General features: G+C 33.6%; 1 protein-coding gene across 1 annotated transcript; it reads right to left on the bottom strand.

The window, feature by feature from the left end:
* Nucleotides 1-8,360: 8,360 nt before the first annotated feature.
* Nucleotides 8,361-86,996, bottom strand: LOC145248221 (iron-sulfur cluster assembly factor IBA57, mitochondrial-like). Its single transcript, XM_080110087.1, has 7 exons — nt 86,874-86,996; nt 78,109-78,705; nt 75,455-75,592; nt 71,471-71,645; nt 34,043-34,168; nt 22,875-22,974; nt 8,361-8,658 (listed from the first exon to the last, which is right to left on the bottom strand). Exons 2-7 carry the CDS (start codon nt 78,637-78,639, stop codon nt 8,454-8,456), a joined length of 1,275 nt encoding a protein of 424 aa, XP_079966213.1. The 5' UTR covers nt 78,640-78,705; nt 86,874-86,996; the 3' UTR covers nt 8,361-8,453.
* Between the last annotated feature and the right edge of the window lie 43,046 nt (nt 86,997-130,042).

The raw sequence follows: 130,042 nt of genomic DNA, 5'->3' as shown, positions 1-130,042 counted from the left end.
ATGCTAGCTGCACTGAGTCTGTTTCCGTTTGCTACCAAGTTCTACTGACATGTACTTAATGTAAGCCTCACCAAAACTTATACTAGTTAACCTAATCTCTACTTATAAATTTTGAAACACAGCTTCTGGGCCTAAATAAAGTGGGCTATATTTAATTTAATTTAGTTTTATGCAAAGAGAATTAAAAAAAGAATATCAGAAGCCCTTCGTGAAAATTCAGATATTTATTAAATTTTAACAATGGCCATTAGATATCATTTGATAAACATTTCCCATTTTCAGTGTCTTTAGTATATTTTAGAGGGAATTATATGGTCAGAACCTCTCATGTGAAAATCAAAGGATAGTGATTATAAAGAGACCAACATTAAATATAGTAAATCTTAAATATTAGATTAGTGCAAAAATAATGTCGTTTTTTGACATAAAGTTGAACATCAAAAAACGACATTATTTTTGCACCAACCTAATAGTTATAATAACAGGGCTAGAAAAAAAAAGGAAAATGATTTAATCTACATCCCCATTCAACCAAATAAAAAAAAACTGAACTAAGCCATTATAATCTGAAAACAAATTGAATTAAAAATTATTCATGTTAAACTCTGACTTGAGGAAAGTAGGCATAGAAAATTATTGATATTTCATTATCTCATGGCTAAAATTATCTCTGATTTTTGCCTGCTAGATACGTGTGATTATCTGAAGTGGAATATGATCATAAGAAATTAGTTTATGACTTGCTTGAGGGTTGTCTTCTGTGCTGCCTCCGTTTCATTTGGATATTACAGCCCACTTTCCCACAATAGCATAAGAAAGGGATTCATTGGCAAGTATCTCTACAATGTTCTCTTACGAAAATTAATTCATACTGTTGTGATAAAACCACATGTATATAAGCTTAACAGCAAAAACCACCGACTCCAACATTGTGTGCAATGGATGGGAGACTGGGTAGAGTACTCGTCAAGGATCCATTCTTGACACTCAGCCCGACAGGTGTGGGGCCAGGAACCGACCCAGTACCTGTCGGACTGAAGTACACCGCTGGGTATTACTCAGGAGATCCACCCTCCTAGGCCTTGCCACCTGGCTTTCGGATGGGGCAAGTTTATTGCTTGTTGCCGGGGGCAGCCCGACCAGGGAATGCCGACGGAGATACTCAGGCAATGTTTGTAATTGCAAGATTGCTCCTGCTTTAGAGGAGCTTGCTTGGATCCCCACTTTCTGACCTTGTGTCAAGTATTGGTGAGGTGGGCACCAATTAAATATCTACCTCATTATGAATCAAAAATATTGTAACAATCTCTCATATTGGTTGTATATTTTTCTACACTTATATGGAATTGCATACACATAGTTCTTAGGTATGATTGTTTTTCATACGTGGCTTGATTCACCCAAGAGGCTCTTGGAGATTTGAGCCACTCCTGAATATTTTCCAACAAACCATACATACATGGCATACAAACTATGGTGAGTTTTAGGGTGATGTCTTTTAGTGTTTAGTCCAGATTTCTTGGAGTTGATACCATGCTCTCTAGATTGTTGTTTCGGTGAAGGGTTTCTCTTAAACTATGCATCTCTTCTTAATATGAATTGCTGTTATTACATATTAATTTTGCTCGATGTTGTAGTTAATGTATGATTCTTTTCTTGACATTAGGATGGGAATTGAATTGAAAAGTAGATGTTATCAGTATATCTTTCGTTTGTAACATATGGACTATCACTAAACATATTCAGTGCAAATCGTCAATTCTATTCAGTCTCCTTTTGCCTTCACATTTTGACTATCAATTTTATTCAGCTTTTTTTTCTTTTCAAAGGAAGATAAAAAGAACAACGTTCTATCTTTTGTTCATAACATCTTGCTATCAGTGGACATATTCGGTGCAAGTGTTATGTTCTTTTTCCATTGTGAACTGTACAGATGGATGAATAAAGTTTACATGGACGAGTAATGTTTGAACATCTCCTTGATGAGGCCAGAGTATGAATGTGTCATCCCTATATCGTAGCCATATTGTTGGCATTAGTTGTTTTTGGTTGTTTTTGTATTACGGCATATCAACCCTTTTCGGGTTATTTAATGCTGAATCCAAAGCTTTTGAAGAACAATTTTTTTAATAGAATATATTTGTTGTTTTCACGTCGGTTTCTATTTAACCCATAGTTGGGACCCTAACAGGTACTACCACTCCGGGTCAGAGTGGACCTGGGAGCAATGGTAATTAAAGGGTGGCTCCACACTCCCCAAAGCCCACAAGCTGGGGCCCTCACCACTGGATATAGTTTAAGGTCATATCCAGGACCCCCATTGAGGGACTTTTACCCTCTGCAGAGAGGCAGTCGGCGTATTCTAATGCCCCACCGACAGGGCCGTTGGCTTTAGTGATGTTGATCATAATGCGATTTCTTTAAGGTATTCCATGTATACATTGCCCAGCTTTATAAGGAATTATTTTACAACTTACGGTAGGGTTGTCTTCCGACTCCAACGTTATATACGATGGATTTGTTCTCTTTCTTCTTCTCCTTGGTCGTGTCATCATTTCTTACATTGGTGACTGCTGATAGGTTGAACTGGCTCACAAATTAAAAAAAAAATAAAACAAAACTTAAAAAAAAGAAACGTTACATTAACTGTCGAGGCTGTGTTTACCAACTAGTTGATCATTTGATTTCCATATCTCCTTTGAGCCACAACCTACTTTTGGCTATATCCAACTAATCACTCTTGTCAATTGTAACTGTTGTTAACCATCACAAACTGTTCCTGACCTTAGTAAACTGTCACAAAACTGCAGGCTACACCTAACACTGTCTGTAAATTAACTGTAAATATATGAACCTTTTATGTCTGGGCTTTTGTTCGTTACATCTTTACTATCAATTCTATTCAGCTTCCTTTTGTCTTCCTTTGTGAACAACTTTTTATGTTCTGTTCATCACATCTTGACTATCATTTCTATTCAGCTTCCTTTTGTCTTCCTTTGTGAACAACTTATGTTCTGTTCGTTACATGTGGACTATCATTTCCCTTTTATCCTTAATTGTGAACAACTTGTTATCTTCTTTTCATCACGTTGACTATCAATTCTATTTAGGTCTTTTTTGTCTTCTTTTGTGAACAACTTCTTATCCTTGTAACAGAACGCGTATGGGCACATGTGAGAAAATCAGAAACAGCCAAAAGATAACTGGCTAGCGAAACTTTTAGCAGCAGCAGCAGCAGCAGCCCTTTAAGCACATATGCAAATTACATTACGTGGTTAAGGAGAGAAGCAAAGTATGCGCTGGGGAAAATGGACATGTAAATATAAGGGCTAGCACCAGTGTGAGGTGACGAGGACAGAAACTTTTAAAAAGCACATGTGTGTGCTAAACGACTTTTACAAGATAATGAAATGAGTTGTTTTGGAAGAACCACAAATGAATTAATTTCATTTGCATTTGAAAAGGATGCGGAGTCGGATTTTTCCTTGTTTCTTTTTTTTATTTGTTTGTTCCTTTGTATCGGTGCCAGATAGTATGTAGGTCCAAGAGGTTGGAAATATAATGACAGTTAAAATGTAATAGACACATTACATTATATTTGTGGGGGGGGGCCGTGACCAGGTCTTTTGCCAAAATGAAAAAAAAGAAAGAAAAATAAATGTTACGACATAAAAATGCAGTCACAAAAGAGGGACATAAAAACAAACCAGGCTGAGGGGGAGAACTTAACAAAAGAAAAAAAGTTGGTGAGTACATTTGTTCACTTCTTTTCTTCTTACTTTTGAATTTTCTTCAATCCTGTCAATCATATTTTCTCCTTGGTGAAGGATATTTCGTAGGGACCGTTGTTTACCATCAATGTTGTTTTAGTGTTAGACGAAGGTTCTTTTCTTACGGGTTGGTTATGCATTATTATAAAGGGATATTGTTTCATAATAATTTTAACTTAGCAAATAGCTTGTTTTATTTTAGAGAGGAATTTAGAATAAACCATTTTGATTTGAATATATTTTTATAAGTTTATGTTTGGATTGTTTAAGTGATATTTTCAGTTTTATTTTTATGGATTACTAAAGTTTTAGAATTTGAAAAACTTGGCTGGAGGTTTTGCAAGATTGGAATAAATGTTTAAACAATTATAACACATGAAAAGATAAATATAAGTACTCAAGTAAGTACGCAAAAAATAAATCTGGTTTCATTTCTATAAAGAGTAGCAATTTTGTTCTAAGCTTACTGGTCGTTTATAATTGACTATCAATTCTGTTATTGTGAAAAAGCATTATTAAATATGAAAATATTATATTTTCTTTATTTTTACTTTTGTTTTAATAAGAAACTGAAAAAGAAAAGACACTCTCATTCTTAGCATGAGCTTTGCTGAGTGACTTGTAAATAATTTTATTTGCAAGTTTTTTACCGTGTCTGGAGCTTTGTTTGTTAGTATTTTGTTATTTGGATTCAGATAAATACTGAACACTGAAATATTAAAATTTGAAGTTGTTTTAATTTTGAAATAAATGGTACGCAAGAGTGCGTGCTGGTCAAGTAGGACATTTTTTAAAACTGAAACTCTTTATGGCGATAAAGCACTGCAGCTTGCATTGTCACTATGGTAGAAAGATAAGTGCCCACTAAACATTTGAGGTGCTCAGAGTCCTCGGTTATAGAAATGGAGAATGCAAAAATCTTTTTTGCAGACAGTGTGAAAGTTGCTGGCAGAATTCGAATAACGAATCAAATTTCCCAGATATGAAATATAACCTAGGCATGAAAGTTAGCGATTAGACTTTTGATGGGTCTGTTTATGAACAAAAGAGCTTAGATGATAGCGGAAATTAGAGAGCAGTGGGTGAATAAACAATGCTCACATTAGATGTCAGAACTGCCGATGCTTAATGATAAGGCCAAACTGTATTGTTACACAAAAAAAGGAAAATGCAATAATTGTTGTATAATGTAGATATGCAAATATGTTTCTGGCTCATTGAATCAGGTGTCAACTGTAATTGACTCGAATAATCTTGTCAAAAGTGACCAAGTTCTTAAGAGAAAAAATTGGCCAAATTTGTCTTGAATAATTTACCCAAACCGGGTTGGAGCATTAAGAGACAAAAATGGGTCATGGACTAAAGACAGGTTAGATTAACTAGTGTTTTCTCAAATAATTTTGTTAAAAGTAACTGATCAATAAAGAGACAAATGAGTCATAGGGTTAGCAAAAAATTTATCGAAACTAGTTTAGTCAAAGATTTCAAAGAGGAAGTTTTAACCAAAAGAAAACTATTTGGTCAGTTGGCATAAAAATCTATCAAACGAGCAAAGAGAGATAAATGTTATAACTGATGAGACGGAATCGATGGTTGATGGCAAAGAATAATAAAAAAGCTGCAAAAAAAAAACACTTATACGAAAAAATTTTTATAAATGTACTTGGAAAACAATTAACAGTATAACATGTGTTATGAAGACTATCAAGAAATAGTAAACTGACTTTACTACTAAAATAAAAATATCCCCTTTAGATTTGGTGAATTTACAGACTCAGGACCAATAAATATCAAAGACTATTCAAACTCTGATTTGATTTTGCAATGATTTAACTGGTTTTGTAAAATATTTTTAACATTTTAAAACACAACCAAGCTGAAAAACTTCAACACTGCTTCAGTGTAATTTCTGAAATCACAAAAAAAAAACATACATTCTTGCTATTTAAACAGGGGGTTTTCCCTTTCAATGTATTAAAACGCTGCCTTTAAATATTTTGAAAAATACGTTGGAATTCCTTTATTTTTATAAATGAAACAAAAGAAAGAGTAAATAAGGAAAGGAATTTATTTTTCTTTTTTTCTGAAAAAAAGTATAAAATGGAAATATCGAACAGACTACGTGCTAAGACATCTTTAATATTCATCTTTTATCGTGTGAACTTGCAAGTTTTCTTTTCTGGCTTTCTTTTATTACTCCATGCAGGTTTAAAAGAAGATAACAGAGTGTGCATGGGCACATGTGAGAAAATCAGCAGCAGTCGAAAGATAGCTTGTAAAATAGCAGGGGCTAACATTTGGCGACATAACGTGACATGTATAACAGGGTGCATATAATACACGAATAACAATGACAATTCTTGGAGGTTTCATATTATTAATACGGGGATGCAAGTTCTTAACATATATGAAAGAAAAAATATTTCTGGAATACATTCCTTATATTCTTCAACTGCAGAATCGACTAAGGAAGCAAACAGCTTAGAAGACAGATTTAGCAATTCCTCCACGATTATAGGAATACAAAAATGACATACTTTCATTCCTGTCTCTCAAAGAGAAGTGGAAGTAAAAACATGCAAGTTCTTAACATATATAGAGAGGAGAAGATACTTTACTTATGGTGGAGGGGAGGACACATAATACTTGGAAGGGTTTACACAAAGTTCATTATAGATGATGATAAAACATATTTACCTTTTTGTTGTAAGGAATGACGAGACGAACACTTACAAAACATGGTGATTTCTTTATTCATCTAATCGGCCGGTCGATGACGTCAGGAAGTCAAACTTGGATCTACATGCTCTAATGTTCTACCCTTCGCTTCTAAGGGGCTCTCCTCTCCAACTGACTACCTCTCATCAATTGTCGACTTTCAACTCTGTCTGATCAACTCTCAGCTAACTCTGAACCCTCAGATTCCTATATTGAGAAATCTCCTTTGTTTATGCCGTCAAAAGTGTGGTTTTCAAATGCGACTAATTTTCACGTGGCTTTACATATTAATTTATTTTTATTTCGGACTATTAGTCTCATCTTTATTAGTTGCTGTTTTTTTATCTTTTATTGGTTTTTGTTTATTCACAACGTTTCGGCCAACTATTCCTCTGGCCTTCGTCAGCTGGTAACCGTGACGGATAGGAACTTCGAATCTCCTAACTGCATTCTCAGCAATCACTGCCATCCGTAGCTGTTGTCGTCTCACCACATTTTGACCAATTAACCTCTGGCACGCTTTGGGTGGGATTGAAACCGCTATCTTCAGACAATGTTCATCTGGAACTGTAGAGATTCAACGTCTCTATCAACTGCGCCACGGGCCCCGAAGGGCGATCACGGTTGGATTCTTTGATCTTATAAATCCACGTTTATTTATTATCTGATCTTCCATAGTCGGGTTTGTACCGATTGGTATATATATATATATATATATTATTCCTTAATTGGAATTCATTTTTGAGATGAGCATTATATATTAATCTATTTTTATTTCGGACTATTATTCCTATCCGTCGCGGTTACCACCTGACGAAGGCCAGAGGAATAGTTGGCCGAAACGTTGTGAATAAACAAAAACCAATAAAAGATAAAAAAACAGCAACTAATAAAGATGAGACTAATAGTCCGAAATAAAAATAAATTAATATATAATGCTCATCTCAAAAATGAATTCCAATTAAGGAATAATATATATATATATGGCTTTACATGTTTGTCCAAACACACTTTTGGCAAACAAAAGAATCCTCAATTCTAATTCTAACCTATTTTTAAACAATATATTTTTAACTTGCATTGTCTATTCTTTAATTGACATATTTAATGTCTAGATTTCTAAAAGAATGGACAATGTACTTTTTTCCGATATAAACAATATTTAACTATTTTTGATAGAATTAACAATATTTAACTATTTTTAGTAGAATTATTTTCTAACATTCCATTCTCTATTATCTTTAACACTGGCTTACAGGGTTCGATTCTAGCCTTTTCCTAATATCATTTTCACTTATCTAGTATGTCTTCTTACTTACATGATGAGAGACAGCGCTTCATGTAACAAGCTGGCTAGCGAAAATATTAGCAGCAATAGCTGTTAAAACATATTAGCAAGTGTGCAGAAGAAAAGGAGAAAAAAATAAACTATTATTTATATATTTTTTTTCCTTATTTATAAAAATGGCGAAAAATGATCAAGTAGAAAATTGATTACAAGTAAAAATATGATTTATCGTATGTTTTTAATGTGAAACAATTGTGCGACCAATTCTGTATGACCAAGTGAATTATCTTCTTTAATTATAATTGACTTAAATTGATTTAAATTAAATGATACCATTTTTAAAAAGAACATAACTGTAAATGATATTTTTTGTTAAAAATACATTTTCTACTCATTTTTTTTGTAATTTTTGGAATGTATCCTAATTTCAACATAACACGTAAGTACGTAATAATATTTTCATTTAAGACGCATTGCTTTAAATGATTATTAATCTACAGAAGCACGCATATATTTTATAAAACCGTTTCATTTTCTTCATCAACAAACAGGCATAACACATAAAAAAAATAGACACGTAAAGATTTTAACCAATTTAATTATTTTTATTTTAAAAACAGATCTTTTAGTCCCCCCCCCAAAAAAAAATATCACAGATACTACATTCAAAACTGACATCAAATTTCCTGCTTTGGCCACCACATGGGAATCTGCGTCTTCACATTGTAATCTTTAACGTGCATCCCACTTTCATTGGCCTTCAGGGCTTGACCGACCCTTAAAAGTGCCAAGCCATAAATGTCCTCAGAACTTCGAAATTTGCCAACATTTTTACCGTTGATATCAGTTATTTTGTCACCATTGATCAGTCCTTCAGGGATGCTGAAAAAAAACAAAAAACATCTCTATATAAATAAAATGAACTCATTTTTTCCCGTCTGATTTTGACATTAATAGGATTAAAAATCAAGATATTTCATGCAAATATAACATGCACAAACGGCAGAACAATATCTGAGGTGTGTTATAGGCTTATTATTTCTCAAATTCCTTGATAATCTTAGATTTCTATACTTTTTCTGCTGAGAAGTCACGGCCAAAATCGGTTAAGATCAATGGAAGTGGTAAAATATTTTCTCTCTAATAAATTCCTCCTCCCCCTGCCACCACTTAACACCGTTTGGGGATCGTTCACAAGGAACAGTTGAGAAGAGAACACCGGTTTGGCTTCGTAGTTCTTTCATGTGAAGTTATTTAAAATCACTAAACTAAGCTGCAGTGCTCTGTGGCGTAGTGGTTAGCGTGCTGGACAATTCACATTATATTTTCACGTTCGCGCCGACCTACCGTAGTCGTTTTTTTTTTTTTTTTTCCTAAACAACTGGAATGGACTTTTCTTGGTGGCCGAACTGTTAACGTTGCAGATGTTTTTTTTTTTTGTTTTTTTTCACACTTTATTTTCCTACTTTTACTGATGACTCCGGGTTTGATCCTTCCTACTTACCTACCATAACATTTTTAACCCCCCCCCCCCGTCCCGGAAACAAACACTCGGGCAACGCCGGGTACCCCCGCTAGTTGATAATAATGATAATCAAAATTATCATTAAAGAGAGCTTACTACTAATTATTTATCTATATAAATAAAACAGTAGATGTATGTATGTATGTATGTATGTGTTATATATTGTTCTTCATCTGAGTTCTCACTAGGGTTATCACTGTGGGGCGCCATTTACGCGTTTGTTGCATAGGGTTCTTCATCGAGGGGCACTATTTACGTTTGGGTGTATAACATCAAAAGATTCCGTGTGCGTATGATTGTCTCTAATATACATGGTTGTGTGTTTGATTATCATAAAGGGAATCGTGTGTGTGACATGTAATTTCAGAACCTACCTCTGCTTCTTCAAAACGGACCATCTGGAAATTTCTCATCCTGGAGGGAGACTTGATACCTGTTTGACGAAGATTTATCACTCCAAGACGATGAATGGGTTTTATAGTTTTTATTTCACTTTCCCCAGAGGTCCTGCAGCAGGTGGAAGTGAAATCAGCTTGTGTGGGTTATTCTTCTACACACGTCAGCGTTCGTCTCCCCCCTCCCAAGTTAAGAGGGGGAGACAACGGAAAAACCGTCCGTCTTCTTCAAAGCCCAAATCAAATCTCCCCGATCGAGCCAACCACGTCACTCATACGTAATCTGGTCAGCTGACCTTCGGTTCTTGTAAACGTGTCTACACTCCACGTTCACTCACCTCTCTCTCTCTCTCTCTCTCTGTCTGTCTGTCTCTCTCTCTGTAACATCCCTTTTTTTTTTTTTTCATTTTTCTTAAACTTTTTCTTCTAGGGGATGGGACATCCAACCAGATGTCTGACATTTACCCTTATTTTAGTGAGTCCAACCGAGAGATCTTTTCAGGATTCTAGCCGTCCCTTTCAGTGCAATCGTTTGTATTTCACTTGCACTTGGTTCACCGGGTATGCTTGCTATGTACTTTTTAAAGTTCTTTTTCATAAGCCCAGTTGCTCCTATGATGACTGGTATAATTGAAACGTCTTTTAATTTCCAATTTCGTTTCATATCATACATAAGTCCTTGATACTTTGTTATCTTTTCCCTCTCAACTCTGTTAAGCCCTGTATCATTGGGTACACTGACCTCTATTACGGTCGCTTTTTTGTTTGCTCTGTCCCAAATCACTATATCTGGTTTAACAGCTGCGTTTTCAAGATATGTAGCAGTAGGGATTATGGAGTCATAATGAATAGTGTAGTTATCATATGTATGTATGTGTGTGTGTGTATAAAAGTATTTAACCAATAAACTTTTAAACTATTGGTCACATAACGCTGAAATTACCAGAAAATAGTAATCATACACAAGTAAAATCTTTGGTTGAATGGTTGAATAAAACATACAGAAATATGTCCAAGTTGAAATGAAAAATTTTTATCAACTTGCCGACATATTTCCATTATTTTTACGCATGTGCAAATTCATTCATAGCTTGAAGTGGTTTCATTTTAAATCTTTCTTATCTATCTGTCGATAGCTCAAACGGTAGTGAATGCATCTAGAATGCTAAACGTTTTGGTTTTAATTCTAGCTAATAGCACTCAAGTCATATTTTTAATCTTTTGAAATTAGTACTTTATATTAGGTACAATGTAATATTCAACAGACAATGAGCTCTGTAATAATAAAGATGAAATCTGCATGAATTAATAGATATTTAGTAATGGTGTGATGATTAATCGGAATCAGAATTGGGAATCAAAAAAAAAAAATGACAAATTTGGGAGTATCAGAATTCGAAAAATTTTCCGATGCCAAAATTATTCTTTTGTCTTTTTTATTTGATGCTGTTAAAAGCAAAATCTTCCAGTGATAAAATAATAAACATTTATTGATTTTAAAATACCAGTAAAGCTAAAAGCTATAGATCATCCTCCAAAAGTGTATTTTTATGTTTAGGAAAATACCTGCACATTTAACATGTGCGTTTCTACGGTAATCAGAGAAAAATACAGCTATATAGTTAAATATTTAGAGATTTATAAGGAATCGGAATTGGTAATTGTATTGGAATCGGGAATTTAGTACGAAATCAGTAATTGTATTGGAATCAGGAAAAATATTTAATGCTGTATCCTGGGGGTCTACTGTACATAATTTTTAATCTTTGTTGACAAACTCTTCATATATGGTATACAAACTATGATGTATTTTAGGGTGATGTCCTTTAGGGTTTCAACCAGATAGCTGATGTCATGCTCTCTGGATAGTTGTTTGGGTAAAGACTTTCTTTTAAACTATTCATCTCCTCTTAATATGCGTTGCTGTTATTACATATTACTTTTGCTTGATGCTGTAGTTAATGGATGATTCTTTTCTTGACATTATGGTGGGAATTAAAGTGACAAATGGATTTTATCAGTATATCTTCAATTTCTTCAAGAGTCTTCAATTTAATAGATCCCACTTTGTCAACTAAGCTTCAACTCCTGTCCCATCGCCACAATGTTGCATCTCTGTGCCTGTTTTACAAATATTTTAATGGAATGTGCTCTGATGAACTCGTTACACTTGTACCCCCTCAACATACATATCCCCGATAAACCTGCTTAGCAACAAAATCATATAGCGTAAACCAACATCTTGTTAATCTTTCCTAAGCCAGGCCACAAATACATCCAAGTGGCGATATGCCTTGTTAGGGACGAACGCGATTAGAGAAAAAAAAAAAATCTAGAAAAGATTATTTGTTATGTTCTTTATCCATTGCGAACTGTATATATGGATGAATACAGTTCACATAGTCGAGTAAAGTTTGGTGTGTTGGGGCATGTGTAATTCGCTAGGGAAAATGTACCCTCAAATAAACTCGCCTGGCGGTAGACAACAAGACGGTACTCCACATAATGGTGTACTGGCAATCTGCTGCAAGATGACTTTCTGGACTTATATGTCAAGCACATGTTTGCCGCAAATAGTAACATTTGAAGTGTGCAAGACAAAGTTGCACTTTGTTGATCACCTAAAAAACATTTTGGACCTATTTATGCCTCCCCACGGGACAGCGTTAGACACCACAGGGTCGTTTTTTAAAGTGGAGAAAAGGTACAAAAATAAAAATTGTCTCAGTCGTGAAGGATTTTTGCTCCACTGAAAGAGAACGAGAAATGGAAGTGCCGCATCTGAAGAACAGATACTACACTTTGATCTTGGCCAAAAGGGCAAAAAAAAAAAATTTTGTAGCTGTACACTTATATCCGAGTTCTGCTAACGATAACTAATTGAATATTCGCTCTTTGTTACATAGTCATAAACTTTTCATTTCATCCCTTCTCATTAGGTTAAATAAGTTTTTGGAATTGGTTTTTAAAAAGTTTTATTACTTTACGTAATCGCATTCCAATAAATCGATCAATAGTAAATAAAAAATAAATGACCAAAAAATGTGTAAATCACAGGATTATAAGTAACACAGAACACACACACATAATGTTGTTAATATAGAAAGTTTCCATAACTAAAAGGTTTGATTTCCATGAATAAAAAATGATTGCAAGTGCTTGTCTGAGCTCCAATCTATGGTCTCCCCTTGCCAAACTTTTACAAGAAACACTGGTCTAAACCTAAAAATGTAGATTCCATGGACACAGCTTCTTTCTAAGAACTGCATGTCTGTGGAATTCTCTTCCGTTTACCTGCTTTCCAGCTGACTACAATATGGCCGCCTTCAAGTCCAATGTAAACAAGTTCTTGATGAGCCGTTCCCCTTAAGTAATCCAATTTACCAAATTTCCACTTCTAATGATTACTATGATATAGTCCTTTTGACCACTGTACACTTTCTAACTCTTATTCTCGAGTGGGCTCTGTGCCTTGATAAGTGGTGATTCCTTTGTTAAAAAAAAAAAAAGAAAGGAATTTCATGACATAAAATAAGTTTACAATACTGAAATTTTTAGATGCGGGCTAATTGTTTGTATTATTTGTTTTGATTGGACTAGTATTCTCATCTTGGGTATTATTTGTGCAATGTTTCGGTCAGTATATCCTCCGATCTTCGCCAGGCATCTTGAAAAAGAAAAAAAGTTACTGTTTCTGTAGATGGTTTTGTATTCTTGGAGTTGCTTTTGGTTTTACACCGTGGTTGTTTAACCAGAGCAAAAAATAAAAAATAAACAACTCCAAGAATATGAAACCGTTTATGGAAAAAGATGCCTGATGAAGGCCGGCGGCTACACCAACCAAAACACTGTTTAACCAAATTTTTTTTACACATACAAAACCACAGCGTAAAAAAAAAACAAAAACAACTCCAAGAATATGAAACCATTTATGGAACCAGTAACTTTTTCTCCTTTCTTTTTCAAGATGCCTGACGAAGATTAGAGGCTACACCAACCAAAATGTTGCAGAAATAACACTCAAGATGAGAACAATAGTCCAATCAAAACAAGTTATGCATAAAATAAGTTTTTTTTTATGTTTATTTCGCTCCAGACTAGTGTCTATAAATCTATAATCGAGTGAAATACTGATTTTAACAATGTTATCGCGACGGATAATGTCAAGTTGGTTATTGGCGACCTTTCCTTGCGAAAATATCTGAGTTGCAGAACAAGCAGTTTTGTATACAGAGAGATTGAATTATTTGTCCTTTCATTAGAGACGATGAGCATTACTTGTCTCGGGAGGCAGGGATCATATCATTAAGAAAAACTGCAAGGAGGCCTCATAGCAAACTGTTTCAAATGGATAAGATTGACACCTGTGCACAAAATAGAGTTTGAAAATGGGTTTGTAAAATTTGGAAGGTTGTAAAATAAGTCAGAGCATTTGTTAAAATTTTATGGTGATTTAAATAGTTTTTTGTATAAAACCTTTGCTCAGCATGCATTATGGATTTTTTAAAATTATAGAAATTTATTCCAAACAAATGTTTAGGGTTAAAATCTCATTAAAATGATTAAATTTTATTGAAGTGGTTGAATTTCACTAAAATAGTCATATCTCATTAAAATAGTTAAATTTTATTGAATTGGAAAAATTTTACTAAAATAGTTGAATATCATTAAACTGGTTAAATTTTATTAAAATACTTAAATCTCATTAAAATGATTAAATTTTATTGAAGTGGTTAAATTTCGTTAAAATAGTTAAATACCATTAAAATTGTAAAATTTCATTAAAATACTTAAATCTCATTAAGATGATTAAGTTTTATTTGAATTGGTTAAACTTTATTAAAATAATATAATATCATTAAAAAGGTTAAATCTGATCGAAATGATTCAATTTCATCGAATTGATCATGGTCATGGTTGCGGCATTTACCCTGGATCTTTCCAACAAATTTACTATATCCAGAGTTCTTTGCTGACTAGGCATGTCGATCCGACTATTTCTGTTATGAAGGTAAGCTATCGGCAGTTCCAGCGATGAACATCATAAAGATGAGGGCTCAGAATCAGTTCAGCATCCTGCATTATTGTTTTAAGCTAGGTTTTAAGTTAGCCACTACATATTTTTTTTCAACCTGGTGATGGTGCTGGGTTGATGACTTCAGGGATGAAAATCACCTGGGTGTCATCAAAAAGCAAAGTTGAATAAACAAAAACATTTGGCAAGAAGAGATTTTTGGAGAGAGTGGATCTTGCAACAAGTGTGAATTGTATGGTTGGGGATAAACTATTGCCAGTTGACACAGATGATTCAGCATATGCAATGATAGTTGAATACTTCCAGTTTGCATAGGCCGCTTTTCCGCATGTCTTACAGCCATAACGAGAATAGTGCAGACGAATGCCTATTAGATTCTGACTTTGTGTTAGATATGGAGACGTGGCGATGCACACATACACTTTCCAGACGGATTTTGATCTACATTCTTGCGTTCCATAAAAATGACCGGAATTGTAATTAAAACAAAAATAAAGAACTGTTTACATTCCAAAGTCAGGAGTTATGAATTGCACAATGCAAAATAAAAACGAAGAATGAAATATCTTAATATTTACATTTCCAGGAATGTAATTGATTTCAATATAAGAGAAAAAAAAAACAAAAAAACAACAGAAGAAAGCAGATGCAACATTGAGTGTGATTGATATCTTGACATCTCTCTGTTGTTGAGCCACATATCAACCAACCCCTACATTAAACATTTCTCTCTCATTGTATATGAACAAGAAGCTTTATCTATATATATAAAAGGCAAAATGTGTGTGACCATTTTGTGTATGTCTTGCAAAGGCTTCTTTCGCACACGCTTCCGGGGGGGGGGGTTACGATCGCTTAGAACTATTTATATAGCCCCTAGATAATAATATCTAGGATTTGGGAATGCGTGTAGCGTCTAGATTTATTTACGTCGATTTTTACAAAATTATTGCTATTTCAGACCGTCCTGTGTTCGTTCAGCTTTTTCATATAAAAAGTGAAACTAATTCAAAGCTAAGGCAGTGTTCCCGGCAATCACACCGGGAAACATCCAGAAGCAATCAGCTTTGATCAATGTGAGGACAAACTCCTCTTATTTCAGACAATTGCCATTGAGTCTGGACAATGGGGAGCTGGTTTCCCTTTCCCCAACATCTGTTGGGGAAAAAAACAGTCAAAGTTGGGTAAACAAACCCAAACGCTGCCTCGCAGCAAAAGTTAACTGCGTGACTTCTATTTGACCTCCTTAATTAGGTCAAATGGAAGTAGCAGAGCAAACTTTTATTGCGGACACCTGTTTTTAATATTTCAATAAATAAATTCAAACGTGTCATTGTTGTATGTCGCAGTGGCCCAATGGTTAATGTTGCACGTTTTTTTTTTCACACTTTAATTTCCAACTTTGCCTCAAGGGTTCGGGTTCGATCCTCATACTCACCTACCAAAACTTTTTTTTTTATTTTAACCCCAACCCACCCCCGGAGTTTTGATTTACCCAAAACCACACACACCTCAAAACACCCGGGCATCGCCGGGTACTCCCCCCCCCAGCCACTAGTATATATATATAAAAGCGAAAATGTGTGTGTGTTTGTACGTCTCGCAAAAGGCCACAAATTTTTACAAGTTCGGTATCATTTTGAAGCTCCACATCTTGGACGACAAATATCGAAAAATTGGGCAAAAACATTCATTCCTTCATCCTTTTAACAGCTCTCTTTTTTACAGGGAGGGTTGAAAAAAAAAATGGTATCTTCATGAAGAAAAGGGCTTTACGCATGTGTCAATACGCGCAAAAGACGTTGTACATTGAATTCGTTTAAAATATTATAAAAACCGACCCACTTTCATCTACGCGTCTATAGCACGATGGGTTAAGTGACAGCATCGTTATCTAAAGATTTCAGTTTCAATCCCAATTATCAGAAGTACTTTTTTTCCGATTTTTAAACATTTAATATTGAAACGAGCTTATTTATTTTTTCGCTGTTTTTTTTTTGTTTTTGTTTTTTTCCTTTTTTTGGGTTTTTGCTTATCCGATAGTTTTAAAAAAAGTTTTACATCCATTCGCTGTTTTATTTGTTTTGTTTATTCCGATTTTTTAAGAAAGTTTAAACAGGGTTATTAATTTGATTATTCTTTGCCCCTCCCCCTTACATACACACATCCAAACACCCAGGCAACGCCGTCCTTTTTTGGGGGGAGGGGGTTTGTTTTTCCGATTTTTAAAAAAAAGTTTTACCTTCGTTGGCTGTTTTTTCCAGTTTTTTAAGAAGTTCTTTGCCCCCCCCCTACACACACACGCCTCCAAACACCCTGGCAACGCCGGGTACCCTCCGCTAGTCTATAATATAAATGTCTGTTTAAATGTATGTATGTATGTATGTATGCTGTATGTCTCGCGAAAACTTTCGAAAGAAGCGACGGATTTTCACGAGATCAGTATCATTTTGAAGCTCGGATGACAAATATCGAAAAATTGGCCAAAAACATTAATTCCTTTACCCTCAAATGGGTAGTTTTATACAGGGGGGGGCGGTTTTTTGCTGACATTTTTTGCAAGTCATTCAACCCTTGTGCCCACGACGTCGCATAAGTAGCATTGTCACGACCATGGTAGGCACATCGGTAAGACAGTTTGTTTTTGTTCACCTCTTTTTCTTCTGGCGCGTTACAGGTTTGAGCCTGCTTACTACTCCTATTTACACACACCTCTTCTGGCACGTTACAGATTTCAGCTTGCTTATTACTCCTATTTTTCTTTTGCACTCAACCAACACCCTTACACACACCTCCACTTTCTTTTCCGCCTTTACGCCATGGGTTCGAGCCTGCCTGCCTACTACAACTTTTTTTTTTTTTTGCTAAACACACATTTCCAAACACCTGGGCAACGCTGGGCACCCAAGCTAGTCATAAATAAATTTGTCTCTGTGTTGATTTTGAGAATAACGACAAAAGAATTGTCAGTGTGTACATATGATTTTAGCAATCATTTGAAAATGTAAGCTAGAAAATTATATATCTCTACATTCAACAATGCAACATTTGGTGTTCAGCCTTATTTCGTTTGGGGATCAGAGCTACGATTAAAGTCAACAGACAGAAAGTGATGCGAGCATTGCTGAGTCAGTTAAGAATTTCTTCCTCCCTTGTTGCCTGCTGCAGTGATGATGAAGCCAAGATATTTGAAACAATTGATCTCTCCAAAGATTTCCCTGCCATCAGTAACTTTGTCTTATTAGCGTTTATCTTCATATTGATCTTTGAAGGATAACATTGTATCTTTTCAACGGCCAATTGAATTTCAGGGAAGGTTTCACCCAATATGGTGAAAACCGACTATTTGTTGGCTTTATAGTGCTGCTAGATTGCCTTTGATTGTTGCTGCCCGGATCTTCAGCCACCCATCAGTATATTTGCATCAATCAGGTAGAGTTGGGCCTCATGGATGAGCTCACCCTCTGGGTGTCAAGGTGCATGTATGAGCAGATGGTTTTCAGACTGATATGCTATTAGTTATGTCGCGCACACAAATGTATCTCAATTACTCATTATTTGCCCTTATCTCAACTTTATATTCATCTGACAGGTAGCGTTTTTCCTTTGTGTTCATCATCATATCTTGTCGCTCCATCTCTTCAACTAGCGGTGTGCGGTTTCATTATCAACACTGAGGTCTTCGTCCGTGCAGTTGGGCCCCAGTGGGCAAGATGTTAAAATGTGCTTGATGCTATGAACTCGGGCACCACAGGGACATTCAGCAGTTCTAGAGTAACCCCACATGCGGAGGTTGTCGCCAGTTTTTGCAACTTTTGCCCTTGCCCTATTCAGAGTGACCCACTCCGAACGGGACAGGTGTGTGCCAGGTGGTAAGGTTTCACTGGGCTGTGGCAGTGCTATATTTGTAGACTGAGGGTCTACCTCTCTCCACATCTGCAGCCGGTAAGAGGATGTAGGAGTGTCCGGTAATTCCTCCACTGTGGCAAAGCTTCGCCGGGACACAAGTCGTCTAGCCACCTCCGTTCATTCCCTAGCTACTTCTGTTATCTGCCTATCTCTTTAACGTCTGACCGTCAATGTGAACACACACACATTTCTGTTCACTGACAAAGTGATTTTCTCCATAAAACTATCAGTTATGTTGATTTTGATGTACCATTGTGTAAGATCATCTTTGAATCATTCCAAGTCTTTTTTGGCCGACCATTTCCTTGCTTAACCTCTGGATGTGTACGTCTGCTTATCCAATCAAAGCTTCGTTCAACATGTCCATATAACAAAGACAGAGTTGCAATGCAGAGATGACTCAAATCTGGGTATCCCCCCCCCCCTCCAGAAAAAACGGGAAGCTTTACTTTTTGAATGGCCTTTGTATTATCATTACTTTATTCACTTGTTCTCACATAAGCTATTATCATTGATTGCTCACTAGCAAGATGATTTCCAGTACTCTCCATCTCTTTTCAATACTTGTTGCAAACCACTTGGCATTCTGGCAACACCTAACTACCAATGAGAACGAGCATTCGTTTTCTCTGAAATTTGACTGGCAAATAAGCATCCTTAAGATTCCAATACTCTGCGTGAAATTATATCTTTTCATCCTCCGTGACCATTTTGTGCTTGTGCCGCCATCTTTTGGCAATCTATAAAGGTCGCGGTCATGGAAGAAGGCAAGAAAATTTCTGTATAGGTATTAAAATGGTAATATGTTGTTTTCGTTAAATATTAATTATTATTATTACTATTATTATTACGTTTGTTAACTTAGCAGTGCTGTGATGTTTTACACCATTTTATTTTTTTCACTCAAAGCTAGCGAGCATAGTCAAAGAGTAAATTAGATGGAAAGCACTTGGCATAGGATGTTTGATGTTTATTATTATTATTAATATTAATTAATTAATTATCTGACCAGAGCTTCATTCAACATGTCTGTACAAACATAGAGTTACAATACAAAGATAACTCAAATTTAGGTATCTTCATTTAGTTAAAGGGTGGGGAAGGGGTCTCCCTCGACCCCTAAACCCACCAGAGTTTGAGTCACTGTTGAGGTGGCTTCTTCTCTATTAGTGGGAGTATATGGTCCTGTGTCTCATGCAGTCCTAGCAGGTCAATCCTCCCAGCTTTTGCTTTCTCTCCTTTTGAGAAGAGAATAGTTTATTGCTAATTGCCTGAGGCGCTCTTACCAAGGAATGTCAATGCAACTGTCCAAACATGTTTTGCAGTCAAGAGTACTCTTCCTTTGGGCCTCAAGCTTTTTAAATCCCACTTTTCCGACCTTGTGTCACATCTTCCAACCATGGGAGGGCGATAAACATATTTTTAGTCTAAATAGCAAGGAGTCAGAACTGACTGTTGTCAAAGTGCACATCTGAAATCCACCGAACCGTAACCATGGCATTCGTCTGCATCCTCTCAAAGTATATTTTACCAAGTAAAAATTTGATTGCCGATTGTAGATTCCTCATGTACACACATTAATGTTACACTCATATCTGCATCCCTATATTTTCTAACCTTGGAGACACGCATCATCTATGTACAGCATCAATGAAAAGAAAAAAATTTTAAAGATTCACTTAAAGAAAAATAAAAGACAGACATGTCAAACATTCATAGTTATGGATTATTTGAATTCTTTGGACTATTGTTCATATCTTGAGCGTTATTTGCATAATGTTTCGGTCGATGTCACCTCCGACCTTTTCAAAGTGTATTGAGTCAAATTCAGGAATCTTCTTGTTGAAATTGGGAATCGACATGGAATTTTGAATAGAACCGTTTATTTAATCCATAGGAGTAGCCTGCTCTCATTCTGTCAGCCATGACCAATTAGAAATCTTAAGCAATTCACAATTGTTTTTTTCGTATTGCCCACACTAAGGATTGAACTTTCAAACTTCAGGAGAGTATCACTTACAACTGAATCATACCTAGTACTATATTCCATTATACTTCTTACTAGGTAAAATTCGGTTGGAAGTGACATTCTTCTGGAGGCTGAAGGTTCAATCCTCAGTGTTGATGGTTGAAGAATACAATTGCAACTTACTTAAGACTTTTACTTGTTCATGGCTGATAGAATAGAGAGCAAGTTATCCCCATGGAAGTAAAAAATTTTGTGTAGATTCCTGAATTCAACAAATAGAGCTTGACAAGATATGCCTGAAGCAGGTCAGAGCAGGGCCGGGCAGATAATTGGAGGTCCTAGGGGAAGTGAATTTGGTGGCCCCAAATGAAACACAAAACTAAATACCGAAAAAATAAAATTACTCAATTTATTAAAAATTACCTGCATTTATATCTAAATCAACAAATTACTGAAATTTATATAAACATAATGGTGCAGATTTGATAAACCTTCAACAAAAATCAACTTTTTTGTGCTTTGATGGCAGCAAAATTTCTAATAGATTGTGAATAACCCAAAGACTGGATGATATCTTGTTCGATAAATGTCATTGCCAGACTGTTCAAGCATTCTTGTATCATTGTTGTTCTCAAATATTTTTTTAATTAATTTCAACTTGGAAAAACTTCTTTCCCCCCAATGCAACAGTAATCGGAATTGTTGATGATATATTAAGGGCTATAGCGACATTCGGAACAGCTGCATTCAAACCATGATAATAAAAAAAATGTATTAAGAAAAGACGAAATATCTGGAACAATATTGGAAAATATTTTGTTTCATGCATGACTAGCATTATGTGTATAATTCATTTTTCTTATGATTCCTGGGTGAGGCCTCCACAAATCAGAGGCCCTAGGAGGCTGCCTAGTTTGCCTATGCTTACGGCTAGCTCTGGTCAGAGGTTACATCAGCAGAAATGTTGTCCAAATAACCTCACAATGGAAACAACAGATCAAATAATCCAAATTATCGATCCGAATCTAAAAAATTTTGAAACATAATATCTGTATTTTTAATGCAACGGATATTTTCTGAAAAATTTCTGTAATGTTTTTATTACCCGTAGCTAGCAGGGAGGATGTAGGAGCTTTTAGCGCTTAAGTGGATGCAACAGATCTGTCCAAGGTTAGAGCTGGGCTTGCTGATTCTACATTTCATCAGTTAAATCACATTCAAAGCTGAAGACTCACATCGTTGGTTGTACAAAGATGATGAAGAGATTAACTTAGGGAAGAGATAATCCGCAATGAGAAAAGAACAAACAAAAAAAAAAACAAATAAAATGAAACCAAATAAAAGGTAAGATTGCTCCGCGTTTGAGGGTTGCCATGAAACTCGGACAGGTGAATGCCTGCTGCTGAATGTGACTAACCATTGATCAGTTTGAAAAAAGAGATGGTCAGTAGAAACAACTTTAAAGTGAGATTTATGTGCAGACACACCCAACGCTATGTCTCCCATCGCATTCAGCCTCGATAGCTAATTATCAAGCCAAAACACAAAATATAACAAAGACATTCAATTCCTATCAACTCGACTTTAAAAGACAAAAAAAAAAAAAGACAAAAAAAAGAAAACCAAGAACTGGTCTATTCTTCAGTTGTGTCCATTCAATTTGCATCACGAACTACAAAAATCATTAATTTATTTATTTGCGGACTGTTATTCTCATCTTCATAGGTGTTGTTGTTTCACCATATTTCAGCCAACTCATCCTCTGGCCTTCTTCAGGTGATTAACTGCAACAAGATAGGAATGCTAAGTTTTGTAACTGTATCCCCGGTAATTATTGTCTTCCATACTTGTTACAAGACTCAGCATTTCTATTCCGTCACGGTTAATCACCTGAAGAAGGTCAGAGGATGAGTTGGCGGAAATGTGGCAAAACAACAACAATTATGAAGATGAGGAAAACAGTTCACAAATAAATAAAATAAATACACAAAGTACTCACCTCAAAGGATTCTAATAAAAAAAAAATGATATATAAGAAAAATCATATTACAGACTTAAGTGTGACAGACCAACTAATGGACAGTGCCTCATAAAAAGACGTTTGAATGTATTGGTCTTACTAGGGGAAGGTGGCACAACGTTTCGGCCGATGTAATCACTGCACACACATGCTAATTGCAGCCTTTTTTTGTTTTTGCCAAAATTTACAGAAGTGAATTCATGAACAATTTAATAAAAACACAGAGGAAATTTGATCAAACAAACCTTTCGAAGACAATCGGCATTAACCTTTTGCGTATAACACCTGTGTGATGAGTGCGGGCAGTCAATTCTTGTCCGAGATAACAACCTTTGTTAAAACTAACTGAAAAAAGAAAGAAATTTTTTTAAAACAATAATAGAATTAATTTAAACAATTCATGACTAAATCAAAGATAATAGAACTGATAAAAGGATAATGTAATTTAATCGAAGTGCTGTGTATTATATATATATATATATAAACTAGCAAAAGTATCCGTCGTTGACTGGGTTCAAAAACAGCCTACAGAAAATGGACTCTGATTTATGAAAGTATGATAGGTTATGAAAAGGAAGGGTTGTAAAGAGATAGCTTCGAATTTGGGGGTATCAAAACCAAAGCAAAATATCATGAAAGTAAAAATAAAATAAATAAACCCCATAATTTATTATACCATACCTGTTCACACTGAAACACTTATCACAATATTCTGCGGATCTATATTAAAAAACCTTGTTAAACTTTGTGACATATTTCCATTCTATGGAGGTCAGGTGCGAACGAACAGCCCATAATTTTATTATACCATATTTCTTCAAACTAAAACATAATTATCAAAGTATACTTACGCAAATAGATATGAAAAGTCTTTATTAAAGTTTGTGCCTATTTCCATTCTATGGAGGCCAGGCGCGAATGCATACCCCACAATTTTATTATACCATCCCTATTTAAGTTAAAACATACTTATCAAAATATTATTATGTACATCTATATCAAAAACACTTGTAAACGGTTTTTTTTTTTTAATTTTTAAATTTTTTATTTCCATACTTTGTGGAACAGGCGCGTATGCAGACCTCACAATTTTAATGAACAACCACTCTGCCAGATCAAACATACCCATTCCCGTGTCTCGATACATCTACTATCATTATATGTAATCAGTTTTTTAAAATAGTACACCATATAGGAGTCTATTCGTGACCACACACACACAGACATTCAGCTTTATACATATATATATATATATATATATATACTAGCAGATCGCCCAGCGTTGCCCAGTCATAACATACATATAAATATTATATTTTAATTCATACAGAAACTGAGACTTAAACATGCAAGTATTATGTTTTTTCTAAACAGTTTACTTCTTGTAAGTAAAAAAAAAAAATACTCAAGCTGAAACCAAAATCAAAACTTAAAGACAGTGAGTCAAGTATGATAACCATTATGCCAGCTTGACATGATCTTTAAAAAGTGTTTTCAAACCTACTTAATATTAACATAAAGAATTTTCTATATGAACGATTCACGCATGAGCATTCGTGAAACAGTTGATAAACGGATAAAAATGACCCTCACCCCATCTACCAATTTTAACTCCTTACCAGCTCCCCCTACCTTTTTTTTTCGGATAAAAACAAATTAAAAAGTTTTCCACATGTCTGAATACCCTATATACCAAATTTCAAGTCTGTAGATCAAAAATTTGTTGAGTATATAGGTTGAGAAGTATTGAGAAGTATCCTCACACACACCTGTTTTAACTTTCATACATATAATTTATATATTTAAATAATAAATTAATTATAAATAATAAGTCGTGGGGGCGACTAGAATATAAACAAAGGGCAGATAACCTCTCTTTAAAGCACTCAGGGAGTGAAAAAAAAAACAAACAAAAAAACACTACATTATAGCTTATAAATAATCTTACATTTAAAAGCGATAAAAATCGTGCATAGAATTTTTGAGATCTTGTGGTCCGGTGTTAAGACATTAGGCTACGTCGAGTGGTGGTGAGTTCGAGTCTCAATAAGTTTAACTATACTGACAAGTAGTGGAATTTCGAAACATGTTATGTCCATAGATAACTTAATTTTATGCACGTTGAAAATATTTAAATAAATATTTAAATAATAAATTAATTACAAATAATATGTCCCAAAAATGTGGGGGGGGGCGACAAAATATAAACAAAGGGCAGATAACCTCTTCCTTTAAAGCACTCAGGAAGTGGAAAAAAAGAAACACCATAGTATCGCTTATAAAAAAATAAATAAACAATCATATATATATATATATATATATATATATATATATATATAGTAATTTATAAAATATATATGGCGATTAAGCTACACTGAATATTCTGCGTTTCATCCACTATAGGATTCGTCAGGCTTATGCGCAAATTCTGTGGTTGTTTGTCGTTTTTATATGTTGAGGATTTCTAGTTAGCCAAAAAAAAAAAAAAAAAAGGAAGGAAAAGATCTACCTTAAACCACTAACCTAGTTCTAAAACAGATCCTTTGTTCGATAAAATGCATGCCCATTGGCTGATAGGAAGGGGCGCGGTGGATACTAGAAAGCTGATTGGCTAACTAGAAATCCTCAACATATATAAAAACAAGAAGCAACCACAGAATTCGCGCATAAGCCTGACAAATCCTATAGTGGATGAAACGCAGAATATTCAGTGTAGCTTAATCGCCATATATATTTTATAAATTACTAACTAGCTCTACCTACGTATTGAGCACTTTTGAAGTAAATACTTAAAGTTTACGCATAAATCTATACTTTCGTATATTAATTTTATGTGTTATATATGTACATATATATATATATATATATATATATATATATTTTAGCTTTCTTTTTTGTTCCTTGTTTTGTCAAACTTATTTCCTCTTTTTGTTATATTTTTTGGTTTCCTTTTTAATTTTACTCCCTCATACTTGGGGGTAGGTCGATAGTATCATACATTACGTGCACACACACACAGAAGTATAAAAAATAGAATGACTCAAAAGAAAACATAGTAAACGCATTCTGCGGATCTCATTTAGGTTCTGGGTGCATATGTAACACCGTCGTGAGAAACAACTCTCCAAGTGCTAACATCCACATCCACGTCTTCTGTAGAGGACATGTTTGTCAATTGACATCAGCTCATTTCAATCTGCTCCAAGCCACAACTTACGTCCAACTATACCAGACTCAAAACTCTCCTCAACTGTCACAAACCCAAGACTCCATAAACTGTCTCTAATCGCTGTAAACTACCAGTAAACTAATTGCCACTCTTAAAATTAACTCTAAAATATATTGACGGATTTTTTATTCTCGTTACTGCCACATCTTGATTAACAATCCTATTTTAGCTTTCTTTTGTGTTCCTTTGTGAACATCTTTCTATACCTTTGTTTTGCTGATAAAATTATAATTTTTTGTTATATTTTTTTCTTAATTTCTAACACTTTTATGGAGGGTTCAAAAGAAAACATAGAAAGCACATTCTGTGGATGTTAGTTGGGTTCTGTGTGCATGTGTGACACCATCATAGAAAACAAACTTCTGAACACTAAGGCCCATATGTACATAGTCTGCCGAGGCCTCTTTGTCATCAGTTGACATCACTTCATTTTGATCTGCTCTATGACCTGTATTTGGCTATATCAAATTCGAAACTCCTTAAATGCTGCAAACACAAGACTATCTGTAAACTGTCACAAAACTCCTAAAACTGCCAATAAACTAACTATAAACATATTGATCTCCATTGTTTGGTCCTTTGTTCCTGTTTACTGTCACATGTTTATTAACATTTTAACTATTAATTATTTTAGTTCCTTTTGTGTGCCTTGGTGAACAACTTCATATGAATTTGTTCTGCTGATAAACTTATGTTTTTCTTTTAAATCCTAACACTTTAGAGGGCGGGAGACATCGATATAATCACAACGTGGTTGATGAAAAAGCATTCAAAGAACACAAAATTGCCAGTTTCACTGTAAAGTGTTACATGAGAAAAATACATAGAAACACAATGTCTCAACTAGTATTGCAACCTCACCCATCTTCTGTTATCTGAAAAGCTCCCAGGTGTATCTCACGTCGACGTCCTTGAATTAAACTGTGTGGTAGGCCATTTGAGCAGCACAAGCGAAATGGCAACAAACAAAAATTGGAAATCATACATGTAACATCCAAACTCAATATGAGATACAAAAATGAAAAACATCAGAATAATAAAATATCTCATGTTCTTATATTCATTAAAACGCTATTTTCCCCCTTGCTTTTGGACCAGACATTTTAGGATATTTTGCAAGATAACTCTCCAGTCTCATGGTTCAACGAATCAACTGGCTCAAAATTCCACTGCATTGTCTTAATTAATCACTACAGCTAGGACAACAGCATATTCTTTCCATTGTTTCGACTCTCAAATGTGTATCCATTAATATCTTATATGTCTTTAGAGTGGTTGGTTGGTTGGTTGTTTTTGTTTTATGGCATATCAACCCTTTTCAGGTTATTTAATGCCGAATCCAGTGATTTTGAAGAACAATTTTTTAATAAAATATTTTTTTTTTTTTCAAGTCATTTTCTATTTAACTCATAATTGGGACTCTAACAAATACTACCACTCTGAGTCAGAGTGGACCTGGGAGTAATGGCAATTAAAGGGTGGCTCCACACTCCCCAAAGTCCGCAAGCTGGGGTCTCACCATCGAATATAGTTTAAGGCCATATCCAGGACCAGTTTTTAGAGCGAAGTGGTTCTCGGTTGATTAACTGTGTCTAACTATGTCAGATATATACTCTAGAGTCAAAACAATGAAAAGAATATGCTGTTGTCATAACGCTACTAATCACTTTTTTTTTTACAAAGGAGTCACCACTTATCAAGGCCCAAAGGCCACTCAAGGATAAGGGTAAATTGGTGTAAGGTGTTTAACATAGTGGATCAGTAGTAACAGAAATTAGGTAGAATTTGATATATTTAAATTATCAATACTCATCTTCCAAAAATACAAACATAAGTTCTTGGCAAGAAAAGTAAAGTGTCCCTCCCCGCCCCCACACACAAAAAAATGGTTGAATGAACGATCAGCACAAACAAAAATATAAAAAGAAAAAAAAATCTTTGTATTTCTTTTTTTTTAATCACCTGAAGAAGGCCAAGTGATGAGTTGGTTAAGATGAGAACAATAGTCCGAAGAATCCAAATAATATGAATAATCAATCCTCATCTCAAAAGTTCAGAAATGTAAGATATGATATGCACAGCGTATGATGATGTTTCATCTGATACAACTGTATGGAAGTGGCTTGCAAGATTTCAGTCTTGATAATGAAGAATGTTCAAGAAGTTCATCCTTTACAGATAATATGCAAATCAAGACATTGAGAATAGCCCATAGGTTTTAAATCTGGATTGACGGAAAATCCGTTATTGTGCTTGCTATGGTGTCCAAAGAAACTGATTTTGGTGTTTCCAGAAATTGTTTCTATTAATTGTTTCTATTAATTGTTTCCAGAAATTGTTTCCAGAAATTGTGCCGTCAAAATTTCAATGAAACTGTTTTGAGCCTTTAAAAGTTCTGCTTTTGGTTTCACACTATTTTATCCAATCAATTTGGATTCATGATGTAAATAATTCCGGTTTTTATTTCCGTTTGTTCACACAAAAAAAATTATTGTGGAAAAAGTGGATTTTTTTTTTGTGCGTTCACAAAAAAATTATTGTGGGAAAATAACAGGTGATAACTCTTACTTCATTCAGAGTTATTCCCCTTTTTATTGCTATAACACCATATTACTCAACAAGAGAACCAGCAAAAAGGCTGAACATATAATATATGATCTATGAGGATTTGATTAAATATTTGGTACTTATGTAGAATGCGGAACATGCTGAAATAATAACATTATTATTTAGAAATCTATTCTTAATACGAGGAAGTGGGGAGCTTTTTAGCTATTCTGTACTTTCACATAACAATTTAATAAAAGAATAAAAGATACCTTAAAAATTGAATTTAACTTGAAAATCCTATCAAAAAAACAAAAAACGGTATGGTTTGTATTCTGTATAAGTACCAGGCATTTAATTGCATATATATATATATTTAAAAAAAAAATTTGTTCATTTCCTTTCAAATTTGGCACAAACTCTTGAGACAACCTGATAGTCATAAAAATGACTTCCAGAAACAAATGTGTGTTTTGATAACGTTATGAATGAGAATCTCTTTGATTCAATGCGTCTGGCTGATGAAAACCATAGAAAACTTAATCCAATCGCAGAAAAGTTTTACTTTCAATTCAAAGCAGTTCGTATCAAATGTTGTAATGCCTTACAAATGTAAAGCAGCTTTAAAATGATTTTTGCTCCAATTTATTTCAAACTAGCAGGGGTACCCGGCGTTGCCCGAGTGTGGTGAGGTGTGTGTGTGAGGGGGAGGGGGTAAATTAAAACAAAATGGAAAATAAAGAATACGCGAACGTAATTATCCTGTTTAAATATTATATATATAAAAAAAAAACAATCAAACCAGTGAAATAAAAAATAAGCGAACGATGTTATAAATTCCTAAAAAAAATAAAAAAAAAACAAAAACAAAAAACAGCGAACGTGATAGAATAAAAAACAAAAAAACGAACGTGATGCAAAATAAAGAATAAGCGAACGATGTTAAAACTTCTTAAAAAAACAAAAAAAAAAACAAAAAGAAAACAGCGAAGGTGATGGAAAAAAAAACCCTGGAAGAAATGGCATAAACAATCCTGTTTCAATATTAAAACTTTAAAAATCGAAAAACAAAACAAAAAAAACTTTCATCTCGAACGTACAATCTTAAGATAACAACGCTTCTATTTAACCGAGTGGGCTATGATCGCATGAGTAGGTGTTTTTTTTTTAATATTTGAACTAATTCAAGAAAGAATGTTTTTTGCGCATGTGTGTATGACTAAATTGTCATGAAGGAACGATTTGTTGCTACCTCTCCTTGTAGAAAAATGCCCAGTTCAGGGTGAAGGAATTAATATTTTTAGCCAATTTTTCGATATTTGTCGTCCGAAGGGTCGATCTTCAAAATGATACCGATTTCATGAAAATCTGTCGCCTCTGTCAAAAGTTTTTGCAACACATACAAACATTTAAACAGATTTTTGCCCTTTATATTATAAACTAGCGGGTGTTTGTGTTGGGGGGGGGGAATAGCAAAAAAAGTTTTGGTAGGTAGGTAGGATCGAACCAGGACCCTTGAGGCGAAAGTTGAAAATAAAGTGTGAAAAAAACCTGACATGTTTACTCGTTGCGGCAGCAAGGGAGAGTAACAGAAAAACGCTTGAATTAGTTTAAGCATTAAAAAATGAGGTCAAATATCATACAATAGAAATCACGCAGTTAACTTTTACAGTGGGCTTTGTTTACACAAATTGACAGGTGCGTGAATTAAATAAGGTCAAATAGAAATACTGCAGTGAATTTTTACTGCGAAGCAGTTTTTCTTTCCCCAACTTTGGCTGTTTGTTTTCCCAAGATGTTGTGGGGGGAGGGGGCAGCTCCCTATAAAAAGGGAGTGTCCTATTGAATAGCAATTATCTGATATAAGGGGTTTCCTCCACATTGATAAAAAGCTGATTGCTTTCTGGACGTTCCCGGCACGAGGGCCGGGGATTTAGTTTTGCATTTATACGAAAAAGCCAACACGAGAGGGGTCGAAATAGGAAGAATTGTGTAAAAGTCGATGCAAATAAATCTAGATGCGATACGCGTTCACAAATCCTAGATATTATTATCTAGGGGGTATATAAACAGTTCTAAGACATAGTACCCCCCTTCTTAAGAATCATGGCGAAAAAAGCCTTTTCCGGACATACACAAAATGTGCCCACACATTTTGTCTTTTATATATAGAGATAGAAGATGTTCCTGACAAATTTATAAGAAAACATACAAATCAACTCACCATAACAAGACGTTACTGTTTTTTATTATCATATTTTACCTGAGCGACTTATGATTCCACACATTTAATATGTTATACTTAATTAGAAAAATACTGCTTATAGTCAAGATTGTCCACTCTTTTTGACTTCCGGTTTCTGTTGTTCTTTTGACTGGATATTTGGGTATGGTCAAGCTAACAAGAAAACCATTCTTAACATGGGGAAAGGAAAATGCTTTCACATTATCTCAGAGGAAGGTAATCATTAATCAAGAGGAACTATATTGTTCATGTGACCGTTGTCCTGTCTGCAGAGAAGAAAACCTTGACTTAAGCTAGAATACGAGTCTCAGCTGGGCTAAATAATTTTTTTTATGGAGATTAAAATCAAGATATAATTAAACTAAACCTTATGTCTTGAATCCGTATTTGAACTTTAATGCAATTTTGATTCTAAAAATTGTCACAAAATTAAAGGTAAAAGTTTGAAAGGCTTTTAAAAAATTGAAATTCAGGTAATCATACTTAATTGGCGTCTAATGACTATAGATTAAGTTTAGTGCAAATCGGATCTATTTAAATTTTCAATTTAGAGGTTGTTCCTATATTATGCCGCCTTAAAACCCTTCAACTTACTCTACAGAATATGAAATTTTGCTTTCACTATTATGAGATTATATCGAGATTACAGTGAAAAAAATCGGGATGACAGTGAGCAATAAAGCAAGAAGACAGATGAGAGAGAGAGAGAGAGAGAGATAGAGAGAGAGAGAGAGATAGAAAGAGAGAGACTAAGATGAAAATAATAGATCATCTTCAAACGTGTTTAAAAATACAGGAATCCAAGTATTGCTAATATACAGGAATTTTATTAATAACGAGCAGTACCTGCTAACAGGAATTGCCCGGTGTAAGCTTGCTCCCCCCCTCCTCCACTGAAAAAATTAAAGTATGGTTGTTGTTGTTGTTGCTACCCAATCCCCAACCTCATAATGTTACAAACAGCTTTCTAAATAGACATCCCTTAATCCTCATGGTAACGAAAACATGAAATCCTATCCTAAGGAAATGAAACAAAACTTCTTGTTTTTTTGGGGTTTTTTTTTTTTAATTACTGCAATACTTGGCTAATAAATCAGCAATTTAGGATGTTTAAATTAAGCACAACTCAAAAACAGAATCTTCAGTTTTGACAAATAAGAACAACATTTCTTTATTAAAAAAACTAGCAGAGAGACCCGACGTTACCTGGGATTAAATGATGATCAATGAATGGCGAGGACCCTTCGAAGAGGAAGCTTCACATGCTTCCTTGCAGTGACTTAGTTCACAATACATTCTAGTAAACATTGCACTGTAGAGAACTTACTGTTGACTTTATAAAATTATTTTTTTATATTTAATGGCTTGCATTAAAGTTTAAAATTCAAAAGTCAAGTATCATGCTTCAATTATGTTCTACACAGAAACATTCATTTCTAACACACCCCTGTCATATCAAAGAAACTACTGTTGATTATATATGCCTGACATTACTACTTGTGTGGTGATAAAAGCTTGAATTTAAGTTTAAAATGAAAACATCTAATATCATGGGTCAATTATGCTTTAGACAAAAACATTAATTTCAAATGTGCCCCTGTCATATCAAAGAGTCTACTGTTGAGTTTATATGTTTGCTTGTGCTTTCGGTTTGCGTGGTAATAAAACTCCTCAAATACACTTGTGATGTTAGGCTGTGTAAGGTGTTAACTTTGATCAAAATCAGCTGTTCCTTTTTTTCATCCGTTTATAATTGGAGACTGACTTGGCCATAAAAGTTTATTAATCCCATTTTGACTCAACCAATGTTGTGCTGCCCTAGCAGAGTGACAAAAAGCTCTTGTCTTCCATAGATAGGGAATTAACTTGATTCATTTTACCACTTGAGAATATTGGTAGGAGTCCTTCATGTCATATTGAAACATATTTAGCAGAATTGATGTTTCCTTTGCACTCCACCAGGTCTGAGTGACCATCACTCACAATTGCACCCCATACCATAACTGAGAAACCACCATGTTTCAGCGTTAGCTGCAGTTTTTTTTAAATCAAAGTCTTTCTAAGGGGACCTCCATACCAATATTCTTCCGCTGTTGGGAAATAATATAAATCATGACTCATCAGAGAAAATGACATTGGTCCGAAAAGTCATAGGTCTTTCCACAATCTCATGAGCCCAATCTTTTCTGTGCTTGATACTGGCAAGATGAAGAAGGGGTTTCCTTCTTGCAGCTTTAGTATAGTAGCCCAGCTTGTGAAGATACCTGACAGCTCTTCATTTTTTTTTTTTTTTTACACAGTGATCACCACTTATCAAGGCCCGGAAGCCACTAAGGGATAAGGGTTATTGCAAGTACATTACGTTAGTGTGGAGATTTGATGAAGTGTTTACTTAAGGGGGCGGTTCATTAGGAATTTGTTAACATTGGACTTGAAGACATCCAAGTTGTAGTCCGGTGGGAAGCAGACAGACGGAACAGAGTTCCACAGGCGTGCAGTTCTAAGAAAGAAACTTTGTTCATGGAATCCGCGTTTTGATTTAGGCACAGATATAGAGTGGGGGAAATTTTTTGCAGTGGATTCAGCTAGACGGGTGTTTTCTGTGAAAGATTGGCGAGGGAGGACCAGAGATTGGAGTTCAGACGAGCACCTGCCATGGAAATAACGATAAAACAAGGATAGGCTCGCAACGTCTCTTCTGTGGGAGAGAGGTTGCAGGGTAGAGAAAAGGGCACCCCCACTAAGCCACGAAGTCTATTTTGTACTCTGTCAAGGCAGGATAGGCTGTTTTTAGCAGCTCCTGCCCAGATATGGCAACAGTATTCCATCCTTGGAACTGACACCAGCTTGTGTTTCAATGCCAAAGGCTTTGCACTGAGGATCCTCTTCAACATTTCTTTTCACAAGACACAAGGTTCTTTCAGAGGGCCTGGGGTAATCTGGATAAGGTTTTGTGTACTCTTTGTCCTTTCTTGTGAATCGCTCACTCTATTAGCAGTAGAAAGGAGTATTGAAATTATTTTGCGTTGACTAATAACGCCTTCATGTTGACCCACGATTCGTCCTCGCATAAATTCTGATAAGTTTGATGCTCCTTTGGCTTATGACATGCTTCAATGTTGTTAGATGCAATTTTAACGAGATACTCTTAAGCTATTTCAGCACTATTCTTAATGGCAAATATAAATAAGCATATATTAATCTTAGTGTCTATTCTTTTCTGTCATGTCTGTGTATGTATTATAATAGCGCTTTTAATTAGATTAAAAATAGACAAAAACTCTGTTCTAATCATGGAAGCCAGTAAAGAAGACAAACTGCTAAAGAGGCTCTCAGTCATAGGACGCCATTGTATGGATGCCAATAAACACTGACAAGATAATTTTGCTTACCTCCATTATTGAAATGCAGATTACATTCTAGTGGGTAACAGTTGCCGGGTGGGTGGTCTTCGATTCCTTCACCAATTCCTAACTGGTAACGTCTCACGTGATAATCATGTTCACTGCCAGAACGAACTGAATTGAAACGGAAAAACATTTTCAAGAATAGATAAAAAAAAAAAAAATAAAAATAAAAAAAAAAAATAAATAAAAAAAGAGATTGCGATCAAGAATCTACTTCATCTGCGATGCACATGAAAATGATATCAGAATACTGTGATTTTTTTTCAGAATTGCAAACAAATCAAAAAAGGGGTGAAAAAAAAAAACCATAAATCAAATAAGTGTTACCAAAGACAAGATAAGTTACTCTTCTACCTACCTGAACAAGTTTTTATGTGTTTTAATATATTTTAAAGTGTTTTTTTTAACATAAAAAATAATAATAATATAAAACCCGTTGAGTTATAAGAAAAAACAAAATAGTGATTTCACTAGCACCATCGTCAAACCTTGATAATTGCTGAAAAATCAAAAATAAAACAAAATACTAATTGAACATTACACTTTTGCACGATTGGTGACATTTATTTGATGTTTTTCTATCAGTCTTTAGTTTCATTTTCGATTTTGGAGCGATTATCAAGGCTGGACTTTGGCTCTAAAGAGACCATTTTGTTTTTCATTCTAACTCGACAGGCTTTACACTAGCTCTATTTTTTAACTAAAAAGCACTTTTAATTAAGTTAAAACATAAAAAAAAATAATAAAAATAAGTAGAAGGGTTTAAGAAAGATAAATTTTGCATTTTTTTTTTTTTTTTTTTTGAGAGGAGGGAAATTATCCCTTAACCCTCCCATTAACTTTAAGTATCCTCTCCAAAGAAAACTCTAGGTCACTCAATAATTCTGAGTTTGGGTGACAACAGACCCCCCCCCCATTCCCTAAGACAAAAGAAAAAAAAAAAAAGAACGAACATCCTTACATCTAAAATTTAACACAACAAAAAGAAACTCTAGTGTTTTGGGTTCAATATTTGGTGCAGAGGGGCAACACAACAAAAAGAAACTCTAATGTTTTGGGTTCAATATTTGGTGCAGAGGGGCAAGCTTATCTCTTAAATTTATTTAAAACTATAGAGGAGGACACTTAGCCCCCACCGCCCCATCCCCATAACTTAAATAAATCAATATTATTTGGCTGGAAACAATAAAAGATATATTTGAAATATTTATTTTAAAATATAAGAACGAGATGGGTAGGAGCTACACACTCCTATTTACAATTATGGGGTGGGTAGTAATACAGAAGACAGAGTCTAGATATATGCCCCACCCCCATCTCCGAAACATAGAGGAATCGATTTTAATAGCTTGAGAACAACAGACTAAAGAGTTGTATTAATGGATTATTCAAACTACTTTTCATATCTCGAGTGTTAATCTTGCATTCCCATTAATGGAACCTCTGACTATTTTAAAGCTTGTCTTGTTCAATGTCTAATGTCTTTCCTATTTATTGTTAGGAAATTAAACTTTCCTTCGAAATGAGCTGGGAATTATCTTTTGAAAGATCGTTTTTTGTTTTTTGTTTTCGAAGATTTTTCGAAGCAATTTCTTCATTTTCAAAAACGTCGGTAATAGAGACGCCTTTTTAAAGTCCTTTGGAAAGAGTTTTGTTGACCTTTCTTTTTGAAAGAATTTTTTTAGATTCACTAAAAAAAAAAAACCAAACAAACAAAAAAAAAAACGTCTGCTTAATTAATACAAGCGCAAACGACAGCTTTTAATTTTAATTTTAACCAATAAAAAACGTCCTTTTAATTATTCATAAAAATTAACATGAATGACAAATTGTTATGGTATTTTATTTTATTTATTTATATTTTATATTTTTATTTTACTTTACTTACTCTAATAGTTTCTTCCCCACAATTGCTAGACTATGGAACTCCCTTCCGGGTTCATGTTTTTCCAACTGTACTGACATGCAGAAGTTCAAGCGTAATGTGAATAGACACCTTGGTGCTCCTCTCCCTACATAGTACCCTTTTCTTTTTCTTTTTTACATAGGCATCACCACTTATCAAGGCCAAGAAACCACTCGAGGATAAGGGTTCCCTGCAATTACTGTCCTAGATCAAAGTGGCAGTGCCTTGTTTGGGGTGAAAATGGAAGGAAAAAAAAATGAATAAAATAAAAAATATATTGAAAGAATATATTTATTTCTAACATTATTCACCGGTAACATTTTACCGTGCCATTTTTACCTGCGTTATTTATACAAGTGTCATCCTTACCAGTCATTGTTATTGTGATAAAATCAAAGTATAATCTAAATTTGCATAAATTCGCGAGATAATCATTAAAAGAATGCAGTTCTATTTACATGGTTCCAAAAAATGTTTAAAAAATTAAAAAAACATTTTGGTCAAAAACAAAATACTGACAAACATCATTGATTATTAAATTATAAGAAAGTTTAATATGAAAAACTGTGTTTATTTCATGTTCTTGGGCTTTTGTCCGTTTTTTTTTTTTTTTTTTTTAATTATATATTAAGTTTTTGTCCGTCACCCATCATTGTAAAACCCTAGAAAGGGTGGACGAAAGGTGTGACCCCCCCCCCCGCCAAAAAAAAAAAAAAACTTGAAACATTTGGAAAAGCTTGGTGTGGAGTTCAGCCAGGTATAAATTGGTGAATTTAAAGATGTTCATGTCTATATGTGTGTGAAGTTCACACCTTGGCATTAGTTCTTTGATTTTGAGTTTCCATTTCTGTAAACTGGTTGGAGAAAGAAACTTCAAAAAATATAAAACATATTTGAGCTTTTTTATTACAAACAAAAAAAACACTCGTCTAGCCCAAATCAATATCAATAATTTCCCCACTCTTTCTAAGTGTCTAAACCTAAACGTTGATTCCATGAACAAAGCTTCTTTCCTAGGACTTCCCGCTTGTGGAACTTTGTACCGCTGGTATGCTTTCCAGCTGATCACAATATCGTTGTCTTCAAGTCCAACATAAACAAGTTCTTATTAAACCGTCTTTGTAAATAATCTAATTATAATAAATTTCCACCACAAACGATTATTACGCAACTTTCCCAATGACTACAATACACACATTAACCCTTATCCTCAAGTGGCCTCTGGACCTTGATATGGGGTAACCCCTTTGTAAAAAAAAAAAAAGAAAAGAAAGAAAGAATAAATAACTTTTTAGTATAAAAAAATAAACTTTGAACATTCTTTTTATACAAAGTGAAACAAGTTTCAATATAATGTTTAGTTCAAATTTACTTGCTTCCCCACAAGGGCAGAGTTAGCCACAGAAATTTCAGCTCCACAAAAATGGGCATGCTGGATAAGGTCAAATATATAATCTGTTTCAATGTAGAAGAATTTCTTTTTCACTAACGGAGGACAGAAAAGATAAAGAGTAGTATCAAAACAGGTATTAATGGGTGCGCATAAAAAATTTGTATGAGACAATTTGGGAGATGAAAGGGACTGTGACGAGGGTCATTGACACGCTCATACAAAAGGACTTGCATGGATTTTTCTAGAAGTTGTTGGAACGGTAGAACAAGTGCATTGCAGCCGGAGGGGATTACTTCAAAGAGGACTAGAGTTTCCTGTGTGTACTATTAATAAAAGTGCCTGCACGAAAAAAGTCTGGAAACTTATTGAAGGCACCTCATAGTTTGAATGTTTCAAGTGAAATCTACAAATTTATGGTTAGTGAATTTTTAATTATTTTACTTTGTCAAAATTATCAAATTTTCCAGACATCGCAAATGTGAAGATTATTACAAAAAAAAAAAAAAAAGTGGAAACAAAAACAAAAAAACTGTTTAATATTTAGAAAATGAGAAGAGGTCAATTTGCTAGTCAGCTAACATAGTTCCTAATTTTCTGCAGAGTCTTACCGGAAGCAGTGACAAGGCAAATCAGTTCCCTCACTTTTATTACATATTTGATATGTTTTGGTTTTTTTTTTTTTTTTTTTTTTTTACTTTGATTTCAATAATTTCATTTTTATACTTTCATAAAAATATACTTATTTAAATTAAAAGCAAAAAAAAAACTTTCATTTTTACAATTCCATAAAAATATATTATTTAAATTTAAAAAAACATTTTCATTTTTACAATTTCATAAAAATATATTTATTATTTAAATTTAAAAAAAAGCTTTCATTTTTACAATTTCATAAAAATATATTATTTAAATTAAAACAAAAAAAAAGCTTTCATTTTTACAATTTCATAAAAATATATTTATTATTTAAATTAAAACAAAATAAAAACTTTCATTTTTACAATTTCCTAAATATATTTATTATTTAAATTAAAACAAAAAACTTTCATTTTTACAATTTCATAAAATATATTTATTATTTAAATTAAAACAAAAAACTTTCATTTTTACAATTTCATAAAAATATATTATTTAAATTAAAAAAAAAACTTATTGTTAAGAACGGCTTTCGAAATAAACACCCCAACTTCCCCATGTAATCAACAGCTTTGGAATACCCCCCCTAACCTCCCCATGTTAAGAACGGCTTTGGAATAAACACTCCCCAACCTCCCCATATTAAGAATGACTTCCGGAATAAACACCTCCCAACCTCCAACGAAACTCTCTATTTACTTCACAGGGGTAGTATGTTCTTATTCTATGAGTCATGACTGAATAGAGCTCCTAAGTAATTCACAATTGTATTTTTCGGTTAGCCATACTGATGGTTGCCCCTTCAACCTTCACGAGAATACCACTTTTCCAACTGATTTGTTCCAATACTCCTCTAATCATTGTGCCACAGATCCTTGTGGACAATACTAGGACGAATTTTAGGATCCTAAAACCTACTTTATTTCTAGATGTAAATAGCACTATTTATTGCTACATATAATATATATTACTGGATATAAGTTTTGGAAAGTTGAATTTTTCCCACAATAAAAAACCGAGCTTGAAACAAATCTATAAGAAAATGTGAAGAAATTTTAAAAGAATCAGAATCAGTAATTGTATCGAAATCAGAGGGAAAATATTGGCATCACACACCACACACACGCCAATCTCAGGATCACTCATGCACCCACACACACATACAAAGCTCAGAATCACTGATGCACATACACCTCAGGATAACAAACACACACACAAAGTTTAGTATCATGCACATACAAAGCTCAGGATCACACACATAAACCTCAGAATAACACACATACACACATAAACCTTAGAATAATACACATACACACACAAAGCTCAGGATCACTCGCACACACACAAAGCTCAGGATCACACGAGTGCACATACACACACAAACCTCAGGATCACACACACACAAACCTCAGGATAACACACACACACACACACACACACAAAGCTCAGGATCACATGAGTGCACACACACACACAAACCTCAGGATCACACACACACAAACCTCAGGATAACACACACACAAACCTCAGGATCACACACACACAAACCTCAGGATAACACACACACACACACACACACACACACACACACACACACACACAAACCTCAGGATCACACGCGTGCGCGCACACACACACACACACACACACACACAAACCTCACAATAATACACACACACACAAACCACAGGATCAAACACACACAAACCTCAGGATCACACGCACACACACACAGCTCCCAGGATCACACATACCATGCAGCATATATCAACAAAGTGTCTATAGATAGAAAGGAGGAGGGTCGAGTGTCTTTTAGAAATGTCATGAGGGAAACAAAACATAGATAACATAATAATCAAGCAGGTCACAGAATAATTTCATTTGACAAATAGAACGAAAAGGGCAAAAAAAAAAATTTATGCACCTCCACTTTCTTCCACCTGATGAAGAAATATGATGTAACCCCCCTCCCCCCCCCCGCAACCTTTCGAAGGGGAGGGGAAGTGCGATCAAATGAAACTTTGTATTACCAGATAAACAAGTTTTCAATGCAGAAGTCTACCTTCCTCCTTGTCATATAGATCTCTTTCTCTCAATACATATTCAAAGTGAACGCATTGGACTCATTTAATTGCCTTCACACGAGGGCGGTGTTAGACACAAAGTCGGGTTTGATGCTGATAAAATTTCAGCTTCCCAAAATGGGACATTCTGGACAGAAAAAAAACCCCATAAAAATTGCCTTACAAACGAACAGTGTAGGTACTTCACCAAGCATGCGAGAGTCACCCTGGAATTAGATCCCCCCCCCCCCCGGGACCGTCATGGGTAAAGTTTATATGGACGATGGATTAGTCCATTTGGAGGGTGGTTCCCCACAAGATAAACTTACCTTGATTATTATTCATAGTGCTTGAAAAAAAGTGTGTTTATGACAACAAACAAAATCCACTCTCTGAGACAGATGGTGGCATACTGAATGTGAGCAACAGTTGCAGTTTGGAGGCATCTGGCATCTACCCAGATACTGAACTAATATGTACAAGGTGTGTTTGACCAGTTAAACCAGGTCATAAAGGGTTAAAAACCAAGCAAGTCTGCATTGTGTTGCCATGCATGAGTAGATATCTAAATTAAACTAAAGATCAACAACCATAATAGGATTAACATAAAAAAAGCAAGGATCGAAACTAGCACCTTTTTTTTTTGCTTGGGAGTCACCATTAATCAAGGCCCAATGGCCACTCGAGAATAAGGGTTAATGAATGTAAGGTGGTAAGTGTAGAAATCATTAATTGTGTCAATTGGGTAGAATTTGATTATTTATGGGGACGGCTCAACAAGAACTTGTTCACATTAGATTTGAAGGCTATTATGTTGTATTTAACCAGGAAGCAGAACAGTGGAACAGTGTTCCACGGGCGGCCAGTTTTGGGAAAGAAGCTTTGTTCATGGAGTCTGCGTTTATATTTAGACACAGGGAAATCGTTTATGGTACAAAAATACATGCTTGCATAAAAGATCATGTGCAAACAGTTTTTTTTTTTTTACATAGAATAGTAAAAAAATTTTTTTTCTTTTAAACTAATTGTGCAATCAAAACTTGAGAGTACAGTCTACCATACTTTAACCCATAGCTGAAGGGAGGATATATGGATTCATACAAGATATGTATATATATATATATATATATATATATACATATATACCAGACAGAATATGAAATTGGCATGCGAGGCAAACAATCTACACCTATAACTTCTACACCACACCTATGTGTGTTCGTGTGTTTTGTTATAAACAAGCACATTAGTAACAATTGATGACACCACCCTCTATTGTGATATCGGGATATCGGGATATTGTGATATTGTGATATTGTGATATTATGATATCGTGATATCGTGATATTGTGATATTGTGATATCGTGATATTGTGATATCGTGATATTGTGATATCATGATATTGTGATATTGTTTTGCAACCCTCTTTCTCGGATCAGCTGAAATATGCAATTGATCTAGAAGTTGATCTGAGTTCAGTTCAGGATTGGGGTAAAAAATGGTTTGTTTCGTTTAATCCTGTCAAGACTCAGCTATTGTATTTTAATCGCAAGCATGCACCTTTTCTTCCTAAGATTCTTATGGATGGCTCTGCTCTTGAGAAGAAATCGACTTTGAAACTTCTGGATCTTTCTACTTTATCGAACCTTTCTTCAGGTCCATATATTAACTCCATTGCTCTTTCTGCTTCTCATAAAATTAGTTCTCTTTATCGTTCTAAACACTTTCTTCAATTTGATTGGCCCCCCCACACTTTCTTCTTAACTGCAACCTCTCTTTCACAGATGTGATGTTGCTAGTCTCAGTCTTTTCTACAAATACTATTATGGCATATATTCTTCAGAATCGTGTGATCTATTCCCTGCTTCTTTTGTTCCAGCTCGTTTGACTTGTTGGTCAAGTAGTCTCCGTCAATTTACTGTTTTAATACCTCATTGTAATACAGCTTCTTATTCCAGTAGCTTCTTTTCAAGGATTGCAATGTTATGGATGGAACTCTCTTCCTGCTCAATGTTTTCCTTTTACCTAAAGTCTTGGTCTTTTCAAGACTTGGGTTAACATGCAGCTCCTTATCTTGTTAGCTCCTTATATCAAGCGGCTCCATGCTTTGTCTCAAGCGATTTCCATGAAAAAAAAGTCCTGGTAACATATACCAGAAAGAACAGTCAGAAATAAGTCATGCACCATCCACTATGATTATGTAAATGCTACAGCTATGCATCTAAAAAACAGAGCTGTTAAACTTGACATAGTGATATGGGACAAGAATAAAAAAGAAGCAACCTTAGTAGAAGTCAATGTCTGCAATGATCATGGGTTAAACAGAGCTGAGAGGGGAAAAAAAAGACAACAAAATACCAAGGTTTTATGTACAGCATGAAAAGAAATTGGAATCTTAGGAAGATCTCTATCATTCTAATAATTAGAGGAGCAATTGGACTCATGAAAAAAAATTTCAAAAACTACCGGCATATGTACCCAATGTATCAAGTGCAAGAAACAAACATTTGTACTTAAAGGGATGGTTAGAATTTAAAAAGATCTTTCGTTTAGAAATGTATGAAATAGCAGATGAATTTCTGGAATCCGGTAGGATACCCCATCCCCAGCTTGCACAAAATAAGAAAATTAAAAAAAAAAGCAGATATGAACAATAATTTTCCAGACTCATGTTAAATATATAAGTAGCTATCTATTACTGACCTCTAAATTGGGTATCAGAGAAAATATTAATAAACACAACATGCTGAAAGATACAACAATGACACAGAAAATCATACAAAATTTATCATTTATTAACATGGATATTAATTCAACTATAAAGACACAAAGAGAATAAACTAAATATTGATGTACCAAAAAATATTCTAATTGGAAAAAAATAACAAAGTCTTTGGAAACTCAGTTAAATGTCTGAATTTTTTGTGTTGATCGGACTTCTAGGTACAACTGAAATGGCTTCATTTGAGAAATGATTCTCATTTAAATACCACCTCCCCTGCTCCTCTTTGAAATAAAAAAGTATGGTGACATTTTGCATAATTGGCAAAATAGAAAGGTGTAGTATGAAGTTAAATACAGGGTGGAACAATAAAATTGTCGCCTTAGAAAAGACAACATGATTCCATTTCCGTTTCATGAAAACCTATATTCTTTTGTTGTTGCAGACCATCAACTAGTTGGTGAGTTGTGTACAAATCTGAAGAGCAATAGAAGCCTTCTATCATGTCTGAAAGTGACACAATGTTCAATGAGCAGGATCGAGGATGTGCCGCTGTACAACTCCTGCTCTCTACCGATCCAAGTTATGGTAACAGGACCATTGCCAACACCCTTAAAATGCATTGTTGCATTGCCACAAAAAACAGGGATGTTCCCAGAGTGATGAAAACAAACTTTTTCGGCCACGGTTATGGTCTTTGGTGTGTTTTCAAGTGACGGTCAGGTCACATCATGCCACCTCACATCTTCAAAGTCGGCTTGAATGTCAACGCCAAAATGTACCTGGATGTACTAAAGAGTGTGGTGATCCCCTGGTGTAACCAGGTAGCCGCTGGCAGACCCAGTGTGCGGTAGCTGGACTGAGAACCAGCCCACAAGTACAAAGAGACCCAAGCTTGGCTTCAGAAGGAGTGCTATGACTTTACACCCTTCTCTCACTGGTCCCCCCCCCTCTTCCCTTGAACTGAACCTGCTGGACTACTTTGTTTGGTCATATGTCGAGTACATCACCAACATGACCTCCCACAACACCAAAGCCAGCCTGATCGTCACCATTCACCAAAATCGTGCCGGCGCTTGTGGAAAAGGCATGCTCCCAGATCTGAACCCGTATCGAGGCGGTGATTGAGGCTGAAGGCAGCTACATTGAATAAATGTCAGCTCTACTACATACTCAAGTTATCTGAATTGATTTTTTCAATAAAAGTTTTAACATAAAGTTGTGGTGTTGTTTTCTTTAGGGCGACACTTTTATTGTTCCACCCTGTTGTTTAAAAGTCTGTCGTCTCATAGTTGTGAAGAGGATTTCAGAGTTCCACATTTCCAAGATAGAACACAAAAGGGTGGGGAAAATATTTTAAGCTTCTAAGCCAGAATAATTAATGCTTTAGTTATCTGAATTTAGTTTGGGAAGAAAAAAAAAAGGGGAGGATTTCAGAGAAGGGAAAAACTAGTTTTTGATTTTAATAAGAATAAAAGGAGATATTTTAGGATGGGCAAACGGTTAACTGAAACTAACAAAAAAAAAAAAACCATGAAGCATGTGACAATATATATATATATATATATATATATATATATATATATATATATATACACACACACACACGTGTGAGTTTATATTCCACAAATAATGGTTTACCGGTTTTTCTAGCCACACATTGCTAAATATAAATGCATGTATACTAAAACTTGGGATTTCCTGTTAAATACAATATATCTACTTTCTATCTAACTTCTTTGAGTTCGTTCCTTATGGACTCGAAAACTGTTGGGTCGGTTTTTATGAAATTTCACATGAAGGTACTTTATGTGCCTGGCAGTGTTCTTAGATAGGTTTTGTATCGGAATGTCTTTGATAAGTTTTGATAATCGAAACAATCTGATGAAAGCAGGAACAGGCGATTTTGACAAAAGATTTAACATTTACATAGCCTAATATCAGAAGTTTTATTACCACACAAGTCAAAAGGCTCGATACATAAAATCAACAGTAGGTTCTTTGATATGACAGGAGCACATTTGAAATCAATGTTTCTCTTTAAAGCACAATTGCACCATGATACTTCTTTTTCATTTTAAACTTAAATTCAAGACATTATCACCGCACAAGCAGTAAGGCCAGGCATATAAAATCAACAGAAGGTTCTTTGATATGACAACGATGCGTTCGAAATGAATGTTTCTGTTTAGAGCACAGTTGAATTATGACACTTGACTTTTGGATTTTGAACTTTAATTCAGGTCATTATATATAAAAAGATACTTTTATAAAATAAACAGTAAGTTCTCTACAGTGCAATGTAGACTACAATGTAGTGTGGACTAAGTCACTGTGAGCTTCCTTCTGGCGCACCACAATTTGATTGAAAAATGGGCGATTTCACAGATTTTGGTGACAATAAAAATATGGGAGTGTGAAACATTCATTAATCATCATTCAATCCCGGGCAATGTCGGGTCACCCTGGTAGTATATATATATATATATATATATATACATATATATATATATATATAAAACTCTGTGAACCTTGCACCTTGCTTGAATCTTGTCTTCAACGATCGAGTGATTCCATCTTTTAAAAAAGAGATGACAGGTGAATGTATATGTACACACACAGACACACATATATAATGCCTACTGGAAAGAATTTGAATGCCTACTGGAAAGAACTTGAATGACTACTAGACAGGAGAGAACTTGAATGCCTACTAGACACTGTCCTCGAGTGTCTAAGGTCTCTCTGTACAGGGTTTGTCAGAACAATCTGGCATGAGGATACTTTTTTGATAGAAGTAAACCCTGACCAAATATCCAAAATCACATAGTATTCGCTGCCCAAAGATCTCCTCACTATGGCTAACCCACATTAGCTTTTACGAGGAATTGTGCACCTTCTCCAAGTGATGTTACCTCAAGTAATAGCACGAAGCTGGATACTCCACCAGACTAGATAAATTCTTGTCCTGGAATCCAGTAAGACCAAGAGACCAAAATAAAAGACATACTACAACGTATGAAAATGGTTAATTGGGGAGAGGAAAATTATGTTCTCAATTTCTTTACTAACTCAGTGTTTGAGAGACAAAGAATTTAAATGGAACATTCAAATATCTATGTATCTCATATAGACTTCAAGTGTTAGCCCCATGTTGTGGGCCCCTTGATTTCTGAGAACTTCGACTGAAGTAAAATAAAACAAAATAAGTGAAACTGTCTTTATGTGTTTGTGTATGTGTGTATCTGTACATTTCCCTACCAAACTACTCTGTCAATTTTCAGTCTACAGACTCGAGATTTGACATAAGGGGTATTGAGATTTGGGAAAATCTTTTTAATTGTTTTTTTGCCAGAAATTTGGCTGTCAAGGGGTCAACGATTTGACCTTTGAAAATTCTCCCAAACCTTTCCGCCAATTTTGGGTCTAAACACTTTGAAATTTTAGATGGAGGTTACATGGATCAAACTTTTTAATTTGATTTGAGCCTAAAACAATAAATGTTAAGAAGTCAAAATTGGAGTCAAACTTTTAAAAAAATTTGACCGCTGTGGTCTCTATCAAATTACTCAGCCAATTTTTGGTCTAAACATTTGAAATTGTACATAAAGTGTATTTAGACATAGGGCAATCTTTTTAATCGGTTTTTGGCCTAAAATTTCGTTGCCAAGGGGTCAAAGTTCAGAAGATTTGAGAACAAACTCCTCTTCCAATTTTGGGTCTAAACATTTGAAATTTTACATAAACGGTATTCAGACATTCAGCAAGCTTTTTAATCAATTTTTGTGCAAAAATTTGGCTGCCAAGAGGTCAAAGTTGAAAGAGCTGACCTTTGAAGACTCTACCAAACTCCTCTTCCAATTTTGGGTCTAAACATTTGAAATTTTACATAAAAGGTATTCAGACATGCAGCAAACTTTTTAATCAATTTTTGTGCAAAAATTTGGCTGCCAAGAGGTCAAAGTTGAAAGAGCTGACCTTTGAAGACTCTACCAAACTCCTCTTCCAATTTTGGGTCTAAACACTTGAAATTTTAGATGTAAGTTACCTGGACATGAGTTAAACGTTTTAATATATATATATATATATATATATATATATATATATATATATATATATATATATATATATATATGCACATAAAGTTATGAACAGTTCATAGGGCCTGAGCAAAGCCGGGCTGAACTGCTAGTATATATATATATATATATATATATATATATATATGTGCATATGAATTCACTTGTCATCCCATGGTCCACATATGTTTATTCAATTATACTTCACCCTTTATACAAATCCGTTTATTTATGAAGCTCGATGTATATTAAATATGATTATAAAACAAACAAATAAATGACAAAAAGGTTATAATCACAATTTTAAGATGCTGTTCATCTTACTGCTTATTTCTTTCATTATGTTAAAATGTATTGAACATCTTGGAATTTAGAATATGGCCTTTGTGTCATATATATATATATATATATATATATATAGTTTTAAATATAATGGGCTCTCAAGAGCTCTTTCAGCTATCATCTCATCAGGAGAAAATTGATAGCGTAAAATAATATGTCGAAAGTAAAGAGTTCTGATGGGGGAACTATTGAATGTGCCCAAATATGGGGACACTAAAATACAGTTTATTAACGTTAAAAAAACGATTAAAATATTGGCACAACGAGGGAGAAAAAAAAAAAAAAAAAAAAAAAAAACGGGAGAAAAGATTCAAAGTTCCCCAAAGAGAAACAATGCGTTAGATGTTTCTTTCTGCCGGCACAAAGAAGGTTTCCGCACCGCAATAGAGACAGACTCCAAAATCTTTAAATGGTTTCTGGAGTCCGCTCTATGTAGCACCTTGAACCATTCTATATCTATCAGCACAGCACAGGTATATATATATATGTAATATTTTTATTTATACAGACAAATGCTAATGTTTCAGACAATTGATAGATAAGGACCAAAAATTCTCATCAGGTGATGTAATAAATTTTGTATACCACTGAAAGCGTCTGGTTTTCAAATGGGAGAATTGAGGAGATATATTTTAATAAAAAATAAAACGTTAAATTTAAATGGGAGGGGTGGGGATTAAGCTACATTTTTACACTCCAGAGATAGAAAACGAAATAGGGGGAGGGTACGTTAAAACTTAACAGAATGTTTTTTATATATATATATATAAACTTTGTGGACCGTTCAAGCTTGCTTGCTTGAATTTTGTCTTTAACGATCAGGCGATTCCATCTTTTAAAAAGGGATGACAGGTGATACCTGTGTGTGTATGGGTGTGGTTAAGAGCATAGAGAGTGGAGAGTTGTATGTTTTGGTTCCAATTCTAGCTGATGGCACCCAAGTCATATATATATATATATATATATATATATATATATATATATATATATATATATATATATATATATATATACTAGCAAAAGTACCCGTTGTTGACTGGGTTCAAAAGCAGCCTACAGAAAATGGACTCTGATTTATGAAAGTATGATAGGTTATGAAAAGGAAGGGTTGTAAAGAGGTAGCTTCGAATTTCGGGGTATCAAAACCAAAGGAAAATATCATGAAAGTAAAAATAAAATAGATAAACCCCATAATTTATTATACCATACCTCTTCACACTGAAACACTTATCACAATATTCTGTGGATCTATATTAAAAAACCTTGTTAAACTTTGTGACATATTTCCACTCTATGGAGGTCAGGCGCGAACGAACATCCCATAATTTTATTATACCATATTTCTTCAAACTGAAATATAACTTCTAAAGTATACTTACGCAGATAGATATGAAAAGTCTTTATTAAAGTTTGTGCCTATTTCCATTCTATGGAGGCCAGGCGCGAACGAAAACCCTACAATTTTATTATATCATCCCTATTTAAGTTAAAATATGCTTATTAAAGTATTATTATGTACATCTATATCAAAAACACTTGTAAACGTCTTTTTTTTTTTAATTTTTAAATTTTTTATTTCCATACTTTGTGAACCAGGCGCGTACGCAGACCCCACAATTTTTATGAATCCTCATTATACCAGATCAAACATACCCATTCCTGTGTCTCGATACATATTCTATCATTATATGTGATCAGTTTTCTATAATAGTCAACCATATAGGAGCCTATTCGTAACCAGACACACACACACAGACGTTCAGCTTTATATTATAGATATAGTTTGGATCCTACTACTATATATTAGGTTCAATATAATAATCAATAAAGAAATTGTCTTGATAACAATAAATACGTAACCTGCATGAATTAAAATATAAAATTGATTAATGGTGACTCCCAAGTAAAAAAAAAATATATATATATTTAAGCGTATCTTACGATTGGGCAACACCGAGCGGCCTGCTGGTTTATATATATATATATATGAGAGAGAGAGAGAGAGAGAGAGAGAGAGAGAGAGAGAGAGAGAGAGAGGGGGGGGGGTAGAACAATAGAATGCATATTACAGAGAAGAAGATAGGCTCCTTTATTGAAAACTTGTTTATCTGGTAATAAAAATTTCATTTGCGCCGTCCCCACTCGAATATATGAATAAATGTGAACATTCCCAAATATTTACACATCAGTGCTTAAATAAACTAAATGGTATTATTCCCACATCGCAATGACACTAAATCCAAATGAAACATCCGTTAAAAGTGTTTACAAATTGATTGTACACAGAATTTATATAAAATAGTTTGAAGATGTTTTTTTTTTTTAATTTTTTTTAAATAACTCTGCTTTCTTAAACCTTTTGCCATTTTACTGCAGCATTTCACTCAGTATAATAAATAGGCGGTGCTTGTGTAGAATGGTGGTCTTTTAAACCGACGCATTTCAGGTGTAAACATTATTACATACTTACATGCCATATCAAAATTAGTATAAATTTTTAAAATTACGAAAAATGACTCAGTAGAATATGTACAAGATGAATTTTTTGGTAAATCTTTACGACGTGCTCCGCGTATTATAAACACCTCAACCTCTCCATGTTAAATATGGAATAAACACCACCAACATCGAAAGCCGTTCTTAACGTGGAGAGGTTGGGGATTTTATACTACACTGAGGCAGGTCGTAAAAAAATACCAATTTTTTTTTAGCAAAAAACATCAACCACAATTACGTTCTGAGATATTTTGTTTAAAAATGGCGGACCCTTTATTTAAGTCAAGGCTTATTTCCCTTGTTCGTCATACTGAATTGGTCGCACAACTCTTCCACATTATAAGTATCTTATTGCTATACGTCTTTTGAGATGACTGACTAATTTTTATAATTTCAGGTTTAGATAAACAGCTACAGCAGGAATTGGAATACACTCTACTAAAGCCTGATAGTCACAGCTGGTGTAATTCTATTTTTACTTGTAATTAGTTTTCTACTAAATCATTTTTCGTAATTTTTGGAATTTATATTAATTTTTACATGGCATGCAAGTGCGTAATCATGTTTTCACCTGAGATGCGTTGGTAAGCACCAAATTGTTCTATGCATATAACAAAACACGGTCAAGTATAAAACGTGTTTATGATAAATACTAATTTATTTTGTTGGATTCAAATAAAAGAATATAAGTTAAAAATTAGAGGATAAACGATTCTTGTTACTTCTTCAGAATATTATCAATTAAGCCTTATCCTCGAGTGGCCTTTGGGCCTTAACAAGAAGTGACTCTCTAGTAAAAATGTTTTAAAAATGTTTAAATTTCAGTTTACAATGTTCATGTTAAGGGATCTGTTCGTCAGATTAGTTTAATGTAAATATGAGGTGCCTTCAATAAGTTTCCAAACAGTTTTCGTACACGCATTTAAAATTGTCGTAGACGCTTAAAAACTAAGTATCTTATTGCTATACGTCTTTTGAGATGACTGACTAATTTTTATAATTTCAGGTTTAGATAAACAGCTACAGCAGGAATTGGAATACACTCTACTAAAGCCTGATAGTCACAGCTGGTGAATTTCAAAAATGCAATCTGGACGTGAGGACACTTTAGAAGAACGATATGCAATAAAATTCTGTTGAAAAAAATAAAATGCTACAGAAACGTATGGAATGCTTCAGACTGCTTTTGGACCATCTTGCATGAATTGAGCATCAGTTTTTGAGTGGCATAAGAGATTCAAGGAAGGCAGGGAGTTTGTGAGGGATAATGAGAGGTGTGGGACAAGTAAGGAAGTCAGAACATTAGCGTTGATTGGCCAAATAAAGAATTTCATAGATAAGGATCATCGTATGCGTATAGAGACAATAAGTGCACAGTTTGATGTCAGTGTGGGAACTATAAACACAATTATTCACAAGGAACTGAAGATGTGGAAGATTTGCATGAATGCACCAGTTCAAAACTCCATTCTTGCCACAGACTATTTGACTACGATTGGCATCAACACAATGCCTCATCCTCCCTGTTGTCCAGACCTTGCTCCCTGTGACTTTTGATTATTCCCTAATCTCAAGAAAAACGTTAGAGGCACTTGTCATGGGACAACTGAAGAAATGAAAAGGGCTGTAACAAGGGTCAGTGACGCACTCACACAAGAGAACTTCCATGGAGACTTCCAGAAGTTGTTGGAACAGTACAAGTGCATTGCAGCCGGAGGAGATTACTTTGAAGGAGACTAGAGTTTCATGGGTGTACTATCAATAAAAGTGCCCATACAAAAAAGTCTGGAAACTTATTTAAAGGCACCTTGAAAGCCATCGTGTTGAGCATATTTTTTTATTTACAATATAACGTTTTCACCATAATTTTGTTGTTGTTTGTTTCCTGGGGACCGGGATTTTTTCGTAATTGTTGCCGCAACCACAAGAATCTACCTCGGTATCAGTTAGGATTTTTTTTTTCTTTCGTGGAACGTTGAAGTAGTTTGTTCTTTGAGTTGAACGTGATGATTATTTGGTTGTGTCCTTGGATTTTTCCGCAGGGTTGATCGTTGGTCTAAGGCATCAGTTATGACGTTTTCACCATAGGGTCGGTCCTAAGTCACGGGACCGGTTATGATGTTTTATTATGACGTCACAAGACGAGAGAGAAAGACAAAGAAAAAAAACAGACGACTAGTTATAAATAATAAGTCTAAGTGTATTGCAAAAGAAAAGCTACAATAAAACACTAATTCCTTGTTACATCAAATTGATTGAGTGTGAACACTGTGAAAGCCGTGTTTGTGATCATGGTGATGGTGGTGGTAGATGCGGCGTGTAGAAGTGGGGCGGTAGGTGCAGTCAGTGCATCTATATCTCTCTCCGGCTTTTCTCTCTGACTGCCTGCTCGCAAAAAAAAACCCCTGTGTTTTATATATTTTTGGCTAGCCCGTCACACATCGCCTTTGACCTGAGGCTGCTGATACGCAAGATATTAATCTTCCATTCATACGTATCAAGTGTTTCAACCGGTCAATTATTTGGGTCGCTCGACCGACATTCAATACCATATTTATACCTATCAAATGTTGACCCGTCCAACTTTTCTATTGTTTTCTCCGATATATTTTTAGTGATGATTTTCTGTTTACAAAACTTTGGCTTTCCTCTTGTTTCTGTTCAACTCTGTTATTTATCTACCAACTAGTATCAGTAATTCTAAAACCCACAATCCAGGTTCGATTTCTCATCCCGAACTTTCCAATTCTTTTAACTTAGACGCTTTACAGTGTGACAACAATTTGTAAAACAATTAAATACAAGAACTTAAAACAGGAGATTTGACCAGTTTTGTTTAGATAAACAAACGTCATCAGAAAAAGTGATTAAAAAAAAATGGTTAAATCTGTTTTAATTTTTTTTTATTCAAATTTTTTCCTGTGTTTAATTGTTTTTCTTTTCTAATTTTCATAAATTCGTCTCCACAACATTTAAAAAATTTTATTTTATGGTATAGTGTGTATTTTATCCTTATATAATTTTATGTATGCAGTATCCAATCCAGCTATTAGGATTGAGAAAGAAATGCTATCGGAAGTTATAACTTGAGGAAGGATAAGACTGAACAAAAAAAATTTAACATGTTATTGCAAAAATGTTGAAGGTTGTGATTAAAACAAGCATTGAGACGATCATAGAAAGAAGTTATACTGAAAGACTGTAAACTAAGTACAACTGTAAATTGTTACAATTATAAAGGGTAAGCTCTGGATAGAAGTAATTTCAAAGGATATTAATGTTGAAGGATCAAGTCTGGAAAAATGATTGAGAGAATAATTGAGCAGCAAATAAGAAATTAGATAAGTATACATGAAATACAGTTTGATTTTATGCAAAGTACAAGTTGTGCTATATTTATCCTGAGGTAAATGGTGTTATATTTATTCTGAGATAAATGTAGTATTTTCATAACAATGTCAACATTGAACAAACATTAAACGAACGTTTCATGAACGTTAAACAAACATTAAACAAATATTAAACGAATGTTGTTACATGCACGTTAAACGAACGTTAAACGAACGCAACACAAACGTTAAATGAACCGTTTACACAGTCTTTTCACACAAACTCATGCATGGAAACAATGGAAAATTATTGAAATTTCAAAAGTTTTATTGGGAAAAGATGTTCATTCATGAGGGGAGAAACTAAAAGAGACACTAAAATTAATTTATTCCGAAGCTAAAATTAATTCCTTCTTACTTAATTTTCTTACTTAGCTGTAAAATGGTGGACATACAAAACAGAATTTTTAGGAAATATTCACTTTAGATTTCTACATTGTTGGGCGCATCTTATCTGTTGGCTTCCCCAACTCAAACTGTTTAGAAACTCTGTTCTGCCCCCCCCAAACATGTGATGTAACTTCTCTGTAATATCATTTGACATCTGACTTCTTTAATGCGTTTTGTCTAGAGAGCTGACCTTTAAACTCTTGCATCAATCACACCAGCTGCACTGGGTCTATTTCCGTTTTCCACCAAATTGTTTAAATATGTGCTTATTAAATACTTTCTAAAATTCATGCTAATTAATATAATCTCTATTTACTGACGCAGGGTCCTAATATATATAACACATAGTTCAGAAAATTTTAAGTATATTTAATCCATCTATATTGCATGTTATCATAATTGGAAAAAAAGAACAGGAAGCTGTGGGTAGGATGAAGAAGGTTACGGATAAAGGACTCTCAGATGTTGCAGAAATGTTGTGGAGACACATTAGTCTGTAGTTTCACGCATAGCAAACATACGGACACAATGAACAAAACTTCCAGTTTGAGACATATACGGTTATCGCCCTTATTTCCAGCAGTTGCATGTTTCCGCCGATAGGTGGTGATATCAACTTCCTCTTCCATCTCTTTCTCTTTTTTTCTCTTTCTCATTCCCCTCCCCCGTGGCACAGACAAGAACAGACGGCACTCATACATTTCGAGTTGGTTACACCTGCAAACCGACTCGATAATTGGAATGATCTCTGCACATTGAACAGCCTTACAGAGGTAAGCTAAACTCCAAAAATCATGAATAATGAACTGTACAATCACTGAATTCACTCTGTAACCACATTAAACACAATATGTAATTTTCAGTTCACACACGATCGCAGAGATCAACAATGCACATGTATGCACATATACACACGCACACACACACACACACACACACACACACACACACAGTCTTATGCATTTTTCATCAAAATAAATGTATAAAAAATATATAAACATTCTTTACTTGTTTTAAATAAAGTCTTTGGTTGTAAATAAATTACCTCGGTATCAATTTTCATTATTTTATGTTGTTGAACGCGCAATGTTGAACGCTGCGGATGAAGCAAGCACGGAGATGATTACAGATTTAAATCATCAGATAGAAGAGGTTATCCTGCTACCCTTTTCTCTTCCCTGCTACCTCTTTCTCACAGAAGAGACGTTGCGAACCTGTCTCTGCTTTATCGTTATTTTCATGGCCAGTGCTCGTCTGAGCTGCAATCTATGGTCCCCTCCCTCACCAAACATTCACGAGAAACACTCGTCTAGCTGAAAACACTATCAAAAATTTCCCCCACTCTTTATCTGTGCCTAAACCTAAATGTAGATTCCATGAATGAAGATTCTTAGAACTGCACACCTGTGGAACTCCCTTCCGTTTTCCTGCTTTCCAGCTGACTACAATATGGTCGTTTTCAAGTCGAATGTAAACAAGTTCTTGATGAGTCGTTTCTCTTAAGTAATCCAATTTACCAAATTTACACTAACGATTACTGTATTGTCCTATTGACTACTGTACGCGCTTTAACCCTTATCCACGAGTGGCCTCTGGGCCTTGATAAGCGGCGACTTCTTTGTAAAAAAAAAACATTGTAAATTGTTACAATGGCATTGGTTAAGTTCTAGATAGACGTAATTACAAAAGATATTAACGTTGAAGGACCAGGTCCTGAGAGAGATTACACAGCAAAAAATAAATTAGATAAGTATATATGAAGATATCTCACTACTGATGCAATTCTCTATCTATATAAAAGCCAAGTACGTCCAAGGATGGAATACTGCTGCCATATCTGGGCAGGAGCTGCTAAGGACAGCCTATCCTGCCTTGACAGAGTACAGGATGGACTTCGTGGCTTGGTGGGGGATGCCCTTTTCTCTACCCTGCGGCCTCTCTCCCACAGAAGAGATGTTGCGAGCCTATTCTTGTTTTATCGTTATTTCCATGGCAGGTGCTCGTCTGAGCTCCAGTCTCTGGTCCCCCCTCGCCAATCTTTCGCAAAAAACACCCGTCTAGCTGAATCCACTGTGAAAAATTTTCCCCACTTTTTATCTGTGCCTAAATCAAAACGTGGATTCCATGAACAAAGCTTCTTTCTTAGAACTGCACGCCTGTGGAACTCTGTTCCGTCTGCCTGCTTCCCACCTGACTACAACTTGAATGTCTTCAAATCCAACGTTAACAAATTCCTAATGAACCGTCCCCTTAAGTAAACACTTCATCAAATCTCCACACTAACGTACTGTACTTTCAATAACCCTTATCCCTGAGTGGCTTCCGGGCCTTGATAGGTGGTGACCACCGTGTAAAAAAAAAAAAGACAAAAAGAAGAAAAGTATCTTGGATTTTGCTTTTGTAAATCTAAAGAAATCTTTTTATTTTATTTTCTGTGTTTAATTATTTTTCCTTTCTATCTTTCATAAATTCCATCTCCACAACTTTAAAATAAAAAAATATATTTTATGCTATATTGTGTACTTATATAATTTATAATTTTATGCATGCAGTATTCAGTCCAGCTATAAGGATCGAAAAAGAAATGCTATGGGAAGTTATAACTTGAAGATCTGAAATGAAACGCGTACATCAAATCTGCTGCCAAAGTTGCTGGAAAAATGTTTGGATCCTTCTATCGCTCCAGTAGATATCTCACTCCTGATGCAATTCTGTACCTATATAAAAGCCAGGTACGACTAAGGATGGAGTACTGTTGCCACATCTGGGCAGGAGCTGCTAGAAGCAGCTTATTCTGCCTTGACAGAGTTCAAAATAGACTTTGTAGCTTAGTGGGGAATGCCCTTTTCTCTTCCCTGCAACCTCTTTCCCACAGAAGAGATGTTGCGAGCCTGCCTCTGCTTTATCGTTATTTTCATGGCAAGTGCTCGTCTGAGCTCCAATCTATGGTTCCCACGAAAATCATTCGTCTAGCCAAAACCACGATCAATAATTTCCCACACTCTTTATTTGTGCCTAAACCTAAACATAGATTCCATGAACAAAGCTTCTTTCTTAGAACTGCACGCTTGTGGAACTGTCTTCCGTTTGCCTGCTTTCCAGCTGATAACAATTTGTCTTCAAGTCCGATGTTAACAAGTTCTTGATGAACCGTCCCCTTAAGTAATCCAATTTACAAAATTTCCACTACTACTGATTACTATGCTATAATCCCATTGACTAATGTATATCCATTAACCCTTATCCTCGAGTGGCCTCCAGGCCTTGATAAGTGGTGTCTCCTATGTAAAAAAACAAAAAGAAGCATAAGATTGAAAAAAAAAAAACTACATGTGTTGTTGCAAAAATGTTGAAGGTTGTGATGAAAACAGACATTGAGATGATCACAGAAAAAAGTTATCCTGAAAGACTGTAAACTTAGTATAATTGTAAATTGTTACAATTGTAAAGGGTAAGCTCTGGACAAAAGTAATTTCAAAGGATATTAATGTTGAAGGATCAAGTCAGGAAAAATGATTGAGAGAATAATTGAGCAGCAAATAAGGAATTGGATAAGTATAGATGAAACGCAGTTTGGTTTTTACAGTTTGGCAAAGCACAACTCATGCTATATGTATTCTTAGATAAATAGACGAAAAGTATCTTGGTAAGAAAAAAAAAAACTTGGTTGGTTGTTTTTGTTTTACGGCATATCAACCCTTTTCGGGCTATTTAATGCCGAATCTAAAGATTTTGAAGAAAAATTTTTTAATAGAATATATTTGTTGTTTTCAAGTCGGTTTCTATTTAACCCATAGTTGGAACCCTAACAGGTACTACCAGTCCGGGTCAGAGTGGACCTGCGAGCAATGGTAATTAAAGGGTGGCTCCACACTCCCCAAAGCCCACAAGCTGGGGCCTCACCACTGGATATAGTTTAAGGTCATATCCAGGACCGAAAAAAAACAAAAAAACTTGGATTTTGCTTTTGTAAATCTGAAGAAATATTTTGACAGTCTGGCAAAGAAATTCTCTCTTGTGGGTTTTGCAGAAATTAAGGGCAAACAAGTGATTGGTGGAGGTTGTTCAAGCAATATATAGAAACACTTAATCATGTTAAATTTAAGAGAACATTTAATGGCGGCTTTTACGTTTAAGCAGGAGTAAACCAAGGTTCTCTACTGAGTTTGTTAGCTAAACAAAGTAGTGATCAGGGGTTGTAGTGTGGGAAAGTCCCCCCCCCCCAAAAAAAAAGGGGATTCCTCAGCTCAGTTTATGGAAGGGGAGTTGGGTGCAACTAATTTTTCGTGGTACTTGTACACATTAGGTAAACAAAAAAGTGCAGCCGAATTGCTGGTAGGTTGAGAGATGATGTTACATGATAAGGGCGGTCCCCTTTTCATGTAAGTAATAATAACACCCAGTATATAACAATGATAGCTAGTTTGTAAGCAAGAAATGTAGGGTTTGTATTACTGTACACATAGATTCGAAAAAGTTGTCAAAAAACAAATATATAACAAATAAATGTTATCAAAGGCAAGATAAGTTACTTTTCTACCAAACTGGATATATTTTTTTGTGTTTTTATTCAATGTAACATACTTATTCAGCTTGAAAAACATACAGTGTTTACCGATGTATTTGAAAATTCAAGATGGCGTCTCACACCCTCTTTAACACCGTAAGTATGGAAAAAGGTGTTATAAATAAAAAAACTATACAAAATACTATTAAAAACCCGCCGAATATATGTCAACCTATGTCACGGCAAGATATATTGAGCGAGTTTTTAACAGTATTTGATCCGGTTTTTTATTTATAACATCTTTTCCCACACTTACCGTGTTAAAGAGAGAATAAGACGCCATCTTGAATGTTCCAATACATCGGTAAACACTGTATGGTTTTCGAGCTGAATAAACATGTTACACTGAATAAAAACACAAAACATATATCCAGTTTGGTAGAAAAGTAACTTATCTTGCCTTTGATAACATTTATTTGTTATATATTTGTTTTTTGACAACTTTTTTGAATCTATGTGTACAGTAATACAAACCCGAAATGTAATACAATGGAAACGGATGAGAACTCAGTTGTGGAGAAAGTAGATTTGGATGGCAAACGTAAATTTAATTGAAATAAACTATTTCAAATAGTTAATGTTAAATATCAGAGTGGGTAGGTTGCACAACAAATATATTAGCTAGTATGCATTAGCATTTATGTAGTAATTTGAAGAGGAAACCAATTTTTTGTTGTTTAGAATTGAACTAAATTGTTTGTGACACTAGTCCCATTTCTTTTCAGACATACATAATTCAGTTTGTCTAAAAAAAAAAAAAAAAAGAAAGAAAGAAAGAAAGAAAAAAAAAAACAGAGCCACAAGACCTTATCCAACTGACCTGTTTTCATCTCGGCAGCAACAAGATACAATATTGAAACAAGTTATTCACCTCTCCAAACAAATGGCAACTGAGTTTCGGTGACATTCATATATCGCAAATAAACATGACCAGTAATTTGGATTAATATCGTGTATAAGTCAACCACCGTTTCAGAAAGGCCATTTCAATAAGTTGAACATATTTATCAGTATGAAGCAATTTTATCTTAATGGCCGCATTTTTTCAAAAATAAGAAACCTTTCTTGTTTATGACAAATACACATAACGGTTCCCCCCCGGTGAATATGACACTTTGTTATCATCTATAAATGACAACCGATTCCATGGAACGTGTTCTAAATAAACATTTGGTTGGTGAACGTTTTTGGATTATTTTAGATAATGATAATTCGGATTATTTGGACTACTGCTCTCATCTGCAATGTTACGCTCACAACGTTTCGGCTGATGTAACCTTCGACTTTCGACTTTTTTTCCCTTGTGTAATCAAATAAAAGCAACAGAGAAGAACGGTGAGGAGCAAGTGGTCTTAAATAAGCAGCAAATATGTTAGGTGAAAATGGACTCCTAAGTTTTGGATTTTTCTTTAGATGATATGTGATAATTCGAATTATTTGGACTACTGTTCTCATCTGGAATTAAACTTCCAACTTTCAGGTGTTCTACTCTTGTATAATAAAATATAAGTAAATTAGAGCAACCAAGTATTTTAATCCTAAACGTAGATACATTAAGTACAAAGTAATTTAAAGATATAAGACAGTAAAACCGTTTATAGAACAAAAACATCAGATTCCAGAAACGTAATAAAATAATAACATTAATATCATAATCATACACACATCAATAACCATAATTTATTAATGATAGATAACTCCATCTTCTATAATATAAATCTCACCTGTCTGTTTAAATGTATGTATGTATGTATGTATGTTTGTTTGTCTGCCTAAAACTTTCGACAGAGGTGACGGATTTTCACAAAATCATTATCGTTTTGAAGCTTGATTCTTCTGACGACAATTATCGAAAAATTGGCTAAAAACATTACTTCCTTCACCCTCAACTGGGCACTTTTCTACAGGGAGAGGTCACATTTTTCGCCGATATTTTCGAAAGTCATCTCCTCTTTTTGATTGACTAGCCTTAATTTAAACCTTCGCCACTTCCAGTTTGGCGATGGCCGCAACGGTAAAGACGTCACATTTTTTTTTCATGTTCTTTTCTCCTTTGCGGTACGAGTTCGAACTTGTCTGCCTACTACCTTTTTTTTTTTTTTGCTCAACACACACCTCCAAACACCTGGCAACGCGGGCACCCAGGCTAGTCTAAAGATATAAGACAATAAAACCGTTTATAGAACAAAGGCATAAAATTCAAGAAACATAATAGAACTAATAACATAAGTGAGTATCAGAAACAAACATACCCTAATGACCATAATTTATTAATGATAGATGACTCCATGAATTGATGAATGCCGATATATTATAGGCAAGATTAAAAAAAAAAAATGGTTCAATTCATTTAATATCACCTTACGGCAAGCTGCACATCTCAACCAGAAAACCTTAAATATAAGGATTAGTGAATCTCTTGACAAAGGCTTCCTTTCCAGGGCAATTGCTCTTGACATATCAAAGACCTTCGATAAGATATGGCATAAGGGCCTACTTCACAAGATTTCCAGCTACGGTATCATTGGAAATGCTTTCTCAATCATTAAATCATTTCTCTCTGATAGGTTCATAAGAGTAGTGGTTGATGGACAGAAATCAAAGGCCCACAGTATTAATGCTGGAGTCCCTCAGGGGTCCATCCTGGGCCCAACTCTCTTCCTGATCTACATCAATGATCTCCCAAAACACATACTTAATCATTCGTTGACATCTATGCGGATGACATGACCATCTATGGCAACACATCAAAGGCCGTAAATGACAAGGTTCTCTCTAATTCTCTCTCTTCTGATCTTGAGCATGTGGTACAGTGGGAGAAGACGTGGCTGGTTACTTTTAATGCATCCAAAACTAAGCTTCTATCCTTACATCATCAACGCTCTGATCCCCATCTGGCATCAATTGAAATGGATGGCTCTCATCTTGGGGAGGCCCCATGCTTTGACAAGCTTTTGGGTTTGACCTTTACTCCTGATCTGAAATGCAACCTCTCTCCCACAGAAGAGACATTGCGAGCCTATCCTTGTTTTATCGTTATTTCCATGGCAGGTGCTCATCTGAGCTCCAGTCTCTGGTCCCCCCTCGCCAATCTTTCACAAAAAACACCCGTCTAGCTGAATCCACTGTGAAAAATTTCCTCCACTCTTTATCTGTGTCTAAATCAAAACGTGGATTCCATGAACAAAGCTTCTTTCTTAGAACTGCACGCCTGTGGAACTCTGTTCCGTCTGCCTGCTTCCCACCTGACTACAACTTGGATGTCTTCAAGTTCAACGTTAACAAATTCCTAATGAACCGCCCCCTTAAGTAAACACTTCATCAAATCTCCACACAAACGTACTGTACTTGCAATAACCCTTATCCCTAAGTGGCTTCCGGGCCTTGATAAGTGGTGACCACCGTTAAAAAAAAAAAGTTTCTTCCCCAGACCAGCTAGACTTTGGAATTCCCTTCCGGGTCCCTGCTTCCCCGACTGCACTGACATGCAGAAGTTCAAGTGCAACGTGAACCGACATCTTGCTGCCCAACTTCCTACACAGTACCCCTGATGCTTATGTCTCCGATAGTAGCCCCCTATAACAAAGTTGCAATGTGCCTGGTTTGGGGTGAAAATGTAATTAAAAAAAATTTTGTTCTAAATGAGCAGAGCTTCTTTCTCAAAAGTGCATGACTGTGGAACTCTCTTCCGTTTGCCTCTTTCCCACCTGACTACAACTTGGATGTCTTCAAGTCCAACATAAACAAATTCCTGACAAACCGCCCTCTTAAGTAAGAAACCCTATCAAATCTCCACTACTAATGATTACTACAATACTATCTCATTGATTACTCCGGGCCTTGATAAGTGGTGACCTCCAAAAACAAAAGTACATATGGTATTTTAGGTAAAAAATAATATAAGGAAAATGTGATTTAAGATGTACATTATAAGTTGTGAAATAATAATTGATAGTTGGTAGGGTCAATTAATATAAATTAAAAATAACTGAAAGAAAGCCAAACACTCATAGTCTTTAATCGTAAACTGAATTACCATAAGAATATAAAAATAACTACATATCTAGGGAGAAAACAATTAACTTGAAAAATGTCATTTTGTAAAATAGATATTAAGTATTTAGAATAAACATATTTGACGAATGTTTGATCGATACAAGTTTGAATATAATTTCTACCAGAATTTACAACTGTAGAATTAATTAAAACTAGAATAAATACTCTTCAACCAATGACAAAACATTACAAGTAACAATATTAATAGTTAGGTAATTATGAATCAGTATAAATTAAAGTAAAAAAAAACACAGACACACAAGAAATCTTATTGATGGGAAAATAGACTTATTCTGCCTTGACAGAGTTCAAAATAGACTTTGTAATCTAGTAGGGGATGCCCTTTTATCTTCCCTGCAACCTCTTTCCTACAGAAGTGAGCCTGTCTCTGCTTTATCGTTATTTTCATGGCAAGTGCTCGTCTGAGCTCCAATCTATTGTCTCCTCTTGCCAAACTTTCATGAGAAACACTCGTCTAGCTGAACCACTATCACTAATTTCCCCAACTCTTTATCTGTGCCTAAACCTAAACATAGCTTCCATGAACAAAGTTTCTTTCTTAGAACTGCACGCCTGTGGAACTGTCTTCTGTTGCTTGCTTTCTAGCTGACTACAATGGTTGTCTTCAAGTCCAACGTAAACAAGTTCTTGATGAGCCGTTCCACTTAAGTTAACAAATTTACTGAATTTCCATTACTAACGATTACTATATTGTCCAATTGACTAGTGCACACTCTTTAACCCTCATCCTCGAGTGGCCTCTGGGCCTTGATTAGAGGTGATGCCTATGTAAAAAGAAAAAAAAAGAAAAGAACTTATAGAAAATCACAACATTGTATCTCAGCAGTTGCATTTTGAAATGTGGACGTTATTCTTGTGTTGCCTACGCACAGTCCCAACATTCAAAATTCAACCGCTGAGATACAACGCGCGGCTCTTTACAAACAGACTTTTCTTTCTTCAGCTTAACAACATGGCAAGAAAGAAGAAAAAAAAAAAGAAAACTACATACTGAGGATGGAGTTTAGCTATGAAATATATTTATGTTATAAATTTCAAACAAGTAAAATATTTGTTAATTTTCCTTATACTACTTTGTGATTTGGCTTTCAAGTGCACTTGATTTCATATTTTATTTTATTCAAATTAAATCATCGTTTTTATATGGAACTCACACCCTTGACCTCTTAACTTGTTTTTCTACTTAGTCTTAAGATGGCCGATATAAGGGCAAAGTCTCTAGGCAACATTCATTTAAAGTCCACGGCCTTTGGATGAAGAGTAGTGTAGTATCTGTTCTGATGCTACGTTTCAACTTTTCTGTTCTCGGTTAGTGGAGAAGAAGTCTTTCATGACCGAGACAATTTTTATTTTTGTTCCTCAAAGAAAATCCAGCTCCTCAAAGAGTGTCCCTCTTGGATTTTCCCCACACTTTAAAAACCGACCTTGTGTCTAACTCTGCCCTCGTGGGGAGGCAAGTAAATAGGAACATTCATTTAGATTCTCTCAACATTGGCAGACACATATCGCGTATTTCGTTTCCTGACTCCAACTGACTAGAAACTCTGTTCCCTCATCTCTATGTCATCTGACACCTGAATTTCTAGCACGTTTTATCGAGTCAGGTAACCCTTGACCACCCACACCCCTCACTTCAATCATGCCACCTGCAGCTGGGTCTATTTCTATTTGCTGCCAGACTATCCTGACATGCACTTAATGTAACCCTCACCAAAAATTCATACTAGTTAACATAATCTCTATGTTCTGGCATAGGTTCCCAATATATAAAAACACTTCCTTCTGCTGACATAGTAGTGCTTAGGTTGGTTTGGTTGTTTTTGTTTTACGGCATATCAACCCTTTTCGGGTTATTTAATGCCGAATCCAGTTATTTTGAAGAAAAATTTTTTAATAGAGCATATTTGTTTTTTTTTAAAAGTCGGTTTCTATTTAACACATAGTTGGGACCCTAACAAGTACTACCACTCCAGGTCAGGGTGGACCCGGGAGTAATGGCAATTAAAGGGTGGCTCCACACTCCCCAAAGCCCGCAAGCTAGGGCCTCACCATCGGATATAGTTTAAGGTCATATCCAAGACCAGTAGTGCTTAAGTGGAGTGCCAGAAAGAAATTGGAGATAAGCAGGCCCAATGCCAAAGTAGGCAGAAATATCAAGCTTCAAACACTAAATATTTTACATAAAAATATGAGCGACTTCTATCTTATATAGATTTAAAAAAATAAATAAATAAAAAATAAAAATCTTTAAGCATTGAATCTGATTTCAAAAATTATTTCTCATATTTCTAATTCTACAGTGCTTTTCAATGTAGAAATATTAGATCTGTTACTCATACATTTGTTGTTAGCATGCTCTCTACAAACAAAAAAGACATAATCGTCTCCATTTGACACCAGGAAAATCGACTATCACCGGCATTTATAGTTATCGCTCGGCAATGCAAAAAAAAAATAAAATAAAAATAAATAAATAATATAAAAAAAATTGAAATGTCTATAATGCACTGAGGAAGGCCAGAGTTGGCTGAAATATTTGATTTATATTGTTTTCAGTTATTGAAAAAAAAAAAAAATCTTTTGGCATCAAAGTTGGTTTTAAAAAATATGATTTCTTATGTTTTCAATTCTATGGTTCTCTTTAATGTAGAAATATTGAGTCGGTTATGCATACACATGTCACCAGTGTGTTCTCTAAAAAAATGTAGATATTTACAATTTGACACCAGGAGAGATTGGCTCATCACTGTTTTTATAGCTGAATGCAGAAAAAAAATTTTTTTTTAAATAATGATATCTATAACTCACTGGAGAAATACATCTCAAGTGAAAATTGCTATGCATGAATGTACCAGCCCACTTGGAAGAAAAAGATGGTCGCTTCAATCAACAAGAATAAAAGGTGGAGATTTGTTATTTGTAAAAAATGGTTGTTACTGTTCAGAATCTCTCCAATATTAAAAGACAAAAATATAAAAAGTCTGTATCATGTATGTACTCATGACGAAGCGAAAATGTCATATTCTAAAAATCATGCAGATTGATCAAGTAATTTTATTTTTAATAAAAAAAAATCAAATTTTATGAGTAACGCAACAGTGCTTGTTTGCCATTTTGAAAACAATCTAAAAAAAAAAAATAAATTAAAATAACTTAACAATTTAAACTTGAAAGATTTATATTGTAATGCCAACGAATCCCCATTAATTACTTAAAAATGATTTTCTTTACATGTTTTGGAATATGATTTTTTTATTTTGCCATGCATAAGTACATCATACAATTTCTTTTTTATTTTCGTTTTTTAATTTAGGAGGAATTTCGGACAAGAACCCATCTTTTAATACATGAAAAAAAATTAAAGAAACAAAAGAGAGATAATTCAACAATAATTTATACAAGATTTATATTGTAACTAGCCTGGGTGCCCGGCGTTACCTGGGTGTTTGGAGGTATGTGTTGAGCAAAAAAAAAAAAAGTGGTAGTAGGCAGTTTGGCCTTGTCTGATGCTGACAAAATGACCTCAGGTCCATTGATGACAGTTGGGATAGAACGCACGCATCTGTTCAGGATCTTGTTTGCTATTTGCCAAAACTGGTGGGAACCAAGCCGCTGCTCAGCTACTATGGATTTGACGGACTGAGCATTTTTTATTACTCTTTTACAGTGGTTGCTGGCAGTCCTGAAGGCAGCTTTAGTCTCAGTACATCTATTACGTTGGTAGCTATGGAAAAAGTGATTTCTGTGTGCAATGGCAGCAGCACATTCAGGGTAGAACCATCGCTGGCTGTTAGGTTTTTGTTGGAATTTTTTGGATGGTATGAATTGGTCTATGTCTACAATTAACCACTTGGTCAGGTCTGATACTATAGAGGATATATCCTTTTTAAACATGGAATGCAGAGGTAGATCAGATATGAATGTATGGAAGCTATCCCAGTCATCCATAGAGTATCGATATACAGTACGGTGGAGAGGTACATCTGAAGGCTTATTGTATTTCATTTTTATCTTAACTGATACGACTGTGTGATCGGAGGATCCCAGGAGAGATAGAACGAAACATGAAGATAGCTCGGGGAAGTTGGTGAGATTTATTTTATAGATGCCTACAAATTCCTATTAATCACTTAAAATTATATTTTTAATAAAAATAAAACTACTAGATCAATTTACATCATTTTTTGAATATGATAGTTTTGTTTCCTAATGGGTATATACATCAAAGAGTTTTCTTTACTTTTGTATTTTAATAGAGAAAGAATTCAGGACAAGAAAAAATGTGGTTATTCTTTTAGTATATTTGTTTCTGTGATCACCTTTTTTTATTTAGACTCCTTGAATTTTATCCTGTTTTTTTTTTATTTATAATAATTTTCATCCATCCAACATGAAAATTATTATTTATTTATCTAAAATATATCTTTATACTATATCTTTATAAAGTTAGATATATCTATATGATTGTTTTCCTAAACTAATTAACTGATCATTATGAATTTTAGAACACGATTATTAGGCTATATTTACTTTAATTTAGTTTCATGCAGAGAAGATAAAAAGGCACCTTCATAAAAATTCAAACATCTCCATTTTTTTGTGAAATTAAAAAAATAAGTATTAATAAATTTTCCTTAAATTTCAGTTTCTTTGGAGCATTTTAAAGGGTTTTTTTTAGGGCGGGGGGGGGGGACATAATATAGACACAATATCCTATTTGGAAATTTAAATATTTCAGATTTAAGTTGAATTTAATCCAAAATTATTAGATAAAAATTAGGACTCACTGAATTTCAGTTACTTCTAAAGATCCCTATTTTGCGGAGGAGGGGAGCACTTTGATTCACCCAATACAAGACATATTTTAATTGAGATACAAGGGTCTACTGAGAATTATAATCTATATTTATAGAGACACATTAAGTAACGAGTTCTTAAGCCACACGTTTGTTCATAATGTACAATGTTAATACAGATTTTAAATGTCCATTTTAAAGCCCTTTTCCAGACGAAATAACTAATATTTTAATTCATATTTAAAAACATATTTTAATAGTATTTATTTCCTGGCTTAGTCGGGGATGCCCTTTTCTCTTCCCTGCAACCTCTCTCCCACAGAAGAGACGTTGCGAGCCTGTCTTTGCTTTATCATTATTTCCATGGCAAGTGCTCGTCTGAGCTCCAATCTCTGGTACCCCCCATGCCAATATTTCACGAAAAACACCTGTCTAGCTGAAAACACTGTCAATAATTTTCACCACTCTTTATCTGTGCCTAAATCAAAATATAGATTTCATGAACAAAGCTTCTTTCTTAGAAGTGCACGCCTGTGGAACCCTCTTCCGTTTGCCTGTTTCACACCTGACTACAACTTGGATGTCTTCAAGTCCAACATAAACAAATTCTTGTTAAACCGCCCCCTTAAGACTCTTTATCAAATCTCCATTACTAACGATTACTACAATATTACGCACTGATTACTGTACATGCAATAACCCTTATCCCCGAATGACTACCATGTAAAAAAAAAAAAAAAAAAAAAGATTATGAGTTTCACTTTGACTACATCCGTAAATTATATGGATAACATCAGGTAGAGAAGAAATCTTTCTAGAGTGAGGCAATTTTTATTTTTTTTCCTATCCAGAGTGCCACTTTTGGGGGAGCTGGATTTTCCCCGCATTAAAAACCGACCTTGTGTCTTACTCTGCCCTCGTGGGGAGGCAAGTAAATAGGAACATCGGGTAGTTTTGTAATAAAGTGGGGTAACTCTTGTTTCAACAATGCCGGAAATAATATAATGCAATTTCAAAAGAATGTATTTATTTTGATTTCATTTTTAATATTTTAAAAATATTTTAGTAGTATTTTAACTAATATTTAAAAAATATTTTTATAGCATTGTAATCAATATTTGAAAAATATTTTAATAGCATTTTATTTTTAATATTTTAAAAATATTTTAATAGCAGTTATTTCGATTTTATTTTTAATATTTTAACAAAAAATTTTACTGGACATAAAGAATACGATTTTCAATCCCTTTTCAAGATATTTTTCGTATTTTCAATCCCTTTTCAAGATATTTTTCGTATTTTCAAGACTTTTTCAAGATATTTTTTGTATTTTCAAGACCGTTTCAAGATATTTTTCGTATTTTCAATCCCTTTTCAAGATATTTTTCGTATTTTCAAAACTTTTTTAATGTGATAATAGAAATGAGGCATTTTCAAAACAAAGCTAAAAATTCAAGGCCTTTTCAAGCCTATGCAAACTTTGTTAAATTTAAATTTCAGCAGATTGGTACAGTCAAGGAAACATAGAAGGAATTATAAAGTCTAGCAGTGCGAGGAAAAAAAACTATTAGAGACAAAATTCTTCCACAGTAGAGGGCTGGGATTTAGCTGATTATGGGTTGATCGAGTGTATGTACACCAAAGCAGCAAGTTTGTCGGAGCACATTCCATTGAAGTACTTGTAAAACAAGCCCAGAGATGCAACATTGCAGCCATGATCGAATGGCTGGAACTTGGTGGGCATTGCAGGAGCTATTAGATTATAGACTCTGTTTTGGAGTCTGTGTAGTGGGCTGTACATCAGCTCAGACGTGACGACAATACTCCATGCATGGGTGAATGGTGACTTTGTAGAGATAATAGCAGGTATGAGAAGTTTTCTAATGTGAATTAAATATAAGACAATAAAAGATACACTTTGATCATTTATAATTGCAAAATCTCATGGTTATTTCTTTACTGAAAAATACCAAATAGTAAAGGAGAAAGTGAGCTTATATACAATAAAAAAATATATATGCTTTTCGGAAATAGATTTCATCAGAGAGAACCTCGACTAAAAACTATAATAGGCTTGCTATTGCTTGTTTCGTATTGTAACATAGAAATCAAATCTTACAGAGTTGCCTCCCTTGATATACAGAGTTGTTTCCCTTCGAATTTTATATTTCATTGTTTTGTTTGAAAACTTTGCAAGAAAAATATTTGCTATTTTTAGACTTGTATAAGTAATACTGTCAATTTTTATTTTGAAAGGGACAAAAATAAAAATTGCCTCAATCTATAGAAGCATTTCTCCTTCGCTGATCGAACACAGAAACGATAAAGTGTTGTATCAAAATAGATACCACACTTTAATACCAGCAAAAAAAATGATAAAGGAAGCTTATTTTATCAATGTCTCCACCGAGATCTTGATAAAAATAATAATTATTCAAAAAATTAAAATAGAGTAAAAAAATAAAAACAATGCAAAATTTCAACAAATCTATAATATAAAGCTGAACGTCTGAGTGTGTGTTTGGTCACGAATAGGCTCCTATATGGTTGACTATTATAGAAAACTGATCACATATAATGATAGAAGATGTATCGAGACACAGGAATGGGTATGTTTGATCTGGCAGAACGGTGGTTCATTAAAATTGTGGGGTCTGCATACGCGCCTGGTTCACAAAGTATGGAAATAAAAAATTAAAAAAAGGTTTTTTGATATAGATGTACATAATAATATTTTGATAAGTATGTTTTAACTTAAATAAGGATGGTATAATAAAATTGTGGGGTCTGCGTTCGCGACTGGCCTCCATAGAATGGAAATATGTCACAAAGTTTAACAAGGTTTTTTTAATATAGATCCACAGAATATTGTGATAAGTGTTTCAGTGTAAACAGGTATGGTATAATAAATTATGGGGATTATCTATTTTATTTTTACTTTCATCATATTTTGCTTTGATTTTGATACCCCACAATTCGAAACTATCTCTTTACAACTCTTCCTTTTCATAACCTATCATACTTTCATGAATCAGAGTTCATTTTCTGTAGACCGTTTTCGAACCCAGTCAACGACGAGTAATTTTCTAGTTAAATAAAAAATAGGTTTATTAGCTTTATTGTTTTCTACTTTTCCTTACCGAATTAATTGAGATTCTTAAAAAAAAAAAAAATCAGTTCTTGCCCAGAATTACCCCTCCTCATACTAATAAAACAAAAATACCTGTCATGAAATGAAAATATCATTTTCCAAACATCACATAAATTTTATAAAAAATTTTATTTTTATAAAGAAAATAATTTTTAAGTGGTTAATGGACAGCAGAGGCATTAAAACAGAAATCTAATTAAGAATTATTGTTGAGTTATCTCCTTTTGTTTGTGGATACCTTTTTGAAAATGGCAGACGAGACAGCCACTTATCAGATACTTATAAATTTTGATATTTTTATTTAAAAATAAAACTACTAGATCAATTTACATGACTTTTATGGTATGATATTTTCATTTTATCACGTGTACATATATCATACGGAATTTTCTTTATTTCTGTCTTGTAATATACAGAAAAAGCTAGAAAAGAACCAAATATTATTGTGAATACTGGTGAAGCATAATTTTCCCCTATCATTTTTTACGGAGAGTGTACTCTAATTGATGTGATAAATGTTGAAATAAATGTTATTTTGTTTTTACTTCTGGTGATTGAAAATGTTTATGTTGTTACAGTTAAAAGCGACTCTATGTAATAGTTGAAGTAAGGAGTAAAAATGAGGAGTTTTTGATAACATTCATTCCTAATGTCCTGGTTTGTCTCTGAGGGTTTTGGGGATGTCGATAGCTTCAGCTTTTAGGCTACCTAGGCAGCACGCGCGACATTTTCTTGTTCAACAACCACCAGCAATGCTGAGCTTTAAAACCACATCATCATCATCATCCTCACCAAAAAACAAGAGATGGAGAAGATCCATGGACACCTACATAACATTTTGTTTTTATAAAAAGATTGGGTTCTTATCCAGGATTCCCACTTTATTAAAAGAATAAAAATAAAGAAAAATCTGTACGATGTACATACCCATGGCAAAATGAAAACATTGTATTCTAAAAATCACATAAACTGATGAGGTAGTTTTATTTTTAATTAAGAAAATCATTTTTAAGCAATTAATAGAAGTTTGTAGGCATTACAATACAAATCTTGCAAGTTTGAATTGTTGAGTTACCGCCCTTGTTTTTTGTTTTTTTTAGATTGTTTACAAAATGGCAGACAAGACAGCCACTCTACTGTTACTCATAAAATTTGATTTTCTTACTTAAAAATAAATCTACTTGATCAATTTACGTGATTTGTCGTCTCAAGTCAAATTCTCATTGAAACATCCTCTTTAATAATCAAATCCTTCCCAGATACAACCATTGTCTGCAATCTTCAAAATGTTTGTCACACTCTGCACATAACACAAACCCATTAACCCTTATCATCGAGTGATCTTTGGGCTTCATGTATGGTGATTTATTAGTAAAAAATAAAAATGATATAAGTACTGACTTACATATCGTCGTATCATGAGGCAAGATGAGTCTAGAACAAAACATTGGTACTCTGGGATCATGGTCACAAAGCAGAATTTGATCAGATTCTTCTTGCGATAAGGAGTTTTGGAGTTGCTGAGGTGAACAAAGTGATGCCCAACTTTTATATTCCCCCTTTAGATCAGTCACTGTTACCTGTTAAAAAAATAAAATATACACATAGATGTTAGTGATGCGATGATTCCAATATTTTAAAGAGAGTTGCTAACCTAATTGGTTCTGAACTGTCAGCTGCGCTTTAGCCTCTGTCCTATCGATGAACTGCTGCATCACTCTGCCTGTTTTACAAGTATTTTGATGGTAGATGCTCCGACAAACTACAAGCCTTTGTACCTCCTCGATGTAAATACCCCTGACAAACTGACAAATAGCAAAATCCCACCCCTACAAAGTAGAGATCTCCAGATGTCAGAAAGCCTGCTACTCTAATAGCTTCATCCCCAGAATTGCTAGACTTTGGAATTCACTTCCGGGTTCCTGTTTCCCAGACTGTACTGCCATGCAGAAATTCAAGTGTAATTTGAATAGACATCCTGCTGCTAAACTCGCTAAATGGTGTCCCTGCAATTATGCCCCAGATAATAGCCCCCCGGCATCTAAGTGGCACTACGTCTTGCTGGGGTGAAAATGCAATTACCGATTCTGTTCAAAATTTCTGATTCTCATTCTTTTTTAATTTTTAAATATAGACTTGTTTTTATTTTTGGAGTGTGGGGGGGGGGGAGTCGAATTACTGCAACAGCCCATTGCAATATGTGCATATATTTCCGCAAATGTAAAAATACATTTATGGGTGTGACCTTTATGTTTTAGTTTTACTGGTTGTTTAAAATCAATAAATATTCATCATTTCATCATTAATATGAGTCGTGGAAAATTAAGTTTTAAACAAAACAAAGAAATAAAAACAAAAGAATTGTTTTTAGGCATCAGAAAATAGGCACAAATTTGTGCGATTCCAATACAGATGTTGATAGCCAAAACGTTCCGATTTTTTTTTTTATTCCTGATTCAGATTGCTTCAATACACACACACACATATATATATATATATATATATATATATATATACATACATATATTTCTGTGGAAATATATTTTCTTATATACCAATTCTTATTTAAGAAGCTTGATGTAATTACAGAGCAATATAGTGAATAAATGACAAAAGACTATATTCCAAAGGTCATGATGTTGACCATCTTATAATTTATTCCTTTAATTCAGTTGCCATTTACAATTCTTAACAGTATCTGCTTCATAGTGCAAAATCAATTACTTAATTATTATATCAATCAGTGAATCTATTATGCCCTTAACTCATCAGAAGAAATAGCAACAATCTAGAAGTGTAAACCATGTTTAGTTTCAGAACAGTTTCTGATGCTTAGCTGTTCTACACAAGTCCTGTAGGTGACTGGTTCTTAGTAGACAGTTCTTGAGTTGAAATCCACGGAGCAAAAGATTCTTCCCGTGTTGACACAAAGAAAACATTCTGCTACAGAAAGGTTTAATATTTATGGAGCAATTCTGGTTTCTGATTGGTTGGTAACAGAACGTGAATTAATTTGATTCGTCAGTTCCTAGCAGCATCGTTTATAAATAGAATCTCCCGACTGTGCGGGATAATACCCCATTATAAAAAACATTACAACAAACAATCAATCCATCAAAAGAAAATAAAGTGCGTTTCGACATGATTAAAATCAGCAAATTGGAAGAGAAGCTGTAATTATCTCATAATATGTTTCCATTACGCCATTTTGAATTTTATAAATATATATATATATATATATATATATATATATATTAATTAGTATTGGGGTGAGTAATTGGAATCGAGAATAAAATTGTTTTAAAAATCGAAACTTTTTGGAGTATTGAAATCTGTATCGGAATCAGAAAATTTTGTGCCTATTTCCCAATGCCAATAATGATTCTTTCAATTTTCCTTTTTTATTTGATTTTGTTTAAAACAAAATCTAACACTGCTGGTAGTAATGTTAAAACAATAAATATTTATTGATTTTAAAACAATAAATATTTATTGATTTTAAACAATAAATATTTATTGATTTTAAACAATATTTATTGATTTTAAACAATAAATATTTATTGATTTTAAACAATAAATATTTATTGATTTTAAACAATAAATATTTATTGATTTTAAACAATAAATATTTATTGATTTTAAAACAATAAATATTTATTGATTTTAAACAATAAATATTTATTGATTTTAAAACAATAAATATTTATTGATTTTAAACAATAAATATTTATTGATTTTAAACAATAAATATTTATTGATTTTAAAACAATAAATATTTATTGTTTTAAACAATAAATATTTATTGATTTTAAAACAATAAATATTTATTGATTTTAAACAATAAATATTTATTGATTTTAAAACAATAAATATTTATTGATTTTAAACAATAAATATTTATTGATTTTAAACAATAAATATTTATTGATTTTAAAACAATAAATAGTTATTGATTTTAAACAACCTAAAAACTAAAATCTATAGACTATAGCTCACAAGTGTATTTTTACGTTTGAGAAAATATCTGCACATTTAACGTATGTTTTTGTGGTAGCCAGTAAAAAAATCAGCAACTTTATAATTAAATATTTAGAGATTTATAAAAAATTGGAATCAGTAATTGTATTGGAATCAGGGAAAACATTGGAATCATCCCATCACTAATATATACAATTAAAATTACAAAGATAAATATTATCTTTATATGAGAACAAAATCATACAAAACTCAATATATATATTAAATAGAGCAATTAAAAAAACAAAAAAAATTGATGATGAAAATAAAAATTGAGTAAATTACAATATTTATTAATCCATCAAAAATTCAAAGAATTATAATAAAGAAACATCCTTAACCCGTGCATATTCAAAGATAGATTCTTTTCATAAGCATTAGTAAAAAAAAAAAAAAACAAATGCATCATTGGTTAGCATCAGTTTGAAAATATATTTAAAAAAAACGTTGAACTGTGAATTAAAAAGGCATTTTTAATCAAATAAAATAGGCAGCAGGATTCGACACTGGCCCATAAATCCAAAGAGACGCAAGCTTGGCTTGAGAAGGAGTTCTATGACTTTGAACATTTCTCTCACTGCTCCCCCCTCCTCAGCCAACCTAAACCTGCTGGACTTTTTTGTTTGGTCAAACGTCGAGAACATCACCAACATGACCTCCCACAACACCAAAGCCAGCCTGATTGTCGCCATCTGCTGAGCTTCTGCCGGCACTTGTGAAAAAGGGATGCTCCCAGTTCTGGACCTCTATCGAAACGGTGATTAAGACTGAAGACGGCTATATTATATACATGTCAGCTCTACTACATAATCAAGTTACCCGAATTGAATTTTTCAATAAAAGTTTTAAAATAAAGCTACAGTGTGGTTTTCTTTAGGGCGACACTTTTATCATTCCATCATATATATATTCATTCCATATATATATCATTCCACCATATATATATATATATATATATATATATATATATATATATATATATATATATATATGCGCTACACAATGAGCTCAGTTTTTACTGTCAGTCTGGGTTCAAATGTACAGAAATTGCAACAATTTATTTTTTGGGTAGATCAGAGTTGCTTCCCTTGATCTGACAAAAAATAAAAAAGTTAGAATTTTTTTTTTTTTTCTTATTTGAGTTATAACAGATGTTTTTATTCCAGTTAGTACCTACTAGAGTGAACTTAAATACCTACAGGAGAGAACTTGAATGCTTACTAGACACTATCCTTGAGTGTCTAAGGTATTTCTGTACAGAGGTTTGTCAGGACAACCTGGCATGAGTATACTTTTTCCTTACAAGTAATCCTGATTATCTTCCCCTGAACGAACATATAAATATAGTAAAGTTAGAAAATCAAACGCATACCTTTTTCCTGATCTTGTATCTTTTGAAATACTTGATAATGTCCGTGCTAACATTTGTGTCACATTCTAAATAGAAACACTTCTCCCCTTCAGCTTGGGTAGGAACAACATAGATGATGAGATCATAAAGCACTCGACCCTGACAAAAAAAAAAAAAAAGAAATGAAAATAATTACTGAACAAGAAAGAGATAGGAGACAAAATAATGCAGTAAAAAAAAAAACATGGAATTTTAATTAGAAAGAATCGGCTCATATTCAAAAACATTATTTCACTAAGTTATTTGAAAATCTGAATAATTTAATCAAGGAAAAAGTTAAGTTTTGCTAAATTCACCTAATGTTTTCAAAGTTTTCAGAGAAAAATTACCTCCCCTGTTATTATACTGCTTTGTTTATTTATTTTTATTTTTTTTAACAAAACTCAATTTTCACTAATTTTCTTCGAAAACTATTTTCATTAACAATTAATTTTCTATCTTATCGATTTCATAATTTTGGGATATGTTCATTATTGCGACATGACAATTAAATACCATTGGTTTTACTTCAAATTCAATATTTTGATTTTTGAATTTCGCTCTAATAATGAAGAAGCAACAAAATATTTTTGAACTTTTAAATAATGTTATTTATGTTAATAATGTTTTTTTTTTTATTATCATTAAATTAGCCTGGGTACCCAGAATTGCCCGGGTGTTTGGAGATGTACGTTTAAAAAAAAAAAAATGGTAGTGCAGGCAGGCTTGAACCCGCGCAGCGAAGGCGGAAAAGAAAGTGAAAAAAAATCTGACGTCTTAGCCGATGTCTCCATGATGCGTCTGGAAGTCAAAAGTGTTGAAATTAACCAACTGTAACGATGACTTGTTATAATGTCGGCGAAAATAAATCGCCCCCTCCTTGTACAAAACAGCCGAGTTTAGGGTGAAGGAATTAATGTTTTTGGCCAATTTTTCGATATTTGTCGTCCAAGATGATGAGCTTCAAAATGATACTGATCTTGTCAGGATCTGTTACCTCTGTCGAAAGTTTTGCGAGACATACAAACATACATACATACATACATTTAAACAGACAGGTGAGATTTATATTATAGATAAATGATATTTATTTACATTTTTTTCTTTTCTGAAATTTTCAGCAGTATATTCTTTTTTTAATGAAAGCGTATCTCTCAACACTATTCACATTTAATCTTCTTCTGAGATCCACAGATCTAACATAACCCTATTTATTTTCCTCCTCACAAAGGTAGAGATATATACCAGGTCAGTGTGGGAGAAAAATCTTGATTCCCAACAAGGAACACTCTTGATTAGGAAAAAAAAAAAAAATACATTACTTTAATCTAGGAGGATTTATCTTTCACTGACAGAGGACAGGAAAGATGATGTGCAATATCAGAACAGATATTACACTTTACTCCTGTCTTTACAATTGTAAAGACAGGAGTAAAGTGTAATATCTGTACTGAAATAACACTAACTCTAGGTGGGTTGAAACTTCAATCCTCAGTGTGGCTGACCGAAATATACATTTGTGAATTACTTAGGACCTCTATCCAGTCATGACTGACGGAACGAGAGCACGATACCCCTGTGAAATAAATAAAGGGTTGCACTCGAAATTCCGTCCAAATTTCCAAGTTCAACAGAAACATTCCCGAGTTCGACAAGATACACCTGAAGAAGGTCGGAGGTTATATCGGCCGAAACGTTATGAAAATCACACTCAAGATGAGAACAGTAGTCCGATGAATAATACAAATAACGAATCCTCATCTCAAAAATTCAGAAACTAGTAATAAATGTCCTTTTCTCTTCCTTACAAGCTCTTTCTCACAAAAGAGCTGGAGTGTGTCTACCTCTGCTCTATCATTATTTTCATGGCAAGTGCTCAGTTGAGCTCCCATCTATGGTTTTGCCCAGCAAAACATTCACAACAAACACTCATCTAGTTACAAATACCACTATTCTTGATCTGTGCATAAAACTAGATGCAAATTCCATGAACAAAGTTTCTTTCCCAAAACTGGCTGCCTGTGAAACTGTACACCATACACTGCTTTCCACCCGACTACAACATGGTTTCACTCAGCAATAGATTCACAACAAACACTTGTCTAGTTACAGCCACTGTCAACAATTTCCCCTATTATCTATCTGTACCTAAAAATAAATGCGAATTCCATGAACAAAGTTTCTTTCCTAAAACTGCCTGCCTATGAAACTCTATACCGCAGGGCTGCTTTCCACCTGACTAAACATAGTCGTTTTCAAGTCCAATGTAAACAAGTTCTTGTTGGAGTGTTCTCTTAAATAATCAACTTCTACCCAATTTCCACCACTACTGATTAATAAGGTATCGTCTCATTAATCTCCTGACATTCATTAACCCTTATTGCTGAGCGGCTTTCAAATTTTTATGTGTTGCTGACTCCCTTGAACAAAAAAAAATAAATAAATAAATCCAGCACATCAAAAAAGGACAATCTGAATTAGAACACAAATTTAAATTTGCCTCAGTCTAATAAGATTTCTCCTGAACTGACTGAAGACTGAAATGATAAAGTGTACTATCGGAACAGGTACTACACCTTTGCTCCTGCCTTTAATTGGTAGGTGATTGGTGAAAACTTGTGTCAAAAGAAACCTACCTGGACATTGAGAATCATCGCGTACAAAGTTTTCCTGTTCTCCGTCTGAAACAGATTCATATCATTCGTTAAAAGACCTTGAAGAAAGTTGACAGAATCTGAGCCGGAGACGCAAATTAAATTCCGTCTTGACAAACAGAAAGTCTGCATGTTTGTTGTTTCTCTATTTTGGTTGCTTGTAGTGGTTTCTTGTGTCGATTCCTTCTTACTTTCAGAAGACAAGTTTCTACGATGCATGTCTGCATGTGTACAAGTTGCTGAGTTTCTTTTCTCAGCAGAAGAATTTCCAAATAAACACCTGTGATAAGCTCGATAGATTATTAACACATTGGATTGGTTCCTGAGATGATGATGGTCCGAGAGGGATTTGTTCTTTGCAAAAATGTAGTTTGCATTTAAAAATGACCTTTGATGAATTGAAGAATTCAGAATCTGGCCATGTTTTACACAAGAAAAGTAAAAAGTCCTTTTAATGTACTTCAAGCAACATTTCCATTGGAATATGGGAGTGTAAAGAGCTCTTTGGAACATTCTGCATAGGTTTCGGATGAAGGTGTGAAGAATATTCCGGACTTTTGTCTTTCGTCTTTTAAATTCCTGTAATGCAAAATAGTGAAAAACCTTTACATTAAAAGATGGAAAATATTATTAATAGTAAAAATGGTACTCGACAAAGATTGCTTTGTTCTAAATCATTCACAGCCGAGTAAGTATAATTGGAAAGAAAGCAAGACAGCACATACGTATTCTACGAACAGTATTAAATATATCTTAACAAGATCATCCCATGAAGCAGCAACTTTATGGCAACCAACCTGCCATATCTACTACCATCATCTATGATTTGCTGGTCACTGGCAGAGGAGCAATCAAGAGCTAGTAAAAAATGTATTGCTGTGGACTTCACAGCATGGGTGCACGTGTACAGGATGACTTAGATCCACGTCCATCCAGCAAATTGCACATGGCGCTAACTGTGATCCTGAAAATCTCAGGCAGCTGATGGAAGACGGAAATCTGAAGAGAGAGAGTCCTATTGGTCCAGACAAGGAGCCCAACCAGATAGATATAGAAAATATTATTAACAGTAAAAAATGGCGTTCGACAAAATTTGATTTGTACCAAATCATTCATAGCCGAGTAAGTATAATTACAATTCACTGAAACTGAACTAAACCAAAACAGCATTCATTATACGTGTGCTAAATCAGCTTCCCCCAAACAAGCTGGTGCTTCTTCGTTATCAGGGTGAAATTTGAAAATCAAAAATTCAATATTTCGATTTTCAAGTAAAACCAATGGGATCTACTCATCACAGTAATGAGCATATGAAAAAAATTTAACAAAAAAAAAAAAAACCGATAAGGCAGAAAATTAATTATTAATGAAAACAGTTTTCAAAAACAGTTAGCAAAAATTGAGTTTTGCTTAATTGGCCTAACACTTTCAGAAAATAATTACCTCCCTTGTTACGAGTTGAATTTTCTAGGGTTTTTTTGGGTTTTTTTTTTTTTTAGCAAAATTCAGTTTTTGCTGTCTTTTAGGAAACTATTTTCATTAATAATTAATTTTCTCTCTTATCATGTTTTTGTAATTTTGGGATATGTTCATTACTGTGAGGTGACAATTAAGTAGATACCATTGGTTTTATATTATTGAATTAATTGGAATGTTTATTGAGATGAGTATTATTTTATTTCAATTTTATTCATTGCAGACTATTATCCTCATCTTTTAGTTCTTGTTTTACGACGTTTTGGCCAACTATTCCTTTGGCCTTCATCAGGTGGTAACCGCGACAGGATAGGAACTCAGAATCTTCTAACTGCATTCACTGCAATTACTGCCTTCCATAGTTGTTGTTATCTCACCACGTTTTTGGCCAACTAATCCTCTGGCCGGCTTTGGGTAGGATTGAAACCACTATCTTCAGACAATTCTCACCTGGAACCGTAGAGATTCAACGTCTCTATCCACTGTGCCACGGGCCCCAAAACTGGCCAGAGGCTTAGTTAGCCAAAACATGGTAAGACAACAACTATGGAAGGCAGTAATTGCTGAGGACGCAGTTATGAGATTCAGAGTTCCAAACCCGTCGTGGTAACCACCTGACGAAAGCCAGAGGAATAGTTGACCGAAATGTCATAAAACAACAACTAAAAAAGATGGAGATAATCGTCTGCAATAAATAAATGAACCATTGGTTCTACTTGAAATTCAATATTTCGATTTTTTAACTGCATTCTAATAATGAAGAAGTACCAGGAAGTTTCATGAGAATAAGTGGATTTTCACAAATTGATATTTTTATTAAAATCAATAATAAAAATGATTTATTCAAGACCAAGATTTATATCTGTTTACAAAACTTTAATAAATGGACGTTGTGCAGAGATGGTATCACAAAAATTGAAACATTTTGTAAGTATATAAACATACTCTGTGTCGCAAAAATCCGTTCAAATACACTCTATATAAAATATCAATCTTGGTTACGAATACATAAAATAACTCGTTTTTATTATTATTTTTAATAAAAATATTAATCCAAACTTTAATTAAAATTGTGTAGATATTTAAAAATAAGGCACTGTTGTTGTTTACAGAGGGGACGTGTGTGCGAAGGTCAAAATAAACCGGTGTCAACTAATATGTGACTTTCTTTTTGTTTGTTTTTTTGCATTGAACTCGGTTGGCATCCGTATTCCATACTTTGTCCGCTTACCTTTTTTCAGATTTGTGATTAGTAGCCATCTACAGATCAAGAACATCACCTCGCCCTCCTTTCCTTCTATTTCTGCAACATCGCTTCCTACTATTTCTTTGCCTTCATCTTTTTATATTTCGTAGATGTTGCAAGCTTGTCTGTGCTTTATCATTATTTTCATGGCAAGTGTTTGTCTGATCTTCAATCTATGGTTCCCCCTGGCCTGACACTCATGAAAAACACTTGTCTAGTTGAAACCACTATCAATAATTATCCCCACTCTTTATCTTTGCCTAAACCATAAACAAAGCTTCTTTCTTAGAACTGCACGCCTGTGGAACTCTATTCCATATTCCTGCTTTCCAACTGACTACAATATGGTTGTCTTCAAGTCCAATGTGAACAAATTCTGGATGAGTCATCCCCTTAAGTAAACCAATTTACCAAATTTCCACTACTAATGATTACTCCGACATTTTCCCATTGACTACTGTACACTCATTAACCCTTATCCTTGAGTAACCTCCGGGCCTTAATAGCTGGTAACTCCTTAAAAAAAAATTTAAAAATTCCTACTTGCAATTCATCAGCCTCCATTTGCAGTCTCACCTCTAAAAAAACAGTAATAGTAACCTACTACTAATCCTAAGGGCACTTGTCTAGAATGCTGTTTCCCGCTATGAAAAAACAAAAATAAAGAAAAATCGATGCAAGTTCAGATTGGCACTTATGGCGGCATTTAAAATTAAAGAAAATACAGAAATATCTCTATGATATACATACCAATCACAGGACAAAGATGTAAAATTCCAAAAATCATATAATTTGATGAAATAGTTTTATTTTTATTCAAGAAAATCAACGTTTACTCTGTTTCAAGAGGATGAAAAAAAACGGCCAACAAATTGGTTAGACAAGGGTACACAACTCTAATGCATTTTGAAACTGTCAAAACAATCACTGATTACCTCCACTGTTATTATGTTTTCTAGTAAAACATGATCTGTCACTTATCGGTAAAAAAAACTACTTGGTCATTTTTTTGTGTGATTTTTGGAATATAAAAATCTTCATTCCATGACAAGTAAGTACAATATAAAAATTTTTCTTTAATTTTTGTTTATCGCTATAAAGTGCCAATCTGAATAAGCACCAAAAATTCTGGACCCTCTTGCAGTTTAGTTAAACCAAAATATGACGAAAATATGGGGACATATTTGAGGGTACACTGCCTAAAAGAATGTCATTAGATTGGCTATTAAAATTGACGAAATTATTGTAACAGAATTTTTTTTTTTAATTATATTATCATTAAAGAATTTAACTACTGTTTAATTATTAATTACTTAATAATTATTTTTATAACAAAAAGATGATTGCTTTCAATCTACATTTGTTGTAATTTGTGTGGCGGAGAAGGAAATCGAGTCAGATATTTCTTTGTATATTATCATATATCCAAGAATATCATTTGTTATTATGTTTGTTTGTTTTTGTATTTAATAAAAATCATTTAATAAAAAATATTTTTTTCTAATATTGTTTCAATTCAATTTTATTAAATCAATTTAAAAATTGTTTCATTTTAATTTTAAAATTCTGTTACAATAAGTAGGTCATTTTCAACAGCCAATCCAATGGCATTCTTACAGATAGCGTACCTCAAATATGTCCCTGTATTTTCCTCATATTTTGATTTATCGCAACTGCGAGAGGGACACAATCTGTATAATGTACGTACTCATGGAAGAAAGAAAATAGCATACACCAAAAAATCATATGAATTGTTCAAGTAGTTTCATTTTTATAAAGAAACTCACTTTTAAATGATTTTAAGTTCTTCCAATCCTCTTCTTCCCATGTTAAAAATGCTTTTCTAAAAATCATGATTTGGAATTATCTCCCTTGTCCTTTCAAAATATTTTCAAGATAACGTCGAGCGATCGTCTCTCATAGTTTAGTCATGAAAATTTGAGGTAATTGTGCATAAAATGAAGGCCTAACTTTCAAACACACCAGAAGCTGGCACCAGCGTTTCTCAATTGAGATATGGACGCACAAAATGGATATAATTTTCAAATATACTTAATATTTTTTTTGTTTTTTTTTTCACCCCCTTATAATTAAAATATATAAAAATACATAAACTTTTTTTTTATCAATTAATTTTTTCGTGTCTTTCAATTGAGGTATGAAAGCACAAAATGGATACAATTTTCAAATATATTTTATGTTTAATTTTAACGATTTAAAAATAACTGTTTCGACAATATCATCTACTGGATTTTTACTTATTATGTTGTTTGGCTTTAATGTTTGTAACAGATGTGAAATTTTCACATTTTAAAACTGTTTAAATATATTTTGTTGCACATTCACCTTTCTTAAACTGCTAAAGCTATTTTTAAAAAAATGTGACACATTCATAGTTTTTTTTTTTTTTTTCAGGTTTCTGTAAATAAATATATTTTTAATATATCTAAATAGTTTGACAAAATATATAACATTAACTTAAATAAACGTAATTATTTGTAAAGGTATGCAATTAAAAAATAAAAAATTAATTGATAAAAAAAAGTTTGTCTATTTTTATATATTTCTATTATAAGGGAGGGGGGTGAAAAAAATGAACATAGAATATATTTGAAAATTGTATTCATTTTCTGCTTCCATACCTCAATTAAGAGACGCAAAAAAATTAATTGATAAAAAAATTTACGTATTTTTATATATTTTTATTATAAAGGGTGAAAAAATAAACATGAAATATATTTGAAAATTGTATCCATTTTGTGCTTCCATACCTCAATTAAGAGACGTAAAAAAATTAATTGATAAAAAAATTTACATATTTTTATATATTTTTATTATAAAGGGTGAAAAAATAAACATGAAATATATTTAAAAATTGTATCCATTTTGTGCTTCCATACCTCAATTAAGAGACGTAAAAAAATTAATTGATAAAAAAATTTACGTATTTTTATATATTTTTATTATAAAGGGTAAAAAAAGAAAAATAAACATGAAATATATTTGAAAATTGTATCCATATTCTGCTTCCATGCATCAACTTTGATTTTATTTATAAATAAAACTGCTTGACCAATTTACGTGATTTGTTTTGTGTACAGTATTTCCTTTCTATCATACAGATTTTTTTCATTATTTTTTATGGAGAGAACTTGGAACAAGCACCACCCTAAGTCCAAGTGGCAACAGACTCCCTCTACAAAAAAATTGTTCTGTTAATCAAGCGTTTAGGTAGATATGAACAACAAAATTCAGGAATCTTTGTAAATACTAAAATCCTTTAAAATCTATTTTACACAAACACCTTTTTTTTTTCTTAATTATCTATGTGCAAATAATCATTTTATGCTCCGATATCGAGAGACAAATGGATATTGTTTTAATTTATTAGTTACTACGGCAGTATACGGACTGTGCTGAAATAATAGGTTTATTTTATTCAATTAATTGTCAAAATTATCAACCAATTTACTTTTTGTAATTAAGTATTTCAAATGTGTTGGTGCTTGTACAAAGAAAGGCGACAGATCAAACAAGGGAGATAAATTGTGAAACAAAGGAGATTTTTTTTGGTAAATTTTTACTTGCTTTTTTTAAGCATATTTTTGCATGTGCTTGCGTGTACAAAAATGGCCACCAGTGATAACATAAGGAATTACATTAAGTCAATTACATTGCTTAATATCGAGATGCCGTAAACGAATATGTTCCCTCTAATTTTCTCTACTATGATCTTGATCACGTGATGTAATGGGGAAAGAGGTGGCTGGTTATTTTTAATGCATCTGAAACCAAGTTTCTATCTCTCCATCATCAACGCTATGATCCCTGTCTGGCATCAATTGAAATGAATGGCTCTTGTCTTAGGGAAGCTCCATGTTTTGTCAAGCTTCTGGGTCTGATGTTTACTCCTGATTTGAGATGGAACACGTACATCAAATCCATTGCCAAGGCTGCTGGAAAAAAGGTGGGATCGTTCTACCGCTCCAGTAGGTATCTCACTGCTGATGCAATTCTCTACCTATATAAGAGGCAAGTACGTCCAAGGATGAAGTACTGTTACCACATCTGGGCAGAAGCTGCTGGCAGAAGCAGTTTATCCTTCCTTGACAGAGTTCAAAATAGACTTCGTAGCCTAGTAGTGGATGCCTTTTTCTCTTCCCTGCAACCTCTTTCCCACAGAAGAGAGCCTGTCTCTGCTTTATCATTATTTTTGAAGGAAGTGCTCGTCTGAGCTCCAATCTATGGTTTGATTTTTACGAAAAACACTCGTCTAGTTGAAACCACGATCAATAATTTCTCCCACTCTTTATCTGTGCTTAAACCTAAACGTAGATTCAATAAACAAAGCTCCTTTTTTAAAACTGCGCGCCTATGGAACGCTATTCCGTTTCCCTGCTTTCCAGGGTTTGTTTTACTGTGCACACAGATTCGAAAAAGTTGTCACAAAACAAATATAGAACAAATAAATGTTATCAAAGGCAAGATAAGTTACTTTTCTAACTAACTGGATATGTTTTTTTTTAGTGTTTATATTTAATGTAACATGTTTATTCAGCTCGAAAAACATACAGTGTTTACCGATGTATTCGAAAATTTATAATGGCGGCCGACTCTCTCTCTCAGAGACGGTAAGTTTGGGAAAAAGAGGTATAAATAAAAACAAACAGTCAAAATACCGTTAAAAACCCGCCGAATATGTCAGCCTATGTCACGGTAACATATATTGAGCGAGTTTCTAACAGTATTTTGTGTTTTTTTTATTTATAACTCATTTTCCCAAACTTACTGCCTCAAAGAGAGAGTCGGCTGCCATTTTAAATTTTCCAATACATCGGTAAACACTGTTTTTCGAGATGAATAAACATGTTACATTAAATATAAACACTAAAAACATATCCAGTTTGGTAGAAAAGTAACTTATCTTGCCTTTGATAACATTTATTTGTTATATATTTGTTTTTTGACAACTTTTTCGAATCTGTGTGTACAGTAAAAAACAAACCTGCAAAAACAGTATTTTAATTCAATTAAAATCTGATTAATTTCCAGTTCTGTTTCCGTAAATTTTTATCAGAAATATTTTTTGGTAAACAAAAAAAAATTAATTTAATTAAATAACGAACAATAAGCAAAAATTAAAAAAAATCTAAAATGTTTTTTTTAAATAAGCAATTTGAGTTATGTCGCCTGTTTCTGCAATCGTATTTTTCAAAAATCGATATGTCATCTTTCTTTGTACCAAATGCCAATATTTTAATTTTATTTTGGGTTTATATTACTGTACACAGATTCGAAAAAGTTGACCAAAAAAAATATATAACAAATAAATGTTATCAAAGGTAAGATAAGTTACTTTTCTTCCAAACTGTATAAATTTTTCTTGTTTTTATTCAATGTAACATGTTTATTCAGCTCGAAATAATAAACTAGACAAAATACTATTAAAAACCCACCGAATATATGTCAACCTATGTCACGGTAACATATATTGAGCGAGTTTCTAACAGTATTTTGTCTAGTTTTATATTTATAGCACCTTTTCCCGAACTTACCGTGTTAAAGAGAGAGTCGGTGCCATTTTGAATTTTTCAATACATCGGTAACCACTGTATGCTTTTCCAGCTGAATAAACATGTTACATTAAATATAAACACTGAAAACATATCCAGTTAGGTAGAAAAGTAACTTATCTTGCCTTTGATAACATTTACTCGTTATATATTTGTTTTTTGACAACTTTTTCGAATCTATGTGTACAGTAATAAAAACCCTTTATTTATTTTTTATTATTATTTTACTTGAACTCGCTAAAAATAATCATAATTATAACTGATAAATTATGTTTCGTAATGAATGTTACGACTTTTCGAAGGTCATAAGCCGGCCGTCTAAAATGAACGACGTGAAAAAAAAAACCCTAAAAACTTATGTAACTCAATTTTCACAAAAATAATACCGTTCGATACTTAAAAAAAATGTAAGACTAATTATTAAAAAAAATAATAATAAATAAATAAATTACCTTTGAGAAGAAAGGAAAAATTAGACAGAAATAAAACGCCAATTGTTTATGAAGAAGGGAGACAATTCTATAAACAAATGAATGAACGATGGACGCTTACGAAAGAAGACACCGGTGTTAAAGGAATATAATTCCCCTTGAAAATATAGACCGCCCTGGAAATGTGTATTTGTTTTCGTTTATTTTCCAAGTTATTTAAAAACAAAATTATTTTAATTTGTTAAAAGAGGGAGGCACCTCGTTGTTATTCTTTCATTCTAAAATTGACCTCTTTTCTCAGAGAATGAAAATGATAACTTTAATTAGACCGGTTATAAAATAAGTGTCCATTTTACAATGGATCTATGATAGCAGAGTGACCCCTGACCCATCCTTTACTGAATGAAAATATATTACATAAAAATCAAAGAACTCAGTTATATGACTAAAAGAGTCGGAGTCTTGTAACTTTCCTTCAAAGATCCGTGAAGAAAAATTAAAGCCCAAATCACTGTATGTTGCTTTATGAGGGGAGAGAGACACCCCCCCCCCCCCCCAACAAAAAAAAGAAACATTGTTATTACACACGCACGGTCCTGAACAATTTTCTTACACACGACCCAACATGATCCTGGACAGCTCCATTAATTCGAACCCGAACACTTTTGTCAATTTGATATGACACAATCCCGAACAACTCTATTGGTTCGATTCTGAACGCCTCCAACGAATCAACACGGCACAACACAATCCCAAACAACTCCTTTGCTTTGAACACGAACGCTCCCAATGATTCAACACGATATAATATGATCTCGAATGAAATTACTCAACACACAACATTACCAGAGCAACCGCGGTAGTCACTCTTCGAATGACTCTGGTATCACCTACCTTGAAAATGCTGCTGTGAAACTTGACATAGTTACATGGAATAAGTCAGAGAGAGTTGCAACCTTGGTTGAAGTGAGTGTCCCTAATGATGGAGGTCTTAACAGAGCTGAAAGAGAGAAACAGACCAAATATCAAGGTCTCATGTATGATAAGAAAAGAAAACTGGTATCTTAAGAAGATATCAATCATAGCAGTTATTATATGTGCCACGTGGCTTATGAAGACGAACCTGAAGTCCTACTTAACTAATATTCCTGGTGAACCAAGTGCAAAAGAGATCCAAACAATTGCACTTAAGAGAACAGCGAAGATACTAAAAAGAGTTCTTGGTTGGTTTCAATAAAAAGCAGGGCAGTGTTGGCAGCTGGTTTGGCTGCCTCATACCCAGCATTACAATATTCAAAGGAAGAAAATTAAAAAAAAAAAACAAACAAACAAACAAACAAACAAAAAGACACAATTCTTAATGATTGTGTAACAAGTGGCCTATTTCTACTTCCTACTTGGGAACGCCGATCACGCTGTGATTATGGTAGTGATCGCTCCAAACTCTCGACCCGAAGCTGAAGAGCCATTATTCAAAATGACAAGGCACTCTAAGAAGACTGACTAGGAAAACATCAGTGCAAAAGAGATCCAAACAATTGCACTTAAGAGAACAATGAGGATACTAAAAAGAGCTCTTGGTTGGTTTCAATAAAAAGCAGAGAAATGTTGGCAGCTGGTTTGGCTGCCCCATACTAAGCATTACAATCTTCAAAGGAATAAAATTAAGAAAAAAAAAAGTATCAGTTTTTTATAACCTTTGGATAAACTCATTTTCGCCGTAGGTAGGCCCAACTAAGATATTGGCATACAATTCTTGAGCGCTTCCGTGCATGTTCGTCACACTGTACCCTGGTCACGTACTCAAAGTTATATTAACAAATTCTTGCGCCATCCGTTCCAAATTGGATGAACTTTAATCCATTATCATAGATGAAAAGGCAGATGCGATAGTAATAACTGAAATTTGGTTTACTTCAAAGAGGGAGAAATTGGTTTACTTCAAAGAAGGAGATTTGTGTTGAGCTTGCGAAATGAATCCTATGAATGCTAAAAAGCAAGTGGCTCTAATTGCTACACTCTTTCTTTCTTCACTTCATTGGAAGTTACTTTTTTCGTCACTTCTAAACGTAAGTAAATTTCATAGGAAGGAGTTAATGTGGCCGTTATGCTAGAACTTTGTAACAATTCGTACATCTCTCAGACCCCCACACCGTCTTGTACCGTCAAAAAGGAACACCCAAACAAAAGTAAATCCAACTCGGCTTTTTTTCTGTTTTACCAAAAGGCATTTATTGCTGTTACTTTCCAAACGATGTCTGCTTCCTGTTTTTTCTAACTGTCCATTTCGTCTGCTATGAGATTAACAAAACCCTGCCATCTTGACACCAGCTTAAAAGTCTCTCACCACCACTGCAGAGCCACATATCCATCTCACCCAGCAACGTTTTTCTTTTCTGCTCCTCACCATATGGTGCATTTTTTCTCCTTTTTACTTTTTCTTCTGACATAATCCCACACACACTTGCACTTGCCAATTTGCATACGTGCTCAAAATGGCTGCTGCTGCTAATACCTTCTACTAACCATCCATCCTTCAGCTACTACTGATATCTTTACATGCGCTCATACATGCTCTGTTACATTAACTCAAAGTATTTTCAACCAATTAAAATCGTTCCAAACCCCAAAAGTAACACATACATGTGAAAGTAATAAATCAGTACAAATGTAGAAAATACTGTAAGACCTGGTCAACAAAATCGGTTTTCTTCAGAATTCTCAAGCTGCCCCCCCCTGTACTACCGGAAGACCTCAATAACATATGTTCAACAACCCCTTCCCGTACTTCTGGGGCCTGGGTGTCGAACATGTTGGAAAAGACTCAATGACTCACATACCAGCTTTTTTCGTCCTGTGCACAGATTTTTACACACTAACAAGAGTCAGGTGAACAGAAACGATATGCTACTCACAGCTACACATGCAGTAAAAAGAATAAGGTAAACCAACGCACACACATACACATAATGCCACACTGCCAAATACTCACATACGTATATTACTCGCATACACATATTATTTACACTATGGGCATTTTGACTTGTGACTAACTCAACTTTCTTTACCCAAATACGTGTTTGCACTATAAGCGTTTACTAATTGAAAGCAAATTTTATATGCTTAAAAGATTGTAGATATAAAAATGTTTTGTTATAAAATTTTGTTTTTCTCAATTTTTCATTTACAGAACGTTGTGCTTTAGTTAGTACTAGCTAACTGGTGACCCTTTCTATTCTCTTAATGTTTCATTCATTTCCATGACTTTCATATCCAACTAGCAGGGATACCCGACGTTGCCCGGGATTGAATGATGATCAACAAGTGTTTCACACTCCCATATTTTTATTGTCATCAATATTGGTAAAATCGCCCAGTTTTCAATCAAATCGATTGATTGCCTGCTCTAGGTGGGGGACATATCGTGGTGCACTGGGAGCAAGTTTCCCATGCCTGCCCCCAGTGACTTAGGCCACAATACATTGTAGTCTACATTGCACTGTAGAGAACCTACTGTTGATTTTATAAAATTATTTTTTATATATAATGGGTTGAATTAAAGTTTAAAATGCAGAAGTCAAGTATCATGCTTCAGTTGTGCTCTAAACAGAAACATCCATTTCGAATGCATTCTTGTCATATCAAAGAATCTACTATTGCTTTTATTTGCCTGGCCTTACTGCTTGTGCAGTGATAATGGCTTGAATTTAAGTTTAAAATGAAAAAGTCAAGTATTATGGTGCAATTGTGCTTTAAACAGAAACATTCATTTTGAACGCGCCTCTTTCATATCAAAGAACCTACTGTTGATTTTATATGTTGGGCCTTTCAGCTTGTGTGGTAATAAAACTTCTCAAATGCGCTTGTGATATTAGACAGTGTAAGGTGTTAACTTTACTCAAAATCGCCCGTTCCTTCTATCATCGGATTATTTTGATTATCGATACTTATCAAAGACATTCCAACACAAAACCTATTTTTTTTTTTTTACATGGTAGTCACCACTTATCAAGGCCCGGAAGCCACTCGGGGATAAGGGTTATTGCATGTACAGTAATGGGATAATATTGTAATAATCGTTAGTAATGGAGATTTGATAAAGTGTCTTATTTAAGGGGGTGGTTTAACAGGAATTTGTTTATGTTGGACTTAAAGACATCCAAGTTGTAGTCAGGTGGGAAACAGGCAAGCAGAACAGAGTTCCACAGGCGTGCACTTCTAAGAAAGAAGCTTTGTTCATGGAATCTATGTTTTGATTTTGGCACAGATAAAGAGTGGGGAAAATTATTGACAGTAGTTTCAGCTAGATGGGTGTTTATTGTAAAAGATTGGCGAAGGGGGACCAAAGATTGGAGATCAGATGAGCACTTGCCCTGGAAGTAACAATAAAACAAAGACAGGCTCGCAACGTCTCTTCTGTGGGAGAGAGGTTATAGGGAAGAGAAAAGGGCATCCGTCACTAAGCCATGAAGTTTATTTTGTACAAAACCTATTTAAGAACCGAGGCGGTGCAAGGTTTTCATGACCTTTCTTATGAAACCTGTCTGCCGCAGCTGAACCTTCTGTTGCTGGAGACTGAGGGCCGACCTAATTTTGGCTTATAACCGCCTTCATGGCCATTACGACCTCCCTTTCCATCTGTACATCGGTTCCTTGGAATAGACTGCCACTTGAGGTTGTCACCACACCAACAGCAGATCAGTTCATGACTGCTGACTACAATATGGTCGTCTTCAAGTCTAATGTAAACAAGTTTTTGATGAGCCATTTCACTTAAGTTTACAAATTTACCGAATTTCCATTACTAACGATTACTATATTGTCCAATTTCTACTGTACACTCTTTAACCCTTATCCTCGAGTGGCCTCTTGGCTTTGATTAGTGGTGATGCCTATGTAAAAAAAAAAAAAAAAAGGTGCTGGTCAACAGAATTTGCAACCGTCTAAATTCGCAGTGCCCCTCTCTCCCTCTTCGTTCACTTTCCTTCTTTTTTTCTCTCTCTCTCTTCCCGCACCCTTGTTAATGACAACAAAACATGTAGTGCTTTAATCTATGCCGAATAAATTAAATTGAATTTTAATGTCCTGGCTATTGACTGGTAATCAAATCTATACAATAAACACTTTTATTTGTTCTCATGTTCTCATATGATTCTCGCAATTTCTCGATTAAACGTTCCATGAAATTATTTTATATACAATTTTGCAGTAATTTTTCTAGCTTTGGAAAACATCCGCTTCAATCTAGTTCTAATTATTAAAGTTTAACCATTATAAGCAAAGAAATTAACTAAACTTTAGGTACCACTCTGAGGTCTATGATGTCATGTCATGCTTACGTTTGAAATAGCGTTTTCATTAGTCTGTCATTCTAAAATTTTAAATAGCATTACCATTGAAACATCATTTTCATCGGTCTGTCATGCTAAAGTTGAAAATAAAAATTTATTGCTCTTCCATGCTTAAGTTCGAAAGAGAATTTTAATTCATCTGTCATACTTAAGTTTGAAATAGAATTTATATTGGTATGGCATGCTTAAATTGGAACTAGCATTTTCATTTGTCTGTAATGCTTTAGTTTAAAATAGCATTTTTATTGGTCTGTCATACTTAAATTGGAACTAGCATTTTCATTTGTCTGTATTGCTTTAGTTTAAAATAGCATTTTTATTGGTCTGTCATACTTAAGTTTGAAATAGCATATTAATTGATCTGTCATGCTTAAGTGAGAAATAGCATATTCGATGTCCTGTCATGTTTAAGTTCGATTCATTAACCAATCAATCGAGGTGTAGTATCGTTTTTGTTCTAAATCAATAAAGGTAAATCATTCTATACTGAAATGATTTTTATTTTTTCCTAATCCGCAGTGTCTTATCTAAACAGGTAGATTTTTCCCAACATTAAAAACCGACCTTGTGTCTAACTCTGCCCTCGTAGGGAGACAAGGAAGTACGGACAGACACATATTAAGAATCGATCTGTTCTCGTTTGTTTTTTTTTCTTTTTGCTTGAAAATTTCATTGACTCATAGTATTAACAAGATTATTTTATTTTATTTTTTTTTGTCTATCGACACGAGCTGCAATTGTTGTGGCAGAGAAAAACACAGCTTGTTAGTAAAGAGAATGTTAATAGACCGAATAAATCTCTGGGAAATTCAGTTGGAATTGTCCCGACAATATCGTGGGCAGGGTCAATTGAGACCCAACCATTGAAGAAAAAAACAAAAAATAGTCTATAGCATTGAAATCAATGACATTGTCCTGTGACCTTGTGTTTTTTATTTTTTTATTTTTTTAAAGAAATCAGATTCGTGTTTTAGACTTGTGTGAAAGTGCATTTGTGTACACAGGCCGTGATTGTCCACTTGTGTTAGTTCAAATTCAGTGCTCGATTGTGCCACTAATTGTAACAACAATTCTCCTCTACAAAACAACCAAACTAAACACTATGAATAAATATTTGATCATGCAAATAACTTGAAGCATAAAAACTTTTGCCAAAATGATTGCAACCTGAAAAGGGTTGATATGCCATAAAACAAAACGACCAAAGCAAACACCAATAATAAATACTTGAAAATATAAAGAACTTGAAACATAAAACTTAACAAAATAACCAGATTTAGCATTAAATAACTCTGTTGTGTTCCGAGAAATGTAACGTCAGGATCGCTGAATATCATAATAACAAGCATACAAGCTTATTTGTAGCTTATTTTATTCACGGTTGAAACACTAAATTATTAGCATGACGTCATTGAGTGTGAAATCGCCGGCAAAATCAATTCGTTAGCAGTAAATAATTCCCCCATTAGCAGGCAAATTATTTACAACAAGGCAAATGCTTGCCTGCATACATCTGGCTGCCCTACTGGCGCTTTAAATTAGGGAAAAAAAACTTCCATCGACTTCTCTGAATGAGGGGGGGGGTAAAAAACATGAAAGCAAAATTCTCCTATAGGTAGGTAAACTTTGTGAAATAGCAAGCAAAATCAATTTGCAAGTAATAAATAATTCCCCCATTAGCAGGCAAATTATTTACAAGACAAATGCCTGCCTGCACAACTCTGGCTGCCCTACTGGCGTTTTAAATTAGGGGAGAAAACTTCAGTCGACTTTTTGGAGTGGGGGGGGGTCCAAAAAGCACGGAAAGCATAGCTGACTATGCTTTTGTAAACATGCTTCAGTTGCCATCTAAGGAAGAAGTAAAAATTTACATAGAAGATACAATAGTCCAGCACCTGTCAAAATTCACCTTTAACTACTATGCTGTTATCACATTTATTACTTTCCTTGGATGTCTATTCCAAGGTTCAGATGTTTAATATTGCCTGGGCAACATCGAAAGATGTGCTGGTCGATGATTATCATGATCATTATTCATGTTAAAATGTTTTAATAGAAAGGAATGTTAGTTTTCATAACTAGCACAAACAAAAATGTTAACTTGATGTTAATTTAATAGATGGAATTCAAGTCCACCTATAATACAAACAAAGTAACGTGACAAAATCCCAGCAAGGGTCTTTAGGCTATGTGTAGTGATGACGTAATGGAAAGGATAGATTTTGAAACAGAGTTTTAGTTATGGGGAGATTAGTTCGATATGCAATGCATTAATGGACAGACAGGACGCCCATGGAAGCCAGAAGGGGGCGACTTAGAAAATGTAATCTGTGTGCCAAGTCTTAAAAGAAACCCAGCAAGGAATAAATGATCATATAAAAATAAAATTCATGCCTGAACGTTTTCACCTTCGATGGAAAGCAATTTTTATTTCAGGAAATGCATGGAAGGAAAATTTGATAATGATATTCATCTCTTGTTTACACCGTGTCTATAAACTGTTATTATATTTATACACGCATGATATATTATATGTTTACACACATGATATATTATATGTTTACACACATGATATATTATATGTTTACACACATGATATATTATATGTTTACACACATCAATACACCATAGAGAATACACTAGACGAATCACATATCAGAACGTTAACACTCATAAGTTAAAAGAGACTCATTATATATAGCACACATATATATATACCCGGACATATATATATATATATATATATATATATATATATATATATATATATATATATATATATATATATAACTACTTAATTTACTCACATAAATTTATATACGAAAGTATAGATTTATGCGTAAACTTTAAGTATTTACTTCAAAAGTGGTTAATACGTAGGTAGAGCTAGTTAGTAATTTATAAAATATATATGGCAATTAAGCTACACTGAATATTCCGCGTTTCATCCACTCTAGGATTCTTCAGGCTTACAGATAAGACATGAAGTATGCAATACTGACGACCTAACCATATGGCCCATATGGTTAGGTCGTCAGTATTGCACACTTCATGAATGCGACGACCTGGGTTCGCACCTATGTTGGAGCACGTCACTGATGAGATGCAGTACATGGAAACCCACTTTGGGTCTGCCGTTGTCCGTTGTCGATGCAATTGCTCGATTCTATCTAATTCTGGGTTCTATCTTCATCGTTAAACGTGTATGTGAACGGGTATTTATATATATATATATATATATATATATATATATATATATATATATATATATATATATATATATATATATATATAATCTCCTCTTATGTACAGGGTGGCCACACAGTCACGCAACAATGTTAATTAAAAAAGTTTAAAAATGAAAAACGTTATAGTAGTAACATTTTATTCAAATTCAAAAAATAATATTAACATTAGTGTGTGACCCTGTATATGTGGCCACCCTGTATATATATATATATATATATATATATATATATATATATATATATATATATATGTGTGTGTGTGTGTGTGTGTGTGTGTGCGTGTGTGTGTGTGTGTGTGTGTGCTGGTCGATGATATATATATATATATATATATATATATATATATATATATTCATTTATGATATCCAGCAATCCTGACGTTACATTTCTCGGAACACAACAGCTTATAAGCCTGATGAATCCTAGCGTGGATGAAACGCGGAATATTCTGTGTAGCTTAATTGCCATATATATTTTATAACTTACTACCTAGCACTACCTACGTATTGACAACTGTTCTTTTAATACTTCTTTAACCCTCTTCTAATATATATATATATATATATATATATATATATATATATATATATATATATATATATATATATATATATTTACTATCCATTCACGTGAAATCACTTTTTTATTCACCCTATTCCCTCTGCTTCACTTTTTCTTATCAAGTAAGATCTATGATTTACTTGTAGTTTCATTAAATACTTTTGCAATCCAATCCCGCATTTTGCTAAACCTTACCCTCTGATGAGAAGGAAAGTATTTCTTCGAAACTCTGCGGATTAAGGACTATCCACTTATTTAGTGTTTCCTTTTTAAAATTAAATATGTTTTTAACTCTTTTGCAAAGTGTTTTTTAACATGTTTTATTAATTACTTGTTCTTATGTATATATATGTATGTATATGTATATATATGTGTGTGTATAGATGTGTGTGTACGTGTATATATATGTATGTATATGTGTGTATATATGTGTGTGTACGTGTATACACACACACACACACACATATATATATGTGTGTGTGTGTGTGTGTATACACGTACACACACATATATACACACATATACATACATATATATATATGTGTGTGTGTATATATATGTATCTATATACATGTTTACATATATATATATATATATACATATATATATGTGTGTGTGTATATATGTATCTAGATACATGTTTACATATATATATACATACATACATATATGTGTGTGTATATATGTATCTATATACATGTTTACATATATATATACATACATACATACATATATATATATATATATATATATATATATATATATATATATATATATATATATATATTGAAATGTTTGTATATAAACAAAGAAGGCTTTTAAGTGTTCATGAAAATTCCAAATTTATTGTCATATGCAATTTGTAAAGCATGCTGCCTTGACCTTTCACAGAGCAGACACAAGTCGGAGAGTGAGAGGGAGTGAGGGGGGGGCGCATATTTGCTAATGAATACCCAAGAACAAGTTGGGTCGTATTTCAAAAGCCATAAAAATAAACAAAAAATTTACAACAGATTTGATGTCACAACCCAACTTAGATTTATTGAATACTCTATTTAACTAGTTTAAAAAAATGTATTTAACTAGCTTTTAAAAAAAATGTATTTAAGTAGCTTTAAAAAAATATATTTAGCTAGCTTTAAAAAAATCTATTTAACTAGCTTTAAAAATGTATTTAACTAGCTTAAAAAATGTATTTAACTAGCTTTAAAAAATGTATTTAACTAGCTTTAAAAATGTATTTAACTAGCTTCAAAAAATGTAATTAACTAGCTTTAAAAAATGTATTTAACTAGCTTTAAAAATGTATTTAACTAGCTTTAAAAAAATGTATGTAACTAGCTTTAAAAAATGTATTTAACTAGCTTTAAAAAAATCTATTAAACTAGCTTTAAAAAATGTATTTAACTAGCTTTAAAAATGTATTTAACTAGCTTTAAATAATGTATTTAACTAGCTTTAAAAAATGTATTTAAGTAGCTTTAAAAAATGTATTTAACTAGCTTTTAAAAAATTGTATTTAACTAGCTTTAAAAATATGTATTTAACTAGCTATAAAAATGTATTTAACCAGCTTTAAAAAATTGTATTTAACTAGCTTTAAAAATGTATTTAACTAGCTTTAAAAGGTATTTTACTAACTTTAAAAAATGTATTTAACTAGCTTAAAAAATGTATTTAACTAGCTTTAAAAAATGTATTTAACTAGCTTTAAAACATCTATTTAACTAGCTTTAAAAATGTATTTAACTAGCTTTAAAAATATGTATTTAACTAGCTATAAAAAATGTATTTTACTAGCTTTAAAAAATGTATTTAACTAGCTTTAAAAAAATGTATATAACTAGCTTTAAAAAATGTATTTAACTAGCTTTAAAAAAATCTATTAAACTAGCTTTAAAAAATGTATTTAACTAGCTTTAAAAAATGTATTTAACTAGCTTTAAAAAATGTATTTAACTAGCTTTAAAAAATGTATTTAACTAGTTTTAAAAAATGTATTTCACTAGCTTTTAAAAATGTATTTAACTAGCTTTAAAAATGTATTTTACTAGCTTTAAAAAAATGTATTTAACTAGCTTTAAAAAATGTATTTAACTAGCTTTAAAAAAATCTATTAAACTAGCTTTAAAAAAATGTATTAAACTAGCTTTAAAATGTATTTAACTAGCTTTAAAAAATGTATTTAACTAGCTTAAAAAAATGTATTTAACTAGCTTTAAAAAATGTATTTTACTAGCTTTAAAAATGTATTTAACTAGCTTTAAAAAATGTATTTAACTAGCTTTAAAAATTGTATTTAACTAGCTTTAAAAAATGTATTTAACTAGCTTTAAAATGTATTTAACTAGCTTTAAAAAATTTATTTAATTAGCTTTAAAAATGTATTTAACTAGCTTTAAAAAAATGTATATAACTAGCTTTAAAAATGTATTTAACTAGCTTTAAAAAAATGTATTTAACTAGCTTTAAAAAATGTATTATACTAGCTTTAAAAAATGTATTTAACTAGTTTTAAAAAATGTATTCCACTAGCTTTTAAAAATGTATTTAACTAGCTTTAAAAAATGTATTTAACTAGCTTTAAAAATGTATTTAACTAGCTTTAAAAAATGTATTTAACTAGCTTTAAAAAATGTATTTAACTAGCTTAAAAAATGTATTTAACTAGCTTTAAAAAATGTATTTAACTAGCTTTAAAAAATATATATTTAACTTGCTTTAAAAAAATGTATTTAACTAGCTTTAAAAATGTATTTAACTAGCTTTAAAAATGTATTTAACTAGCTTTAAAAAATGTATTTAACTAGCTTAAAAAATGTATTTAACTAGCTTTAAAAATGTATTTAACTAGCTTTAAAAAATGTATTTAACTAGCTTTAAAAAATGTATTTAACTAGCTTTAAAAAAATGTATTTAACTAGCTTTAAAAAATATATATTTAACTTGCTTTAAAAAAATGTATTTAACTTGCTTTAAAAAATGTATTTAACTAGCTTTAAAAATGTATTTAACTAGCTTTAAAAAATGTATTTAACTAGCTTAAAAAATGTATTTAACTAGCTTTAAAAATGTATTTAACTAGCTTTAAAAAATGTATTTAACTAGCTTTAAAAAATGTATTTAACTAGCTTTAAAAAAATGTATTTAACTAGCTTTAAAAAATATATATTTAACTTGCTTTAAAAAAATGTATTTAACTTGCTTTAAAAAATGTATTTAACTAGCTTTAAAAAAATGTATTCCAACACGAAGTGATGTAGTAAAAATTAGCTACGGACAAAATGAATGCCGTTGCTCAAAATGTATAAACATTTTGACCGCTCTTTTTACTTAAAAATCCACTAAAAATCCGGAAATTAACCAATTTTAATGAAATTTTCAGTATTTATCAAATAATAATCGCGGAATATAATGAACACATTATTTTTTTCATTGAAATCATAGTGAAAATGTATTATCTTTTAAAACAAAAAACACCTTTACTAAAGTTATGATTTTCTGTAGTAAAAAAAAATATGCAAGAATTTATGTCGGCTTTTTTATGAAAATAAAGCATCGTAAATTATAACAATTAAAAAAAATTAATTTTTACAGGAACGTAAGGAAAAAAATCACCTAAAGTTCGTATTAACGAAATCAATATAACTTAAAGAAAAATTAATTTCTCGAACTACCGATATTATCATTGAATTAAGCATCTGTTATTTAATATTTTCCCGAAAAAAAAAAAAATTATTGCAAAAAGTATTTAAAAAATTTTTTTTATCGTTACATTTTTAACGTAATCTTTATATGTAAGATTCTAATATTTTTATTGCACACAAGAACGTATCATCATCAAATGTAAGATAATTTTCATGTAATCTCGGAAAATAAAGTAAAAAAAAAATTAAATTGAAAAACAGGAACATACAAAAATAATTAAATTAAAAGAGGGAAAGAATTATACAAACGTTCCATGTCGGTAAGTACGAATGCACATTCTCGAAAAGAAAAGGAAAGCCGTCGGTTTTGCCACCTCCACCTCTTCCCCCAACTTTTCCCTCCAACTACCCGATGTTATTTTCAGATACGTTTCAAATTGTGTATTTTTTTTTTTAGTCGACTTTAAATTTCACGTAAAAAGTAACCGAAAATTTAAAAAAATATTATGATTAGCCGGCGTTCAAAACCAGGTCCTCTACCTAAGCAACCATCAGAATTGCCCGTACCTAGTAAAAACATTCATAACATTTTCTGTGAATTAATCTTGTGTCTGGAGATTGTATTCAGCATTCTAGCTTTTATGAAACTCAGCCTGCAAAACTAAGTTTTAGGATGGCGATACTAAATTTGCCAAAAGTGTTATCGCCATTCCACAAAAATGTGTTACATAACGAGGTCGGTATCTGAATGAAAAGTTTGAGTGACAACTAAGGGTCAGAGGTGACCTCAGATGAAAGTCGTGAAACCAAGTGAGTTGTCTCTTTGTCAACTACAAGCAGGAAAGATGTGTATAAAGCACTCCATAAATGTTTTTAGAGTAGGGGGAGGGGGTAAATGTTGGAGAAGCGTTCGAAATATTATAAAAAACTTATCTTCGATCCCCCCTCACTCTAAATATTTGAGGTATTTAAAAAAATTGTTTGTTTTGTGTGGGTTTTTTCACTAATGGATCATGACTTATTAAGGAAAATCACGGCGACACTAAATATGTAAAGTTTGGAAAATTAGTTAAAACTAAAAAATTATACAAAATACTGTTAGAAACCCATCTAATATATGTAACTGTGGCATATATTCGATGGATTTCTAACAGTATTTTGTATAATTTTTTAGTTTTAACTCATTTTCCAAATGTCACATATTAAGGCCGCCATTTTTCTTCTTTGCACATATCGATAAACACTGTATGATTTTCGAATCAATTAAACGTTTTAAAGTGAGTAAAACCACTAAAAGCTTTTCCAGATAGGTAGAAGAGGAACGGATATTGCCTTTGATAGCATCTATTTGTTATCTTCTATCTTCTATCTTCTTCTATATCTTCTATTCTATCTTCTATCTATCTTCTATATAAATAAAATGAACTCATTTTTTCCCGTCGGATTTTGACATTAATAGGATTAAAAATCAAGATATTTCATGCAAATATAATATGCACAAACGGCAGAACAATATCTGAGGTGTGTTATAGGCTTATTATTTCTCAAATTCCTCGATAATCTTAGATTTCTATACTTTTTCTGCTGAGAAGTCACGGCCAAAATCAGTTAAGATCAATGGAAGTGGTAAAATATTTTCTCTCTAATAAATTCCTCCTCCCCCTGCCACCACTTAACACCGTTTGGGGATCGCTCACAAGGAACAGTTGAGAAGAGTACACCGGTTTGGCTTCGTAGTTCTTTCATGTGAAGTTATTTAAAATCACTAAACTAAGCTGCAGTGCTCTGTGGCGTAGTGGTTAGCGTGCTGGACAATTCACATTATATTTTCACGTTCGCGCCGACCTACCGTAGTCGTTTTTTTTTTTTTTTTTTTTCCTAAACAACTGGAATGGACTTTTCTTGGTGGCCGAACTGTTAACGTTGCAGATGTTTTTTTTTTCTTTTTTTCACACTTTATTTTCCTACTTTTACTCATGACTCCGGGTTTGATCCTTCCTACTTACCTACCATAACATTTTTTAAAACTCCCCCCCCCGTCCCGGAAACAAAGACTCGGGCAACGCCGGGTACCCCCGCTAGTATATATATATATATATATATATATATATATATATATATATACTAGCGGTTCAGCCCGGCTTTGCTCGGGCCCTATGTACTGTTCATAACTTTATGTGCATATGTATATATATATATATATATATATATATATATATATATATATATATATATATATATATATATATATATATATATATATTAATGTTACGTGGTTGGTGTTATTATTAGAAGGTCCTAAATATGGATATGTTTTATACTGGTGGTATTATTAAGATGACGTATATTCTGTAGTGTTGTTGTTGTTCGTCTTAGGAGAGTCTTAGTGAGAGATTAGAGTATTAGGTTTGTTCATGTGTTGCATGTTTTGAGATGTTCATGTTGTAAGGGATGGCATATTGGAGACATAAACAGGGTACATATAAAGAGAGAGACAGTTCTGTATATATATAATAGACAGTGTACATGTTACTACAAGAGAACCAATTCAATGAGAGGAGACTTATGAATATCTTGATAGATAGATCGAAAGATAGTGCGTTTGACATTTACGTTTTGACAGTTGTGCATATAATATAAACACGTTACCTTTCTCGTTGTAATGATGAACACAGAAGACGCAGATACACAAAGATGATGACGTCCTTTATTTCATGACCGGTCCATGATTTCGCTTGAGGAATTCAAAGTTTCTTTACATGGTTATTTCTAAAACCCTCTCACTTCTAGAGGGTGTCTTGATTTAACGGAGAATCGGTCTGAACCTCTCTGCTTCTCTCCGACTTTTCTCCCAGTCTCTCCCAGACTGCATCTAAAAACTCTACCTATATTGAGAACTGGTCAGGTCATCGCATGATTAAACATGTGTTCATAAAGCATGTTGGATACATGCGTCACGTTGCCAAACTTGACATGACCCCGAGTTCAGTAACCTATTTTTCAAATAACATTTTTACAAAATATATTTACAATTTCAATTGACGATTAAATTCCTTAACAGAAACAAATTTCATTATGATATTCCTTTTCCATATACAGATATGTAAGCTAAACAATTGCAATTCCTTATTTAAATAACATTCTGTATTTATTTTAACTTATGATTGGAATTTTCAATTCCAAATCTAGCTTCGCAAGTTCGAATCCTTTACTATCCTATTTCATATTTACATTTAACTAATTCCCTATTTTTACTTACATGAAAAGAGGACAGCCCTTTTATCATGTAACATTAAAAAGTTTGAATCATGTCCAGGTAACCTGCATCTAAAATTTCGAGTGCTTATACCTAAATTGGCAGAGGAGTTTGGTAGAATCTTCAATGATCAAATCTTTCAACTTTTACCTCTTGGTGGCCAAATTTTCTCCCCAAAATTGATTAAAAAGCTTGTTGCATGTCTTGCATGTCTGAATACTCTTTATGTGAAAATTTCAAATGTTTAGACCCAAAATTGGCTGAATAGTTTGCTAGAGACCACAAAGGTAAAATCTTTTGAACTTACACCACTCGGCAGCCAAATTTTCGGTCAAAAATCAATTAAAAAGCTTGCCCTATGTTTGAACACATTGCATGTACAATTTCAAATGTTTAGACCAAAAATTGGCTGAGTAATTTGGTAAAGACAACAGCGGTCAATTTTTATTTTTAAACTTTGATCTGAAACATTTACTGTTTTAGGCTAAAATCAAATTAAAAAGTTGGATCCATGTCCAAGTAACCTACATCTAAAAGTTCAAGTGTTTAAAATCAAAATTGGCGGAGGAGTTTGGTAGAGTTTTCAAAGGTCAAATCGCTGAACTTTGAACCCTTGACAGTCAAATTTCTGGCCGAAAACGGATTAAAAAGATTTTCCCAAATCTCAATACTTCTTATGTTAAATTTTGAGTCTGTAGACTGAAAATTGACAGAGTAGTATGGCAGGGAAATGTACACACACAGAAACGGGCGCACACACAGAGCAATTTCACTATATATATATATATATATATATATATATATATATATATATATATATATATATATATATATATTAACTTTTGACCACTTTCTGTACGTCTGTGGATTGTAATACAAATCCTAGTTTTGGAATGCAACGGTCGTTAAGTAAAATAGACACATTCACAAATACGTTGAACAATACTTCACTTATTTAAAAGTAAAATTACCCGTCAATTCATTTACTGTCGTCTGCATGGATGTAAAAAGCGATTATTTGCAAAGTAATACTGTCGCTTATAACAGATAATGTTTCATAAATGTAACATTATACATAATTTGTTTTCATCGCTGAAAAGCAAACAAAAAGTAATGGCGAACGGTAGACGAAATCATTACACATTTAAACGGATTCAAATTCCAACAAAGCAATGAAAAGCAGCTCTGCCTGATAACAGGCTTTGAATTATCATTTATTAAAAATGTAAAAATGTTTAAACTATCCGTTCAGATTTTTATCTCTATTCTTTCTCTCTCTCTCTCTCTCTCTCTCTCTCTCTCTCTCTCTATATATATATATATATATATATATATATATATATATATATATATATATATATATATATATATAAATAAAATGAACTCATTTTTTCCCCTCCGACTTGGACGTTTATAGGACTGCACCTGTATACATTTGGTGCAGCCGTATCATACACAAACTGAATCACGACATCTGCCGTATGTTATAGGGTTATTACATATCAAGGATCTCGCTGATCACAGTTTCCTATATTCTGTCTGTTGAGAGTCCACTGTAAAAATCGCTTACATTTAATGGAAGTAGTAAAGTAAACTCTCTCTAACAAATTCATCCTACCACCGTCACTCACTTACACCGTACCAGAACGTTCACAGGAGACATTTAAAACCGATCACCGGTAAGAATTTATCTAAAAACTGGACTGGACCTACACTGAAACGAACCACGCTTACTTTGCCATTGTTTAGCATAAAACATAAACACCATTTATAAAGCATTTATTATAATAAAATTAGATTCAAACAGAACACAATCCGTTACCTGGAATTGAATTCACAATTACATTACTTCGATTTCGTTATAACCCACGTGGTTAAAGTTTAATGAAAACCTGAATTGACATTTACGTGAAACGCACCAAACTTACTTACTTACTTAATTACACAAACACAACTTCCGTTTCGCTCTTTCCTTACGTGCTTTTTTGCTTTCTTTCTTTCTTTCTTTCTTTCTTACCTTTCGTTGTCTTTTTGCTTTATGGGTGATGGTGGTGGGGGTACTTCCCTATCTTTATCTTTCTTTTCGGTCTTTCCTTCTTTCTTTCTTTTCTCTCCATTTTCTGCTCTTTCCATTATAAAACGAAACGAAACAACCAGATATTCCAGGTTTTACTTACACTCTATCACTCTACGACTATTACTTGTGTATCCAACTCTATTTGTGCCAGTAAAAAAAAGTAGCATTTATTGTTTTTGGTAATAATTATTAATTGCTTATTTGTTTTGTTTTTCACCCTTTTTTTAGACTAACCATTCTTTAATCTCATTATAAAATCGATTTTTCCAACTACATTTTAGGTGTGGGGGGGCCATTACAACCTCCCAAGGGGGTTTGTATTACTCTACACATAGATTCGAAAAAGTTGTCAAAAAAAAAAAAAATACATAACAAATAAATGTTCTCAAAGCCCAGATCAGTTACTTTTCTGCCAAACTGGATATCTTTTTCGTGTTTTTATTCAATGTAACAATATTCGGCTCGAAAACCATGCAGTGTTTACCAATGTATTCGAAAATTCAGGAAGGCGTCTCAGTCAAACAATCTTTAACACCGTAAGTATAGAAAAAGGTGTTATAAATAACAAAAAATATACAAAATACTATTAAAAACACGCCGATTATATTTAACAGTATTTCATTAAGTTTTTTATTTATAACATCTTTTCCCAATTCAATGTAACATGTTTATTCAGCTCGAAAACCATACAGTGTTTACCGATGTATTGGAACATTCAAGATGGCGTCTGATTCTCTCTTTAACACGTAAGTGTGGGAAAAGACTTCCAAACTTACGGTGTTAATGAGGGTGTGAGACGGAGACGCCATCTTGAAATTTCGAATACATTGGTAAACACTGTATGGTTTTCGAGCTGAATAAATATGTTACATTGAATAAAAACACGAAAAATATATCTATCCAGTTTGGCAGAAAAGTAACTTATCTTGGCTTTGATAACATTTATTTGTTATATATTTGTTTGTTTTTTTTTTTTTCACAACTTTTTCGAATCTATGTGTACAGTAATTGTTGAATGTTACTGTTTTGATTATATTCGTTGGGGGGGGGGACAATTAAATAATTAAGAAAGATTAAAATGAAGCGAAATTTAAGTTTCCGTTACATTTTTACAACAACCGTAAAACAGTGCATACTCAGCAAGTTTTATCGTATTTTATTTAGTTTTTGGCATAATTAATGATGGAAGTATTTTTCTGTTTATTTTCTTAACATCTGTTAAAAAAAAAAGTAATTTGTACATTCTCTGGAAAAAAAAGAATCAAACTTTTCTCTACTTTCACATGTGTTCCATTTTAACAAACTGAGCCACAGCAACGCGTGACCGGGTACAGCTAGTTACAGAATAAAAAAGAAATAAATCCGAGATTCTTTTGTACGACAGGGGTGCGTATGGGAATTCACCTTTTCCTTTCGTTTAGGAACACAAACGAATCCTAATGTAACAGAGCACAGACGCATGAATGGCAGCTGTATGCAAATAACTGAGCCATGTGCGAGATAACGTCACGGCAAGGAAAACGGAAAAAGATTATAAAAAGAACGTGTAGCAGGTATCCTATCGGCTTAAGATTTTGAATATGTTTGCTTTATAATATCATTGCTGATTGGTTGTAGCGATCAATTTCCTTTCTGGCTTGTCCAATGAAAGACCATCACTCAGGTGAATTGAATACGTGACTGAATTTATAAAAGGTTAAACACACGGCAATTCTCTCTCTTTCTTCCTGGCTCTCGCTGACAACACACTCCTCTTTTGGGACGCAATTCGCCTGGGCCTTTGGCCCTGGGTCGACGAGAAAACAAACAAGCCAATATGACTACCCCCACACACGGACTTTAATGCGATACACACATGAACTCTCCTTTTTCCACAGGTTGTTATTAAATGTTAGAATGAAACTCTTGTCTTTGATTCTGTTGTGGAGACGCTCACTAATTAACATAGGCGGGTGAGTGAGATATATAAAGATATCAATCATCAATACCGGAAGAGTCCGGCAACGACCGTCAAATAGGCAAGACGCTTATGCTGCCTCCAGTAAGACATGCAACACGCCACCTGCCGGAATATCTCCAACTGAAGTATGTCTGAAGACATGTAAATATGTATATAACTTTTCTTCCTAATATATTATTGTATACCTTTACTTTCGTGTTCTTGTTAATTATTTGTACAGACACAACAAATTCTACAAACGTGTGCGCGGAATTATGATGATGTCAGAGATTCTTGGATAACGTCAGAAGAAGTCACACGTGACCGGAGAAGGAGGATTAAAGGTATTTCATTAAAACCTGAAACAGCGAGTTAAATTTCTTTCGTCTGTTTTCTTATGTTCCTTGCGACAAGGTCTACAATTTGTGTTACCATAAAGGTCAAAGGCTTATATTTTGACTGCAGTCATTTAATAAAAATTATATATTTTTTTAAATTTAGAAACATGTCATAGTTTTATTGTACAAATGTACATATAGTTAAACAAACAAGGCCGATAGCCATTAGTCACGTGCTCTCGTGCAATGAATGAATGCATGAATGTAGGATTGACTTGAAATTCTGAAAGATAAACTAAAATGACCGAAAAATGGGCTAAAATGACTTAAACAAATAAAAAGTAAATGACTTAGAATGACTTTAATGAACTTAAGGAAATTGAATGACCTTAAGAATGACTTGAATGCTTAAAAAATAACTGAAACCCTTCAAAAACAACTTGAATGATCTGGAGAATGACTTGAATGGCTTTGAGACTGACTGGTTTTAAAGTGGGTGACCATTTTACATTAAATTAATACAGAAAAGTGATCCCCCACTTTATATCACAAAGTTACAAACATAAGTACAGCATGTAGTAAGAACAGATACTACACTTTGATGTTGGCCAAAAGTACAAGAAAGTCTTATAAAGCTAAGAACAGCATCTATTAACAACAGACCTTTGATCTTAACCAAAAAGGCCAAGCACAAAAGTGTTACGAAAAGGCCGACAGGCCGACTGGCCGACCGACCGACAGACCGACCGACGGAGTGACTTATAGAGTCGCTTGCACGCGACTAAAAATATAATGGAATAAATTAACATCAGGTATAAATGTCATTTTTTTTAATTTTCAAAATTAAAATTAGGGCTTCAATTGTGTCTGAATTCGACAGAAACAAATCCAATGCACATAAAATAGCTACAAATGTATTTAAACACTTTTCATGTTTTGTCCCGAAGCTTGACATCTCTTCTTATCGACCATATTTGGTAAGTCAGGCTAAAATGTGTGTGCAGTTCCTAGTTCTATCACAAATGAAAAGTAATAGTTAATAAACCTCGTAGTTCTGTGAAAAGTTTTGCCATTGACAACATTTTGGAGTCGTTACATAAATTCATCTTCGGGTAACAATAAATAAAAAAACATAGAAATAACAATGGATCAATAAAAAATAATAAAATTGACATAGAAAGTTTTATTAATACAATAAGAAAAAATAAAAGCAGTTGCTTTTGCTTCCCAAAACATGGTTAACAAAATTAACAGAAATGACAGTTTAAAAACAGAGAAACATAAAATTAATACATCAAAATAAGTCTATATAAGAGACAGTTCTTAAAAAAAAATTATCGTATTAAGCGACAACTGTTAATGTATTGTCCAAAATAATATCAATAAAATGAGGGGGGGGACGGTGAATAATCTCGCTTTTCAACTCGAAAACAAGGGGGAAAAAGCTGAAAAACCAAAAGACACGCTATAAAAATTCAATAAAAGTTGTTATTCATAAGGCTGTTTTCAAATAACTATTTCTTTTTAGTATTCGTCTCCTTTCGATATCTTTTTCTTTCAAATAAGTCATCTAAGCCTGAATTCTCTTTTTTATGCAAAACCTTCAAATAGTTAAATGTTTCTGGGTTTTCCTGCCCTGAAATGTGAAATCGAAAAAAAAAAAAAAAAAAAAAAAAACATGAACATTTTTTTCTTTTTCTTTTTTTTTTTTTGTCTAAAAAACTTTTTCCCCCTCGTCTTTGTCTATAAACTTTTCTTGAAGGAAATTCTTTCCAAATTAACTACCGGGTATAACTAAAAAGCACTTTCTTTTCTTCAGTCCGGACGGGTCGAAACTTAACATCTGTATCCTTACAGATGGAGAACAGAAAGAAGAAAACTTTCTGTGTCAGAATCTGATTTAAAATTGGTGCCGGAGAAGGTTGAAAAGGAATTTCATCAGTAAACACCCAATCAATGCCCAGCCTTGTACTTTCGCTTGGTCGACTGAGTGCCCACCGCATGCCAAAACAACTGTTGTTGTTGTTGTTGTTGTTGTTGCCGATGATGATGATTTTTACCGGAAATGGACAGCCAAGCTCCACGTCGATAGGAGTATCAGAAGCCCCCATTGAAAATTTGAATAAACATCTGATTATATTAGACTGTCTCTGTTTCGAAGCTGATAATCAATATGAAAATGTAATTTCAAACCGTAATTTTTTTTCAATAAAATGAGGAAAGACCAAATTTTGAAATAATGAAAGGTTTAATCGAAAAATACAGTTTTTTTTTTATCGGTTTTCTAAAAAAAAGATTTCACGAAATTCAACAATTTTTAACTAATACCAAAATGTACTAAATATATATCAATGCCAAAAATCACTTACCTGTAAACATAAAAACAAGCAATGCGTGCTTCAATTGTTTATTCTTAAGAATTGTCCATATTTATATTTTATATTCCATGTATCTTTTAAATAAAAGGATTTTTTGAAGCAAGGATAGCAGAAGATCGAATTTTCATAACCCGTTTTGCGCCATCTGGTAAAATCGCTGCTGCTCGTTATTTTGAAAAGATAAAATACGGATTCGGCAAAGGGACATAATTAATGTCTCTTTTTATTGTGTGCTGTTAACCAAAATTAGTATTTTTGGTCCTCCGCACACATTCACTTATAATTATATACAATCTCGCACATTCTGAAAATCCTATCATAAGTTACTCGCTAGGTTAACATTGCTGGATGGCATCGTCCTTCCGAGTTAAACCTCCTACTTGTGAGACATCGTCTTGGGGTTATTAGCTGGTTGGATAACCGCGTCACTTGTGGAGACGAAGTAGGTTCATTTCATAGTCGGATTTCCTCGCGGTTTGCTTGATTTATGTTAGTTATTAGAATTTCTTGTGTGCGAGGTGTTTGCTAGGTTGGTAGAGTGCTTGCCTCGTATGCAAGAGGCTCGGGTTTCGAATCCTGAGTTCAGATGTGTCTAACTGATGAGCCTAAATGAGGGCGAAACTCGAGTCTTGGACTTCCGGTTCATTGACTGTCATGGCTCTTGTGGGCTGCGACGTTGTTTGGCTGTGGAATTTATTATATACAATCTCTCACATTCTGAAAAAAAATATGTATATATATGTGTGTGTGTGTGTACATATATATATATGTGTGTGCATATATATATGTGTATATATCTGTGTATATATATATGTGTACATATATATATATGTGTACATATATATGTGCATATATGCATATATATATGTATATATATGTATATATGTATATATATGTGTGTGTATGTATGTATATATATGTCTACAAATTCATACATAATTTTCCAAATAACTGAACGTATGAATCGACGAAAAACAACAGTCCAATTAATATGATTTACTGAAGCTTGTTTTTTTTTTTTTAAATAAAAAGTTAGTTTTAAACTCACACATATGCAGTAGAGGATAAAGATTATGATGATGTTCACAAATTCACACATAATTCCACCCCCCCAAATATATATGTACATATATATATATATGTATATATATGTATGTATATGTATATGTATATATATGCATATATATATGTATATATATGTATATATCTATGTATATATATATGTATGTATATGTATATATATGTATATATATGTATATATATGTACATATATATATGTTTATATATGTATATGTATATACGTACATATATATATGTTTATATATGTATATGTATATATATGTATATATACATATGTATGTATATGTATATATATATGTATATATATTTATATATATATATGTATATATATGCATATATATGTACATATGTGTATATATATGTATATACATGTATATATATATGTATATGTATATGTATATATATATATATGTATATATATGCATATATATGTATATACATGTATATATATATGTATATATATATGTATATGTGTATATATATGCATATGTATATATGTATACATATATGTATATATGTATATATATATGTATATATATGTATATATATGTGTATATATGTATATATATATGTATATGTATATGTATATATATATGTATATGTATATGTATATATATGTGTGTGTATATATATGTATATATATGTATATGTATATATATGTGTATTTATATATATGTATATATATGTATATATATGTATATATCTATATATGTACATATATGTATATATATGTATATGTGTATATATGTATATGTAGATATATGGATATATATGTATATATATGTATATGTATATATATGTATATATATGTGTATATATATGGGTATATATATTATATATACATATATATATATATGCATATATGTCACAGACTCTTATAGGGATATTGGAGATAAAGCCTAATAATCAGGTATATTGTGACACTACATTAACTAGATTATTTGATTAATTATTTTACAGTTTTAAAAAAGGTCTAAAAGTATCGCGTGTCTCCATTTACGCTAAACGTCCACAGAATGTCCATCAGCAATAGATTACATATGAAAGAGTCCGATGTGAAATTTCCACAGGTCCTGCTAGTTTATATTAACACGTGCTCCCATCACCTCTCAATTAAGCACTTCTTCCTTCTTCATCCAAAGTTAATTTCTGGTTAACTGATTAATGACACGGACTGGAATGTGCCAAGTTCGAATCCGATTTGTTTCACATAAACACTTTGACTTAGGATGTTGGCAACCTTCACGTGACTCCTTCTGTAAGTAGTGGATATTTTTCTAGAAATAATTTTAACTAGAAATATATCAAGGAAACCAATACCAACAATGAAATTATCTGAACTTCCTTTTAACCACAAAAAGGCCGGAAAGTGGAAACAACAAGCTTACGCCCCAAAATTGTGGCACCCTAGACTCTTAAATATTGCCTGGACAGCCTCTTCGGTCTTCCTCGGTGGTGGCGCATATGGTAGTTAACAATAAACTAACTCTTACTCACAGAGAAAAGGCGAGGGTAGACTTACTTGGACAACTAAGACAGGACACAGCTTGAGAGATAAAAGGTCACTGAGTTGGCCCAGCCTTTGTCAGACTGAAGAACGCATCCTGGTGAATGCAGACTGGTGTGTACCAATCAGCAAGTAGAAGAGTAGAAAGTGGACTTTGTAAGTCTCACTTCCCTTATTTAGTCCTTTAGTCCTCAGATTCCGTGAGTGATGTTTCAGACAAAGGGAGGAAAATTGCTGTTTTGGGGGGCCAGAATCAATCCATGTAACATTAGTCTTTGATCTGGGAGTAATTTTTTTTAGCTCCTTACAACAAGTGGCTTCATGCTTTGTCTGAAGCAATTCTATTTTAAAAATGTAGCGTTTCCTTTCGTATGACTTGATAAAAGATTGGACCCATAATCTTTAAGTGGACTCGCTTATGCTTAATAGGTCGGTCAATGTGTTATGTAGTAGATCGAACACAAGAAAGCATGTGTTAGTTATTTAAGTCCCTCGATCTATCTATTTATCTATGTGTATTATCGATATATCTATCGGTCTATCTATCGGTCTATCTATCCATCTTGATCTATCTATCTATCTATCTATCTATCTATCTATCTATCTAACCAACTAACTAACTAACTATATATCTAACCATTAACTAACTAACTAACCAACTAACTTACTACCTAACTATCTAACTAACCAACTAACTATCTAACTAACCAACTAACTAAAAGATGGATATGAAAATGTGTTGATAAATGCTGTCAAAACTTATCAAACTATATCATAGACAATTCACCGGAAGCATCTGATCAGCTGACGGAAGTACGCGTCTGTTACCACGTGATCTGGTTAACTGGAGATCACATTGGGTTGGAACTTAGAATTGAAACAGAGTGGTTGGGGTTAACAGTTGTCTCCCCCCCCTTGGGAGGGAGATGATGTGCTTAAAAAAATGGAGACTAATAGAATTAAGAAGAACCCGACATGGCAAAAAGAACTCACGTTCCATATTCATTTGCGTCGACATTTTTGAAAGTGAAATAAAGATAATACAGAACACAGTTCGCGTTTTTGGAGTGAATGCATATTATTTCAAACAGGTCCCCGCCTCCTCTCCAAGAACAAGATGAATTCCAGATGGACCAAGATCAAGCACGCATGAAAATAAGGTATGTCGAAAATACATGTATCACACACACACACACACACACACACACACACACACACACACACACACACACACACACACACACACACACATCCGCATATGAACATTTAGACGATCATGACATTGGAACATAAATAGACCACAACAACATAACTTGGGGTTCAGATAGCGAAGAACCACCATAGCCACAGTGACACGGACACAAATTCTGATGAACCCTTCACCAAAAGTACATATCTCTGTATGGTTGATTCCAATTTTTTGAATCCCTCCGTGTAACTATAAGCTCTACTGTGTAAAAGGAACTTTGTGTGTGTGTGTGTGTGTGTGTGTGTGTGTGTGTGTGTGAGTCCGTGTGAGTTTGTTTCCTATGGATTCCGAAATGGTTGGACTGATTTTTATTAGATTTCACATGAAAGTACTTTATGTACCTGGTCGTGTTCTTAGATAGCTTTTGTATCGGATTGTTTTTGATAAGTATCGATAATAAAAAAATCCGATGAAAGAAGGAACAGACGATTCTGACCAAAGTTAACACCTTATACAGCCTAACATCACAAATACATTTGAGAAGTTTTATTATCACATAAGCAGAAATGTCCGACGTATAAAATCAACATTAGGTTCTTTGATACGACGGGGATGCCTTTGAAATAACTTTTTTCTGTTTATAGCACAAGTTATCTATGATATTTGACTTTTGCATTTTAAACTTTAATTCAAGCCATTATATATATAAATAAGTTTATAAAACCAAAAGCAAGTTCTCTACAGTGCAATGTAGACTACAATGTATTGTGGACTAAATCATTCTTGTGACGATTCCTCATGGGGCATCGCGATCGGTCCCCAAATAGAGCAGGCAATCAATCGATTTGATTGAAAAATGGGCGATTTCCCTCCGTAATTTAAACAAATTTTACTGCATGATTCATAGATAGTAAAATTTCCTGCTTGAACAATTTTACTTTTAAGTTTTATGACAAATGATCTGAAGATATTTTTAGATTTATAAAAAAAAAACCGGTTTGTAATTTTAAAGACATTGAATATGAGGATGAATAAATTTTATCGCGTTCATTTAAAGGAATATGATGCATTTACATAATATATGTAACAAAAAAAAAATAATAAAAAATATATGTAAAAGAAATAAAAGTGAAAAAAGGTATGATTATTTACGCGTGGATTGACATTCATTTTTATCGCTGAACAGAATATCTTTCTTCTCTTTCTAAGATCTTACGATAAAAGCGTGCACTGGAACGTGTCGTTAAACAATTAAAAGTATACCTGCCCCCCCCCCTCAAAAAACGATGGTTTCACTGATATTTGTCATTTAAGAGGTTTTAGATAGAGGTTTTCCGAATTTTTGAGATAAGGATTGATTATTCGTATTATTTGAATTCTTTGGACTACGGTTCTCACCTTGAGTGTTATTCTAAAAAAAAAAAAAATTCGATCGATGTAACCACCGACATTTTTCAGGTAGCTCTTGTCGAACTCTGTTAAATTTGGGAATCTGCACGAATTTCTAAAGGAACCCTTAATTACATTCAAGATTCTGGCAACGGATCTCATTTAGGTTCTTCCATTTTAGGTCAGTAATAAAGACCAGTCCTAGAAGTTTGTCCAATCAAGGTGCTCCCTCAAAACGAGAGCTGTTAATTTCAGCTGGAGGGCAAGTGGGGATTAAAGCGTTGGTGGTGAAAAGGTAGTTTTGTTTTGGATGTATTTAAAAGTAATTAGCTATTTCTTACTTCGTTGCACGGCACATTCAAGGTCAGAGGAGAGAAACAGAAAGATCCTGGTCATTGCCTTTGAAGTGTTGCCATAAATAGCAGTATCATCTGTCGACGAAAGATCTCAGAATATGATTTTGGAGATCGCTGATGAAGACCAGGAAGAGAGTTGGGATGTATCCTTGAGACGCACAAGCCTTAATACTGTGAGCTTCAAATTTCTGCCCATCAACGATTACTTTAATAAACCTATTAAAGAGAAAGGATTTGGTGGTTGAAAGGACATTTCCAGCAATTCCGTAGCTGGGAATCTTGTGAAGTAAACCTTCATGCCAAACCTTATCAAATGCCTTAGGTATGTCAAAAGCTATTGCTCTAGCAACGAAGCAACCTCCAATAGATTCACTGTTTCTTTGTGATATTACCGTCAGCACATTAGCTGTTGATCTGTCATAATGGAAACCATATTGCATGTCGCTGAAGAAGTTATTTTTGTCAAGGTGGTTGACAACTTATCACATATTCAAGTAACCTATTCATGACGATCAGGAGATTGGTCTGTACTGATAAGCAGAGGAAGGATCTCGCATATTTATAAATACTGGGCAGTTCAAGGGAGTTGGGAGGCATCTCTCTTTAAGGCAGCCTTTAAACAACTTGGTTAGTATAGGAGCTAGTTCCGGTTGCAATTTTTTATATCACTTTCATTGGAATGTTGTCAGGACCAGTTGCTTTGCTAGAATCAATGTTTTTGATAAGACTGGCAACGCCTCAAACAGACATACGGATGTCTGTTAAAGTATTTTCAGTTCTGAGAGGAGATTCATTGGAGAAACGATCCCACAAGGTAGAATTTAATGCGAAGTTCTTAGCGAACAGTTTGGCTTTGTCGGATGCTAACATAATCACGTCAGGATCGTTGATTATGGTTGCGATGAAAGATATGCATACATTCAGAATCCTGTTTGGTTTGCACCAAAACTCGTGGGAACCAAGCCTCTGCTCAGCTACTTTAGTGTGCAATGGCAGTGGCACATTAAGGAATGTACCACTCTTGACTATTTGGTTTCAGTTAGAATTGGATAGTGATAGGAATTATTTTAGTGCAGTGGTTTCCAGCTACCGTACCGTGGACATTAGCGTGAGGTAGAATGATTATTGGTGACTGCGAGTAGATTATATGTGGAAGTTACAAGTTGTTACAGGTGGGAAAAATCTATTCATATTGTTATTGATGGAATTGTTTATATAAATGTGACTGGTTACTTTTAATGCATCTAAAACCAAGCTTCTATCTTCACACCATCAACGCCCTGCTCCCCATCTGGCATCAATTGGGAAGGATCCATGTTTTGACAAGCTTCTGGGCTTGGCCTTTACTCCTGAACTGAATTGGAACACTTACATCAAATCCGTTGCCAAGGTCGCTGAAAAAATGGTGGGATCCTTCTATCGATCCAGTAGATATCTACCTGCTGATGCAGTTCTCTACCTATATAAGAGCCAGGTACGTCCCAGCATGGAGTATTGCTGTCACATCTGGGCAGGAGCTGTTAGGAAGTTCTTATCCTGGCTTGACAGAGTTCAGAATAGACTTCGTAGTTTAGTAGGGGATGTCCTTTTCTCTTCCCTGCAATCTCTGTCTCATAAAAGGGACGTTGTCAGCCTGTCTCTGTTTTATCGCTATTTTCATGGCAAGTGCTCGTCTGAGCTCCAATCTATGACCCCCCTCGCTAAACATTCACGAGAAACACTCGTCTAGCTGAAACCTATCCGTGCCTAAACCTAAACGTAGATTCCATCCTTAAAACTGCACACCTGTGGAGCTTTCTTCCTTTTACCTCCTTTCCAACTGACTATAATATGGTCGTCTTCAAGTCCAACGTAAACAAATTTTTGATGAGACGTTCCCCTTAAGTAATCCAATTTACCAAATTTACCCTTTTAACGATTACTATATTGTCCTTTTGACCACTGTACACTCTTTAACTCTTAACCTCGAGTGGCCTCTGGGCCTTAATAAGTGGTGGTTTCTTTGTTAAAAAAATAAATACTAACTCACACATTATTACTTACGTGATATTTTGGTACTTTTTAGTTTACGTTTACATTTTGATTGTGTTTGAAAGATAACAGACCAAAGTTCTCTTAAAGCAAAAAAAAAAAATGTGTATTTACATGTTAAAAAATTAAGTTAAAATATGTGTATTTACGTGTTAAAAAATTACAAATGTTGAAAAAAAAATTGACAAATATTGAAAAAAAAAGAAAAAGAAAAATTAATTCGAATTTGAAATCTGAATAAATCAACCTTAAAAATTTCCGGAAAAATAATTATAAATTTTAAAAAAATATTTCAACGATAATTAGAAAATTAAAATCTCAAGATATCAAATTAAAGAAAATATACTTTATCAACTAAAACATGTGTGATTATCCAAAAAACACAGATGTACGATATAAAGAAACATTTCACCGAAATTTAAACAAAAATTCCTGAACTGTAATAACCCACCCACCCCCTTTTTTTTTTTTAGAAATGCTTATTTAAGTAAAAATATCTTTGAATATACACAAGTAAAATTTATTTATTTTTCTCTAAACACTTTCATATTTAACTTGGTATAAAATTACCGGAAATTACCAATAATATTCTAAAATTATCAATTACGTCTGTTTATCAATGATTCTCCTTAGAATATGAAATAAAATTTTTGTGAAATGTTCAAAACTTTATATATTTTTGGTAAATATTACCGTACGCTACAACAGAACACCGATCACTCTTATTTGTTTTTTTAGAGGTATTCGAAGTCGCTGACAACGAATCTGATAATCAAACCCGTCGCAAATTTATTATTTGCATAGTATGAACCACTGGACCTTAGGACTATTTTACGCCATTTCACTGCCTTCAGTAGTGTTTTTCTTACATAATACGTTCGCGCGCCCCAACATCACCCGCCGCCCCCCGCCCCAATGTAAACAGAACACAGTAAAATCTCATAAAAATATTAATTGGTATTCTAATCGGTAAATGTCGGCGCGTTACTTACGGAAAAACGGTTAATTAAACTGCAGAAGCACCTGCTAGGCTACCTAAGTTCTAAAATTGAACCCCCTAAAAAAAACCGAAAAACATAAAAATGTTTGGTGATTATGTTTTTGTAAACCGCTCGTGAAAACTTTTTTTTCGAGCAATTAAAATGCATTAAAAATTGCATCAGAAAAAAAAAATGAACTACATATTTTTTCGAAAACTTTCTTATTTCAAATGGCCGTTTAAAGATTCCTGCGCGATGTAATAAGTCACTTCACTACGCTCGTTCGCACGCGAACGTATCATGTAAGAAAAACACTACTGAAGGCGGTGAAATGGCGCAAAATAGTCACAAGGTTCAGGAGTTCATACCATGCAAACGGTAAATTTGCGACGGGTTTGATTATCAGATTCGTGTTCAGTGGCCTCGAATACCTCTAAAAAAAAAAAAACAAATTAGAGTGGTCAGTGTTCCGTTGTAGCGTAAGGAAATATTTACCTATATACCATATTTTCCGATACTAACTGCATATTGCGTCAATTTTAGCAATTACATTACTCGATTTATTCTTACATTTTTATTACCCATAAAAAATACAAAAAAACAATTATTTATTAATGAGTAGAAGTCAAATTCGAAAGAAAAATTAAGTTATAAACTTACATTTTAGGTTTTTAAATATTTTTGTGATGAGTTGTTACGTTGTTCGTTTACCGGAAAACACTGGAAACTATTAAAATGGTCTATTATTATGATTAAATTATAATTTTCATTTATTATTATGATTAAATTATAATTTTCATTTATTATTATGATTAAATTATAATTTTCATTTATTATTATGATTAAATTATAATTTTCATTTATTATTATGATTAAATTATAATTTTCATTTATTATTATGATTAAATTATAATTTTCATTTATTATTATGATTAAATTATAATTTTCATTTATTATTATGATTAAATTATAATTTTCATTTATTATTATGATTAAATTATAATTTTCATTTATTATTATGATTAAATTATAATTTTCATTTATTATTATGATTAAATTATAATTTTCATTTATTATTATGATTAAATTATAATTTTCATTTATTATTATGATTAAATTATAATTTTCATTTATTATTATGATTAAATTATAATTTTCATTTATTATTATGATTAAATTATAATTTTCATTTATTATTATGATTAAATTATAATTTTCATTTATTATTATGATTAAATTATAATTTTCATTTATTATTATGATTAAATTATAATTTTCATTTATTATTATGATTAAATTATAATTTTCATTTATTATTATGATTAAATTATAATTTTCATTTATTATTATGATTAAATTATAATTTTCATTTATTATTATGATTAAATTATAATTTTCATTTATTATTATGATTAAATTATAATTTTCATTTATTATTATGATTAAATTATAATTTTCATTTATTATTATGATTAAATTATAATGCTCGTTTATTATTATTGGTAAAAGTATAATTGTTAAATATAAACATTTTAACGGTGTGAAGAGTTATGTTTAGCTGAAATATTTACATATAATAGTTGTCAGGAATGTTAAGTTTATTGTTTTTAATATTTTTGTGACTGATAAGTGTTACCACGTTGTCTCTTCCTAAATTTATATATGTTATATATAAATGAGCTTGTGATTGTCAAAATTATACGTCGGTTGCGTACTAAATTTCAGACGTACCAAATGAAAAACAAATGACACTTTTTTACAACTCGTCAATTTGTTTTGTTTATTTTTCATTTATCGACATTCGACTCACAACTAACACAGTATGGGCAGAGGTGGAGTGTGGCTTCCAAAAATGTCTCGCCTGTAAAAGTCTGTTTTCGTGCAAAAGGCCTGGTCATCACGGCACCAAATAATCTTATTTTAAAACAGACCCAACGTTATATATTAATGTTTTGCAATAAAAAGAAAACAAAGGAAAGAAAATCGGCGCGAGTTTGCTTTTTCCACACAAAGAAATTTATTACTGGTCTACACCAAATCGTCTCACACGTACTTTCCAAGCCAGCGACAATATGGCCGTCGAAAAAATCTTGTTAAATTTCGAAAGATAAATGAGTTCCGCATTTTGTTCTTGTCGCACCGATACATCCTTAGAAGTCCTGCCATGCTGCCAGATGATTAAAAGTCTATCTATTGGTGAACTTTTATTCGAAGTCGCTGTCGACGCCACGTGGTCTTTTCCTCTCCGCTTTTTCCTTCCTCTTTCTCCGCTGTGACGTCACCTCGCGTCACGCGTGTGATTCCGCTGCTGCAACATACGTCTAAATGACTTTGTTACAGTGTACTTTGATAATTTAAAGAACTCAATAATGTTCCGCCATGTAAAAATGCTTGGAAACCATTGCTTTAGACAGTCAGACTTGATTTTTAGTAAGTGATCGATTTCTAAATTGTAAGTAAAAAGCAAATAGATGTCTTCTTCATTTTCCTTTTTTATCGTCACATTAAAGCGATAACTAAATTTGTATCGAAATTCAACAAATGCTAATGTTTCTTTGTCTATATGAAAAAATAAATAAATGATTAAATTTCGGGTTTACAATAAAGTTATATACTAAATATTTATAATTTTAAATAAGAATTTCAAGTATTTTTAGTAGCGAACATTGTGAAGCAATAGCAAGCCAGGTAAACTAATTTATGTATAAAAAAAACCTAGTGTTGGGACGATTAATCAAAATCGAACATTGAATATTTTGGGGTATCAGAATCGGAAAAAGTTTAGCTTAATTTCCAATTTCCAAAACAATTCTTATATATATATATATATATATATATATATATATATATATATATATATATATATATATATATATATATATATATATATATAAATTAAGTATATGATTAGATACGTTTGGAAGGCTAAAATGTCCGAGTTTAACTTAGTAACAGCCAGATTAAACGTATTTAAATACTAGAACAGGTAAAAACTAATTACATATAACCATTTACAAGTAAGCCAAGTAAGCCAAGGATAAGGAAAAACACTTGAAATAATTATAAACTTTTATTTAAAAAGGGAAAAAATAAATTGAAATGGGAGGGAGAAAAAAATAATAAAGTCTGAAGTTCACCTTTTCGCCGTATAAAAGACTGTATTTTACATGCCAAAAAAATGTCCCCTTTTGGGGAACCTTAAAGGTTCGAGTAACTGTTTAAGAGAGAGAAAGAATAGAATTAAAAGATAAGAAAAGATGAAGAAAAGATGAAGAAAGCGGCAAAACTTACTTTTAGATAAGAATAGTTTTTTTTTTTTTAAAGCAAGGATAAATTATACGGATTTTTTTTTTTTTTTTTTTTTTTTTTTTTAGAGAGATGAATTGTCATTCCTACTTGCCATAGCATAAAATAAATGCCTCGTTGGATTTTCTTACTTTTTTTTATCAAATATATTCAACTTACTTTTACTCATATTTGTCGGCTTTTACTTGGGCGGGGGCATTACTTGACCTGATTTATTTTCGACAGCTTAATCGAACGAAAACTTTATTCTTATTAGAGAAGACTCTTCTTGCTGCATCATTGAAGATTATACACTTAATTTTTTTTTTTAATTGGTGTAAGGTTATTTTGGGTTAGATGTATATAGTGGGTAGTTAGTGAGGTTTTGTTAGGGTAGTTAGAGTTTGTGAAGGAACATTTATGCACTCTGAATCTATCTTTAATGAGGTGCCGGCCAGGCTAATATAACACTTTTTTGTCGTTTGGGTTTTCTTTAGGTGCGATTGTGCTTGAGGGAGTGTGGTATGTATCTTTGCAGATGTATATAACGAGAGTATATGTGTGTGCATATGTGTATGCGTGTATGCATGTATATCTGTGTACATGCATGCGTGTGGGGACGTGCATATGTGGGTATGTATATGTATGCGTAGGAGTACGCCGGCGCTCCCGTGTACACCTATATCTAACCCTCCCCCCCCAAAAAAAAACACTAATGAAAATGAAAATCTTATGTATATGACCCTGGGAATCAGTTTATGCTCATATCTATATAGAACCATGTCTACATCGAACGAAAGTATTGCGCCTATGTGCCCACAAATGAACTTAGATTTAAATCTATGTAGACGAATATGTCTATAACAAAAAAAACTGTCTGTATAACTGGGTGTGTATGTGTGTGTATGCATGCACGTGTACGTCCACGTGTGCGTCCGTGTGTACATGGGGTACCGATGTATGTGTGCACGTACCTATGTATGCGTGTGTGGATGTGAGAGTATATGTGCCCGCTGCCTGCTGTCCACATACGTGTGTGAGAGCGTGCAGCTGTGTATATATGTCGATGTATGTGTTCACGAGTATTGGTATCTGTATGTGCACATGCGCTTGCATGTATGCGTGGAGGTGCAGGCATGCCTGAATCAATATGCGCATGTTGGCCCGTGTATACGCCTCCTTGGGGGTGGGGGCGAGGATGCGTGTATGTATCTGTGTATGAGCGCATCCATGCTTGCGCACACGTACCCAATTTTAGCACCTTAAGGAAAATTTGACGTAAGCGGGAGCAACGCGGGTGTCTATGCATGCAGGCGCACATATCTGCATATATTTGCACGCCAGGGCTGGGATGTATGTGTACATGTGAACGTTTCTTTAAGTATATATGTGTGTACGTGCTAGCTAACCCTCTCCAAACAATTAACAAAAAAATAAAAACTAAATAAATAAACCGAATCATAGCCCCCCCCCGCCTCCGAACATAAGCGAACACCCAACAGGTCAAGACATACTTATCAAGAAATCATCTCACCAAGGAAACGCCAAAAACTCGAATTAAGACTTGAATTTTAAAGTAACGCCCTCCTCCTACTCCCACATATTCCCCTTCCCCCTCCATGTATCCCTATGCCCTCAGCCACACCAGAAATGAACTTCCCAGACCCTCCCTCACAAGTTCCTTAAACTCCAAAACTAAAACATTACCGACATACCAAGCCCCCCTCCCACCTTTCCCCCTTGTCCCTTCCTCTTTTTTCTGCCCTTCTCGCACCCCTCCCCTGACCTCATTCACTCTTTCACTCTTTCATCCCATAATAACGACTATTTCTGTAAAAGTCTAAGGAAGCTATAGACGGCAAAAAAAAAAAAACAAAAAAAAACGGCCGGGTAGCTGAAACAATAATGTAACTTAATAGAAAAATACGGTAATAAAAAAAAACACATATTTGCTCTACAACAGTATTGAGCACTTTCTTCAGTTTTTATTAATTACCATTTCCACTAAATTTATATATATTTTGTATTGTCTATTTTGCAAACCTCTTCCCTCTGAGGAGAAGAATTGCATTTTTAGAAACACCGCGGAATAAGGTGTTTCTTTTTTTAATTTTTTTTTTTTTTTTGGTATTCCTTGTCGGATAATTAAAATTTTATATACCTTCCTTACAGGTTTATAATGTTCTTGAAAATTTGAATAAATTTTCAGTAAGATTTTCCTATTATATATAATTGAATTCATTCAAAAAGTATCGCTAACAAAAACAAAGAAAAACATCTACATAAAATGGCGATACATTTAGTAGTCGTGCGAGGTAGCCGTGTGGTAAAAGTTTAAACTTCTTATCATGGGGTTCCGATTTCGAATCTCGCTAGATTCAGCCACTCGGATAAGTCGTAGACGACGAGAGACGTGTTAGTGGATAATTATATCTTTAAAATAATATATATGCCGCTCCCCATTTAGTGGGTACCAAAAGGAAAACTATTCCCAACTCGCATTTAGGTAAAAATGCACTTTCGTATAAATAATTGAATTCATTCAAAAAGTATCGCTAACAAAAACAAATAAAAACATCTATGTATGTATTGTTTCTCTTTCTTTATGCAAATACAGTCATATCTTGCTACGATGTGCAGACCGTTTCTATAATAATTGATCTGATCAGGCAAGAAAATTAAATAAAATTTAAGTTTCAAGACATGGCAAAGTATATTTTCTCTCCTCTAAAATTGAAAATGGTCTAAAACCTTTTTAATTTTTATATTTTCTTGCCTGATGAGATCAATTATGATCGAAACGGTTTCCGTATCGCAGCAAGATATGACTGTATTTACATAAAGAGAAATAAAAATTATAATTTTCCCTCTTTGATTGAGCTCTATCAACGACTCTTGTTGAAATCCAATTACTCTTAATCGTTAAAATCATTACCCACACAGCAGCAGCCGTATAACGCAATGGCGAGAAGCCTTGACTGTCATTTGGGCGGTCAGGTTTCGATCTTGGCTTGAGGCAGTTGTCTGTCTAGCCGCACTGATTAGCTGTGAAACAGTGAAACAGTACTGTATGTGGATGACTATATATATATATATATATATATATATATATATATATATATATATATATATATATATATATATATATATATATATAATTAACATTGTTTAGATCTATCCCAATCCTCTTTGTCAGCATCTCTGTTCGTTACGTCAGTCTGCTAGTTCGGTTGTTAGTCAGTCCTCCCCCTCCGTCTATAAATAGGTCAGTCCGTTGACCCATCCGTCAGTTTGTTTGTCCATCGATCCTTCTGTACATTTATTCGTTAGTTCTCTGGATCGTTCTTATGTTTGTCGTTCTGTCCGTATATTCGCTGGTCCGTCCGCCCGTACATTAATCCATTTGTTGGTCCACCCGTTCATGTGTTTATTCTTTTGTTTCCTTCCATTCGTTCATCTGTCTGTTCGTTGACCCGTTTGTTTATTGGTCGATCGGCCCGTCTGTTCGTTCATCCGTCTGTCAATCTGCTCACCCATCCGTTTGTTGGTCTATGCATTCATCCGTTCAAGGTATTCCCATCCGTTCGCCGATTGATCGCGGTCCGTTTGTCAGTCGGTCCATCCCTTTGTTGGTTTATACGCACTTACATCCCTTAGGATGCCACAGATCTGTTTTCGTTTTCGTTGTTCGATGAACGCATCATATTTTACATGCATTCACTCATATCTATAATAGACTTTGCGCATCAATCGGCCTGTCATGGTTAAATGTGGAAGAACATTTTCATCGCTATACACGCAAATTAATGGAATTTATAAATAACTGTTCTTGACTGTTTTTGAATAAGACGAATAGCGCTGTACTATCGCACATATTAATTCCATAGTCACGCTTATTCTAAAGCCAGGATTAAATGTGAAACTGATAAATAAAAAAAAAAAGAAATGATTCTACATATTATTTCTTATTTTCTGAAGAGGAGATTTTCCTCGAAAATTCAAAGAACATAATACCACTGATACAATCCTGGTTCGACACATTACGAATAAATAATTAATAATCAAAAATTATTAAAATCTTTCAATATTGTCATTTATTGTTTATCTTGAATCGTATCCAACGGTGTTTTCCTACTAAACTGTATTGACATAGCTTAAAAACCAACTCTAAACTAACTGTGGTTTCTGATTCATAGGTGTTTGAAAAGAGTCGGGTGTGAAACGGAGCCTATTGAGTGTCGCGCAATGATCCAGTTTTTATATTTGAAAGGATGCACACTGGAGGGTAATACTGGTCCATCATATGACCTTAAGAAACGCTGATATCGTGGATTCTAACATTATTTTAATGGGGCATCTGTCGGTACGTAACTACTCATAAACGGCCCCAGAGACCATTATTAATACAGAATTCACGACTATTTTTATATGCAGAAGGTCTATAAAGTGAGTCAGGTGTGAACTGGAACTTGTTGAGTGTGACGCAATGGGTCGATTTTTGTATTTGAAAAGAAGCACACCACAGAAAACTTTGATGAGATAAAAGAACATATAGTAATAATGCCCCATCGTAAAACGCAGAGATTGGTAATCCAAACATGGCCGGAAGTCCGTAGAGACAGCTCCCTGACCTGCTCCCCCATCAGCCATTCATGAGGCATCTGTCAATCAAGTTCAGGCGTTGATTTTGAAAAACATATATATAAGCGTCACCCTTTGCCAAATATCCCTTGACCATTTGCATACACATGAAGTGTCTACCAGAAGGATTCCCAGGTTGCTGACATCTTTCTAGAAGCAAAAACACGACGAGTGCTCGAATATGAATTTGGAGATGTATAAAGAACATGAGTCCAAGTTTTTCAAAAGACTTATGACACAGAATGAATCTGGATCAATCACTATGATCCAGAGACCAAATACCAGGCAAATACCAGGCAATGCAGTTAAAGCACTTGGACTCATGACCTCCAAAGAAAGCAAGGGTACTGCCTTCCACTTGCAAGGTCATGCTCACAATCTTCTGGGATTATGACAAAGTAGTGATGAGATTTATTGGCAAAGGGTACCACAATTACAGCAGCCTATACTATGCTTCACTTTTAATGGAAATTAAGAGAAGCTATCAAAATCAAAAGGTGGGGCAAGATCACCAAAGGTATCCTCCTCTTGCAAAACAACGCTTTGATCCACAGCATGCATCTCGTCAGCTAAGAAGCATGGGTATGTGGCTATGAAGTATCTTTTATCTCACTACTCTACTGACTGTTGAGGACTTGCATAAATCCCCTGAAATAAATAAAAAGAAATACACTACCAAATAATGTAAAATAAACTTTTGTTTATTTTCGTTTAAAGAAAAGAAATTACTTTTTAGTGTGCGCCAAGGTGGCAGTCGATATGAAAGAAGGAAGGGAGGGAGGGAGAAGGTGAAGACTTGAGAGCGTGAAAGAAAAGTTCGACTATGTGTTGTGGCGAAGTAAGAGAAAGAGAGAGAGTCAAGCGATGTTCTTTGACGTGCGAGAAAAACTGTCATTTCAGCTACTGAATTTCACTCGTCGAGCGTTGTTGTTGGTGTCGCTTATCCCTTTTTCTGACGAGAGAAGCTCTCCATGCCTTTTATATTTCTTTAGCGGAATCCAGAGGCTTGAAAAAATGAGTTTTTTTAAATCGAGCCCTGACTGATCAAAAATTCATATTTTTGAAATAAATAAATAAATAAATAAATAAAATAAAAAATAAACAAAAAGCGTGCTTTCAGCTACGTCAGCCATTTTTCAAGAGTCCTGCTTTTTGACTCAAGAGGTTTGGTGTGGGTGAATGTTGTAATTCTCGCGCAAATCAATTTATAATTTTTTTAATATGTGTGTGTGTGTGTGTGTGTGTGTGTGTGTGTTAGAAAAATAAAATAAGAAACAGCACATGACCTTATACCCTCTGACTTTTGTCTCTTCCCAGTCGTGGAATTGTTTTTGAAAGAAGAAAAAAAATGCTCTCCAGCACTGCATTCAAGATAGGGAAAAATGCTTAACTCTAAGTTGTTCATCTATAGAGAAAGATTAAGTTTCCTTGCTCTACTGCTATTATAAGTGGCTCAGGGCACTTACTTATTGAGCACATCATGTACGTATTTAAATATTAACTTTTCTTTTAAAAAGTGCAATCAGAATAAAGTAAAGAGGAAAATTATGAATTTTTAACGTACATGGTAGGTATAAAAACATTTAGAATGAGTTTTGTGCCTCAGGATTGCCTGGTCTGCATAAAGCCCCCTCATTATTCGTAGCTATTCATTAACGTACATGATTATTAGAGCTATGCCAACAGAATATTCTTTTCATTGTTTTGACTCTCGAGTATATATCCGACACAGACACAGTTAATCAATCGAGAACCACATCGCTCTATCTAAAAGCATATAAGATATCAACGGATACACTAAAGAATCAAAACAATGAAAAGAATATGTTGTTGTCATAGTCCTGATGGTTATAGAGATTTATCCACAACACCGAGAGCTGCAAGATTCAACGGTTGCACATGAAGTCAGGGAAGGTTTAGCTCAGATCACACAAAGGAATGGTGCAGATGCAATGTTGGCACTTTTATTCCATTAATTTGCAAAGAAACTATTAGAGTAGAAGGCTTTCTGGCATCTCGAGACCCCTGGGTTAGCAGCAGATGTAGCAATAGATGCAGCAAATGGCCGAACCAGTGTGCGATGTGATGTCACAGCGAAGGGAAAGAAAAAGGCTAAATAAAAAGATACACGTTGACGGAGAAAGGTGGTCAGAGAAGCACATATTCGAGATGAGTTTGAGATGTAGGGGATTAGAGACGTCTTCGAGAAATGAGAGAGAGAGAGAGAGAGAGAGAGAGAGAGAGAGAGAGAGAGAGTAGAAAAGAACGTATTTGAAACACGACTGTTCGGAGAAGTGGGATGCGAGACGTGTTTAAGATGCGTAGGTGGCATTAGAGCAGAGACGAAAAGTCATACATGACTGGAAAACAAGAAATCACCTGTTTAATCACCTGTGATAGAGTATACAACGGGTTGGGTCTATTAAAAAAAAGTGCACAACGTAACACCTGGTTTTGGCAGCAGTGAGAACAAAGCTTAGGGCCTACAAAGACCAGGCGGGAAGGCCAGCACACAAGTCCACAACCTGAAAGAAAATGCAAAGGCAGAGGAATTCAGGACAGAACTACGAAACAAGTTCAGTGTGCTTGAGCATCTACAGGAAGAGACAATTGAAGAGCAGTGGAGTAGTCTTCGAGAGACCTGGAAGACAACATGCAAAACAGTCCCGGGAAAGAAGACGAAGAAGCACAAAGAGTGGCTGACAACGGACACCTGGGTACTCATCAGGGAGAGAAAGAACTTGAAAGACACTATCAACCAGACGCAAGACCTGAGAGAGAAACAAGAGCTACAGGTGCGATACTGGGAGACAAACAAGGAAGTGAAACGCAGTGCACGTAGAGACAAGAGCAGGTTAATAGAGGAGCTCACCGCGGAGGCAGAAACCACAACAGACCAACGTAATACCAAGAGAATATATGAAATAACTAGGACACACTCCGGGAAGCACAGCGACCCAAGCCACCTTGTAAAAGATAAGAATGGGAATGTCATCGCAGCAGAAGATGAGCAGAGAGCAAGATGGGCAGCGCATTTCAAGGAGATGCTCACAGATCAACACCATCCACCCCGCCAGACATCCCACCACCAACCCAACTTGGGAATTTATATGCATTAAAACATAAAAACATAAATATAGCAAGTTTTGTTTTATTGTTGCGCCATCTCCCTTGTTTTTTTTTTTAAATAAAAATTTCAAAACGGTGGGTGAGACAGATTATGCCTTAGATTATACAGTGAGTCACGACCAACTTACGGGGTGGGGGTTGGGGGTTACACGATTAATGAATTGCCAAGAAAAGTCAACATTTGTTCTTTATTTACTAGTCTTTTTAGAGGAGCAGAGTTAGACACACGGTAATTTTTTTAATGTGGCTAAGATCCAGCTCACCAAAAGAGGGCACTTTGGATAGGAACAAAAATAACAACTTCCTCAGTCTACAAGAAGAACTCCGTCACTGGCCGAGAACAGAAAAGATTAAGCGCAGCATCACAACCGATACTACACTTTGCTCTCTTAGTCAAAAGACCGAGAGCCATTCTTTTGATATAATTAAAAAAAAAAACATTAAAATAAAACCATCTGTATATATAGATTCATCAACAAACAGACTGTTTCTCTGTACCACAGCTATTCAATTAGGCTAGACTAACAACTACCACAAGCTAGAAGTGAAACCCGACCGTCAGCGCTTCTACCATTACAATATTTGGCTAATGCTAAGATGGGCATGTGAGATTACAATGATCAAACATTAGGTGTGTGGGTTTGTGTGTGTGCAACTTCTTTCTCACAGTCGTTGCGGGCTTATCTCTGCTCTATCATTATTTTCATGGTAAGTGTCTGACTGAGCTCTAATCTATGGTTTTCTACCTCGCAAATCTTTCACAAAAACACTCGTCTAGCCAAAATCACTATCAATAATTTCCCCCACT

Source organism: Euprymna scolopes, chromosome 26 (genome assembly GCF_053919585.1).
Source record: "Euprymna scolopes isolate OS-2025 chromosome 26, ASM5391958v1, whole genome shotgun sequence".
Classification (NCBI taxonomy): domain Eukaryota; kingdom Metazoa; phylum Mollusca; class Cephalopoda; order Sepiida; family Sepiolidae; genus Euprymna; species Euprymna scolopes.
The sequence above is the reverse complement of the archived record's forward strand: the minus strand, read 5'-3'. Positions and strand labels throughout refer to the sequence as shown.

Bases quoted from the DNA above. Each gene is read 5' to 3' on its own strand.
- LOC145248221 (XM_080110087.1), bottom strand. From the start codon at position 78,639: ATGTTCCAAAGAGCTCTTTACACTCCCATATTCCAATGGAAATGTTGC. The intron at 75,593-78,108 runs GTAGGTTTCTTT...TTTTTTTGTCAG, and splicing joins CGATGATTCTCAATGTCCAG to GGTCGAGTGCTTTATGATCT. The intron at 34,169-71,470 runs GTAAGTCAGTAC...GTTTCAATTCAG, and splicing joins GCCTCATGATACGACGATAT to TTCGTTCTGGCAGTGAACAT.